The 143,007-nt window shown below is 48.5% G+C and overlaps 1 protein-coding gene and 1 long non-coding RNA gene across 3 annotated transcripts; one reads left to right on the top strand and one right to left on the bottom strand.

Annotated features, from left to right (window-relative positions):
* Positions 1–33,998: 33,998 nt before the first annotated feature.
* Positions 33,999–47,052, bottom strand: Tbx3 (T-box transcription factor 3). 2 transcript variants are annotated; one of them, XM_075982041.1, is made up of 8 exons: positions 45,290–46,283; positions 43,360–43,627; positions 42,363–42,422; positions 41,957–42,103; positions 40,082–40,158; positions 38,976–39,133; positions 36,831–37,501; positions 33,999–35,370 (listed from the first exon to the last, which is right to left on the bottom strand). In XM_075982041.1, the coding sequence occupies exons 1-8, from the start codon at positions 45,676–45,678 to the stop codon at positions 34,909–34,911; spliced, it is 2,232 nt and encodes a 743-aa protein (XP_075838156.1). In that variant the 5' UTR covers positions 45,679–46,283; the 3' UTR covers positions 33,999–34,908. The 2 variants fall into 2 exon arrangements, with proteins under 2 accessions (XP_075838156.1, XP_075838159.1); XM_075982044.1 differs by lacking the exon at positions 42,363–42,422 and having other exon boundaries at positions 45,290–47,052.
* LOC142855583 (uncharacterized) lies at positions 46,315–122,484 on the top strand. Its single transcript, XR_012911528.1, has 3 exons — positions 46,315–46,434; positions 115,540–115,608; positions 122,396–122,484. It is a non-coding gene; the product is annotated as an uncharacterized LOC142855583 (long non-coding RNA).
* The last annotated feature ends 20,523 nt before the right edge of the window (positions 122,485–143,007 follow it).

The following is a 143,007-nucleotide window of genomic DNA, read 5'->3' as shown; positions in this document are numbered from 1 at the left end:
TGTGGTCCCAAAGCAAAGACAACATAGCAAGAGGCTGGGGCCGAAGAGTCCCCAACATATACCTCCAATGCACACCTCACTCCAGCTAGGTACTGTCACCTACCTTCAGCCAAGTCCCTATGCCATCACGTCACGAACCAACCGAGGAACGATCCCTCGATCAGGTCAAAGCCCCCATCACCACTTCCCCAGCTGGCTCATCTCCAGAAGGGACATCCTGACACACCCACAGGTATCCTCAGCTAATTCCCTACTTAACTCTCAATCTGACCAAGCTCAGTGACCCAAGTTAGATCAGCCATGGCCAGCAGAGTCCCCACCTTATATGCACAGATGGGGGAGGAGGAGTTACCACCAAGATGGCAAAAAATCCCCAAGAAAATCAGTTTCCAAGGACAAAAGGTTTATTCCAAAATGTCTCCGCTCATGAGCAGGTGGTGTTGTTCATGCTGTGGAGAAGCTGATTGTCCCAACAGGGGCCTGGGCCCAAAGGACAGTGGAGAGGGACAGAGGCCCACAATCACCGTGTGTTTGTGTGTGTGTGTGTGTGTGTGTGCAGATGCACTCATGGGGTGTGCACAGGTATGTGTGTATCATGTATGTGCAGATACATACATGGTTTGTGTGTGTGTGTGTGCAGATGGACTCATGGGATATGTACAGGTGTGTGTGTATATGTGTGTGCAGATGCCTACATGGTGTGTTGTGTGTACAATGCACTCATGGGGTGTGTACAGTTGTGTGTGTATCATGTATGTGCAGATGCATACATGGTTTGTGTGTAGTAGGTGTACAATGCACTCATGGGGTGTGTACAGGTGTGTGTATCATGTATGTGCAGATGCACACATGGTTTGTGTGTGTGTGTGCAATGCACTCATGGGGTATGTACAGGTATGTATAGCATGTGTGTGCAGATGCACACATGGTGTGTGTGTGTGTGTGTGTGTGTGTGTGTGTGTGTGCATGTACACAGAGGCCAGAAGTCAACCTTCGGCATCCTTGCTCAGTTTTGTTCCCATCAGAACCATGGCCGCCATCCACAGACGGAGCCGTTCCCCTTCATCAGGACTTATTCTCCCAGTTTTTGGTCAATGGAGGAGCACTTGGAGCCTCCCTACACAGTGGGACTCACTTCGGTTCCCTCTCACTCCTACATTCCTTGGAGAGATCTGAGATTGTGGGAACCAGCCTTGCTGAGTGTGGGAAGATGCTGACAGGAGGGCTAAGGGCTTCTGGGGATTCTGACCTCTCTGGGGACACACAACAGTGCCCCAGCCTCTGAAACCCATGCTGATGAACCTAGAGAAAGGTTCATGATGGGAAAATTCAACCCCAGCCATTTCCTTCTCCTGAACCTTGACCGTGACCTGAACCTACCATATAGGTCAGTGCTTCTCAGCCTTCCTAATGCTGAGACCCTGAAATACAGTTCCTCTTGTCATGGTGACCCTACAACAATAAAATTATTTTCATTGCTACTTTATAACAGCAATTTTGTTACTTTTATAAATTGTGATGTAAATAACTGATATGTAGAATATCTAATGTGTGCCCCCTGACCCCTGTGAGACAGTCATTTGATCCCCCCTTGGGGTTGTGACCCATAGGTTGAGAGCCACGGATGTAGGTACTGGGACTCAAACCTAGATCCTCAGCAAGACAAGGAGTACTCGTAAGGTTGAGCCATCTCTCCTGCTCCTAAGAATGTTTTAAGATGAATTTGGTGTTGAAGATCTTTGATCACAGCGCTCAAGAAAGGCAGAAGCAAGGGCTGGAGAGATGGCTCAGTGGCTAAGAGCATTGCCTGCTCTTCCAAAGGTCTTGAGTTCAATTCCCAGCAACCACATGGTGGCTCACAACCATCTGTAATGAGGTCTGGTGCCCTCTTCTGGCCTGCAGACATACACATGGACAGAATATTGTATACATAATAAATAAATAAATATTAAAAAAAAGAAATGAGCTCTCCCTTTAAAAAAAAAAAAAAAAAAGAAAGGCAGAAGCAAGAAACCTCTTAAAGGGAGGAAAACTTAAAAGGGAGTTTTTTTCCCCCCTTTTAAACCGTTTAAAAAAATGGGAAATACTATTTTGATGGAGAGAGTTAGTTCTCTGTATGATTGCACAATGCATGATTTTAAAATGGAACAATTAAATGAAGGGATAATCCGCTTAACTGGGATTGACCCGTTAGTTATCATCTTAATAATTCTTGATTTATCTCTAAAAAAGTTGTTTAATATGAGTGCCAAGATACAGGCCTTAGAAAAACTTAATAAGATAGGTCATAAGGATATTAAAATCCAGGCAGAAGAATTTAATGGAGAACCAGTTTCAGCATTGTATTTTAAGGTTAGAAAGGACAGCCTAAGGTTTTCAAACAACCAACCTTAATATATCCAGTAACCTTATAGGAATTGTCAAATGCTAGATAATCCCCAAGGCTCTGTAAGAGCTGATTGGACTCCTGAGGCAATGTTAGATGTAAGGAGAGTCAAGGAAGTGATAGTATCATATGACATGTATTCACAGTTTGTAAAGCAGATGTTAAGGTCATGGTTTATTTGTAATAGAATCATCCCTGAAGACTGGGAGGACTTGGCTACAGCAGTCTTGGAGCCTGGTCTACATTATAATGGAGTACCTGGTTCAGAGAAGAGGCTAAGACTATTGAATAACAAAGTAAAGCTAGAGATATGGAAATCTCCCAAGATCAATTTCCTGGAGAAGGAGATTATACTTACATAGAAAGGCAATCCCTATATGATGGCCACACACTGGCTTTATGCTGTGCAGCAGTTTTGAATGCTTGGGACAGAATTGAAGAAATAGGTAAGAAGATTGAGTCATTTACTAAAGTCATATAGGACCCAAAGGAAGCCTTCACAGATTTCTTACAAAAATTGACATCAGCAGTAAATATAATGATACCAAATTCAGAAGCTAGACAAATGATAATTGGATCTCTGGCTTTTGAAAATGCTAATTCTCAATACAAAAAGATAATGAGAACTTAAAAAGCAAAATCAGCACCGTTGGAGGAATGAATCCGAGTTTTAATATTGAATCTCATGACCATGATGATGCTTGGATAGGAGAGGTGATTTCCAGAGGTTTGAAGAAAAATCAAGATGTCAAGTGTTTCAATTGTGGTAAACAAAGGCACCTTAAAAGGGACTGTAAACAGGGCGTTCCTAGAAACAATGTTTATCCTAAGCATAATTCAAACAGAATACCCCTTCCTTCTGGATTATGCAGAAGGTATGGCAAAGGCAGGCATTGGACTAATGAATGTAGATCAACTAGGGACAGTCAAGGTGACCTTTGCCATTGGGAAACTTCTTGAGGGGTCTCTCTCAGGCCCCTAAGCCAGAGGAAACTCCTTCCCAGAGCAATTAAAGATCCTAATTCCTATTGTAAGAAACCATATTGCTCTAGATGATAGAACAGCTTTAGAAGATAAAACAAAAATTTCAGGAGAAGCCATGAATCAAAATTGATAAAGATTAAATTTAGAACCTCCCCAAAGTTTGAGTTGAGCAGGGGTTTGTTTTTGTCTTTTCAGGAAAATAAAAACAACCATCTTGAGGAATTTAAAGACCTTTGGACAAATAAGCATCCAAAGAAGAAGAGAGAACTATCTGGAAAAACTTTTAAAAATCACCAAGAAAAGGAATAATCTGACCTAATGAGATTTCTGAAATCTCCAAAAAGATGTTGGGACCCCACAAGACAATTCTGTCAGGACTATGATAACACCACTAAACTGAAAAACACCAACTAAAGATCAGCTTCGGACTACAAATTGCTCAGAACAAGTTTGAGGTGGTTAGCTGAGATGATCCAGCCTCACAGGCTACCCTAGCCAGGACTTGAGAAAGCCTGCACTTTTCTATTACGCAGAGACTGGACAACAGATGATACAGCTACCTCTCCCAGGACTTGACAATTAACCCAAATTTTTCTTTTCAGGATTCCCTAAAAATGCCATTAACACCCTCCCCAACAGACAACAGGAAGTAAATTTAAGAACACAATGCCCACATTCCCAAGAGGTGGGGTGATAGTTTTAGTCTTTCATTGGGTTATAGATATTTGTCATTGTTTAGGGGGATTTAATTACAAGTTGTTATTGGTAATGGTCAGAAAAAAAACTAAACAAATATTAGATTCAGGATTCTTGTTTTGAAAAGAAAAAAGAGGGATATAGATATGACAGGATAAAAGGGTAGATTATGGACTCTACTCTGAAAAGAGAAAGGTATGATAAGATAAAAAGGTAGACTATTGAATTTACTTTAAAAAGCAACTACTAGTTTTAAATATTTTACATCGCACTGGACGTTTGTATGTTGTATACAAATTTTGTGTATTGATAAATTTGAGATCAATTTTGTCAGAACATGCTGTACATACATTTCTACTCTTGTTCAAAGTATTGTACCTATACAATTCAACTAACAATGTAATGCAAATCTCTAGTCCTTAAAAATTATTATACCAACTGTTTAGGATAATAAGGAAATACAGGTGAGTAATTAGTCACCTATTACAATCTAACTTGTAGTTATACTAGGTATGTTTTTAAGGTCAAACAGATACATTTTAGATAGACAGGTCATCTTCAAACACTTCAGAGATCCACAGAATATGGTATTTAACATGTTTTAATAACATAGGTATTTTTTTTATGACAATGAGACACGTCTTTTCCTGGAAGCACCAATCTACTTCAGAGAAGATGATGGGTATCAAAGAAACTGCATATGGAGTTTACTTTCTGGGTGGCAAAAGTAAGCCACTGGACAAGAAAGTGCTCTTGCCTTGATTGCTGACCATACGCTGTCCAAATTGGACAAGCAGGACACAAAAGAGAGTGAGTGTCAACCCTTGCCCAGACAAGGAAGGACAATCCTTCAAAAATCTTGCTTCATAGAAAAGTCTGTCAAATATCCTGGGCCTGTAGACTGAAGATGGACGCCCCAACACTGCAGAAGAACTTTGGGTGACTGTCCAGGCAGCCAGATGTTTCTGTCATTTCTCACATTTTTTTGGAAGTTGTTTGTACTTCCTGCTATTCATTAGTATTATTTCCTTCTAGGGTCTTTGAGGGAATTGAAGATCAGATTTCTTATTTACATGACCAGAAAAACTCACAAAGAGGTATAAAGTATATAAGGTTGAGAGATATCAAAAGATAGTTTTGGATGATAGTTATGATAGAAAGTAAATTAGGTGAAAGACTTTGGACTTACCAAGATACGATAGATAATGAAATATTTTCTCTGAATTTGTGAAATGCAAATGGACTAGACATTGTTGATATATTTATTGCCTATATATTATATATTGTTATTGTACATAGTTTTTCATATATTAGTTATGATTTTTTATTTTAGACAAAAAAAGGGGAAATGTAGTGATATTTTGTTTGTGATCTAACAAATAATTCTTGCCTAAGGATCAGAGTGCAGAGATAAGCCCCTAGTTTGCCATAGAAGCCAGGCCGTGCTGGCACACACATTAATCCCAGGGAGGCAGAGGCAGACTGATCTCTGTGAGTTCAAGGCCACCCTGGACTACACTAGATTGATCCTGTCTCAAAGAGAATCAGAGACGGGAAGAGTTGGTTCACACCTTTAATTCCTGTGTGTGGGAGTCGCTTGCCTTTAATCCCAGCACTAAGGAGGTGAAGATGGGAGTAATATGGTTGGGTGGAGAGAGAAATATAATACCAGAGGAAACGAGCTCAGATGCAGTCTGAGGATTCCTAGAGACAGGTTCACCCCTTCAGTCTGAGGATTCTGGAGAGGTAAAAGGTCTCTCTAGCACCTGACTCCAGGCTTTTATTATTAAAACCAATTAGAATTCATGCTACATGTCTCAAATAAATAAATAAATTTAATTTAGAAGGAAAGATTTTTGTTTTTGTTTTGTTCTTCAAGACAGGGTCTCACTATGTAGCTCTGGTTGTCCTGACACTCATTCTGTAGACCAAGCTATCCTCAAACTGAGAGATCCACCTGCACCTCTGCCTCCCAAGTACTGGGATTAAAGGCATGTGCTACTATGCGCTGGTGAATAAAAGCTTTTAATTGGCCAAATCACAGTCACATGGAGGCTTTGAGATGCGGCCTGGATATTGGGTGCTGGACTTGCACAGGCTGGATTTGTAAGTGTAATCACAGCACAGTAAAAATGGCCTGCCTCCACCCTCCGTAGCTTTTTAACCTGGCTTTGTGGAGGCTGACGAGAAGGACTGGACAGAGTCCAAGGTCAGGCTGGGCTACCTAGCTCTAAACCAATCCGGACTCCAAACTGAAACCTTGTCTCCAACAAATGACAACAATGAAACAAAGAAGTAAATAAACAACCGCAGAAAAAAATATAGTCAGCCACGTGACCTTGGGCTGACCTTATGATTGCTGGTGTGCAGTCTCAACGGAGACTGGAAACAACACGCGCTGTTATTTCTTTTTTTTTCCCTACCCAGAGCGCGCCTACAGATGTGGTCATGCGAGGCCACCAGGGGGCAGCAGAGCCCCAGAAGCGTCTGCCCTCCTGGCTGCCTGTCCTCCATGGCAGGAAATTGCAGGCGCCTCTTGGTTTAAGCAAAGCTAATTGTTCAAGAGTCCCAGACCTTTCTGGGATCAGATAAAGCTGGCTGTGTGACTTTGAACAACTCATTAACCTTTCTAAGCCTGAGCCTCCTCATCTTAAAACTATAGATAATGGCCAGAGCCTACGCCAATGGCATTGTCATAAAAGTTAAAGGACACCACGTAAAATGCTGCAGGCAGAGAAAGGATCAGGAGGAAATGGTCAGGACCAAGGACTTGATGTTTTTCACAACAAGTTTATAAAACTTAAAAAAAAAATCTTAGTACTTGCTCAGAGTCTTAAGGAAAGTCCCGTCTGTGAAAGGCAGAGTTATTTATGGGGAAAATGGTACTGAAGACCCAATAATGGGGAGACAACAACCAAATGGAGTTTTTTACATTAGTGGGTTCACACACCAAGGAAGGCAAGCACGGGAAGCTGGGAACCCCTGATGCATGGTTTGAATATGCTGGATGGTGGTGTGCAGAGAAAGTGGCAGTGTGTGTGTGCACGCGTTTATGTGTGTTTGCATGCATGTTGTGCATGTATATACACATTCATGTGTGTTCATTCGTGTGTACATGTACATTCCTATATGTTCATTCATGTGTGTGTGCACTCGTGTGTGTGCATGTGTGCACACAAGTGTGTGTATTTGCGCGTGTGCATGTGCCTCTGTGTGTGTGCAGGTGTGTGTACTTCAGATGGGGTCCTCTCTTGCCAACTTGCTTGAGGCAGGGCCTTTTTGTTGTTGGCCACCGTGGTGCATGCACCAGGCTTTCCTAGCCTGCGAGCGCCACAGAATTCTCCCTTCTCTGCCCCCTCTCCCTGGGGAACTAGGATTATGGACACACCAGGCACTGTGTGAGTTCTGGGGAATTCAAACTCAGGTCTCACCCTTACTTTACACACTGAACTGTCTCCCCAGGCTCTGTCGTTTGTGGATAGAGTCTGCTATGTTCCCAGGCTGGCCTCAAAGTCACAGTGCTCCTTTCCCGGTCCCTGTATGTGCAGGGTTGCAGATGGGCACTGTCAAGCGTGGCTATGGTGGCTACTTCACAAAACGATCAGAAAGTGAATTTGACACCGTCAGGGTGGGCATGCCTTTGATCCCAGGAAGAAGTTGAAAGAGGAAGCAGAGATCCCAAGTAACCAGGCCAATGAGCAGAAACATCATTGCTGGGTCCTAGCACAGCAGCAAAACCAGTATGATTTTACACGAATAGGTTACTTGTCTTAACATATGCCTATGCACCGGGCACGTGCGGTGCCCGTGGGAACCAGAAGAGGGCATCAGATCCCCGGAAATCGAAGTTGCAGACAGTTGTGAGCTCCCATGTGGGTGCTGGGAACTGAACCAGGTTCTCTGGAAGGCCAGCTCCCCAGCTCCCCTTCTGTTGTTGTTGTGTGCTTGTTTGTTTGCTGTTGTTTTGTTCTTGCAACAGGGTCTCATTTTGTAGCCCTGGCTGACTTGAACCTTGCTCTGTAGACCAGGCTAGCTTCAAGCTCACAGAGATCCATCTGCCTCTGCCTAGACAGTGCTGGGATTAAAGTGTGTAAACACCCCTTTTCTGGCCTCCTCCAGCACCAGGCACCCATGTGGTACATAGACATACATGCAGGCAGAAGACCTATACCCTTAAAATAAAATAACAATTTTTAAATATTGAAGAAAAAAGACAGTAAAGCAAATGCAGTGTGGACACTGAGGCAGGAGGACTGCGAGATTGAGCATAGACTGGGATATACAGAAAAGGAGATGGGAACTTGTTAGAAAGCAAGGAGATCTGAGTTCAAATCCCAGCCCCCATGTAGAAGCACTGGGAGTCAGAGAGGGGAAGTGGGTCCCAGGAACTCACCTCCTCCAGTCTAGCCAAAGGCAAGCCTCAAGGCCATTGAAAGACCCAGGCTCAGCCTGGCAGTGGTGGCGCACGCCTTTAATCGCAGCACTCAAGAGGCAGAGGCAGGCGGATCTCTGTGAGTTCGAGACCAGCCTGGTCTACAAGAGCTAGTTCTAGGACAGGCTCCAAAACCACAGAGAAACCCTGTCTCGAAAAACCAAAAAAAAAAAAAAAAAACAAAAAAAAAAACAAAAACCCTGGCTCAAAACCTAAGCTGGAAGGCAATAGAGCTATAGAGGAAGACAAATGGCCTTTGAAGGAATGCACAGGAGTGTGCCCACTCACAAGCATGTGCAAAACACGTTGGTCAGCCACATTGATTTCTAATATATATGGCACCCCTTTGTATTGATTAATTAATTGTAATTAATTGATTGATTAATTTTGTGTGTGGGCATAAGAACTTGTGAGCGTTCTCACCTCTGACCATTTGGGTCCTGGCGACTGAACTGGGGTCCTCAGACTTGGAGTCAGGCACCATCCTCCACTGCGCCATCTCGTGGGCCCCATGGAGCAGCTGGCTTCACATTCGGCTCTACCTCATCTACCTTGGTTGCTGTTGTTTGAGCTGTGTTCTGCTAGGGACAGAAGAAGTGCCCTCACCACTGGCCTGAGCCCTCAGCAGCACTCGCCCACGGGTGTTCTACCATTGAGTCACGCCTACAACCTGGGCTTGAGATGCGACTCAGGTGGTTAAAGGCGCGAGACCCTAAATTGAGACCCTGAATTCTGTCCAACTTCCACTCTGGTTAGAGCAGCAGCTTCTCTCGGTACCTGGACCAGACGAAGTCATCAGAAGTCCTAAGAAGGCGAAGCAGAGAGGGAGTACCCTTGGGAAGGTGTCTCCGGGAGGTATGAACTGGGGTGAGGGTGAGGGCCAGGGGTCCACGACCAGCTGATTTTCAGCCAGACTTTGGAGGAGAAACTGAAGGGAAAGTATTGAAGGCCAGGAGCCCCTGAGGCTGGAAAGGTCACCTTCTAGGTCTGCTGGAAAAGGAATTTGCTCCTCTTTCTAAGACCCCGGGGCCAGACGGGAGCAGTTAAGAGTCGAAGCTCAGAAAACCAAGCCAGGTGTCTTCGCTTGTTATGCAAACAAACAAAATTAGCATATAAAAGCCTCAGTTTCCCTGCTCAAGCGGCTCTGCCTGGGGCGGATCCATCGGACTCACTGACTTCACTCGCACTCGCTGTGTGAAGAGGGGCGAGCCACTGACTCTTTCCGCGCCACTTTCCTTGGGCTTAAAATGGGTGGCCTTGTAATGCCTGTTTTGTAAACTCGTGAGGAGGAATTTAAAATAACCTGGCGGGTGGTGTTTAACGTCTTTCGTCGCAACCCTCAGGAGGCAGAAGCAGGTGGATCTCTGTGAGTTCAAGGCCAGCCTAGTCTACTTTGTGAGTTCCAGGACAGCTAGGAAAACCTTGTCTTGAAAAACAAGCAAAAGAGAATTTAAAATAACGTTGACAGTTTTTACTGAGCATTTCCAGCTGTGTGCAAGCTTGGCTCAGCCGTAGAGCCCATCTCTGGATCCTCTAGAGAAGGTCTGAATTTCAGGAGTAGAGCACTGGCCTAGAACTCAGCAGTGAGGCCGTGGGCCTGAGGAATCTGATGGCCTCCATGGGCACATTCACACGCGTGCGCTCACCCCCCCACACACACACATGCACACATGTACAAAGGCAAGCACCCATGCACACTAAAATCGAATCTTTTAAAAACCATATTACACTTGGGGGATAGCCAATTATGTTAGAATAGTAAATTGTAAATGTTTAAGAGCTAAGTGTGATATCTACCTGGAAACGAAAGCTCACTTTACTGAGGAAAAACAATAACAATTGATAAATAAATTTCAAAATACACCTCTTGAAGGGCGGTTACTGGGTTTACACTCCTAAATTGTTAGCGCGAGGAAGCTGTTTTCTGCGGGAGATCTGACCGGTACAGCAACAATACACAAACACAACGGTTAGAAGAGTGAGCAGGGTCTAGAAACAACCAGAAAGACCTGGCACGCGGAGCTCTACAGCACCAGATCACCACCTGATGCTGCACTCATGACCTCGTGTGTCATTTCTGGTAGAAGTAGCTCTGTGTGTGTGTGTGTGTGTGTGTGTGTGTGTGTGTGTGTGTGTGTGTGTGTGTGTGTTTGTGTGTTTCTGACCACACTGGACTCTGAGAGCACACTCTCTGGGCAAATGCCTGAGGATGGGCTTCCTCCTCCTGTTTTTGTGAAACTAGACCCCAAGAGGGTCCAGGAAGACCTGCCCTTCTCCTCCCAAGGATAAACCAAGTCCCCAAAGGCGGATGACCCCCCAGTTCTAGGAAATTCCTAGACCTTCCACCCCAACCCCAGGGGTTGACTTCCTGGGGTACACAGGCTAGGAACACCAATACTGCCGCATAATGGTGTCTTTCTCCCCAGGGTGTCCTGAGCTACTTAGAGCAAGCATGTCTTTCCCCTCTGTATCTGTAATCACGTGTGCCAGCACGCAGCCGGCCAAGTTCTGGGCCGTGGTGGGAAGGTGTCTATAAGCCCCCTGCTAGCAGCCTCTTGCTCACTCACTTCCTGTTTCTGGTGTTTAGCGAAGGGGCGAGCGGAGACCGAAATATGTCTACCTGGGCGTAGGGAGCAGTTCTTCTCGAGACAGTAGTGTGAGCCTGTGAACTCTGCCTCGCACTTGGTCCTCTGGCAAAAGCGGTGGTTTTAGGAAGGATGAGGATCTACTCAGGGTGGGCAGAGGAGGGAAGGGAGGGGAGGACGATTCATCTCTAAACTATGGGGGCAAAACCTGGACCCCGGGGTCAAGAGTCGAAGAGAACTTAATCTCCAGATGGGAAAGACCGGGGTTTGGGCTCAGACTCCAGGAAATGCTGTGTATTCTTAGGGCAGTGACTTAACCTCTCTGTGTCAGCGTTTCCTCCTGAAAGTAAATAAAGAGGAGTCACAAGGGCTGGATCGCGAAGCAGAGGAACAAACAAGGAAGGAGGGTGTCCTCCCACCTCGCACCAATGCCAGGAGGGGACGAGGGCATCGCCCCTTTCTATGATGGTTAAGCAAGGACTCAGCCCATCTCCCGGGCAGAAGGAGGGTTCAGAGGAAGACAACACAGTTAAAGGGCCTCAGGACTTTGATGTGGGTTTTATTTTCCTTTACTAGCAGGTGGGCTTTGCTGGGGACCCTCCCACCTTTAACCCCTGGGGTCCACCTGCCATTGTTTTGGGTGATTTCCAAGGGGTGAAAAGGCTTTTCTTGGTCAAGGAGTCATTTTACATATCTAAAACCAGGTGTTCTAAACCCAAGGCACAAAAGGTGCCTTTCCTCGGGTGACCTGGGGAACTTGCCCAATCTAAGGTCAGCAGAGAGCCGCTTTAGTCTGCCGTGCCCCATTTGTTCATCCAAATGCAGTCATAGCCTGGAGAGGCTGCGCCCGCTTGTAATTCCAGGAGGAGGGTGGAAAGTTAGGGGTCAGCCTGGGCTACAGAGAAAAGCCTGTCCCAAAACAACACAAACAAATCATAGTTGGTGCTTCTTAAGACAAGGGGGAAGGGGTCTCCAAAGTCAGAGCAATGAGACATAATACTCTGTGTGCGTATGTATGTATGTGTGTATGTCTGTGTATTTGTATGTGTGTGTGTATTTGTGTGTGTATGTATGTGTTTTGTTTAAAAAGCATAGTTGTGAAGCTGATTGATAGGCAGTGGGCGGGGACATGTCATTATATTTGGACACGTTCCAAAATTGTATGGTCCCAGGCCAGCACGTATCCTTTGAAGGGGTCGGTGGTGGCGCAAGCCTTTAATCTCAAGCACTCGGGAGGCAGACAGGCCGATCTCTATGAGTTCGAGGCCAATCTGGTCTACAGAGTGAGTTCCAGGGCAGCCGGGGCTATGCAGAGAAACCCTGTCTCGAAAAACTGAAAGAAGAAAAAGAAAAAAGAGTTCCTGATTTGAAGACCTGCTCCCAGTCACTTCCTCCGGTCTCTGGATCTTTTTCAGACTAGCCGAAGAATGAGTAAACAAATGTTTGTTTTTGCCCCTTTTAACATCCCGAAGGCACGAGGCAGTCAATGAATAGGTGAACTGGTCTTTGGCCCAGTGGCCCCAAAGCGGCTGCTGGCTCCAGCAATCTCTGTCCTTTGTTTTCCTAAGACTCTGGGCTGTTGTCCCCACCGGTTAAAAAGCCATCCCTGGCCCTGCTTTCAAAGAGAGCCGGTTGCATTTCAATGTCCCCTTCCCAGGCGGGGATTCCCCGACGCGGTGGCGTCTAGCAGTCCTGAAAAAGACTCGAAATCATTAGCCCTAATTAAGTCCTCCCGGGCTGGCTGGCCTGGTCGGCGACTGCATTCCCAGCCTCCCCAGAAGGAAAAGGGGTGGGGGGTGGGGCTAGAGAAAGGGCTCCCCAGCTTTCTCCTTCGCGGTGAGTGGGAGTGAGAAGCTGAGAAAACAATTTTGGGGACCAGGATCCTAACTTTCGAAGCAGGCTTGTCTCCTGTCTCTGCAGCCTTAGGAGTGGAGATATTCCTGAGATGGGGGAACTGGGCTAAGAGGAGCGAGGTCTAAAGAGTGAACCCCCGTCCACTACGGTGGAAATGAAACACTCGCTCACTCCCCTGGAGAGCAGGGTGGAGGAGTCGCACAAGGCAATCTTTTGCCAGACTTTACAGACTTTTAAACAGGTCAACGAGGGCATTGTAGATACGGGAACACGAAAAGAGAAATCGAGTTACCGTTATAAAGAAAAAATCAATCACAAAATTATGAGCAGTACTTTTTGAGATAGAGTATCATGTAGCCCAGGCTAGCCTTGCAAAGCCAACGTAGCTAAAGATGATCTTGGTCTTCTGCTCTTTCTGCCTCTGCCGCCAGAGTGCAGAGATCACGGGTGTGCACTACTACACCCAGTTTTGATGTTTTTATTAACAATGAAAATATAGGGGGGTGGGGGCTGGAGGGATGGCTCAGCTGCTAAGGACATAGACAGCTCTTGCAGATGACCTGAGTTCAAATCCCAGCACTCACGTGGTGGCTCCAGCTCCAGGAAGATCTCTGGGCTGTGAGAGCACCTGCACTCATGGGCACAGGCCCGCATATATATGCATAATTTAAAACAACAAAACATATCTTAGAGTATACATAGATATGAAAAACAGAATATATATTTGTGCAGCCAGTGGCTAGTGAGGAAGCTGCTTTTGCCAAGCCTAAGGACCCAAGTTCATTCCCTGAGCCCTCATGGCTGAAAGAGAGAATGGACTCTCATGAGCTGAGCTGTCCTCTGACCTCCATGAGCATGCTGGGACACACACAAATAAGATCAATAAATGTGAAAATATTAAAAATAAAATATAGTTCACTTTGGTAAGGATGGTATGCAAATGTGTAGAGTGTTCTGCATTTCTTTTTTAGTTTTTAAAAAAGATATACTTATTTTTCATTTTATGTGTATGGGGGTTTTGTCGGCATGTACGTCTGTGTATCATGTGAGGACCTGGTGCCCAGGAGGTCAGAAGAGGACTTTGGATCCCCTCAGACTGGAGTTACAGACAGTTGTGAGCTATCATGTGGGTGCTGGAATTGAAACCAGGGGTCCTCTGGAAGAGCAGCCAGTGCTCTTAACCACTGAGACCACTCTCCAGCAGTGTGTTCTGAATTTTACTTTTTAAAAAGATTTATTTATTTATCTATCTATTTATTTATTTATTTATTATGTATACAGTGTTCTTTCTGCATGTTTGCCTGCATGCCAGAAGAGGCTACCAGATCTCATTACAGATGGTTGTGAGCCACCATGTAGTTGCTGGGAATCGAACTCAGGACCTCTGGAAGAGCAGATAGTGCTCTTACCTGCTGAGCCATCTCTCCAGCCCATGTTCTATATTTTAAATAACAGGTAACAGAATAAAGTCTACTGGGTGCGGTAGCACATACCTATATTTACAGTACTTGGGAGGCTGGAATCGGCGATCAATGAATTTGAGACTCACCAGGATTGGAGTGAGGGAGTTAGTGGCCAGGTGAGTGAAGGATTATTAGTATCCGATAGCAGCAGCTGATCTAAAAGAGTAGTTTAACCAACACTAAAGATGAATAAGAAAGTACATGCCTTTGTTTCCAGCACTGTTGTTCTTAATTTCTGGCTGGCTTTCTTGTCTGCGGGTTAGAGGGTAAAGACATTACGCAAGGAAGAAGACACAGACACACGGCGGTCCCACGTGGGTGCACTTTAATGGGGGAGGGGTAACAGGCAGGTAAAAGGTGTGCGGACACGATGGGAAAGGCGGGGAGAGAGAAGGAAGGGACTCGTGGCGGCCTTTGCTTTTTAACCGGGAATGCAAAGGCTTCTGGGAAATGTGTCCTGCGCTTGCATGAGCTGGCATTCGTAGTCCAGCAGAATTCTGGGAGCTGTAGTTCTGCAAAGGAACAACAAGCACTAGCTTCCAAGCAGAGGCAGGCAGATCTCTGTGAGTTTGAGGCCAGCCAGGGCTACATAGAGAAACTCTGTCTTGAGAAACCAAATAAATAAATGGATGGAAGGATAGCGGGATGAATGAATGAATGAGTGGATGGATAGATAGATAGATAGATAGATAGATAGATAGATAGATATTAGCCAGGTGGTGGTGGCATATGCCTTTAATCCCAGCACTCGGGAGGCAGAGGCAGGCAAATCTCTATGAATTCAAGACCAACCTGGTCTACATACAGAGTTCCAGGATAGTCAGAGCTACACAGTGAGACCCTGTCTCAAATAAATAGGTAGATAAATAAATAAATGAAAAATATAATTTAAAAAAGAGTTTGAACTGAGGTCCCCTATGGGTGAACAATGTTATTTCCAGAAGATGTGACCAGTTAAACAAAAATCCCAGTGCCAGACAGAGGACACCTCTTCATTTGTTATTGGTCAGGAAGCCTCTAGAAGCCCCACAAACATCACAGGCCACTGTCATTGCCCTTGGTTGCCCACCTGTTGGGCAACAGAAAGACCCTGTTGCTGAAAACACCACATGGTTTGGTGGGGTCAAGTTAGAACTAACCAGGAAGCTTCTGCCCCGCCCTGCTGGCTTTGACAGTGCAGGGAGATACTATGTAGTAAAGCCATGAGTGGTCTTAACCCAGTGCTGGATCCTGCATGATGCAGTACAGATCCGCCAGACATGGTACACGCACTGATGCATTAGTGGCATGAGGGTTATGTGAGCAACCAACCACTTCCTGGTGGCATTTGTGCCCCGCTCCACAGGTGGGGATTCATGCTTGATGCTATGAACCTGTCCAGTGGCTGGGAGTGCTTGGTCCTGATTGGATCATCTGTATCAATTCCTCACCAAGGCATAGGAAACACTGAGGAGAGAGAAGAAGGAAAGAGTATAAGAATAAGAGAGTGGGGGAGGACGCTATGAAATGCTGTCTTCAGTGTGACATGGCCTGTGCATGCTTGAACTCACAGCAGCTGTGGTGACATGCCCCAGATCAAACCAGGGAAGTTTCCAGCAGGAGTAGGATGGGGATGGGAACTTAAGAAGCTCCGCCCCTAACAAGCAAGCTGTGGACAGTTGATGGCTCTGGGAAGGGAGAGTCCTAGTTTTCCTTGTGGACATGGCCCCTGGCTGGGTGCCCATCATCCAGAGGATGACCCCACATCCATGTACACTTAGGGAGCACTAGTTTGGCTCTGTGGGATATATAAAGGGTATATACATACATACATACATACACACAAACACACACATATGTGTATATATATATGTGTGTGTGTATATATATATATATATATATATATATATATAGTAGGGTGTTGAAGAGATGGCTCAACGGTAAAGAGCACTGACTGCCCTTTCGGAGGACCCAGGTTTGATTCTCAGCACAGCATGGTGGCTCACAACTGTCCGTAACTCCAGTTCCAGGGGATCTGACACCCTCATCTAGCTTCCATGGGGCTGACACACAGGTGGTACACAAACAGGTGGTACAAAAACATGCATGCAGGCAAACAATCGTGTCCATACAGAAATCTAAAAAAAAAAAATTTTTTTTTTCAATACGCGCCAACAGGACAGATTGTGAAAGTCAGAGTCTCTGTGAAGATTTCATTTTTGACAGAAAAGGAGTAAGATTTTTGGCACATTCTCCCCCAGGGGTCAATCTTCACTTGATTGAGAATATCTACTCTACACAACCACCCACTGCCCTCTATCCTGCCGCACATCTAGTTTGAGGGTCCAAGGAGCGCTACTGTGTCCCTCGCCCCCACAGTCAGTGGCTTCCAATGGTGTCGTGAGCAGAAACAGTGAGGACACAGTCGCTGCTCCTGCCCACACGGTCTAGTTTGGTCGTCCTACCTACCAGCCATTCTTCATGTTCCAGCCAGTCTTAAGGTGATGTGAGTGGGGAGAACGGCTCTTCAGAAAGAAAGTTGATGTTTTGATTTATTTAATTATTGATTCTTCTTGCGTCCTGGCCCTGCTGGCAGCCGGAGACTGAGTGTGATGTCACCTGTTTTCCGCTTACTTCAATGAAGCCCCAGAATGCAGGGTCTGTCTGAAGTAGTCCGGAGGCATGGATGGGGGTTCTCTCAAGCCTCCCACCATGCACAATGGTACTGCATTCTTATCCTGTTTCCACTGGCTGGGGCCCTCTTCTGACCCTCAGGAAAGGGTGAAATAACAAGTTTTGCCAGAGGGTTCGGTGGCTTTGTGGAGATTCGTCGCTACCACCTCCCCAGCTCTCAGATACTTCCTCTCAACTGTATGGACTGATGTTGGTTCCAGAAAATTTACAGGAGTTCAGAGTATATGGTATGAGACCCTGGGTGGGGGAGGAAGAGCCCACTGCTCAAGAGACGGAAACTCGTTAAGCCTCCATCTCAGCCCCTATCAGAACAAAGTGGGGCCAAGCATCTGCTGTCCTCTCTGAGCTTGTAAAACGAATCCTGCCTCGGGAAGGAAGTGGATGGCCCACATGTGTTTTGAAACTCAGGAGGAAGAACAGGTGGGGTCCTCTGGCTATAAATGGACACTTGTTTTTCTCGGAAGACCCCATGGCTCTCAGATGAGGAAGGACTGTGGTTCAAGTGGTGGGCACGCTGACCATGAGACATCTTTAGGAAGAACAATGAAGTACATTAGACCTTGGCCTTGTAGGCATCATTGCCAAGGGCCATGATGATGATGTCATTGAGCCAAAGAGAAAACAGAGCCCCCCAGGCCAGGCCTGATAGAGAAGTCTCACTATACCAGGCGGTCTTGAACTCTACTCACCTCTGCCTCTGCTGAGGTCACAAACATGCATAGCCACCGCCAGCCAGTACTGGGGAGTAAATCCAGTGCCTCGTTTGTGCTAGGCAATCACTGTACCACTGAGGTATATTCCAGCTCGTTTCTTAGCTTTTATTTTGAGATGGGATTTTACTAAATAAAGCAAGCCGGTCTTGAACTTGCTCTGCTTGAGTTGCCGCTTTAAGAGGCCTGTAGCACTAGCCCTGATTACTTTGCCCATTTACTTATTTAAAGAGTCTTTCCTCCTAGCTGGGCATGGCACCTTTGATGCCAACAGGTAGATCTCTGAGTTCAAGGCCAGTCTGGTCTACAAAGTGAATCCCAGGCCAGCTATGGTTACGTAGTGAGACCACGAACCCCGTGAACGCAAACATGTGCTTGAGGTGCTGGGAAGGAAACGCAGGGCCTCTCACACGTGGTAAGCACTCTACCTCTGAGCTACATCTCTATGCTCACCTTGTGTTCTTTTTCCTATTTTCCTTCTTATTTTCTGAGACAGGGTTTCATATAGCTCAGGCTGGCCTCCAACCCAAGATGTGTGCGTGCGTGTGTGTGTGTGTGTGTGTGTGTGTGTGTGTGTGTACATAGACGTGTGTATATCCAAGGACAACCTTGAACTTCTCATCCTCCTGCCTCAGCCTCCCAGAACCAGAATTACAGACATGTATCATCATATGCTATTTATATGGAGCTGGGGATCAAAACCAAAACCCCATGTAAGCTAGATAAACAGTCTATCAAGTGAGCCAGAGCCACATCCTCAGTTGTGCCCCCCCACCTGCCCAGACTTTTGGCATGTCCTATAGGCTTAGCACAGAAGAAAAAGTGGGCTAGTGTCAGTCAACAAGTCTGGGCTGGAGTGGAGCTTGGAGGGGCAGCCAGTGCCCAGCCGTGGAACAAAATGGCAGATGACACCAGAAGCAAAAATGCTACATAATGGGTTCGAGGCTAGCCTGGGCTACGTGAAACCCTATCTCAACAAAACAAACAAGCGAAATGCAGTGGTAAGAGAGGACAATGGATTCAGATTGAATAGACGGCCTATCCTGTCCACAGATTCCACACACAGATACTACCAAGCCCACGGCACAGTTCTTTGGGGGAAAAATTGTGTCTATATGGAAAACATGATATGTACTTAAACAACTGTTCCTTAAACAATATAGCAGGCCGGGCGGTGGTGGCGCACACCTTTAATCCCAGCACTTGGGAGGCAGAGGCAGGCGGATCTCTGTGAGTTGGAGACCAGCCTGGTCTACAAGAGCTAGTTCCAGGACAGGCTCTAAAGCCACAGAGAAACCCTGTCTCGAAAAACAAAAGCAAACAAACAAAAAACAAAAAAATAATATAGCAATTATTTGTGCCCCTTGCATGCATTTGCATATATTTGCGTGCATTTGACTGTCATATGGGATAATTTTAAGATAATTGTAAGAGAGATAACATGTTGGAGGATGTGTACAGACTATATATGAATATGTCATTCTATGTAAGGGGCATGAGCATCTGCAGATAGATGTCTAAGGGGGTCCTGGAAGCAGTGTGTCACAGAGACAAGGGTGGGACTGTTCTGTGTGACTGAAGTAATGTAAAGTCAGATGCCTATGTAGTCTGTGATCCTAGAGGTCCGGCACAGGATAGGACATTTTTGTTGATTTGTTTGTTTTGAGCTTGGGTTCTTAGTATATAACCCTGTCACAGAGATCTCACTTCATCTTCCTCTGTCCCCCTAAACATGATGACACTCCTAAAACTGGTCCCTGAAGGCTGAAAAGATGCTCACGGGATATCTTAGTTAGGGTTTCTACTGCTCTACAGAGACACCGTGGCCACAGCAGCTCTTATGAAGGAAAGCATTTCATTGGGGATGGCTTACAGTTCAGAGGTTTAGTCCCTTATCATCATGGTGAGAATCATGGCAGCATGCAAGCAGACATGGTGCTAGAGAAAGAGCTGAGAGTTTCCACATCTGGACTGGCAGACAGGAGGAAGAGAAAGACACTGAGCCTGGCTTGAATGCCTGAAACCCCAAAACCCAGCACCAGGGAAGCATTTTCTCCAACAAGGCCACTTCCTAAACATTCAAATGAGTCTATGGGGTCCATTCTTATTCAGATAACCACAAGGGGGTAAGATCATTGGCTTGTGTTCCCGGCACCCATACTGTAGCTCACAACCATCTGTGCTCCAGGTTCAGGGGATTCAGTGCTCTCTTTTGACCTCTGAATTCTCCAGACATACATGGTGCATAGACAAAATGCTTATACACATAAGATAAAACTTAAAAATCTCAAAACCTCAAACCCAAACCAAAAGCTAGGCATGGTGTCACAGGTTTATAATCCAACACTTAGAAGACAGAGTTTTGACCAAGCCTGGTCTACATAGTGAGACCTTATCTCAGAAACAAAACAAGCAAAACAAAACAAAACAAAAAAAGCCCAAAGATGTCAGAGGAAGCCCAGAGGACCATGGAATCTTGGGAAAAGAAGATGAATATACATCTCAAGAAAACATGGGGCCAAGTGAGGCCAGGAGGACCTTGTGACTTTGAACAATGTGGACAGGGTGCCAGCTTCAGGGCAGGGATGTGGGGCTAAGAGTCTCATCTTTAGCCTTTTAGTGTCTCTCCTGTATTAGGTTTGGCTTTGTTGATGCTATAACGGTGACTCCTCAACTTTTGTTGGAAAGGGGGAATGGTTACATATTTACTCTGAAAAGCAATTGATGGGAACCCCGAGCCATCTGGCCAGATTATTACCCATCTACACACTACCAGCAGACTCACGAACCACTGCAGCGGACGATGGGCAGGAGAGGCAGATCCCCAAATTCAGGACTGAGTCTATACTGACTACTGTTCTGTTCAAAGCGGAGGAGGTGGGTTGTGTCTTCCATTCCTTGTTTTGTGTATGTGTGGGGTGCATGTGGGGGTCAAAGGTCAATCTTGGATGTGAATCTTCAGTGGTTTCACTGTTTTGTTTGTCTTTGAGGTAGGGTCTCTCCTCACTCGCTTGTCTTTGAGGTAGGGTCTCTCCTCACTCACTTGTCTTTGAGGTAGGGTCTCTCCTCACTGGCTTGTCTTTGAGGTAGGGTATAGTATTATGAGCAGCGGGGCTGTGTCCCTGGCACCCGGCCGCCCACATGGCTAGCTCTAGCTTAAGCCCCGAAATAATTACACGGAAACTGTATTCTTTTAAACACCGCTTGGCCCATTACATCTAGCCTTTTCTCGGCTAACCCTCACACCTGGACTAGCCCATTTCTAATATCCGTGTATCTCATGAGCTGGCTTACCAGGAATGATCTTAACCTGCGTCTGCCTGGAGTGGGAGAATCATGGCGACTCCCTGACTCAGCTTCTTTCTCCCAGCATTCTGTTCTGTTTACTCCTCCCACCTATGTTTTAACCTATCAGGGCCAAAGCAGTTTCTTTATTGCTTAACCAATGAAATCAACAGATTGATATATGACACTCCCACATCAGTAGGGTCTCTTCTCACTGGCTTGTCTTTTAGGTAGGGTCTCTCCTCACTGGCTTGTCTTTGAGGTAGGGTCTCTCCTCACTGGCTTGAAACTCCAGGAGTAGGTTAGATTGACCAGTGAGCTGCAGGGATTCACCTGTCTCTATCTTCCCAATGATAGGGTTGAAAATGCCTGGCACCAGATCCAGATATTTTAAGCAGATTCTGGGGCTCAAACTCAAGTTTCCAGGCGTACAAGGCAGCTATTTTACTTAGGAAACCATTTACCCTAATTTTTGTAGTTTTTTTTCTCCTTTCTTCCCCTCTTTCCCTTCCTTCCTTCCTTTTCCTTCTTTTCTTTCTTTCTTTTTTCTTTCTTTTTTTTGTTCCTTTCTGTTTCTATTTTTTTTTCTTTTAGGCAGAATCTTCTGTGTAGCTCAAAATGGCCTCCAGCTCATAGGTTTTCCTGTGTGTGGCTCCTTTGTCCTAGAATTTGGAGCATGGGGCCCCATTCCTGGATACTTTTAATTTTTTCACTCATTTTTAGGAACTCACACACATGCAAACATGTTTACACACAGACACACACAAGAAAACTCTCTTAATGCTCTAATTTAGTTTATAATCTTATGTTGTCTTTGGCCACTGTGTGCTACAAGGTAGACACACCTATTTTTGGAGTCCCACATAGGACATTTAATTTTTATTTGTGTGTGTGTGTGTGAGAGAGAAACAGGGGGGGAAGGGAGGAAGGGAGGGAGAGAGGGAGGGAGAGAGGGAGGGAGGGAGGGAGGGAGGGAGGGAGGGAGGGAGGGAAACAGACAGAGACGGAGAGACAGAGGGGTGGGGAATGAACATCACAGAAAGATCACTTTTGGAAATGAGTTCTTGTTTTCCAAGCTCTTTGCGACAGGGTCTCTCTCGTTTCTGCTCAATGGGCTGTGCACACAGGTTAACTGGCCCAAGCAAGGTCTTCCAAATGACTTTCTCCAATTTCTGCCTCCCTTTTCATCCTAGGAATGCTGAGATTACAGATGCAGGTTCCTGCAGCTGGCTGTTTGCAGGGGTTAAAGGACCCCCAACTGAGACCATCAGGCTAGTACAGCACCTGCCTTTTCCCTTCCACAAGAAATCAGGCACTCCGTCCTGGCAGTTCTGCCTCCCAAATTCTGATTCAACAGGTCTGGGTGGAGCCCTGGAAACCTGCCCAGGTGAATCTAAGGTGAAATGGAAGGAGAGTGCTTCACAAGGTCTTCTGCTCTTCCTTTAAGACCCAGTGTCAGCCGGGCAGTGGTGGCGCACGCCTTTAATCCCAGCACTCGGGAGGCAGAGGCAGGCGGATCTCTGTGAGTTCGAGGCCAGCCTGGTCTACAAGATCTAGTTCCAGGACAGGTTCCAAAGCTAGAGGTCAGGAGACTCCATGCCCAGGTTGAGAATGGCGGTACTAGATGGAGGGTCTGTGTACGCCAAACGAACTGTGGCGCTGTGCCTGTCTGAAAGTCATCGTCCCTTTAGATGCGTCCCTTAGCTCTGCATCCTTGCTGGCTGAGCCAGCCTCTCCCCCCTCCCCGCCCCGAATGCTGAGTTCTCCAGCCTGGAAGTGGCTCTGCTAACAAAGCCTAGCCTTCCTGTCCTTCCATGTCCTTCTCTTTGCCCAAGCCTGCCAACTGGAAGTGACCGTCATAGATAAACAAAACGGGGACATGAAGTGAATGCACTTTGGGGCTCCTGGCTCGATTTCATGTCATCAGATGTCATCAGCATGATGCTTTTAAATGAGATCTCTAGAAAAACACGGATTGGTGGACTGACCATTGTCCTTGTGTCCGTGTGGGCACCAGCTTTCTTGTTTCCCCCTAGAGCGCTGACCAGGAAAGAAATGAGGTGGAGGGCAAGTGGGGGGGGGGGTTGCCTGACTGTTTCTGGGTGGCATGTGATTATTTTAAGCAGACAGAGACTCCAGCCCATAAACTACAACAATAACAGCTTGCTTCAGACTCCCTCGGTACCAATTCAAGGGCTCTGGGCTCTGTCCATGTTCATCTCCCTACATCCCTATAAAGCAAAGATGGTTTTATTAATTTTCCCTCCAGTGTTGGAGATTAAACCCAGGAGATTGTTTAGACCAGGTGAGCTCTCTGCCTCTGAGCTACACCCCAACTTAGGTAGCTTTGTTGTAAGAGGAGGGAACTGAAGGCCCGAGAGAGTTTAAGTGCTTTCCAGGGTCACACAAATCAAAAGAAAACTGGAGGTGAAAGACACTAGTATCTGACTCCAAAGCAGGTATGGTGTATAGTTATAACCCCAGCCCCGGGGAAGCAGAGGGGAGGGAATAGAGAGCTCTAGGTTAGCCTGGGTTACATATGGGGATAGTAACTTCAACAGGGCAAGATCAAATAAAAGCCTGAGACCCCCGATTTTGCTGCTCTCTTTTGTTGAGAAACCTTTTTCAAATTCTGGTCTTAGCGTAGGTGTGCTTAGCTCTATCTCTGCATATACACGCGCCCTCCCGTTTTTGCTTTGATATTTTGCATGTCAGGCGTGTTTTCCCAGAGCAGAGCACGCGAGGGGCTGAGTGAACCCCCTGGATGGGGTTTCTGAAAGCACAAAGGTTAATGACCTACAACACAAATTGGCTGACTAGAGTCGGGTCTGCCTCTCTGCCCCCGGGGCTTTGTTCTTACCTTCTCTCCTCAGCTACCAAGACCTTGTTCCAAAGGGACAAAACAAACAGGGGCTGTCAGGGCCGAATTGGTCTCTTCAGCCACACAATGAGAAGAGGGAGTGGAAACAATTACTCCCGACACAGCCCCGAGGTTTACTTAAATTATCTGGGTAATTGCCTCCATTTTCAGCTTGGATTTGGGCTCTGAAAATTCTGGAGCTTCAAAATGATAAATAATGAGGTTCTCATTGAGGCCAAAGTCGAGAGGGAGCCAGAGGCACCGAGGGTTGGAGGGGCAGGCTGGGGGAACTTGTGGTGAGGTCATGCTTGGGTGGGAAGGCTTGGGTGATTTGGGGGAGAGTTTCCTAGCCTTGGTTCCCTGGGCTGGAACAGGGGAGGTGGGGGGAGAGAAAGGAGATGAGTGGTGTCAGGGAGAAGGGAGGAGAAAAGGAGAGGATGAAGGAAGGAGAAGAGAGAGGAAAGGGGAAGAGAGAGGAGCACAGCACTGTGTGCTCTGACTTTGTGTAGTGAATTATTAACTTCAGGAAGAAAGAAATACAACCTCCTATCTCCTGCATTCAGCCTAAAGAAAAGCGCTCTGTCTCTCTCTGTCTCTCTCTGTTTGTCTGTCTCTCTCTCTCTCTCTCTCTCTCTCTCTCTCTCTCTCTCTCTCTGTCTCTCGCACACGTGTGCATGTACACACACACCAGGAACCTCTGCCTTTGTCTCCCAGCTTCAGGCTAAACTAAGCACTTCCCTTCTCTTTTCTTCCATCTCCCAAACTTTCGTATTAACCTTTGGCTGTGTTGTTGTGAACAGGGTACACTATGCCAATGTATGGGTGTGGGTGTGGTTGGGTCTCACTTAAACTTGATAGAGGAATGCTAAAATGTATTTTGTACATTTAAAAAGTTTATCCCTTCCCAAGCATGGTGGTGCACACCTTTAATCCCTGAATCTAGGAGGCAGAGGAAGGAGAATCTCTGTGAGGTTGAGGCCAGCCTGGTCTGCGTAGGGAGTCCAGGACTACATACAGAGACACTCTCTTACAAAGGCAAAACAAAATGAATTTACCCCATCCATTTGGAATGTAAAATCGAGAGTTCTGACCCACACCTGCAGCCCTTGTGCTTAGATTAGAGCTGGGAGTTCAAGGCTAGCTGGGAAGCAGAGCGAGACGCGACCTCCAAAATGAAACCCGCCAGGGCACATTAGTTACTTGATCTACAATAAAAATAAATAAATAAAAATAAAAACAATAAGAGAATGACTGGGGATTCAGTTAGTAGAGTGCCTGCCTAGCCCTGGCATACACAAAGACCTGGGTTCCATCCTCAACAGTAAGTAAAAGCAGGGTGTGGGGACATCATCCTAGCACTCAAGACAAGGAAGGAGGAGGATCAAGAGTTCAAGGTCATCCCCAGGCACGTGTCAATCCCAAGGTCATACCTTTAAACCAACCAACTAACACACCAACCAACCAACCAACCAACCAACCAATATACCTTCCTCGGTGCACACGGTAGGTGGGTACCCTCGGTACACCTTCTTCAGTGCACACGGTAGGTGGGTACCCTCGGTACACCTTCCTCAGTGCGTACGGTAGGTGGGTACCCTCGGTCATGTCCTGTCCATCCTGCCGATGCCTTCTTGTGCCCACAGGGAGGACAGCAGCACATGTTAGAGGGACAAACAGAAACGGTTCAGATGATCTGAAGGTTTGAAGCAAAAAGAGATACATGGGGGCAGATGTAGAGGGCACCCTTCTCCCATAGCACACACTCCGATAGGAAGTGATTACTGTCAGCTCATAGTGAGCAAGGAGTCTCAGCTCAGTCCTGAGGTTCAGCAAAAGCTTCCTGCGTGAAGTGACACTGAAGGCTCCCGGGGAGGGGTGAGGAGGTGCTTGAGGGGCACAGACTAAGGTTATTTCTTAACCAGGCTGATGCCACCGACATGGCTCATGGAGACATCTTAAGTTGTCTCCTGTGGCAAAGATGCTATTGGCATCTATTGGGCAGATACTAGAACTTAAGGGTACCACCCCTCCCTGAATGCACCGAGAAGACAGCCCCAAACTCACAGAACCAGCCAGGTGACGATGTCACCAGTGCCCAAGTTTCAAAACCTAGGCTGAGGGAGCGTCATCATGGGGAGATGGGAGAAGGAAGATGGCAATTTGACCCATATAGTTTGCTTTTGAAGACTCAAGTGAGTGCCATTGGGAAAGAAAGTAAAGTCTGCCCAAGGAGGCTGTGGATGGTGCCCACAGGAGTCTTTGAGACACGTTTTGAACCAGGGCTTTGGGATCCGTGTCACTGTTGGATAACTGGCAGATGGCGAATTTGGGAAACTCCAGAAACAAGGATTATGAAATATGAGGTGTCGGGGATAATTATTCAGGGCCACCCACAGGGAACCCTGTGGTCCAAGGAAGGACCTAGAGACGAGGAAGAGGAAGCTACCTGCACATCACTCATCTTACGAGACCTACATCCTCACAGACACACTGAAAATTCTCTGCCGCCAAGTTACATCCTGGACCTTGGGATGCTTTAACTAATTAATAAGATAATTAACCAATCAATGAACGTACCGCGCACCCCCATCCCCAATCTCCACATAGGAGTGGATTGCAGATACAGGCCACCTCATCCGGCCTTTTAAAACATGTCTTCTGGGGTCAAACTCAGATTGCCAAGCTTTGCGCCTCTGCCTCAAAGTCCGAGAGAAATTATGCAACTTACTGAGAGTACCAGGCACGGGAATAAACCAGGACTCTGGTCGTCCACGTTGTAACTTTGTGCCTCTGCATCGTATTCTCTCCTTCCCTTGCTTTATTTTTGAGGATCTGGGCCTAGATTCGAGGGCCTGGCTCCTGCTAGGGCAACCCTGTTCCACACACCTCCAGCCCTCTCCTTTTCTGAGAATTGTTCCAGGCATTCAAAAGCTCCATGCACTTCTCCGGTGCAACCAGCAGATGGCAGCAAAGGAGCGGCCTAGCGAAGCCATGGGCCTCTTCCTGGCTCAGGCTGGCTGCAGCTTGCTAGCTGGCTTTTTCCCAGGGGAGGAACCCAGAAACAGCGCAGGTGGAGTGAGGTTCTCAGGTCCTGTTTTGACCTGAAGACAAATGTGTATGAAGGAATCGAGAAGCGCCGGGAGACGGTCATTCCGATTTCAGCCGTCTCTAACGTGACAGAGCATCCGCCCTGGGAGGCAGACATCCATTCTTGTATGATGTGCCTTGGAGAAAATTCTGGAGGCAAACTTGGAGTGGCTTAGAGGTTGGTGTGGAGTTTGTCTTGAGGGACTGGAACAACGGGGTGTCTGGTGGCAGGCTGGAGCCTTTTGCGTCAAGCAGGCAGCTTCCTGTTCACAAATTACGGATGGTCTTGTTTGTACTAAATCCTGTGGCTGAGTAGGACCCAGTAGGGTTCACTGAAGTAGGGTAGTAGGGGGGCCTGGTCGGTTACTAGTACTCGGAAGGAAATAAAGAAAAATGAAAGAGGTTCCCTTTGCTTCCTAATCCTTCCGCAGTGTCTAGGATGTTCAAGTAGGTTTGCTTAGGTGCAAGTGGAAAAGACAGAACAAGGGAGAAAGGTAGAAAACAGACCCCAGCCAGCTTCTTCCTTCCAAATGGAAGGGGTTCCTGGATATGTGTATTCTGGGCCCATGCACAGGTCTGGGACAGGTGCCTTCTTAGTTTCTAGCTAACAAAGGTGAAAAGAAAGACATCGCATCGAAAGAGACCCTAGTTGTATTTTAGTTTATTTTTCTTTCTTTCTCACCTTGGCACCAAATTTGGCCCCAAAGTAACCTGACCCTAACATGCACGCAGGTATTCCAAAAACCCAAACCCAGTGCAAGTCTTAGTGGCAAGTTTGAGGTCCCAGTACTCTGACACAGAGGACTGAGATGTTGGGGTCCACCTGGGCTGCACAGGAAGAGGCTGTCACAAACAAGATGATGTCGAGCAGAAAATCTGAACTTCCTGAGGACAAAAAAGCAGAGGAACGTTGGTTATACCCTAACCTTGTCACTGTGATGTCCATAGAAGCCAAGCCCCCCTCCCAGGTGGGACCCCTAATGGTCCACCCCACCAAGAAGACCTCTCCTGCAACTCCTATGCCCTCCCCCTCCCCCCCTGGCATCTAGTGAGAAGTAATTTTGTTTTATGAAGAGTAGTTTCCCTTTACTGGCTGTGGCCACTCAGGGAAGGTGGCCCTCCCAACAGGAAATTAACACAGAACTCACTGGGGGCGATAATGACTGCTCATAGTCATTTGGCTGATAAGTTAATATAATTGATTAATCAACTAATTATACAGTGCCTGACTGCACCCAATCGTCCATCGTTAGCTTCAAAATAAGCAGTGGGGGAGGGGAAGGAGGAGCTTAAAGTTAAATTCAACCTAGACAAAAAAACAAAAAAACCGGGGCTCTCAGGCGGCTCCAGGTATCTCCAGACTCTTAGCTTCTTGTCTCCGGAGCAGCAAGCGGCTCTTTATTTAGACTCATACCTGAGAACCTGAAATTCTAGTGTCCTTTTGAGAAGTCATGCACATTTTGAGTGTGATTTCAGGGCACCCTTGACAGATCCTTCTAGAGAATGGCCAGTGAGTTCAGCGCATTTGGCTCTTGGGAGAGTGGGATGTGGCGCCTGAGCTATTTGGATAGTTGGATACCCTGGCCACTGGCTGGCTGCCGGGTTGGGAGGATTGGGAGATAGCAAGAGCTGCTGCGGGACTAAGAATGCCTCTTCTAGACACAAAGAGAAAAAAAAAGACCTGTCCTAAATGCCGTCTGCAAAGGCGACAGAAGGAGGGTTCCTCCCAAGTGTCGGTTCAGTGCCAAAGTGTCCTTGATACTTGGGGGCGAAGCAACACAAGTCTAGGGTTGGCTCTGCGGCTGAGTTAGCCAGATTAAACTCCTGCTCCGGGGAGCAGACAACTCTCATCAGAAACCAGAGCCCTGGTCGTTAGCAAGGAACTGAAGTGCTGGGGATCTTATTTCTAAAGAGCCAGTATTTCACGGGGGTAGGTGGGTGGGGTAGGGTGGCTGCAGAAAGCAGGACCTAGCCATCCGGTTCCAAGGACGCTGTCCAGCTCCCCTGTTTTTGTCTCCTATTCCAGAAGCTAAACCAAAGCTGGGGGACTCAGGATAAAAAGTCCTCAGTCTGGGTGCTCAGGACCTTATGCTCAGAGCTCAGGCTTAAGAACTAGTTAGGCTGCCGCAGCAGCCGCAAGACCGCAAGACCAGGACCAGGACCAGGGCCCTTCAAATGTGTCCTCTGCCCGTGATCTCTTGCTTCTCAGTAGAACCCTGGCCTCCTCTCCCTTTCCCCTACATCCACGTCCAACTGGAACTACATGGATGCAAATAGAAGACCTGAAAAACTGCCTCTGCAGAGATTTCTAGAAATGGAACAGGATGGACCAGCAAAAAGCAAAAAAAAAAAAGAATCCGCTCCTGCAGCGTCCTCTCCAGCCCTAGGCCTTCGCTCCTGGCTAGAGAGAACGATGGCAGACACTGGGGATTCCAGGGGAACTGGGGCTCCGCTCCTGGCTAGAGAGAACGATGGCAGACACTGGGGATTCCAGGGGAACTGGGGCTGGGAGCCGGGGACAAGCTGCTTGTTCCCGGACCCTGCAGGAGAAGGAAGCCCCGTTGATAGCACTGCGCCTGCTCAGATAAACGCTCTAGTGTTTGGTTGAGGATGAATTAAGTGCCTGTGGGATTCCATCCACGTGGAATCATAGGCCCTCACCCTAAAGTCTTCACCTGAAGGGAGGTAGACATTCCAAATCAAAGCCATTCTTTGACGTTACACCACAGAGTCACCCAAAATTACAATACTGCCCTCTGAAGAATGAAAGCGGCCAATTCCAAACACACCCACAATTTCTCTGCATCCGGGACCGCAGGTAGCAACACCTGAATTAGGAATGAAAGCTACTTTGGTTGGCTGATGTTCGGGTTCCATCCCTTCCACATGAACACGGGCCAGTGATTTAATCATTTGGCGACAAGTCTGCTTTGTACCGAGAGGTTGGAATTTATTAATTTCCAAGGGGTTGGAAATTAATCGAATGCACTTTACAGGGTTAATGGTGAGAGAGACTAAGGTCACTCCATGGGGTGCTTTCCCTCCCGGAGTGCCAGGGTCCCGCTCCGCCCTCCCCCCAGCTCACACACGCGCCCCTTGCACGCCAGCGATTTCTATCGTGGTTATTATGTAGGCTTTGAACGCCCACATCTGCAACATATATTTCTTGATTACACGCATCTTGATTATAAAACAAGCAAGTGCATTTTACATCCGGAACTGTCTCGTGAGTGAAACTCCTAAATCCAAATTGGAAGAGACGTCCACAGATGGGGCACACAGAAGGACAGGCAAACAAACACATGGCTTTCTTTCTAACACCTGCGGCTCCTGGCCTCAGAGTAGCAGACACCCCACAGCTCCTTGTAGGTACGAATGTCTATGGCTACATCTAGAAGAGTCCGGTCCACCAGTGAGGAGGGGGAGGCAAATACCACCCCCCCCCCACGCCTTAGCCATTTTCTTGACCCGCTGCCAAGAGACCAAATTTAGAAACCAGCGAGGCAGAAAGAGTGCTGATGGGAAGTTTACTAGCGTCTTGTAGAGCCCCAAGTCTCTTGGCTTAGGAGAAAGGTCAGAACTAGGGTTTTCCTTGAATGGAATTTTTCAAAAGGCCTACACATATTTCGGTAACTTTCGCCCACGTATGAAAGAGTGGGTCTCGGGACAGTTCGGGTCCAGAGATAGACTCCGGGAAAGCCTGCGCTCTCCCATTTGCAAACACCCCTCGCTACTTCAGGACAACCTAGACGTCGGAGTTGGGAGGGGGGACTGCAAGGTCGCGACCCCTGCCTGTGCCCAAGCACGCCCTTCGGCCCCTGCAATTAGCGCCGGGAGGTCAGGAAGAACTCGGACGCCTCTACCCGCAACTCAAAGACCAGCAAAGGTGACCCTGGCCCCTCCCGTCGGGTCTCAGACGCCAGCGCAGCCTGGAGCCGCTCTTCCCCAAGGGCGGGCGGGCGCCCGTAGGGCTCTGGCCGGTACCTGCAGTCATCACCGCACACCCACCGAACTGCAAGACGCTAGGCCCTGCGGGCTGCAACAGTTGACCACTGCCAGAGGCCAAGAGGGCCTGGTGGTTCAGGAGCTCTGGCCTTCCTTTGTCCCTGAAGACGCGGCCAGGAGAAAAAAGGACTCCCCCCCACCCCCAAAAAAATTAGGAATTTATATACAAAAGGAAACATCTCCGCAAAGAGAAGTTGGTTCGAGTTGTGTCTATGTGGGTTGAGTTCGGGGTGGGGGGCGTCTCTCAATCCAGGTTACCCACTGTGTACCTACACTTTTCTACCCAGAGATTAAGGAACCACGGTTCCCTCATTGAATTTCCAAAAGTCCCTTGGAAATCTCATCTGAGACCCAAACAGGAATGAAAGGACTGGCCCTTCTCCCAATCTGGGTGAGGAGGTGAGGCGGGTGTAGGGCGGGGTGTCCGTGGGGAGCATAGGACAGATTAAGGATGATTCTTTGAGAAGTAGCGCTAGGTGAAGCCCTTAAGTTCCCGACTTCCAAAGGCTCGGGAGTACCCAGTTAGCCACAGTTAGGCAGGGCGCAGTCGTGGGTCAGACAGATAGGTGGCACTCGAAGCTTGAGAGAGAGAGAGAGAGAGAGAGAGAGAGAGAGAGAGAGAGAGAGAGAGAGAGAGAGAGAGAAGCGAGGGAAAAAAAAAAACAACAGAAAAACCCAGGCGCCGGCCCCTAGTGGCCTCGGCAGCCGCCGCCACCGCCACCATAAAGCCCGCGGCGAGATTGCGACCGGCGCCAGGTGAGTAATAGGCACAGAAATCCAGAGAGATTGCGAGCGGGTCACCCCCGGTCCATCAGCGCCACAAGAGTTACACATTAACAGCACTATATATAAATAAGATACAGAGGAGATTATAAAGAAGACGAAGGAAAAGAAATGAAGGGAGGGAGGGAGGAAGCCCTAGGAGGGGCCGGGGACAGGTTTGGACACTATCCCCAAATTTGGGGGGAGGGAAATGGAGAAGGGAAGAGAAGAGGAAATCTGACTGTGAAATCCAAGCAAATTTTGTTTGGTTTGGTTTGGTTTCTGCTTTCTCCGCATTTGAAACCGAACTATTTTACTCCCAATTTGGAAGCTCGCGCAGCGGGAAGCCATGAGCCAATTGCCACCTTCTCTGGGCGGACAGCGAATTTTGGTCCGGCGGGAGGAAGGACCTTCCTCTCTGATCCCCCCCTGATCCCCCTAAGCACTCTCCAGTCCCGTCTCTCTGGTTGTTTTCTCCTCCTCCCTAGACTGCTGGGGGGGGGTCAGTGAGGGTTCCCCACGTGCCTGGGCTCGAAAAGGGGGGTTTGCCCACCCCTCCAAAGGTCTAGAGCTAGGTCCTCTACCAAACCCAGGAGGAGGGAAGGGAGGGGCCCCTCTCGTGACCGGGCCGTTCAAGAGGCCTGAAGGTGACAGGGACGTAAGGCCCGGCTGGCGGGCTCCGGAATGGGGGTTGGGGGTAGTCAGCCGCCAGGCAGGCTCCGGCTGGGTCTTTGAGTCAAGGCCCCCAGGGCAAGAAAGTCTTCAGGGCTAACTTTAGAGAACATTCCCTTGCCCGCCCCCAGAGAAGCCTGGATAGTGACTCCATTTTTTTTCTTTTTCTTTCGTATTGAAAGATTCAAAGATAAATTGAACTTCAAAAAGATAACTTGCCTAACTGCCTCGGGCCGGGTTAAGGGAAGAGTAGGGGTTGGGGATGCCAGCCAGCTTCCTGGGTGACTTTTGCCTAGCAGGTTCCATGTGGGCTCCTGAATTACCTTCCTCCTCATGACCAAACAAAGTGTGCGCACGGTGGGGTGGTGAGAGCACCCTTCTTGGCCTTGTCCCAATCCTAAATGTCCGTGGGCAAGGGACACAGCCTAACCTTTTCCCCGTGCCAGATTCACGGGTGTAGGGAGAGTTTATTTTGTGTTCCATGTCAAAAAGGGGAAGGACGGTTTAAAATCTTAAACCCTTTCCAGCGCTGCCAGCTTCTTTCTGGTCAGATTCCTGTGTGGGGAAAGGCGACTTTGAACACAGGGTAAATCTTCCCTTATTAAAACTGAAGTATATGGAGTTCCTATTTACGAAATTTAATCAGGTCCTTTTCCTCTCTGGCTCCTTAAATTAAAGGGGAAATAGTTTCAGATCGATGTGGCCCCATCGCAGGAGCAAGGAACTTTTTGTTTTCAGCTTTGTAATTTGAGTGACATCTCATTTTGGTTTGCTGGGGGTGGGGGGTGGTCTTAATTACTATTTAAAGACGAAAGGAAAGAGCAGGCAGGAAGATCATTCCCTTCTAATTTTCCAGCTTCGAGAGACGCTCTAGAAGAAATCATTAACACGACTTCAAAACTCATTTCAATAAAAATTTATTGAAATTTCACTGATGTTTTTAAGGAGGAGAATTACAGAAAACTCATCAAGTACTAAACACAAAATATGCCTTCATGGATTTTTTTTTAAAACGATTTTTGTTATTTTGTTTTGCCTTTCATGGTTGTTTGAATGAGTCCCTCTCTGTACACCACCTAGATGAACAATAGCAAGAAAACCTCACTTGGGTTAGAAGATACCAGAGACAAATGAGGACAAAGAACTAGGAAGGTTATGGCAGCCTCTGCTCCCATGACAATCTCAATCCCTCCCAGGGTGTCAGAGCTTAAGGAAAGGGCCAATACCTCCCCAATTTTGGTGAAAATAGGAAATAGTATTCCCAACTTCCCCACCCCACCCCTGCCACCAGCTCTCGAACAATTAAAATTGCAGCCAGCTCTATTTGAAAGCATTAGATGGAGGTCCAGAAGCCTACGCTTGTTAGTGTGAATTAGCCATCTCCTGACCTGGAAATAAAAAGCAAAAGGCAAAACAAGAATAAAACCTGACAGACACACTTCTATTTACATCCAGCTATGTACAAGTCAATAAATTAAAGTTTAACTTTCTGAGCGGTCATAATTCCACCTATTTACAAGAGATATCAAATAATTACATAAATACTTTGTCCAATAGTCGTGTTTCCTCTTTATTATTTCTTTTAAAACCTTGTTATTGCATATACAGTTGAGAGAACTAATGGTCGGACGGGCACACGAAGCCCTCTACAGCGCTTAGATAAAACAGATAAAATAAACTCAGTGGATTCCAACCCCATTGCTTCCCTTTACCCCACTCCACCCCTAGTTCCTAGTGGCTGCCAGTCTGAGCAGGGTTGAGGATGGCAGGGTTTTGTTGTTTTTCTGTAAAAGCCAAAAAAAATCAACAAATAAAACCCAGAAAAGTCTAACATGCAAAAACAAACAAACAAACAAAAAAGGACGGGTATCCCTCCTTTAAAACCTCAGGATATTAAAAAGACACAGGATTCCTTTAACATAGACCAGGCAAGGGCCTTTCCCTTCCCCAGTAAAGGTACTCAGCAATTTAAGTCTTCATAGACAGTTCCACGGGACTTGATCTGTCCCCGGTTTGGGTTTGTTTGTTAGTTTGTTTAGGGAAAAAATTATTTTTGTTTCCGCTTGACACACGAAGGGGAAAGAGATTTGGGTGTAGTCTCTCAAACAGGGCAGGCCGGCCTCGGCTACCTCATTCTTCAGCCCCAACTTTCACACCAGCCTCCACTGAAGTCGCTCTAGACACAAAAGCCAGTTTCCCCCCACCCCCACCCCCGCGTCTCAAAGCAACAGCAGCCAGCTTCCACAGCGCAAGACAAGGCCTGTGGTCTCTAGCGCATTCTCTGGAGGGAGCCTGGTGCTCCTTCCCAGACAAAACTGAAGGATGGGGAATCACCCCAGTGGAAGGTCTGTGGTTTATTTTACATCCAACAAAGTGCACTGGCAGATTTGACCGAACTGGAATGGAGAGACCTTTGGGGGAGCGGTTTTTGTTTTTTGTTTTGTTTTTTTGTTTTTAAGGGGACCCACTGCAGGACCTGTCCGGCTTGGCTTCCAGGCCACTGACCAGCCGCTGGATGCTCTGCAGTTCACTGGTAGCCGCCTCTTTCTCTGAGCAGAGTTTGGGTGACAAGGACACTGAGCTGGAGGACAGCGTGGACGAGCGGCTGTTCAGTTCCGAACCCGAATCCACGGCCATCGAGGCCGGGCTGGCCGCCAGGGCGGCTGCCTTGCCGTCTAGGGGCCCTGCGGCTGAAGCCATGGATGGCAACGCAGTGGCCAGCAAGCTGCTGCTATCAGGCACTGGAACCGGGATGGAATACGGACTGTAACGTAGCCTGGGGCGCATGCTGTTCAAGTTGAGGAACGGGTGGCGGTGCACGGAGCTGGAGGCGGCTGCTGAGGAAGCCGCAGCTGCAGCAGCCATGTATGTGTAGGGGTAAGGGAACAGGCTCCCAAAAGGCGACATAGCCAAGCCCTGGGGAAGGAACAGAAGAAACATATGGAGTCAGAGGATGGGCGACCCCTCTTTTCCACCTCCTGCTATCTGGTCTTGGAGGAGTTGGAGGGACAAAACTTTACCCTAGGCCACAGATCCCTTGCATGCTAAACCAAGGGGTTAACATGCTGGGAACTTCCTGGCTATTAAATCATCCACAACGTGTCCTCCCTGGTGCCTGACCCTCGGGGCTATTAGCAAGTTCCCGCGAGGGCAAACAACCGCACCTGTTGAGTGGGCTCAAGGAGGGCCTCCACCAAAGGGCTAGATTAAACTCCGGTGCACATGTTATCATGCTATCTTTAATTTTGTCCTTCTAGATTTTTCCCAAGTTAGAAAAAATAAGAATGATGTGAAAGGAGGGGGGTTGAAAAGGTGTTAATTATTAATATAAAGACTGCAAACACCCAGTTTTTAAGGCTTGGGGGTCCTAGGTGGGAGGCTGCAGGACCCAAACAAACAGAATTTGCATGCAGGGTGTGTTCTTCGCTTGAAGATGCCTCCAGACCTGTCGGTTCAGGGTGACCCTCCTCCACCTGCCCTTCTGGGGGGAGACCAGCCCTGAGTTAGGAAGATTGGGGGTAAGTTAGAAACTAGCCGGTGTCTCAGCTTCCTCCTCCCCATGGGGGAGGACTATGTGCCTTTGGCTCTGGCAAGGGAGGCGAATGTCTCAGACAAAACAAAAGGTCAGAGTAGGCGGAAAAACCCCAGAGAGGCTTCCTACCGGGTTCAGAACCTTCTCCCCAGCCCCTCAGTGCCGGGCACAGCTGTCTGAACCACACACACACACACACACACACACACACACACACACACACACACACAGGCCTGCCACAGCCAGTCTCCCCTCCTTTGACATTTCCCACGTGTGCACAACCCATTAACCCTTTGGAGATAGGCAGGCCTGTTTGGGGTGGGGGTGGGGGAAGAAAAGCTTTCAACTTGGTGGAAGGCTGGCTGCCTCCAGACCAAATTCTCACCCAGGGAACCAGTCACTTCCCCTCCCCACACCTCAGCCCCTTCCTGGGGGAGTAGTGGCTAGGAGCCTCCAGAGAAATATGTTGTCTGAAAGATGAAATCAAAGCAAAGAGGCCCTGTGGGTCAGACAGGCTCAACTCCACCAGGGAACCAGCTGTGTGACCTGAGCGGAGGGATTCAACATCTCTGGGCCAGAGATGATACATCAAATGATTCAAACTTGTCACAGTGTTAAGGAATGTGGAGCTTGGCCATGCATAGGAAGTAATTTAAGGGCCCTTGAAGGGGAGGGGTGGTCACGACGGCTCAGTGAGATAGGTGCTGCGCCCTGCAAAGGGTCAATAATCTAATAGTTACTAGCATGCATTACTGTCTAACTAACGGTCCTAGGCAAGTGACTGGGATTGAGAGAGCTACTGGAGCGAGCCAGGGATGGGCGGGAGGGCAGGCAGGAGTAATACCTGGGAGGCCAGAACGTGTTGTTGAAGGTGGAAGGGCAGGGTGGCAGCCGACGCCCCAGACAGTCCCTGCGCTGCCGCAGCCGAGGCCATGGCTGTGGAATCCAGACTTGAGACGCCGGTGGATGCCCCGGATACTGTGGCCAGGAGGGGCCCCATGCCTGCAGCCATACTGGAGAAGGCGCTGCCCATGGCGAACTGGCCGGGGTGCAAGAAGAGAGGATGCCCGTTGAAGAACTGCTGGCCGGCTAGGCCTGGGGCGAAGCCCAAGCCTGGAAGGGGCCCCTGCGCCAGGTGCGCGGCCGCGTCCGTCTGCACTGACAGTGGCGCGAAGGCGTCCTTGGCGGGCAGCGAGCGAACCTCATCCACTTTAGTGGCACCTGGACCCTCGCGTCCGGGGCTCCTGCGCTCCTCGGCTCCCGGGACACGCGTGCTGGATGAGATGGTGGCCGGGCTGTGGCGCGAATCCGGCGATGCCTTGTCCAGGCGCGTGGTGTCTCGGGCTCGGCCAGGTTCCGCGGGGAACAGCTGAGCCCTGGTGGCCGGGCTGCCCTTGTCTCGGCCTGGCTCCTCGGCGGTGGTGGTGGAAATCTTCGCGACATCACAGGCCTCGGGGCCGTGCTCCTCCTTGCTTTCGGCTTCGGCGTCACTTTCGGCTTCGCTGGGGCACAGATCTTGGGGAGGAGAGGAAAATGCCAGGGGAACCATCTGTCAATAGTGTTTCTTAGTTTAAACCCCACCTCCCAGGCCGGCGCGGTGGCGCTAGGCCTGGCATGCCAACAATGAGGCATCGGAGACAGGAGGACAGCCTGAACTACAGAGTGAGACTTTCAAACACAGGATTCCCAATTGGGCAGTTTATTGGCTGTGTGACTCCAGCGCAAGCCCCTCTGCACCACTCCCAGCCTTGGGTTTTCCTCTCTGTGAAATGGGATGATGTAACACTTTTACAGCTAATCCCAAAAGCATCCCAAGTGTTAAAACTCGGTTCAACCTTCTCTCCATCCAGGCACTCAACGGGCAGCTTTTCTTATTGTAATGGTTCCGCTTTAAAACAAAACAAAACAAAACCAGAAAGAAAGCTTCCACCTAGTCAAAACTTTCTCTGGCCTCTCTCCCATTGGATTGCAAATTCGCTTTTTAAAGATGAAAACGCTAGACCTCAGAACTCTGCTGGAACACATTCCTGTCACCTTCAGAGTCTCTGGCTCAGGGAGGATGGAAGTCAGGCACTTCCACAAATTTGTGACTATTTTGGATTTGTTTGGAAAGAATCCTGACGTGGGAATGGGCACAGGCAGAAACTACACCCTCCCAGGAGCCTTCTGTTCGCCTCAGTTCCTACCAAGATGGGTGGTGAACAATCAGATCTCATGTATGTATGTATGTATGTATGTATGTATGTATGTATGTATGTCTCTCTTGAACCACACCCTCTTCTGTGGGTGTCCTGCCAGACCCCCCACCAAAAAATGAACCCCACTTTACGTTAGAAGCTGAAATGGATTGGAGACAAAAGGAACTCTCCCATTTTATTTCACCTGAAACCAGATTTCTTCCCTTTGAGACCGTCTTTCTAAATAAACGCTGCTTGCTCTTTAAACAGAAAACTGGCTCAAGATTCAAACCACTTTCTCTGCCCCTACCCCCACCACCTCCGCAAAGCAGATGCCCCAAGGGCCTCCTCCCTCCCCCAGGTCAGCTGTGGCTTTTCTTCTACCACCTTTCCTGCACCAACCAGGTGGCTGAGAATCTCCGGGCTACTCCCTGCCCAACACATTTCCACCCAAAATTCAGTTGGAGGTTGATGAGCAGCAGCTGGATGCTGTTGGTTGGAAAGAGAGGGAGGACAGAAGGGAGGAGGGAATAAAGGACAGACAGACAGACAGACAGACAAGTGCTTCATGTGCTTTGTGCGACTGCCCTTGCCAGGAGGACATACACCACACCACACACACCAAATGGGATTGTGGGGAAGGTGTTCTGAGTTCTCCCATGCTATCCCCACTTTCATTATGATTCTGCTTTGCAGGTTCTAGAAGGGCCTGCATCTTCTAAAGGGAGTCTACTGGCTCAGGATCTTCCCCAAGTTCCAAGGCCACAGGGCCAAGTCTGGAGGCTACTCATCACAGAGGAGGCCAGGCTTACCTTTGAGGTTGGATGTCCCCACAGTGGACACAGCCGGAGAGGAGGCCTGGGCAAAGCAGTTGAAGGCTGCCTGCTCGCTGGAGGACTCGTCTGAAGTCCCTGTTTCCTTCTTGTGTCTCTCATCGAACACCCTCATAGACTGCAGGGTGAGCTGCTTTCTGAGATAGAGGCCCACACCCATCGTTAGAGACTGCCACACACACTTCCCTTTTTTGTCTTCTTCCCCCCACTTTCCGGAGTGGCACACACCTCACCCCGCTACCCAACATGGAGTCTGTGCAACACAACACAGACCCCAGCATTGTTTAGCTGGGAGGAGGCCTATGCATTAGGAAAGAACTTGGCCTAGGAAATCTTGTTTAAAACCTCAGGACAGGACAGAGGCTAGAGTTGGCCAGGACAGGTACACTACTGGCCTTCCAGAGGGAGGGTGCTATGAAGACCCAGCCCAAAGCCCTGCATGGGCACTAAGATGGGCAAGAACCATTCATTATGTGGTCCTTTGACAATAACCAGTTCACCAATGCATTAATTGGAGTTTAAGTTTATTTCAAGGTTAGAAATTATTTTTAATGCTCAGCCCCAAGGTAAGAAACTTGAAAAAAAATGATAGATGATTTTTCTGGATTGTAGAAAACCTTTGAAAGGGGGTGAGGTGTGCACAGCTTTTTCTATGGTCTATTTAAAGCAAAAATTGATACAGAGACCCAGAAAGGAAGGAGGGAGGAAAGGTTCCCTGGATTTCTCAAGGGGCCTCAGCTTCAGCCTGGTGCTTTCTGAGAGGGGAGGTTGCAGAAGAATGTGTGAATGGCTTGGGTCCCTTCTTGGGTCTTGCTCAGGACAAATGCCAATTAACTAACAATTAATAGGCATCTTTATAACCTGTTACCCCTGAGACTATTTTCTGGTCAGAACTGCAGTGTAGCCTTGGTTCCTTTAAAGACAAGCAGCATAGAATGTTCTCTACCTGGGCCACTATGGACCAAGAGGGAACAAGCTGACCCTCCCCCCTCCCCCACATCTTGCACCTCACTTCTAATACTTCCAAGTTCAAGCTGAAGAAAACAATTTCCCAATTAACCCTGAAATTGTAAGTGTCAGCTCACCTTTTTTCTCTCCTGCCGTTCCCAGTGTCCCGAAAACCTTTTGCAAAAGGGTTGTTGTCTATTTTTAACTGAGTTATCTAGAGAAAACACATAAGCAAAACAGGCATTAGCTTTACTTTCTAGAATGTTCTAAACATGCCCCCCAAACGCCTCAGTCTTTCCTAGAGATGTGACTTCCCAAGGAGTCACAGGGATGGACCAAGTGGAAGTCAGAGGGAAGATGGCAGGAAGATAGGAAGGGGCTGAAACATCATAAGAAAGTGTAGTAATATTTAATGTTTCTGAGAACCAAGCAAGGATTTCACACTAAAATTATCCAAAGAAATTCCTTCTTTTGGACAATTTAGATTTAGAAATGAGACGATTCAAATGTGGCTAAAAGGCACAGCCTATAGATCTGAGCTAGTAGGCTTCTGTTTTGATTTTTTATACAGCACAATTAATTATAAAGCATGTTAAAATGCCACTTCCTGATTATTTCCCAACCCCCATCACACATACATGTAATACAAACACACACCCTACACACGAAAACTTTTTCTGTGAATCTAATAAAATTAATTATGGGGTTTCACTACTACCTTCTACTAGAGTGACCCCCAACCCCACCACTCCAGGCAAGAGTGGATTTGAAGGAATTATATACTAAGGACTTTCAGATTGAAAAGGAAAGAATAACCACTGGTAATATTTGTTTTCATTTATGTTTACTTTTGGTGTGTGTTGTGCCCCCCCCCAGCCTCTGCTATGTTTAAAACTATTAGCCATTAAAGTAACAATTTAGTTGCTGTAACTTTCACAGGATTCCCGGTCTCAGAGCCAGCTTGAGGTTTGTTGTCTTTAGAATCTCTTCTCCTGGTAGAGAAACTATGTATCCAGTTAACAGGAGCGAGAAACCTGGGCTTTGGTTTAAGGTTCTGCTATTTAAAGGAGGCCAGATGTCCTTTGCATGAGGTAAGGAAGGAGAGGGTGGTGACTTAACATCCACACTAGGAAATGTAAGAATAGGTGTCCACAGGGACCAGGGAATGACCATGAGTTCAAAGTACAAGGTGTTGCCAGGTGAAGTGAACTCTCCACGAGGTCTAGGGCTCAGGTATTGGGCCACAGGGGTCCTCAACCCCTGCCCACCCACCCACAGTTGCCAAGCTCTGTGCTAGTGGACCACCATCAATAGACACTTGTCTCAGGGCCTCTGTGTTCAGTTTCCCTGACCTACAGGCCAGGAGAACTGCAGATTCCAGGTGAGGCTCATTGGGTGAGCCCTTTATAATCCCCGGCTTTAGGCCCCAAAGGAGAACAAGTATCAGATGAACTCCTGATTATGAGCTAGTGATTATTTCCACCTTTAAGTGGGAAGCCTCGGACAGCTCAATTAACAGAACCCTGATTTAGGGTGCGTTTTTACACACCACCTCCATCACCTGCAGCAGCAGCATAAAAATTAATGAAATCAAATCATGTACTGGGAATTTCTGGCTGAGAGGAGTGCCCATCTCTACTCATCTCCAGTTGAGACCCAGACACTTTGCACCTTAAATTAATTGCTACCTTGCTACCTGGTTCCTTTCAGAACAGCACACTTTTTTTTTTTTTTTGATCCTTCCTCCTGAAGAGGATGAAGTAGGAAACACCGAGAGACCCTGCGGCCAGGGCAGGGACTGGACTACCAGTTTAATACAAGCACCAGATTCCCAGCTGGGAGGAGAGATTTGCGCCAGCCCCCCTCCCTCCCAGGAATCAGACCTCTCCATAGAAGGTCAAATCACACAATTCACACAAGGAATTCCAGACTTTCTTCTGTCCAATGCCCTAATAACTTTCTCACTGAGAGCAAGTAAACTTAGAGGAAGAGAGAAACGCCCCGTGGGTTACCTTGTCATTTTGGTAGGCAGTCACGGCAATGAATTCCGTTTCCGGGAACAGGTATGTGCGAAATGTACTGTACGGCAGTTTTAAGATATCATTGGCTCTGACGATGTGGAACCGGGGCTGGTACTTATGCATAGAGTTGAGTATGGTCTGGAGAAGCAGGAAGGGGGAGCACACACATTAAAAGAAAGAAAGAAGAAAAATAGTTTAACAGAACAAATGAGATCTTAGGTCCCCTGCCAAGCCAACATTGTCCCCACTGCTGGGTCCAAAGCCCACCTCCTTGTGGTACATTTCACGCCACAAGATTGTTGTCTTCCAGAGACTTCCAAATTGTTCCTCAGCTTCTAAAGCGCACCCCCCACCCTCTCCATCTACATTTTCATTTGTGCCTTGAACCCTAGCCTACCTGGGTCCCAAAACTATAATTCCCCTTCCACGCTGCGTGATCGCTTGGGAAGGCCAAAGTCTTAAAAGATAGAGAAAAACATGCATTTTAATTTACAAAATGATTCAGTACTTTAAGCGCCCACTAATTGACAAGCCCAATCCACTTAAGGCCTTGAGAGGCCGCGCTCTAGAGAGGAATATTTATGCCCTAATCAAATCAAGGGCTTCAAATGCAATCCCTGTCCGCTTTAGATATTTCCGAGCCATTCACGTCTTCCTGGGCCTAATCTTTCTGCTTATTCCTCGCTTATCACTTTGTTTATCCTATTGAAATGCTGGGGAGGGGCAGAGGACAGCCAAAGGTCCCCTGGCCTGGCTTTCGCAGGCAAGCCAAGTCTCCTGAAAGTCTCTAAAGCACACTCAGCCACGGAATCCACATGCATTCCCTAGTACACACACACACACACACACACACACACACACACACACACACACAGCATTTTTCTTTAACACCAAAGACTTCAGCTTGTTCCTCGTACACCTGACTTTCACCCAAGTCCAAAATCACTTTTAGTAAAAGAAAATACACTTTCAAAAATGTAGCCACCGCCTTGGCCCAACACAGTAAAGGTTTCAGCTCTCCCAAGATATGGCATGGCTGACTTCAAAGAAGCAACATAATATTTCTAAGCAAAACGGTCCTTATCCAAGTACAAAACTTTAAAAATCGATTTATAACTTTTTGTTCTTAGTATTACTCTTCACGCCCAGGTCCGGCACCCACCCTGGACCTTCGATTGCTATTCCGGTAAATTCTTCAAGAATGGTAGGCCTTCCATTATCCAGGTAGCAAGACACCCCCCCCTCCCTGAGTTCCCTCTGCAACTAAAGGTTGCAAATTGAACGAAGTTGGTTATGTGTGGCAACCATCAGTCAGACTGGTGCCTGGACCCAAAGTCAGTTTCCTAGGAAGCCATTCCTCCCAGGGAATCTTACTGAGAGTCAATGAAACTTACAAATCCGTGTTTATCCGATATGTTGTTGGTGAGTTTCAGTTTGTGGAAGGTGACGACTTTGGACATCCACTGCTCCCCCGTAGCGGGGCTGTCCGGGTGTATGTACATTCTCTTGGGCATTTCGGGGTCTGCCTTACCGGCCACCATCCACCGAGAATTGTGAAATTTGTATCGACAGTCGTCAGCAGCTATAATGTCCATCAATAAAATATACTTGGCCTTTTTATCCAGCCCAGAGCACCTCACTTTAAATGGAGGGAACATTCGCCTACAAGAGCAAAGCACAGAAAGAGGAAACAGATAAATAGGTGGGGTAAATGGCTCAGGACCTCGGACTTGGCTTCCAAGTTGTCTGGCCCCATCTAAAAGCACAAGGCTTTCTGCTGGGACCAGGGAGTCTGCAGGGCAACTCTCAGTGAAATTTACTTCCACACTGACACTAAAAATGTTCAATCTCCCATTATTGCCCTAGCCCAAGCCTCAAATCAAATTAACTACAGCAACCTCTTATCTCTAAAAGTACCGACTATTTTGTAAAAAACAAAAACACATTTGATTGTGTGACTGTTTAGATTGCCCTCTGCAGAGAGGGATGAATTCTTGCCTAAGATTTTTCTTTTTCTTTTCTTTTCTTTCTTTCTTTCTTTCTTTCTTTCTTTCTTTCTTTTTTTTGAGTTTGAAACAGCTAGAGGTAGGGTTCTAAGAAACAGTGGTTAATAAAGTGTAGGCTATTCCACCCTCCCATGAGAAAACATTAAAGCTTATCGAGGAAATAAATGCCCAGTTATGGAGTGAGCCAGACAGAGGCTGGCGAAGTATTACACCGGATTCTCAGTTCGGAGGTTGGAGGCAGGCAAGCACCCGGGCCTGGTAACCCATTCGTGATTTAAGTTATAAACCGCATTCCTCTACTCTGTAGGCCACTGCAAGATCCTGCTGTTTAATTTCAGAGAAGTGCTGGCTTTCCGTACTTTTGACTTAAAAGGAAGTACTCAGTTATGAAAACTGACTAAATGTCTTGTGGGTTGGAGAAAGATCTCATGCCAAACTTTGGCCTCAAGCAGTTTGAAGGGAGACCTGTAAGTGGGGGTTTTATTTTCGTGCTCTTTCAACCGGTGTTCTGATAATCCTACAGACATTTTCTTTCTTTCTTTCTTAAATTAAATCAGTGTGGTTTTAAATGCTTTTCCTGGGGTCCTTTCTTAGAAGCTTGTTTCGGTCAGGCAAGGACACTAAACGTTATGTAAAGTATTCAAACACAAAAGCAGGATAGATATCCTCATGGGTTCCTTGGGTCCACATAACCTTAACTAATAAGATCGCCTGCTCGGTTCTTCCTGGGCTTGCAGAAAAGCGAGTCGGGAAAAGAAACCCTTTGCTGGTTCACCCTTCCCTTGATTTCACTCTGTCCCAGATCAGTCAGGTTTAGGCCCCCTTCAGCTCCGGAGAGTAAGCTGAAGGGCAGAAAGGGCCTGAGAAATCTCACGGGTCTCCCACTACCGTACAAAAAGGGCTGTAAGTGTCTGTACTGGGAAATAAAACCAAACAGACAAAATCAAACAGATAGAAAGATATTTCAGGATGTCTTTACAAACGGGCTTTCTGCAACAGGGCGCTTGCTTTTCTCGATTGCTGCAGATGTCAGTCAGTGTGCGGCTCCTTCAATGGAAAACACCCTCTGTTCTGTAGGGAACTCGGGGCACGGGTCCCCAAGAACCCTGCAGTGGGCCCAGGTAGTCTGAAATTTTCTGACCCTCGGGCAGGGCCCAGGAGTCTCTACATTTTTCGGGGGTGGTGTGTGTGTGTCGGGAGAGTTTTCGTCCCAAACGTAAAATCAGGCAGTAGTAAATCTACCGTTTTAATAGACAGACAAAAGGAGACACGAAAAACTTCAGGTGGTTTGGGGAGGGGGTTACCACTGGTTTCTTACCTTCCCGACTTCGTAATGACCATCTCTGTACCCCGCTTGTGAAACTGGTCCCAAAGTTCCTTGGCCTCCAGGTGCACCTTGGGGTCGTCTTCCACGTCCTCCTCGGGTTCCATGGTCTTCAGAGGCCTCAGGTGAGCCTGGGGTCCCAAGGATGAGAAAGGGATGCCGGTCTCAGCAGCCCCCACCAACTGATCCATGATGGGCTTGGCCAGGGCTCCGGGCAGGGAGAGCGCCGCGGCGCCGTTGGGAGGCAGCGTTAGCGCGGGGAAGAAAGGCGGCTGGTGGCCCAGTACCGCGCTCATGGCGAAGTCTGGCGCCCGGTGAGGTAGGAACGGATGATAGGCCATGCTTGTCCCAGGGATAACCGGATCTCTCATGGAGAGGCTCATCCACTCCAGACAGGGAACCAGTCCGCGGCTGCTGGCTTGGCTCTGCTTTTGTTTTTACTTTTCAAAAACAATAAAAAAAATTCAATAGCAACGCATAGTTTTGCTTTAAAATAAAAAGAGGAGCAAATTACAATTAAAGCCTTTGAAAGGGAAGGGGAAAGTATCTTTGAGGGAAGAGAATGCGGCTTTTAAAGAGGGTACGGCGACAGTTCGGGAGACATAGCCGCTGCAGGGCTGTCCTGGTGCGTGGAGTGTGTTTGAAAAGCCGCTCCTGGAAGTCGGTTTCAGTAGGGCGAGCCACAAGCAGGGGCTCGACTGGCGCCCGAGCCCTGTGGCTTAGCTGGAAATAGACACACAGCCTTTTCCCGGGGTGGCTCCCCGGCTCCCACGCTCTTTGTTGCCAAAGCGCAAGGTTCTCCGAGACTTTTTTTTTTTAAACCTTTTTTCGTCTCCTTCCCCCGCCCCCTAGCTCTTCTCTGGCTTTCTCGCAGGAGGCGTCTTAGATGAGCTAGAAAGATTCTTGCTTTCACTGGGGGCGAGATCAAGGGGGGAGGAAAAGTCTCTCCTTTAAAAAAAACTGATTTAAGCCCCTTTTCAGCGACGTTATCAAAACTCGTAACTGCGAAGCTGGCTTCGGTTCGCGCTCCCACTCTTCTCTCTGGCTCCAAGCTGCGCGCAGTGTCTGGGTGGCGATCCAAATGGTGCCTGCGATCTTCTACCTCGGGGACTCCGCTGTCTTCCTTGTGCTAAAAAAACGTGAGCGAAATCGCTTTCCTAAAAATAATAAATTAGAAAAAAAATCAGCGTCCGGGAGCGCAGGGCGAGGGAGGATCGAGAAAACGGGTGAAAAAAAAAAAACAGGAAAGGAGGAAGAGACGGGAGTGATTGGGAGCTGGAGTAGGCGAGTAGAGGGAGGGAAAGAGAAAGAGGGCGAGCGAGCACCTCGCCACCCTCCTCCGCCTCTAGAATTCCCCGGGCGTCTGCTCGGCGGCTCTGGACGGTCGAGCTGCGCTGTGGGCTGCGGGAGCCCGAGGCTTGTTGATTGGCTCTTTGACGCTTTCGGACCAATTGTGTGGCTGCATAGGCGTGGTTTTCACAGGTCGAGTGCTGGGGGAATAGAGCCGAGTTATAAAAAGAAGGTGTCGGAAACTGGAACGTCGCTGAGCCGCGCGGTACTACGGCCTGTCCTGCGTTTATGTCAACATGATCAGAGGGGAGGGCGGGGAGCCACCAGGGCGCCGCGCGCGCACCAAAGTCGCCTCTAGGTGGCTGATCCAGAAGAGAGTTCGCAGCAGCCAGAGGAGCTCGCCCGGGCTCTTTCTCAGCTCAGCCCACGTCTGAAAGGCCTCAGCCATCCAACCCCCGGGGAACCGTGGAGGAGGCAGGGCCAGGGAGGAAGGGGGAGGGAGCGAGGGCGGGAGCCAGGCAGCCTGCCCCGCAACCGTGGCGCCGGGCAGGGGCGCTCGCCTCTCACAGGCTCCGAGCGCAGCAGCTTAAACCTTCGGCCGCTTCTCTGTGCAGATCCGCAGCTTCTTCCCTTTGCCGGGCCTCGGGCTAGCCAAGTCAGCTGCCGAGCCTCCCATTCGGCCAATGCGCGTGAACAAAAGCTCCAGGCTCGCGCGCAGCTCTGCTGCCCCACGTGGAGACGCCTAGCCTCCTCTAAGTCAAGTCCTTTAGCTCGTGCGGCTGGGTGCTCCGGCTTTCCGAGTCACCGGCGCATGGGATCCCACAAATCTTTCTCTCTCCCCGGTGCGTGCTCCCCACCCGCAGTCACGTGCAGAGACCCAAACGCCCCCTGGGTATCTGTACCCGATCGCGCGCCAGCGCCAACACCCTGGGCCCGAGCCCCAAGCGGAAAAACACACGCAAACACGTACAAGGCTTGCGCGCCCGGCCCAATCTAAACTTGCTCCGCGTTACGGACTCGGTTTTGTTTGTTTGTTTGTTTTAATGTATTTACTGACCCTTTTGAGCCCAGTTCCTCTTCCATTCGGATACGGATACCGGTGTTCCACCCGGATGGGGTTGTGGGTGTAGAGAGAACGAAGCCGCTGAAACAAGTGAGTGCAGTGACTGTCGGCCTTTCTCCTTCAAGCCTCTGCCCGCACCTCCCGGCCAGCTCGGCGGGGAGTTGCCGGTTGGGGCTGGAAGAGTTGGTTGGGGGAGGTGTACCAGCCTGGTATCTTCCCCAGGCATCGCACTTATCTCTTGGTGCCTCAGTTCCTTCTCCACCCGGGGGGGGGGACTTATCTTGGCAGAAGTCGGGGGCGAATTTGTAAAACAAACCGTGAAACGCACCCCTCTACCCCAGAGGTCAGGAGACTCAGTCCCTAATCAGCCACGGTGGGGAGGAAGGCAAACTGAGTGATGAGACTTTGATCTGGTAGCCCAGTTACCGCAGTCCATGCTGGGGTCAGAGGACTCCCCCCCAAACCCACAGTCCTTGTTTTAGGGTGGAGGAGCCGGGGCACACCAGTTTAAATGGAGGGCAATCTCAGCAGAGTTTTTCGTTTTCCGGGAACAAGACAAGACTTTCTTTGCTTGGAGAGGGAACAGAAAAAGGGCTGATTTCTGGGCCTAGAGATGAAGCTTGGGGTATTTTCGCGTGGACCATTTGCCTCTAGATTTTTCCCTTGAAAACACCCACCCCAGCACCCCCTCTTCAACTGCAGGTCCGAACTGGCAGTTCCGAACTGGGTGAATAGGCAGTACCCTCTCCCCTGGTTTTGATGTACAAGGTTAGGAGCTTTCGGCGCCAGCCCCGAGCTTTTCTTACGCTGCCAATGAGAATAGAGTCGTTCTGTGAACTTGGTCTGACTTGCCATCTCTCCCCCTTTCTTGCCGTGTGTCCACGGTTGAGAAGGGAAAAAAAAAAAGAAGAGAAACGGAAGAGAAGATGCGTAAGGCGGTGGCTCGTAACGCCCCTTCCCAGGGTCCCTGTTCCAGAACACCGAGGGTGCGAGAGGCCGAGCCAGGCCCCTCTCCGCACGGGGCCACCGAGGTCACCGCTGATTCTTTGCAAACAGAAGACTCCCCTCCCCCTCCGTGCCTAGCCACTTTAGCCAGACCCAGCCCATAGAACCCAGAGATCCTCTCTGCCTGCATAGGAGAGTTAATCTCTGTGCCCCCGCGTGGAGTGCAGGAAAATAGTTGTGCAACTGCGGAGTATTTGACACCCCCACCCCCCGTCACCCACGCGGTGTCCTAAGGATCCACGGGCTAGCCAGGGAGACCTTGGCAACGGATACCCAGCCTTCTGGCCTCGGGAGGGTCTGCTCTGCAAATGCCAGGCGAGCTCGCTGACTTTGCATGCAAATATCTGGCCTTGTTTTTTTGGCTCTGGCGTGGACTGAGAGCAATTTCTGACCCTCATGTCACCCCCACACAAACACCCTTTAGTCGCCTATTTTTGACTGTAGCTCTCGCTTAACCCTGGGGTCACCCCAGTTTGCCACTTCTGGCTTCCACCCACCACTCCAGTGCGCTAGGGAAAGGGGGGGGAGGGGTGTGGAAGAAAGTTTGCGGGATTTTGAATCGAAAATGTCTACATGTTGCTAATGGTCTACAAACTTCCGCCAATTACGGCTGACCTCCCAGACGCTGCCCCTGGAGGCTCGTGTTCTGTAAGGGAGGCCGCGGCGATGCAAGGATCAAAAGCGGGAAGGTGCGAACTCCTCTTCGTCTTTGCGTGCCCGCCGCGCCCCCCTCCTAGTGGGTGATAAACCCACTCTGGCGCCGACCGTGCACTGGGTGATTAATTTGCGAACAAACAAAAGGGGCCTGGTGGCCACTGCATTAGGGTTAAACATTGGCCAGCGCCTTCCTCAGGCTTATGACAGGCCTGGTCTCCCGGAGAAGCCACAAGGTTAGCGGGTCTCGAGCCCCTTCTTAAGCCTCCAGCTGCTGACCGTCGGTGCCGGCTTGTTCTCTTTCTAGACTCCTTGATTGAATTTAGCCAGTCTTTCCAACAGAACTGGGTGAGAGATTGAAATCCGGTGTCCATAGAAGAGATGTCCCCCTACCTTTTGCAACAGGAGGATTTGTGTGTCTATGTGTCCTTTGCACCATAGGGACTGGGGTTTTGAACAAGATAAAAACATTGCAATGCCTGCCGCTTCTGAAGCAAAAGAGGAGATATGGGACTTCAAAGTGGGAGGAGGGACGAGACAGGCAGGGATCACAGGCCTCAGCCAACAGTCCCAGCAGGCATCAGCAAGCCCGAGAAATAGGAAGGCGTCCCTGCAATATTCTGTTTTCCCTGTGACACCTCCTGCCTCACACTGATCCTTTGTGACCTAATGGTGTCTATCTGAAATAAGAAAGAAAGAAAGAAAGAAAGAAGGACAGACGGACCAGAGAGGGAAAGGATAGGGTGTGGGCTGGTGGTTGACTTCAGGAACTTTTCGCTTGCGTGAGGTCTGCCTGGACTCTGTGAGAGACACGGTTATACTCTCCTAAACATTCGCCCTCAGTTCACCCCACTGCTTTATTCAGTCCGAGGTGTCGCTATATTGGACATCTTGTTGACAGGAGGGCATGGCGTTTCTCCTGAGGGTCTGAGGCCTGGTTATGAAATTGGGAGAAGTCGAGATAATGACTTTACTGGGAAGGAGTTCTTGGTAGTCTGGCAGGGTGGGAATGGCTCTTTGAGGCCTGATGCCCTGGCTGATTTGATCCTGAGATCTCAGCTCCTCTGACATTGAGGCACTTTCAAACTTCCTAGAGCTGTCTCCTTTTGTGAGACAGAGTTTGGGGAGACAGAGTTTTCTTATAGGATGATCCAGCCTGGTCCCGTTGGACACCTGGACAACCTTAACCCTTCAGGTCCTTTCCCCACCAGCACTCCTATACACTCAGTTGTACGTCTTAGAAGAAGCCTGAATTCTGGGTCTCCCTTACCTCCCCAAAACTTGCTGGAAGAGCTTGGGTCCCTCTGGACTGGGGGTTTGGTCCCTTGGAGAAGGGGTTCCTTAGTTTTCTTTTTGCCAAGGCAGAAAATACCACCTCTCTTTGCTTTTCCTCCCTCTAGCTTCTGTCTCTCTCTCTCTCTTTCTCTCTCTCTCTCTCTCTCTCTCTCTCTCTCTCTCTCTCTCTCTCTCTCTGTGTGTGTGTCTCTCTCTCTCTCCTCTCTCCCTCTTTATCTCTGCTCCTGTCCACTCTGAGCTTTTGAATGCACAAGTGTGAGCTTCCTCTAGGTTTCCTTGCATGGCCCTGTTTGTCTCCTGTTCCATTTCCCTAGGTCAATCACCAAGCCCTCACATCTCTCCTTCATGGCTTTTACTTTTTAATTTGCTATCTTGTCTACTATTTCTTTCTCTCTATTTCCCCTGGCTATCTTGGCCCTTTCTAAATTCCTCCCTGACATTCTAACTCACCCCCTCCTCTTCTTTTTCCAGTTACATTGACAGACTAGAGGTACCTCTTCCCTGGGGTCCTAACAAACACCTTAGCCTCCTTGCTTTGACTGGGAGAGATAAAAACACTTTGACTTGGCCCATTTGTCTGCAAGTTTCTCCTTCTCTTCTTTACTTTTCAAGAGCCACTTGTTCGTGATTTGGCCAGTATCCCTGACTTCTATGTCCTGGAATCCCCTTCCCATTCTGGGACAAGAGCCCCAGGTGAGGGATGTACACCAGTCTCCAAAGCCCAGCTCCTAGCTTCTGCCTTTCTCCACCAGGACACGTCTTTCCTATAAGACATTTTTCTCTGTCTTCCGACATCCTTTTAAATTATTGATCAGGGCGACCAGTACAAGAGTCTGAGGCAGAGAGTAAGATAGCAATGGTCAGCACTCTCTAGGTTTGTGTGGGTGAGTGTCAGTTGGTTTGTGCAGTTTCTTGGGTGTCACTTTTTGTGTGTGTACAGTGCTTATCATACCCCCTGTTAATGTCAATATGGCAGAGGAGACATGAATGGATTTTACTCTCCACACTATTCTTTCTAGCATCCTCTTCTTATCAAAGAGAATCACCTCCAAAAAATGGTGAATTTAGATACAGTTAATAATGCAGCTAAATGTGGAGACAGTAAGGAGGGAGGAATCAAGGTAGCTGGAGAGGGTGATGCTTTTAATACATCTTGGAATGTCTCCCTTGAGAAAAGGAACTGATTGTGGTTTTCTAATTTCAAACCCACCAGCATCTTCTAGGTGTGTGTGTGTGTGTGTGTGTGTGTGTGTGTGTGTGTGTTACCCAATTTAAAAAAAATAACACAATGGCTATTGCTTACTCTAGCAGAAATGAATTCACAAGGAAAAAGCTTGGATTTCTTCTTTCTTTATTTCTCTCTCTCTCTCTCTCTCTCTCTCTCTCTCTCTCTCTCTCTCAATTTGACCTAGAATCTACAAGATACAGGGCAGAATTGACTCATCCCCTGGCATTTTGACCACTCCACACCCCTCTTTCTTCAATACCATCTTTTCAGATTAGGATGTAAACAGATCCTCAGTGATCCATGCCAGGATATTTGTGTGTGTGTGTGTGTGTGTGTGTGTGTGTGTGTGTGTGTGGCCTTTTAAGAGAATGAAAGGAAAAACAACACATGCTCCAGCCTTCACCTGGACGGTGCATTCAGGAGAGTTCACTTTTCCTCACTTCTTCTGGTGTTGCTTCTGCCATTAAATGCCATCGTTATGGAGGTCTTGGAGTCTTACCCCCTGGGAACAGATGGGGCAGAGGGGACAAGAGAAGACTGTAAGGGAGAGAGCATGGCAAATTCAGTGGCTGCGACTGTCGGGAAGGTTGACAGGCCAGAGAAAGATGGGTGCCTCCAAATCTGCTGAACTAACTGTCCCCTGGTTGCCCAGGACACGTTTTCTTAATCTGAACACAATATCCATTACTGCGCTCCCCCCTTTACTGGGTTTCAATTATACAGGGACAGAGCCCAGAGTTCAGGGTGCCTGGTGCTGTATCATCTATCTCTAAACAAGACACAAATGAAAGCAGCCGGTGACACAGACATTGTCATTGTGTTTTTGAGGGTTCTCTCCTCCTTGTAGCTTTCCTTTCGCTCTTTGCCAGACACTCAGCTTGCCCATGGATCCAAAAGTAAGGGCTGTGTGCTTCTCAAAGGTGGTGAGTGTGACTGACCAAAGAGGCAAAACCTGTGGCACCAGGAAAACCCCCAAAGATGGAGCTGTCCTAGAGTAATCACAGTTTCAGAGATGAGATGGGCATTCATCTAAAGACCCATCTGGTTTTTCTCCCCTTGCATTTTTCTCCCCTTGATGATGATAATCTTTCTCAAATTTATCGTTTTGTAGTCCTGAGGCAAATATTTGTGGGCTCTGGTTCGCTGATAGGCTTGGCAGGTTGGGGGCTGGACAAATGGCTGCCAGCGCTTAGATTCAAGATCCTTATTCCAGACCTGCATTTTTCAGAAACATCTCCCACAAAGTCAGGCAAGCTGGCCGTCCTTCCTCCTCACAAACATGGAATCAGACAGCAGTCCCTAGGCCACTTCTACCTTCTATGCCCATGGACACTGTTCAGCAAGGGGAGCATCACATACAAGTCTCCGGTGAGACTTACCTCCCTAACCATCTTTTCCACACACACTCTCTCCCCTCCAGGGCTGCGGTCCTCTACAATATGTTGATATTTGCACCTCAGCCACTCCATCTTCCCAGTGTGCACACCCAACCCTGCACACTTTAGCTGCACTGTATTTTGTGTGGTATGGAAGGAATGGCCAGTACCCAGGTTTTCGCTGGTTTGAGGTTTGAACACACACACACACTCGCACGCACGCACCCACGCGGCCTGGAGAGCTTTCTCATTTCTTTCTTCTTGGGGGAGTTGGGGTTGTCATTTATCTCTCAGAGGAAGGAGAGGGAAAGAGAATGTTGGGAATTGCGAGGACTTTCCTGAGAGTTTCTTTCTCCGACTCCATAGACTCCTTCTCCGGCGCGGGAAAGGAACCTGTGCTCTTTCCTTTGCCCCCCCCCCCCCCAAGGAAGCTGTGGGTGAAGGGCAGTCGAAGCACCCCAGAAGCGACTTTCAGTAGTTTTCGTCGAGGGTGGGGCTTCACCAAATGTTCCCCCTTTTTACTCAGGCTCCCAGCTCGGAAGGTGCACCGACCTCGGTGCAGAACCAGGCCTCGCAGAATGCGGTACCAGAAAACACTCTTTGCCTCCAATTCCAGCAGCACCCGAGGTTGAAGCGGGGCGGGGAGACTTGATTCTCTCCCCAAACGCTATTCTGGTGCTCAGAGGAACCACAACACCCAGCTGGCCTTGACTAGTGCCTCGGATCGCGGATCCCGGGTCCAGATGGGCCCGGGAACCCGCGCAGGTGACTGCGCAGGTTACTGGCTTGATCCCCATAGCTGCGCAGTCGGGCGGCACTAGCTCTCACCAGCCGGGTAAACTGGTCTCCTTTTTAATCTTTGGAAACAAAAAGCAACATTGCAGCGATGCAGTGGGAAGCCTTCCCCAAAGACTGCCATCATTAAAAAAAAAAGTCTATTTCAATTTGTTTTTCCATTTAATGTTTGACTCCAGCTTCCGCTTGCAAAGAACAATTCGGGATTGAGTGGAGGAAATCTTGCAGGGTGGGGAGGTGGGAAAAATGAAAGAAAATGTTGGAAGAAATACAGGCATGGACCGCCAGTCTCTCAAAGTATTGGACAAACAACTGTCTGGTGAATAGAGACTGTAGTGGGGAGAGAGCCGAGATGAACCACAAAGTGGGGTCAAGTGGAAAACGGGGGTGAAGGGAGTGCCATTGGTCGCTGCTGCTGGGTGCTTTTAATTTTTTGTTTGCTTTTCTCTTTTTTTTTTTGTTTTTGTTTTAGAAGCCGTTAATCCTAAAAACAAGCCAACCTTACATCTGGAAGCCCAAGAGTTGCTTGTATAGAAGCCCCTCGATCCCTGCTCCCCGTCCCCCAAACCAAAGGTACAGGGAGAGATGGGAGAAAGGGCCACCGCCCCACTTTTGACTTTGCTTTTGAAACATCTTGTGGTCTTCGGAGGTCTCCACGTGTCTGCTAGTGCCTCCAGTTTGGTTTGGGGAGGGGGGGCAGGGATGGCTGCTCTAATTACCTCTGAGCTGGGTGGGGGTGGGGCGGGGATTGTCTCTTTTCAGCTAGACCTTGATGGGGGTGCCGGGGACGATTATTAATCCCAGACGCACGGGGTCCAGGAGTTGGAGCCATGAGGAAAAGATTTACAATTAAACCAATTGGGGCCGAACACAACCATCCAAAGTTCGCAGGTGTAAATATCGCCTCGTTTTTTTTTCTTTTCATTCCAAGTGGCTTGCCGGCCGCCGTCCCCCTTCCCACTCCCACCCCTACCCCCCACCCCACCCCCCACAGCACACACTGTAGTTCTTTTGAAAACAAGAGGAAGAGAGGGAAACATGGTCCAGTGGAGTTAAGATTTTCCTATTAGACAAGTTAAAATATGACGGGTTTTGTTCACTTTTATGTTCATGAATTCATGCCCTGAATAACCCCAGCAGGCTTCTCTATTTCATTTCTCCATCTAGAATTTAGGAATTGTTGAGGTGGGTGAAAGGCCTTTTGACCGGAGGCTATGATGTTTTTGAAGGACTGGAATAGATTTTTATACAACAGATATTTGAGTGAAAGACAAACTTTTGAAAATTGTATTTCTTTATATTTATTTATTTTTGAGGAAAGAGACGGCAGAATGAAGGGAGTAGGGCTTGGGGATCAAGAGAACTCTCCTTGGTTGCGGTATCAGACAATGGCTTCAGATTCAAATCTACAGCAGTGGGTCTGGTTTTCGGACTCTGAAGCCATCTAGAACGTCAGCGTAGATACGCCTAATGCTTGCGGAGTTTGCTAAGATGCGCTTCAGTGCGACTTGCGGCTTGTGATCCAGTGCGCCATTTAAACGTCACATCTGTATTTCTCAAGTTCTTTGTGGGTAAAAGTGTATACATATGGGCTTTCTAAGTAGCTCAGAATATGAAATTAAATCTCTGATTAAAAAACTCATTGCAATCTCACCCCACGGGCACACGCCTATTTGATCCATCTAGACAGAGTTAAATTAACGCTGTAACTACACACTTACTCTCTCTTGGAGCAATAAAGTCTGTCTGTTACAAATTACCAGGGAATTGGAGAATATGCCCTCCTCGCCGACCGTTCAATGTTTTTAAGTCTCCCACTAACCCGCTCAATAATATATGTAATGTGTGTGTGCCTAGGCACGTTTCCAAAAAAATTAGTGATAACATCCCTCATGTATGTAAGTAGTGTTTTTCCGCCTTTGCTTTCAGGATTAGGTGCGGGGAGAAGCTGGCTTTCTGGAGGCGCTGGAGCAGGGGAGATGAAGTTTTCCCAGTCTGCATTGCAAGTAAGGGTAGGGCGGGCATCTAGGCGCCCGACTCCAGCCAGTATAAGGTCATAGGTGTTACAATTAGAAAGACAGGACCTAACACGTCCACGGTGCCGGGAGCTGCAAGCGTCACTGAACCCAGGCTGAATCCCCCAGCTGCCACAGGGAAGTCTCCAGGGAGTGGTGTTGCCAACACCACCAACCCCCATTTTTTGAACCATTCCCTGCCGGTTGTACACACTGTGTGTAAGTGGTAGGGAGTACTTTAACGCGCGCGGTGACCCCCAATCAGCGCTGGGCAGAGCCAGGACAGAAGTACCTTACTTTAGAGGAGAGGAGAAGGGAAGGAGCCGGTGCTCACTGAGGGACCACCTCCTCTTTGCTCCTGGAGAAGCTCTGAGGACCTCAGAAGAAGGTGACCTGGCCGCGCAGCCGCTGGATGGCGCTGGGGAAAACATGGCGGTCCTCCGAGTACCTCCCAGTGGGGCTGAGCAGATCTCTTGGGACTCTCTGGGTTGTAGGTAAAGGCTTCGTTTTTTGTGCCTCCCCATGACTGTTCCAAAGGGCAAAGTCAGGAAGGCCAGGGAGGAAGGAGGATCATCTAATGAGTGAGAGATCTGGAAAGTGAATCCTCGGGGAGCTGGAAAAGACTGGGAGGAACAGAGCGGCGGCGGCGGGGGGGGGGGGGGGGGGGAATACACCTCCTCTCTGAGGGACTCTACCCGCTCTAGTTGCGCGCGTTTGAGGGGTAGGGGAAGCGAGGTGCGCAAAGGGCACTTGATTTCCTGATTCCTAGAACACCGCACACCTTTTCCCTAAATTTGGCTCCCTCTGGGCAGAAGTGAGGGATTTATGCGAGGTAAGCCAGGAAAGTGGAGGGGCCAGGAGTAAAAGGGGCGGGGGAGGGGGCTGGCACGCTGGACTGAGTGCGCCCTCTCCAAACTAAGGACTCCTCTTGAGGGATCTAGGATGTCCTGGGGTCGGGACACTGCAGTTTCCCAGATGGTCCTAGGAAAGGGACTCCATCCAAGTGATTAAAAGTTCAGACTACAGCCAGGGCGGTGGTGGCACGTTCCTTTAATACCAGCACTCGGGAGGCAGGGGCAGGCTGGTATTTGTGAGTTCGAGGCCAGCCTGGTCTACAAGAGAAACCAGAACAGGCTCCAAACTACAGAACCAAAAAAGAAAAAAAAATACAAAGCAAACTTCAGACTGTACGCTGGAGAGATGGCTCAGCGTCAAAGAGAACTCCTTGCTTTTGCAAAGGAATCAGGTTTGGTTCCCAGCACCCACGTGCTGGCTCACAACGATCCTGATTCTGTTCTAGGGGACTTGACACCTTTGTTGTAGCCCCTAAACACATACAAACAAAACACTCATATGCATTAAATAAAAATAAATTTAAATAAAAAATATAAACCTCTGGCTAAACTAAGAGTAGCTCTTTTAATCCCAGCACTAAGGAAGTAGGGTCAGAAGAATCCCTACAAGGTCTTGGTCAGTCTACTCTACACAGGGACTTTAAAACCAGCCAGGGCTACACGTCAAACCCTGCCTCTTCACGTGAAGAGGGAAGCTTGGTCCACCACACTGGGAAGACTTCCTAGGCATTAGGGCATCCCAGTACTCTTTTGGACCTACAGGCAGTTCCCAGTTTCCTGTGGTCTGGGTGGAGACCTGGCTTTCCTATTTCAACAGTTCCATCAGAGCTCCCGTGTCAGAACAGGCACTCGTTAACTATTTAGTAAGTGGACATTTGGTGCGGGGATGAAAGCCAAAGAGGGGTGGAGAGAAGAGAGAAGCTAAAGGGGGGAATTCTCCTTTAGGTTGCTTGGCAGGAGTATTACAGTAAGTTGGAGGTTTGTTTAGCTACAGAACAAGATCCATTTTCAAAACGAAAAAAATAAAATAAAAAACGGCAGCAGCAACATCGAAAACAACAAAAGGACAATGTGTCTTGCTCCAAACTGCATTTCAAGGGAATTGATACTAAACTATTATGTACTTCTCCGAATGGGTTCTAGCATGACAAACAAGGCTAGGAAAGCAGACTTATTCTAAGATGGGAAAGAGGAACGAAGAAGCTTGCTATATGGGATGGGTAAACCCACTAGAACATTCCACCACAAGTGTCCGATGAGTAGATTCTAAGTCCCAGACACTGCACATTGTTGTTCTGAAAGCTTGCAGGAGCAAGGGTTCCAATGGGGTTGGCCATCCTGAGCTTTTTTGTTGGGGTTAAAAAAATACATCTTACCCCATTTTGAAAATGAGGGAAATTAAGACCTAGGAAGCATGGTGGTGGAAGGATGCTTTCTGTCTAAGATCTTAAGGAAGGCAGCGCTTAGGCAGTGGAGAGGCGGGGCTAGGGAAGGTGGCTTCTGGCAACTTCGGAAACTGGGACCCACAGTCAGGTCCCCACAGAATACAGGATTAGCAGATGCCACAGTCCAGACTTTCCCAGAGCTGCTTGCCCCCAGACCTGAGCTCTAAATGTCCTCAAAATCCTCCACCCAGCGCGTGTACTTTGCTTATGCAGTGGCTTTACGAAGTAAATCAAGAGCTTCTAGACCCACAAGGAGGCTCATCCACAGTGCATTGTTAAAATAGCAAAGGGGTTCCCATAATTCTCTCCCCATTCCCCACCATTGCCCCAACGCCTTAGAGCAACCTCTGGCGCAGGTGATATGATCCTCAGATAATTGTTGATAGACAGACTGGATAGGCAAATTCTTCTTTAATTTTGGTGTTAGAGAACAGATGAGAATTTTTTAAAAAATGAGTGTATACGAGTTAGTGAGCCGGTTAGGGAAGAAGTAATTTTTATGCCTTCAGGACACTGAGCAGGATGACACCACCTCCCGACAGTTTTGGGAAGGAAGGCATTTTGACTTCCTTTGTCTATATTTTTGTCCTAGACTTTGTTAGGATGATGGATGAAGGAGAGAGGACCACCCCACTGTGAGGTCAACCTAATAGACTGAGACCTTCTCGCTCCACTGAGAAACTGATAGATCTTTCTCATTGCTGCCTGCTGAGTTCTACCCAAAAGGTGGCTTTTCAAGTCTAGCTCCCAGGTAGCTGAGCGTGTCTAGCCCAATCCTGAGGAGCCTTCAGGAAGCCAAGGAAATCACACTCTCCCCTTCCACTCTGGGGCAAAGGGCTTCAATGTATCACCAGGTCCTGAGACCTCCCATGCATCATAGATTCCCTTCTTGAATCTCAGACCCCGGACCATTCATGGGCCTCTCAGTTCCCAGTTGCTCACCCCAGAAGTCAGTTAGCAAGCGACAACTATTCGAGCAATCCTCCTGGGGATGGGAGTGGCCTCAGTGTTCTCACACCCCGACCCATTTGTTGGTCCTAGGAGGAAGCAGGTAACTTAACAGTTCATCTGTCCCAGGTGACTGAACCGACATAGTGGGGCACCTAGATAAACCCAGCCCAGAGCAGCACAACTAATCTCTTTCCGGAGCAACCCCGCCCCCTTAAAAAAAAACCTCAATTATTTGGTGGCTGGGCGGTCCTCCAATGGCCTTAGAATCACACTGCAGCAGCCTTGAACTTCTGATCCTTCAGCCCCCACTCCAGTGCCGGAGATCAAACCCGGGGCCCCCAGCATACTAGGCAAGCTCCCTATCAATGGAACTACACCCCAATCCTGCGTCACTATCTTTGTGCGTCATCCAAGAGGACTATGGAATTCGTGGGGTTCGGGGATGTGGCAGGAGGACAAACCCTAAATTTTGGAAATGAAGATCTTCCAAGAAGTGTGTGTGTGTGTGTGTGTGTGTGTGTGTGCAATCAATATAGCCCAGACAACCCTTCACAAAGGGGCTCCAGGCGGCGCCTCCTCAGCGCAGCCTCTCCCCACCGCCCGTGGCGAATTAATTGAGCCCTGAAAGAAGGGACCACGGAGCTTCAGATAATTAGTCAAGAAATGAATCAAGCCCCAGCGGTCTGGCCAGGACTCCTGGGGCGCTGGTTTTGTGCGAGCCAAATGGGTCAACGGGTCGGTGGGGAGCTGGTCTTGGGCCGGGTGGGGCACGGCGGGAAGTCGGCATGGACGCCAGGGCCCGGCGCCCTGCGCGCGGCACTCCTCCTTCCGTCTGTCTGTTTCAGTCTCTTTCTCCCCTGACTTCTTTCTTCCTCTCTGATCGATCTTGTCTACCGCCACCTCTCTCCTTTCCGGTTCTCTCCAGTTCCCTGGACTCACTGGAATGAGCTTCTCCTTCCCCTGCTCCCCCTTTCCAAACTCTTCTTGAGCCCCAACCTTAGCCAGGAGGCAACCGAGCCAAAAGCTGGGGATAGTCTGAACTCCCTGAGAAGGACCGTTGGTAATGGTCCCCCTCCCCCCCCACACACACTCCTCCAACTTTGGAAGCCAAAGCCTGCTGTGAGTCCTTGGATAGAGTTCTTCCTTCTTGAGACATCTTGGATCTGAAACACAAATCCGAGATTCCCCAGCCCTCTGAGAAAATGATTTTGAAGACGTTTGATTACGCTGGCTTGTATCCTCTTGGTTAAGACATTGAGACCGATGCTCAACGCAGTATTTACTGGGTTCCCATTTAACAAGCACTTCAAACAACTTCAGTGAAGAACTAGGCATTCCAGTCTGATACAGATTCGTTGGGAAGGAGGACCAGAAGACAGAAGGCACAAACCTCCTTGCTCTCAGAGGAATGAGATCATTTTCCTGGAGTCACACAGAGAAAGAGAGGAAAGACTGTCTCACCATCTACATATGCCTTTCATCCTGCCATTGGCTTCATCAGGGATTTAAAGACACCTGTGTACACCAAATTCAGATTCAAAAACCAAGGTCGGAGTCTCTGTCACTTCTTTCTTTCAGGTGTCCAGGTAGCTTGCCTGCCCTTCCTCCATCCCCTGGGGTGTGTGAGTAACCCATCTCCCATGGTGTTGCAGAAGCAACCCTGGCCCAGACTGCAGCCTGAACCAGGTCATTTTCCAAGGTGCTGGTGTGGCACTAGGTTTCACTTCCTGCCTCTCTCTGGAGGCTCCAGACTTGGTCTCAACTCCCCTAAAGGCTCTGCAGGCTGCAGGCTTCTGCTGTGCTTGGGGCCTCAGTTTCTCTGCTCCTTTGGAAGAGGAAAGGATTGAGGAAGGGGGAATGAGTTGTGACCGAGCTGGCTAATGGCAGGACTAAAATGTGTGGTTGGGGTTCAGGATTGGAGCCTCCACTGGTTGCTTCCCAAAGGGTAACACACTGAACACATCTCCCTTTCCACATCTAGAAGGGTACTCACCAACTTCCTTAACTCTACTGTCCTAACAACTATTTGTGGCCATCAGCAGGCGGCCCTGTTAGGGCCCATCTGGCAGGTGGGCACTCTGTAGTAGGCAGAGTTGACTCTGGGTATGCCTTTTGTAGACCCAGCCTGTGGGGTGTAACAAGATTCTGATATACCTCCCTCAGAGTGTGGGGTCTCGAACCCAGGACTTCTGAATGAGTCCTTCCCCTTCCATAAGTCTTAGTTGCCTTTCAAAGATGGAACTAGGACGTCCTGCTACAAGTGACATACCAAGGAGCCTCAGGCCACAAAATCTACGTGGGGCATGTGGTTAGCACTCAGTAATCAAGTATTAGGTTTTGCTGTTGTTTGGAGCCAGACAGGGTCTCCTGTTTCTCAAGCTGGCCTGGAACTCCACACAGAGCTGAGGATGACCTTGACCTCTCAGCACTGAGTTTGCAGGTGGGTCCCACCACAGCCCTTTTACACGGAACCAGAGCTTCCTGGCTGCTAAGCAGACATTCTACTGGCTGGGCTCCATCCTCAGCCCTTTGCAAGTTTAGATGAGTAGGATTGCCTTGCTTGCCTTCCCCTCCTTCTTTGTTTAGATTTTTTGACATCTGATTATATGTAATAATGAGATATTTCCTGGATGGGACCCAGATCTAAAAATAAAATTTATTCACATGTTGTCTATATATAGCTCAAAGGTAATTTGGGTAGTTTGTTTTGGTTTTTCGAGACAGGGTTTCTTTGGAGCCTGTCCTGGATCTAGCTCTGTAGACCAGGCTGGTCTCGAACTCACAGAGATCCGCCTGCCTCTGCCTCCCGAGTGCTGGGATTAAAGAGGTGCGCCACTACCGCCCGGCTTTTGTTTTGTTTTTTGAGACACAGTCTCATGGTGTGGCTCAGGCTGAAAGGAATTCACTATGTAGCCCAGATAATTGACACTGAACTCATGACCCTCCTGCATCAACCTGCTTGGAAGTAGTTTTTTATTACATTTTTGGTGTACTCCTAACACCTGACATCTGAGGGCCGGGGAGACTTTGCCATGTATGGTGTCATGTGTGTGTAGAAGGTGTGTGTGTGTGTGTGTGTGGAGAGAGAGAGAGAGAGAGAGAGAGAGAGAGAGAGAGAGAGAGAGAGAGAGAGAGAGAGAGAGAGAGAGAAGCCCAGATCTAGATCTGTAGCCCAGGCTAGTCTAGATCTTCCTACGTAGCTCAGACTGGCTTCAAACTCTCACAATCCTTCACGGCCAAATTTCCGTTACATTTTGACATTTCTCTTTTTTTGTTCTTGTTTTTCAAGACAATGTTTCTCTGTGTAGCTTTAGAGTCTGTCCTGGAGCTCAGTGTATAGACCAGGCTAGACTCAAATTCATAGAGATCTGCCTGCCTCTACTTTCCGAGTGCTAGGATTAAAGGCATGCACCACCACCGCCTAGCAATATTTCTCTTATTGAACATCATCCTGCAATGTCTTTTTAAAAAGATGATTCTAGCTGACACGGTGCTGTATGTCTGTCATCCGGGTATGTGGAAGGCAGAGGTAGGAGGATCTCACACTTCAGGTGGGCCAAGGCTATAGGCATTTGCAGGATGGTGGAGACAAGACAGCTCAGGCTGAAGCTGGGATTCTGAAGGACAAAAACACACAGGAGCCAGCTTGCCCACGCCAAAGCTCCACCTGCTTCCTAGGGCACCAGGCTCGTGAGGAGAACAGGTCTATTTTCCCAGTCAGTCCTCCCTTGTCATCCTTGAAGCTAGTCTTTGTGTCCTCTGTCCCTTCAGGTCCTTCTGCTGTCCCCACCACTTGAGTCAGGCTCTTGTGGCTGTGGTTTCTTTTGTCTTCCCTGATTCCTTTGTCTTCATCTGTATGCCAGGCTCTCTGGTCTTCCAGGTCTGCCATGGTGGGTGCATGGGAAAGATTGGAGAAGCAACAGAGATTATCTTCTTATTCCTTAAACTGCCACCCCCTTTTTTAAATCTTGTTTTTTTGAGACAGGGTTTCTCTGTGTATCCCTGGCTGTCCTGGAACTCACTCTGTAGAGCAGGCTGTCCTCGAACTCACAGAGATCCACCTGCCTCTGCCTCCCGAGTGCTGGGATTAAAGGCGTGTGCCACTACCACGCCTGGCAGTAGCTGCCATTCCCATTGCACTTACACCCATACTGCTCAACCTTCCTCACACTGTGGTGACTCCCAACCATAAAATTATTTTTGTTGCTACTTCCTAACTGTAATTTTGCTACTGTAATAAAGTATAATATAAATATCTGATAGATGACCCCTGGGAATAGTGTGTTTGACTGCCCCCCTCCCGCAAAGGCACCATGACCCACAGGTTGAGAACCACTGACTTGCATGTTATTAGGTGACTTAAGTCAGCTAGAGGCCACTTGCAGAAGGTAGGTGTGTAGATCAACGGTGGAGGGCACACTTAGCATTCCAAAGAACCCAAAACACCCATTCCAGTGCACATGAGGATCTTGGAGACTTTGGTATCAGTCGTGGAAACTAACCTACCGCAATGTCCAGGGAGAACTAACTGTCCAATGCTTTCATTGCTAACTAACCAGGTGCGTTGATAAAGTGAGTTGGTTATTTAAATATGTGTAGAAGCTAGAGAGATGGCTCAGTGGTTAAGAGCACTGGCTGCTCTTCCAGAGGACCCAAGTTGGGATGCTAGCACCTACATGGACCGGCTTACAGCTGTATATACACATAGAAAACCCTGGGGGGGAAACCCCTAGAAAACAGAGTATAAGAAGATCTTATACCCCTTCTGTCTTCTATGGACACTCACATATGTGGAATAAACACACATTTTAAAAAATAAATCTTTTTTTTTTTTTTAATGTGCTGAGCAACTGAGACAGCCATGGTGCGCACATCATGGTCCTTCCACTGACCCCTCATCCTACCAATGAGCCAATGGAGGCTGCGCCACCATCCTTCCCCGATTCCTGCAAAGTGTTAGGTCTCCTGCTGTGTCCTCTCTGGTATCTGGACAGTTTGTAATCTGCCCCCTCTCAGCCCTCCTAGACCTCTGTGGAGCCTGGGACTCAGAGTCCCCAGTGCAGGTGTCAAACATCCATTCTGAGTGGCCTGGCTCCAGGGTCCCCATCCTGAAGGGCTTTGCTGAGTAGGGCTTTCAACAGCCTCTGAGAGGTGGCAACAAGTTTCAGGCAGGGCAGTGCTACCCAGGCTCCAACCCCTGCAGGCCAGCAGTGTGTGGGGACCAGGAGCAGGATTCCAGGGACATCTGGGTATTGTCAGCCACTCATTTGTCTGGACAGTAGGCCAGGGCAGCCGATGGCAAGGGAAGGAGCCGGCTGGAGTAGGGCCAGACCCAGCTCCTGGGGAAGGAGAAGAGTGGTACAGGAGCTGGCTGCTCGTCCTACATGGAGCTCAGCCCTCAGCACAAGTAAAAATCTGTGCTGATATCAGTTGATAGGGAAGAAGACGGTCGGGTAGGCAGCTAGGCCGCCTGCATGGTGGGAGGCTCAGCTCTGGGGACCCTCATGAGGGAGGCAGGCAGGCACAGGGCATGGGGGCTGGGCTGAGCTTACCCTCCTGCCCACTTGAAGATTCTTGCTTCAAAACTCCCACTGATGGCTTCCAGACAAGTCGGCACCAAGGGTCATTTCTGGAGGCCTTAAGCATCCTTGTAGTAGCTGTGAGGACAGGTGTTAATCTGCCCGCACATTCCTCCCCATCCCCGCCCAGCTGTCTGTACCTGGAAGCAGGCCCTTGTTTATTACCTGCGGGAGAGGCCTGGACACACACACACACACACACACACACACACACACACACACTACTTGTGTTTATCTGCCTGCCCCGTAGGCACCCCTCCCTCTGTGTTCTTTTAAAACAAACTATCAGCTGTTTATTAAAGCAAAACAAACACAAGTATTTGAGAGAGAAAGAGAGAAGGGAGAGGAAGAAGAAATCCCATTAGAATGTCTCATTTAAATTGCCTTTCTTGGGGCCCAGGTAAAGACATTTGCAGCCAAATGTGGTGACCTATGTCCCTTCCCCGGGACTCATGTAGTGGAAGGAGAGAAACTGACTCCTGAGGGCTGTCATACATGTACACATACATGCACAAAGATAAATAATGTCATTTTTAAAAATTAGATAAATAGAATAACTTATTGGACCCATGAGATGGCTCAACAGATAAAGGGGCTTGCCACACAAGCCAGATGATCTGAGTTCGATCCTTAGGTGGAAGAAGAGAACTTACCCCACAAAGTTATCTTCTGACCTCCATGGGTGTGCTGCGGTACCCTGCCCCTACACCACACACACACACACACATACACACGCGCGCGCGCACACACACCAATGAATAAATACATATTTTAATTCATAAATGCTTTTTCTTTTATTTTTTTAGTTTTTCAAGGCTTTCTCTGTGTAACAGCCCTAGCTGTCCCAGAACTGGCTCTATAGACCAGGCTGGCCTTGAACTCACAGAGATTTGCCTGCCTCTGCCTCCCAAGTGCTGCTATTAAAGGCGTGCGCCATCACTGCCTGACTTCATAAAATGCCTTCTTAAGGTATGGAAGTGTTGAGAATGGACCAATGCTGGCTCTCCACATTTCATCCCATCATTCTGAAAGGAGCCTCTGGGGAGTTGGGCATCCCTTCTCCATCTGGCCAAGTGCACCCTGGGAGAAAACGAGGGGACAGTTCCCTTCAAAGCCGCCCAAGGGGGAGGAGAGCAACTTCAGTGTGAGGTGACCCACAAAGGGAAACCGGCCTTCCCCACCCAAGCGCATGCCACATATCCCCTGACCTGCTACCCCAAAAGCCAACTTGGAGGTACCTGGAAGTCCTTCCCTGTCCCCAGAGTCAACTCACACCAACCCCTTTCTAAGTTGCTGGCATTAGATGTTCTTCATGTTTTGGAAACCATGTCTTCTGGGGCTGGAGGCTGCTTTGGGAACCTGAGGGTTTGGGCAGCTCAACTGTGCTTTAACAGAGGGGTTTACACCCTACTGTATAATCTTATACCTCCGCGTGTGGGGCCTGTATCTTGCTGCTCATTTGTCCCCTGCCCTGTCCTGGCATGTTTCTCTCTTCTCATTACATTCCCAGATTTCTTTCTTGGTTGGCCTGCATCTCTATCTTCTTCCTTGTCTCCATCCCCTCTTGTGTCTCTGCCCTGATCCCAGGTCTCTTCTAGTCTCTTGGGTGTCTCTCGGTGTCTGCTCTCCTCTGTCCTTCTCTCTAAGCGCTCCCCCCCACTCTTTCTTCCCTGATCCCTGCCTTTCATCATCCCATCTGCCTCTTTCATCCTTCACCTTCTTCATGGCTCCTGCTCCGAATTCTCAGTCAGGGCAGAGGTCATAGCTCTTATCCCAAGGAGCAGCAATAACCCACAGGATTGGGCAGGGATAAGGCGGCTCCTGCTACTGAATAAGAGCTGGGCAGCAATAGGGAGTGATCTCCTGGGAGTGGGATAGGCAGCTTCACACAGCTGCATTCAGAAGCAGGAGGCCCTCCAGACCCAGGAATCTGAAATCCCTCTGTTCTTGGAGGTTTCTCCCGGTGGGATTCCTAGCTTCCCAGGAACAGTCCAGGCCTGATGAATGACCAACCCTTCATTCCAGAGTGTTTTTTTCCTGGATGGATCTGACAGTTGGCTTCTTCTTATCCTGAGGGGCTGGAGAAAATATGGGCAGACAGGGGGTGGTGGAGAAAAAGCATCAAGTAGGACTTGAAATCAAACATTGAGGCTCAAAAACTAATAGGGGCACTGACTCCAGGGCAAGGAGAGAAAGGGATACCTTATCTCTGGCTCACCCAGTTTTTGAGGTCATAGGATTCTGAAAGAGGGGGTTTTAATATATGCTGGGGAGATGTCCTTTGAGAGAGATAAAGACCCAGCAAATGATTATAGAGACAGAAACGAGCTAGAGGTATGTCTCAGTGGCTGAGGGTGTTTACTCCAGAAAACATGGGTTTGGTTCCCAGTACCTGCACCTGTAACTTCAGCTCCAGGGGGATCTGATACATCCAGACCCCAGACTCCCATGGAAATACTCACATGCAGACACACACATACACATAGTTGAACCTAATAAAAATAGGAGCTGGAGAGATGCTCAGTGGTTAGACCACTCTCTGCTCTTCCAGAGTACCCAGTACCCATGTGGCAGCTCACAACTGTCTCTAACTCCAGCTCCAGGAGATTCAATGCCCTCACACAGACCTACATGCCAGCAAAACATCAGTCCACATAAAAGAAAAATAAAGAAATCATTAAAAAAATAAAAAATGAATCTTATTTTATTTATTTATTTAGTTTTTTTTTCAATACAGGGTTTCTCTATGTAGCTCTGGCTGTCCTAGAACTCAGTCTGTAGCCCTGGTTGGCCTTGAACTCACAGAGGTCTACCTGCCACTGCCTCCCAAGTGCTGGCAGTATAGGTGTGTGCCACTGCCACCTGGCAAAAGTAAATCTTAAAAAGCAAAAAAACAAATAAAGCAGAAAAAGAAACAGAAGTATAGAATACACATGGCCTTGACCAAAAGAAACAAAAGCACACCCTCTCCGAGGAAGAAAATGGAAAGAAAATAGGGCTGGGGTAGAGCTCAGTGGTGGAGTGCTTCTATAACCTCACCCAGAACTGGAATACAATGCACTATGTTCAGATATCTATATGTAAAACAGGAGCTAGCTAGCTTGGTTGAGAGAGCATGCCTAGGAGGCAGGAAGCCCCAGGTTCCATCAGTTGGATACAGTAGTCACACCTATAACCCCAGCCCTCAGAAGACAGAAGTGGGAGGCTATTCTCAGCTCCATAACAAGTTTAAAACCAGCCCGGGCTACATGAAACCCAGTCTCAAATAAACCGGATCAGGAGTGGGAAATGGCTCAGTCATTAAGAGCACTTGCCCTTCTGGCAGACCCTAGGTTCAGTTCCCAGCATCCACAAGAGGTAGTTCACAATCATCTGTAACCCCAGCTCAGGGGGATTTCCACACTGCTGGCCTCCTCAAGCACCAGAACTTACATGCATGTACACACACACACACACACACACACACACACTTCAAAGTAAGACTTTAGATCCAGCAAACATGGTAGTGCACACTTAAGGCCTAGCACTTGGGGACTAGGCAGGAGGATGGCCAATTTGAGACTGGCCTGGGGCTGTATAGTTAAGATGGCCTCCAAAGCAAAAGGTAATATAATATAAAAATTCCACCCCCGTTGCACCCCTAGAGTGAGTTCTGAGTGTTCCTTCTGAATTTTTAATTTTCTCTCTTTATACAAGGCTAACTTAGCTCCCCTTCCCCCACCAAACACCTTTCCAGAGCTTTTTGCCCCAAAGGATCTGCAGACAAGTCCTGCCTTAGCCCTGGGTAATCCCTTCACAAAGACTAGGGTCTAGCTAAGCCTTCTCCACCAGGGCCAAGCTCAGTACTTAGTCAAATGCCTTTTCTGTACTGAGGGTTGGAAATGGCCCCGGGGCAGCAATCCTAACTTTCAATGAGAGATGGGGGGCGGCTTGGGAGGCTGGTTTAAGGGATCACTAGAAGTTAGAAGGAGGGAAAGTGGCAGAACACCCACAGGTACGCGGAGCAGGGCTCTGGTATTAGCAGGGCAGCCTCAAGGGACTGAAGGTCCCAGCGAAGTGGAAGAGAGGCTACTGAGGAAAAGCTCCTCCTTGCGTGTTCCAGCTTTAGTCTCTTGTTTATTTCCATGATGGAGATGGAACCAGGGCCGGGTGTGGAAGGATAAATTCTCAACCACTGAGTCATACCTCAACCATCCTCCTCCCCTTTTCTCTCCCCTCCTCTCCCCTGCCCTCCCTTCCTGCCTTTTCTCTCCACTCCTCTCCTCTACCCCTTCCCTCCCCCCCCCAGAATCAGGGTCTCAATATGTAGCCTAAAATGCGGATCCTCTTGCCTTAGCCTCCTTAATGTATGTAACACTGCCCAGCTATACTGTGTAAGTGTACACATGTGCACATCTGTTGATGGAGGCCAAAGGTCAACATTGGGATTCTCCTCAGCTGTCCTTCACCTTATTATTTTCCTTTTTAAACTCCGCCACCCATTGCGTGTGCGTGCGTGCATGTGTGTGTAGGTCAGAGGAAAACTTGTAGGAGACAGATCTCTCCTTCTACCACGGGGGTCCCAGGAATCAAACTCAAATCCTCTCAGACTTGGTGCCAAGCATCCGTACAAGCTGCCCCACCCAGCCTGCTCTCTGCCATGTATATAATATATATATTTCTAATGTATATATATGTATACATACATACATATGTATGTATATATATACATATATATACATATATATATATACATATATATACATACATATATATACATATATATATATATATATATATATATATATATATATATATATATATGATCTCTCACTGAACCTGGAGCTCACAGATTTTGCTAGACTGACTAGTTAGTGAGCCTCAGGGACTCCCTCTCCCCGACCTATGCCCTTCCCCTGTGTTGGGGTTACAGACAGGTGTTGCCAAGTGCTTTATATACAGGTTCTGGGGACCAAACTCAGGACTCAATGGTTTGTGTAGCAAGCATTTTCCCAAATGAGTCTCTTCCTGGCCTTCAGACTTTCTTTCTTTCTTTCTTTCTTTCTTTCTTTCTTTCTTTCTTTCTTTCTTTCTTTCTTCTTTGGTTTTGTTTTTCAAGACTGGTTTTCTTTGTAACTTTGGAGCTTGTCCTGGAACTAGCTCTTGTAGACCAGGGTGTCCTCAAACTCACAGAGATCCGCCTGCCTCTGCTTCCCAAGTGCTGCTGCTGCTTCTTCTTCTTCTTCTTCTTCTTCTTCTTCTTCTTCTTCTTCTTCTTCTTCTTCTTCTTCTTCTTCTTCTTCTTCTTCTTCTTCTTCTCCTCTCTCCCTTCCTCCCTCCCTCCTCCCCCCTCCCCCTCCCCCCAATGCACTGTTTTCAATATGAAAAAGTAGAGCGATTAGGAGCATGAACTCCTGTATGCCTATCACTCGACATTAAAATCCCCAGCTCAGCCCATGACTGATCTTGTCTCATTGGTACCTGTCCCTGATGGGTTGCTGCAATGTAAAGTCGCACAGGTATCATTTTATCAGAGATCCTCAGTGTGCATCTTCGGGTGAGGAAGAGGAGGCTTTGAAGGAATAGAGCCACAGGTATCCCAGGCGACCTGGAAGATAATGATTGTGTGACAGCATGAAACACTCCTGTTTCCCACTCCACATCCCCCAAGTGTCTCCACTGCTTCTGTCATTAGATCAGACCCAGCCGGGCTGCAGACAAGGCATCCACACTGTGTCTCATTCCCTGTCTCCTTCATCCCCCTGCCTCTGCCCCTCCCCTAACCCTGGTGCTGGGGAGGTCAATAAACACTCTGTTACTGAGTTACTTTCTCAAACACCCTGCCCTCTTTTCTCTCTCTCTCTTTTTTTTAACTGAAATTTGAAAATACAAAACAAAACAAAAACCAGATTCCAAGAGCTAAAGTCATAATGGATCTGGTCAATTGTGCCCCTACAGTGTCATCTGTGATGTGCCTCTATTTTCTGTAAGCAATCGAGTTCCTTGCCAACCTGGGCAACATGGTGCAACCATATCTAAAACCACCAAAAACCAACAACAAAACCCAAGATGGATATTAAGAAGCTGGGCAGTGGTGGCACAGGCCTTTAATCCCAGCACTTGGGAGGCAGAGACAGGCAGATCTCTGTGAGTTCAAGGCCAGCCTGGTCTACAAGAAGACACCTAGGGCTACACAGAGAACCCCCCCCCACCAAAGGATAACATTTAAAAACTAAAGAAATAAAGCTGGGCATGATGGTAAAATATGCTATGTCAGCACTTGGGAGGTTGAGGCAAGAGGGTTAGGAGTTCAAGACCAGCCTGGGAAACTCAGTAAGCGTTTGTTTAAATTAAAAAAAGAAGGGTGGGGGCTGTTGAAGATGTTGCTGAGCTGGTAGAGTGATTGCTGGGTGTGATTGATACCCAGAACTGCATAAAACAGGCACATTCCTGTAATCCCAGCTTGAGGCTCAGAGGCAGGAGGATGAGAGAAGGGTCAAGGCTATCTCTAACTACAGAGTAAATTTGAGGTCAGCCTGGACCACAGGAGACCTAGTTTAGCAAAACCAAACAAGGAGCTGCAGAGGTGACTTAGCCTTTAAGAACACTGGCTGTTCTCCCAGAGGAGTAAATCCCCAGAACCCTCTGGGGCTCACAACCCTCTGTAAGTTGGTTCTGAGGGACCTGACACCCTCTTCTGGCCCCCTCAGTCACTAGGCATACCCAAGGTTCACAGACATACCTGTAGGCAAAACACTCATATGCATTAAATAAATCTTTTAAAAGAAATAATTTTTTAAAAATAAATCAATAAATACATAGACAAGCATATACAGTCTCCCTGTATCTGACTTGCCCATTAAGTGTGGCAAGATGGTGAGGACCTCACTATCAGGTCCTAACTCTAGAGACCAGTGGGTAAAGGCTACCCCTACAGTTCTGTAATGTCTCCTTGTCCCTCCTCCTCCCTACCCTTCCCAGGTCCTGCAAAAATCAAAGGCAGACTAGACTCCCTTGTCGCAGCCCTCTCCACTTCTGTCCATTTGAGGGATCCAAAGGGATGACATTTACAAACCGGAAACTGCCCTGGGGAAGAGGGACATTCTTTTTTTGTTGTTGTTCATTTTAATTTTCAAGTCCCCACTCCCTCGGAGCAAACCAGAGGCTCCAGCAATGGCTTAGCCAGAGAGACTTTAAACAAACCACATTGCCCGCAGCTCTGCCTCCTGAAGGAGGGGATTTACTCCTTATGCCTGTGCCTGAGGAGTGTTAACAGCAGAATTAAAGCTGGGGCATCTGGCAGGGGCTTGCTTTCTGCAGGGGAGATGTGTCTGCACCTCTTGGAAAGGTATTAATGGCCTGTTTATACAGCAGAAAGAGATCACAGTGCACACCCAGGAAGAAGACTGCAGATTTCGCAGGCGGTGGTGGTGCCTTCCAACTTCTAAGGAGTTCTTAGAACCAACCCAGCTTGCCTAGAATCCTGTGGGGTGAAGACAGACCTCAGGAGGACAGGGCTACCAGGGGACCCACTGACCGTGGGCCACTTCCTTCATTTCTTGTAGTTGTTAGCAGTGCTGGGGACAGAACCTGGGCCCTTGGATGGGCTAGGCAATCAGTCGACTGAGCTAAAAGTCTCAGCCGTTTCTTTGGTTATCTGAAGCATAGTTTTTTACGCCAAGGGGTATATGTTTTAATTGATTCCCTTCTTGTTTCTGTTTGATTAAATTTTTGACACAAGGTCTCTCTACGACGTAGCTTTGGCAGCCCTATGACTTGCTACTTAGGCCAGACTACCATTGAACTCATATAGATCAGCCTGCCTCTCTGTCTCTTGGGTGCTGGAATTAAAGGTGTTAGCCACCATGCCTGGCCGATTTATTTTTATTAACTTATTTATTTATTCATTTATTGTTTTCTTTTTCGAAATAGGGTTTCTTCTGTGTTGATTTGGAGCCTGTCCTGGAACTAGCTCTTGTAGACCAGGCTGGCCTCGAATTCACAGAGATCCGCCTGCCTCTGCCTCCCGAGTGCTGGGATTAAAGGCATGTGCCCCCACCGCCCGGTGTTTATTAATCTTTTTTAAAAGTTTTTTTTTAAAAAAACAAAAACATGGTGATTGTGGTATGTTGTGTGTGAAGTAAATAAACATGTTAGTGTGTGTATGTGGGTGAGTGCATGCATGCGTGCCTTTGGAAGTTGGAGGGCAATGTTGGGTGTCTTGTCTTTTCTCATTTGCTCTCCACTTATTATTATTGTTGTTGTTATTGTTATTATTATTAGGAAACAAAACAAAAACAGGGTTTCACCCTGTAGACCATGTTGATCTCAAATTCACGGAGATCTGCATGGCTCTGTCTTGAGTACTGGGATTAAAGGTATGTGCTACCACCGCCTAGCTATTTACAGATGTCTCTTTATTGTTCATTTTAATTCAATAATTAAAGTGGGTTTTCTGCTGGATGGTGGTGACACACACCTTTAATCCCAGCACTCAGGAGGTAGGGGCAGGAGGATCTCTGTGAGTTCGAGGTCAGCCTGGTCTACAGAGTGAGTTCCAGGACAGGCTCTGAAGAAAAAGAAAACACACCCAAAAGGGGGAGGGTCTTTTTTCCCCCTGTTTCTTTCTTTTTTTCCGTTCCTCTTTTATTTTTACTATTTTTATCTTTTATTTTTAGGCAGTTATAGGCTGGCCTCACTCTATCCCCAGTTGGCTTTGAACTCATGGTAATCCCCCTGTCTTTGCCTCTCTGTTGGGATTTCAGGTATGAGCCACTGTGCTCCACCGGCATCAACTTTATTTTAAAAAGAGAGACTAAGTTATACAAAGTGGGTGATCTAGAGGGAGATGGTAGCTAGAAACACCCGCGAGAGCTAATCACAAACACCTACTGCATAAACAGTAACTGCATGGCACTACTCAGATTTGAGCTGGTTCCCCCCCCACCCTCCATCTTCATCAATAATAAATGTGGTACCCCATCCATCGAGACTTCTGCCTGCACGGCAAACAGGATCTTGCTAAATGGACAGAAAGGGCTGGGCTGACTAAGATCCACTGAGAACATTTTACATCTTAAAACCCTCAGCGATTTGGCCATGTGTTTAATAGCGTTGGCCTCCAAAGGTTCCAGCCCAATCCTTCTTCTTCTCTGGCCAAGAACGCTACTTTACTGTGTCTATGATGTTGGATGGGTCTCTTAAAAAAATGATTCTTCTATGGCCCCTCCATGGCCAGCACAGCCGGCTATCCTACTGTCTCAAATCCATTCGAAATGGCTGTAAAATACTGCTGCTGAGCCTGGCAATAAATCTTCCTCCCTTTCATTCAGAAAGACTGACAAAGAAGTGACTGAGAGACCTCTCTCCGGTTTTCAGGTTTCCACTCCTGCTGGGCAGACCTGACTTCTTTGGCTTGACCACCACACATACTTCCTCCCCTGTTTCTCCCAGATCAGAGCAAACTTGAGGCGTGTAGTCCGATGCATGCTGTTTCGGTGATGGAGAAAGAATACGAGGTTGTCCTTCTGGCTCCCCGGGGGTTTCGTGGTTGTTTAAACCACTCAAGTACCAGTCTCTCGGTGTCTTGGTGGAAAATAGTGAGGTTCAGCTGGAAAACAGGTTTTTCTGGCTGATTAGACTTAAGATGGATGCTTCTCTCGACAGAGGGAAGCCAGGAACTGTCAGGAATGTTTCCAGGCAAGAAGGTCGGGAGGTGATGCCTGCCGCGGAGACACAGAGGATTCAATTGTGCTTCTGAACCCACCAGCTCTGAGGATAGTTGTCTCCCCACCTCGGCAAGAGTTCTAAAAGACCAACACATCCCTTAGGCTTTATCGATTGGAATTTCATGGTCAAGGCAAAGGGACAAGCTGGCAGGAAAAATGAGCTCTGCGTTCTGAGCGAAAATAGCCAGCTTCAGACTCATCTATTCTGATATGATGAGCAAAGCCAGCCAGACGCTCTTCCCAGTTCTCAGCATCCAGGAACTGAACCCAAAACTCCCAGCTCTCCCTCCAGGAGGGGGTGGGACTTGGAGAAAACCCTTGGCTTGCTTGAAACTGTAGGGCATTTTGGAAGCCGTTATTCTTAGGTGGCAATTATGACAATGAGGGAGACACCTCTTGAAAGAAAAATTAATTGACATTGGCAGAACACAGCAAGCTTGCTTCTCCTTTCCAAGCTGGGAAAAGTGTGAATACACAGAGAGTCGTGAGATAATGCAAGGGAATGGATGCTTTGTTCCAGGAGATGGTAGATAAGCTGCTCTCCTGGGGTGCTAGGAGACAGATTTAGGGTGTCCCTTTCATTCTCCAAGGAAGAGTCAACCACGGAAAGGGGGAGGAGGACACAATTCTGAGCTCATACACACTCAAGCAGTCTCAGAACCCACGTGTGGCATTTCCACTTTTTTTCTGACGTTTTTCCACGCAATAGTTATGAATCATTTAAAGCTCAACCTGAATCCTCATCCACCACCCCAGTGGTGCTGGGAGAAAGACTTTAAATATAATCATTATTAAACTAGGTCGGGATAGGTCATGCTTCTAATCCCAGCACTGGGAGGCAGAGGCAGGAAGATCTCTGTGAGTTCGAGGCCAGCCTGGTCTACAGAGTTAGTTTCAGGAGAGTCATTGCTACATAGAGAAACCCTGTTTTGAAAAACAAAACGAAACAAATTAATAATAGTTAATAGAGCTGGGCAGTGGTGGGGCACGCCTTTAATCTCAGCACCTGGGAGGCAGAGGCAGGTGGATCTCTGTGAGTTCGAGGCCAGCCTGATCTACAAGAGCTAATGCCAGGACAGGCTCCAAAGCTACAGAGAAACCCTGTCTCGAAAAAAACTAAACTAAACTAAGATAAAATAAAATAAATAAAGGTGTGCACACCACACCTAGCTGGAGATAAATTCTAAGGTAGCATAGGCTAGCCTTGAATTTGAGACCTTCTGTCTTTGTCTCCCAAGTGTTGAAATTACTGGGGTGTACCACTAACACCCAGCTCTTATTTGACCCTCCTTTTTGTTACCAGTACTTATATCCTGCCGTGCTCGTCACATGGTAGGTGTTCCACTATATGCCACTAAAATATACAGTATAGGATGTAGCTCAGCAGGTACAGTGCTTGCCAGCATGTATGAAGTCCTGGCTTGATTCCCAGCATGTTATAAACTGCGGATGACAGTTCATGGCTTGTGCTTGCAATCCAACCACTCTGGGGGTAGAGGAACGAAGACCAAGGAGTTCAAGGCCATGGGTTTCAGGCCAGCCTGAGAACGCGTCTTAAAAAAGATTACTGGGTGGTGGTGGTGCATGCTTTCAATCCCAGCACTCCAGAGGTAGAGGCAGGTAGATCTTTGTGAGTTTGAGACCAGCCTGGTCTACAGAGTGAGTTCCAGGACAGCCAGGGTTACCCATAGCAACCCTGTCTCAAAAACAAGCAAGCAAACAAAATGAAACAAAAAACAAAGCAAAACGAAAACCCAAACCAAACCAAAGCAGCAATAGCAAAAAGGCCCATGAATAGAGACTACTTTCACAGAGATCCCAAGTTCAATTCCCAGCACTCATATTAGGGGACTAGCAAGTACTTGTAACTCCAGCTCCAGGGGATATGATGCCTCTAGCATTTTGGGCATCTGTATTTACATGTAACGACCCACACATTCATACATATAATTAGAAAATGAATCTTTCCTGACAGTGATGGCACAAGCCTTTAATCCCAGCACTGGGGAGGCAGAGACAGGCGGGTCTCTGTGAGTTCAAGGCCAGCCTGATTTACAGAGTGAGTTCCAGGACAGGCTCCAAAGCTACGGAGAAACCGATCTCAAAAAAAAAAAAAACCCCAAACAAACAAACAAACAAACGAATACATAAATAAATCTTAAAAAAAAAAGAAAGAAAGAGGTCTCAGAATAGATGGCAAATCAGCTAGTGGCTTGAACTAGGGGAGGTCAAGGAAGGTACAAATGTCTCCACCTGATGCTGCATTAGCAGACAGTGATGGCTCATTTTGCTTGTTTCCTTGAGACAGGTTCTCACTGGTAGACCAGGTTGGCCTTGAACTCACAAAGATCCACCCACCTCTGCCTTCTGAGTGCTAGGATTAAGGTTCCTCAGCATCCTCCACCTCCACTTATTTTTTTTTTTTTGATGGAGTGTGTCTCATATAGCTCAGGCTGGCCTTAAACTCCTGATCCTCCTGCCTCCCCCCTCCCAAGTCCTGGGATACAGGTATGAGCCATTACATCTGGCTCAAAGGTTCTTCTGAACTGTCCCCATCACCACGTGGAACACTTAATTCACAGCTGAGTGTTGTTCCGTTCTTACGTCCACCACCAAGAACACGAGGTGGGGATTTGTCTTTATTTTACAGAACAGGAAACTAAAACACACAGGTTGAGTCGCTTACCTCAAGTCACAAATCAAAGAAGTCACAGGGTCAGACTTGGTCAGTCTGGAGTCCTTAGCAACTGTCTCTGTCAGGAGACCCTATCACCTGGGACCTGCAGATCCCCCGGCTCAGTGTCAAGACTCTGAGCTGTGGAGATGTTTGCGTGGGAGACCAGGGTGGCGAGTTGTGGAAGCCACACGACCTGGGTGTGGGACGGTCATCCGAGGCTCAGAGTGAAAGAACAGACTTGGGTTCCCAGGGGTGATGAGTTACCCAATCGAGAGGTCAATTTAGCAAGCACCCCAGAGGCTCTGTTCAGTTCTCAGAAGTGGAGAGGGAGAGGAGATTGGCAGCTTGTGGGAGAAGCGGAGAGATGCTCAGAGATAAGTGGAACTAAGCAAAGGTCTCTGCCGCTCAGACCTCGGGGCTAATGGGAAGACACCCAACCCGGGGTTACAGCGCATAAGTGGGGAGAAGGAGATGAGAGATAGAGGCAGTCGAAGCAGGGCTAATGGAAGACAAGGGAGACTTTAAAAGGCAATAAATCAGGCTTGCCTGGCTGGTTTCTACCCAGGAATTCTGTAGTGGGTGGTTAACTCTTAGCAACTGAATGGGATCCCACCAGGCTCCCAGCAGGGGCAATGGACTTACCTTGTAGACCTGTACTCCCAGGACAGGTTTGATTTCGGGCTGGGAGGGGCCCTGGGAAATGTTTGGAACCCCAACAAGCGGGAGTTTGGGCTGGTGGGAGCGCTCTCTCACCTCAGTCTCTGGGGACCGTTCTCCGCAAGAGTTAATCAGCCCACAGGGTGAAGAGACCGCAGGACACTGTTTATTTACCTATTTCTACAAAACCCTTCCCAGAAGGCCCGGGTGGTGATGCTCTGTAATTATATCTCTAGTGAGGTTCTGCAGGTTCTCCAGCTGTTAACTCTTTAGCGTCCGCACTGCACCTGGAAGAAGGGCCAGGGATCAGAGTGGTGCCCGGCTTCCACCCGCCACCTGGTGGGAAACTGTGCCATTTCTGGCTTCTACAGCTTCTCTGACTTTCTAAGAGCTCAGGGATGCAGATTGGAGGTGAGTCGAAGGTGTGCTTTCCCAGGTATTAAGTGTTGAAAGGAAAACGAATTCAATTCCTTCACTGTCTGGGTATGCTGTGCGACACTGAAGAAAGTTCTCGGTTGCTGTGAGCTTCAGCTCGATGGAGACATGAAGAGCCGCGGATGCAATGGGGCGCATGAACATCCCTGTGAGTTATAGAGACACGTCAAGTTCGTTGTGAGGAGAGTGGACTTCGGTTAGAATGTGGGTTGAACTTCACATTGCCCATAGCAACGGGAGATCTAGGATTAGACTCACAAGCACTGCAGAAACAGAGCCAAGAGTCCCACTTTCATGACTCAAATTGACTTACCAATGCAGGCATAGGAAGTAACCTTGGCGACTTCAAGAATTCTCAGCACGCTCTTCTGCTCTGAACTTCTGACTCCTGTCAAGGGCTGGAGTCTGCGTCCTTTTCCCTTGGATGGATCTTGGGACCTGGCTGTATCCAAAGAACATAATGGGCAACATAGATGCCCTAAGGGGAATCTGGAGGGACCTTGCAGTTGGGTCTGTGGCTCAGTGGGTAAAGAGCTTGCCTAGCTTGCATGAAGCCCTGAGTTCAATCCCAAACACTGCACACACCAGTAGTCCCAGTCCTGGGGTGGTGGAGGCAGGAAGATTAGAAGTCAAGGACATCCTCAGCTACACAGGGAGTTCAAGATGAGCCTGAGCTACATGAGACCCTCTCTCATTGAGAAAATAAATAAAATGAGCCAGGATGTAGCTCAATGGCAGAGTGCTTACCTCTCATGCAAGATGTCCTGGGTCCGTCCTCTGCACAGCAACACCCAAAAAGCCCTCGGCAGCTTTCCATTTTAGCTGCAATTCTAATTTAGGGCTTCGGCTGGAGGCAAGAGACAATCCCTCCCCTCCATCCATCAGCTTGGGTACTTTTCTGAAGCTAGCAAAAGTGGGGGCCCCTCACCCTTGGACTTCAGGGACTTGATAGTAAAGTGTTTAGATACACATGTGTGCTGGATTCGTAGATGCTGGGCTGCCCAGTGTGGAGTCCTGGTAGCCCACAGTCTCTCTAGGGAGACGACAGGACATGGATGCCCAGTTCCATCTCTCCTTAATCTACCTCCTTCCTTCCCATCACCATCAATACTTCAAATAAACTGAGCCCAGGAAGAAGTTGGAAGTCAGGCAGGTGGATCTCTGTGAGCTTGAGGAGGAAGGAGGAGGAGGAGGAAGAAGAAGAGAAGGATGAGGAGGAAGAGGAAGAGGAGGAGGAGGAAAAGGCAGAGTAGAAGAGGAAGAAAAGGAAGAAGCAGCTGCAAACCAGCATCTGCAAAGGTATCCTCAGGGTGGCCCCCAGGGGAAAGAGCAAAAAGAATGGGATATATATATATATATATATCCCCTTGCCCTCTTGTAGGTTCCTACTGGGGTCCTGGGTCTTGACTGTGACCTTGGAACTGTTTTCCTCAAATCAAGAGGACTCAAGCACATTTCAGGAGGAGCACAGGGAATTTTCTGGACTAGAGGTATGATTCCCAAGCCGCGCACCAGACACTCTCGACATTGTCAGCACCGAGATAGGCTCAAGTGTGCTGCTGTGGCACTTGGAGAAGCATTCAGGGCGTGTGTCTCCCAGCCACCCCAGCCCTCCCCGCCGCCACAGTCTTATTTTGAAGGAAGCAGTTACTATCTTGGCTAGTTGATTGTTTTATTTCCCAGCTTTGAGACCTTGGGGGTTGCAGTGTGGGACCAAGGGACCCCTTTGGGTTTTCGTTTTCTCACCTAGTAAGCTATAAGATTGCTGTAGCAGTTTACTTCTCCATTGCTTTGGATAAGTACCACGGCTCAAAGCAACACCGAGGGGAAAGGGTTAATTTGGCTTCCCTATCCAGGTTACAGTCTGTTACTGAGGAAATAGGGCTTGAACTCAAATAGGAGCAGAGGCAGGAACCATGGAAGTTGGGCTGCTCAGTGGTTTGCCCTGTCTTGTGCTCAGCAGTCTTTCTTACACAACCTAAGACCACCTTTCAAGGGGAGGGCTGGGCCCTCCTACATCAACCATCAATCAAGCCAATGCCCCACACACATGGCCACGGGCCCATATGATCTGGGCCATCCCTCAGTTGAGATTCCCTCTTTCTAGGCGACTCTCTGTTATGTCAAGTTGGCGATAAAAACTAACCTTACGATTAAATGGAATTAAATGGAATTAAGGATGTCCTCACAGGGCTTGGGGGTGCAGCTTAGCTGGTATGTACTTCCCCAGCACTCATGAAACTCTGGGTTCCATCCTCAGCACCACACAGAGCAGGCGTGGATGGTGCGTCTTGTTTGTGATCTCCACATTGGAGAGATGGAGACTGGAGGATCATAAATTCAAGGTCATCTTTGACTACATAGGGAGTTTGAGGCCAGCACAGGCTACCAGAGACCCTGTTTTAAAACAACAGCAGCATATCTGTGCTTAAATTGCTTAGGCTGCTGTTCACATACATCATGATTGACAGCTCTTTGCATCTTCTTCTTCATCTTCCTTTTTCTTGGTCTTGGAGACAAACCTTGCCCTTTTCATAGAAGAATGGGGGGGAGGCCTGTCTTAGTTGGGTTTCTATTGCTGTGATAAAGACCGTGACCAAAGGCAACCTGGGAGGAAAGGCTTTATTTGGCTTATGCCGCCACATCACAGTCCATTGAGGGAAGTCAAAGCAGGGACCTGGAGGTAGGAACTGAAGCAGAGGTCTTGGAGGAGTGCTGACTAGTCGCTTGCTCTCCATGGCTTGGTTCGCTTATATTTTTATACAGCCCAGGATCACCTGCCTAGGGGTAGTGTATTGCCCACAGTGGGCTGGGTCTCCCCACATTAACCAATCATTAATTAAGAACATGACCTTGGTTTGTGTCAAATTTACCAAAGACTAAACGGTGCAAGGCTTTAGCGTGGAGATTCCTTTCTAAAAGCCAAAATAAATTTCTCCTTAGATTGCTTCTGGTCAATAGCCTGCCTCAGCAGCAGCAAAAGAAACCAAGACACCAGAAACCAGGGGTAGCTCGGCACAGCTGCCGAGTCTTGGTGGTGATGGAGGGAGGAGCTTTGATTTCTCTCTGGATGTGTGGTCTTCTCTTTTGGAAACGCAGAGCACTGTGCTGTCTTACAAAATACCGCAGACATGTGGCTAAGATGACACGTATTTCTTTTCCCACAATCTAAAGTCCAGAAGTCCATGAGCAGGGTCTGGAGAGGATTGTTTCTGGTGGCCTTTCCTCCTTGGCTGGTAGACAGGGGTCCACTGGTTACATCAGGTGGCCTTCTTCTGGACCGGATAGTCTGTTGTTTTCTCTCCACACAGTTCCCTTCTACAAGGCACCCATGGGTTCTGAGTAGGGCCTGCCCTAATCTGTCTTATTTGGGTCATCTTTATTATTTTTTTTGAGACCTGAAGACTGAAGGGTCAGGGCTTCAAATTAGAAGTTTTGAGACAACATAATCAGTCTCTAATGAACATCTTTGGAATTTTTTTTTAAGTATCAAAATTATGTGAGGGTGGGGGTGGGGAGATGGTTTAGTGACTAAAACCCTCTTCGAGCAAGTCTGAGGACTGGAGTCAGATCCCCAAGCACCCATATAAGAAGCCAGGCAGGCATGGAGGATGCCTGTAATTCCAGCAGTTGGGAGGCAGAGATGGGATTTCCAGGGCAAGCTAGCTAGCTGTCTAGACGGGCAGATTCCAAGTGCTTTGGCTTCAGAAACAGAAGCAGAATGAAGAGCAATCAAGGAAGTCACTCAACATCAACCTCTGGCCTCTACATATGGATAGATACACACATGACAGCACACATGTGCACGGGAGGTCAAAGACTGAAATTATCGGCAAACATTACTGGTTGGTGGTAGCACACACCTTTAATCCCAGTAGTTGGCAAAGGCGGGTAGATGTCTATAGAGTGAGTTTCAGGACAGCGAGGGCTACACAGAGAAAGAAACACTGTCTTTTATTTTTTAAAGATCTATTTATTCATGTATTTTATGCATGAATGCTCTGTCTTCACACACAGCAGGACAGAGAATAAGATTCCATTACAGATAGTTGTGAATCTTCATGTGGTTATTGGGAATTAAACTCGGGACCTCAGGAAGGGTAGCCAAGTGCTCATAACCACTGAGCCATCTCTCCAGCCTGAAACCCTGTCTTGGAAAGGAAAAAAAGAAAGAGAAAACTGTCCATTTGTCAACTGTTTCTTTCTTTCTTTTTTTTTTTTTTTTTTTTTTTTTTTTAGTTTTTCAAGACAGGGTTTCTCTGTAGCTTTGGGGCCCGTCCTGGCACTAGCTCTTGTAGGCCAGGCTGGACTCGAACTCACTGAGATCTGCCTGCCTCTGCCTCCCGGGTGCTGGGATTGTCAACTGTTTCTAACCCATGAAAATGGTCATTTTATTGGGATCCCAGTTTGAGTCCCCAGAGCAGGGCAGAAGGGTGTCACGTGATCCTCCTGTACAGAATCTGTTTGGGGGCTTCCATCGCCAGTCTTCTCCTTCATCCGCATTTGTAGGCTTCGTAGAGAACTTATCCAATCCAAGGGGCTTGGTGCCGGTGGCTTGAGACAGGGTCTCACTATGCAGCTCAAATTGGCCTTGAACTTTTGCCTCTGTTTCCAGAGGGCTGGGATAGAGAGAATCCCCTGTGGAGGATCCCCTGGCTTCACCAGAGTTTCTCTCCATAGACAAGGTTATTTTCCTTTGACTTTTGCCCACCCCTCATACTAGATAATAGCTCTCTCTGTGTGTCTCTCTGTCTCTCTCAACCCGGGGCCTTTAAACACTCCGCCACTACTGAAACATGTCCTTGTTCAAATAAAACCTTTTACTAAAACAACCAAAAATTCCTTAAGGTGGGTATCCCCACAGTCTCAGTAGTTAGGAATGCGGCAGGAGGATTGCGAGGTCCCTCTGGGCCATAGAGACCCTATCAAAAAAATTGCTATGAACAGTTGCAGACACCTTTAATCCCAGCACTCGGGAGGCAGAGGCAGGTGGATCTCTGAGTTTGAGGCCAGCCTGGTCTACAGACCTAGTTCCAGGATAGCCAGGGCTACACAGAAAGACCATATCTTGAAACATATACTCCCACCCAATAAAAAGAAGGAACAAGAACATATTCCCTGCACTGGAGGAGCAGGAAGCTGTTTGCAGAACTGTGGGCTTCCCATCTCACCTCACCTCACCTCTCATGGTCAAGACAGTCCTAGGAAGGGACATTGTCCATGTCTTCTCATCCCAGGTGGTAGAGGCATGAGAGGTCTCATCTCTTCTCTAGAGAGAAGGCAGAAAGTGGCTGAGTTGGGCTCTGTGTCACTCCCTAGAGAGAGGCTGTGCTTCTAACCACTGCCTACCCTTCCCTTTGTAAGACCAATGACACCATCAGTGCAAGGACATAGTGGACCCTGAGCCAGACAGGGTACTGGGCACAGTGGCTGAGCACTCTGATCCCTGTGCCCACTCCAGGAATAAAATTCTTTATCTTAGGCCAAGAACCCCTGAAGTACTTTTAACCTGGGTATCTGTGGCCTCTTTTAAGGGCCTTGAAGTGAAAGTTAAGAGCTGTCTAGTGAAATAACATCATGGGAATTTGAGGTTGGCTTGGTGGTGTAATGACTGGCTTACAGCCCGATGGGGAGGATGGATGAGGTAGGGCACAAAAAGGGGCTGGCCCAGGTTGGGACACTCTGATGACCAGCTGTGTGGAGCTTGTGACTGGAGACTGCTTGCACGCTTTGAGGCTCGCTGTTGGGATTGCTGTTGGACAGAGGCTTTGGATGCTGAAACTGGGACTTTGGGTGCACAGCGCCCTATAAGTCTTTAAAGAAAACACCAGGAACCACCCATGGGTCCAGGTGAAGAACCTGAAGTTCTGTGTTGACCTGGTCGAGGTCACCTAGACTGAGCAGTGGCATCAAGTGTCTTTCTCATGGTGGGGCACCCTCAGTGTGTACCATGTTAGAGATTGAGTGTAGGGTTTGCCTAGAGTACACAAGAGCCCAAGTGTGGTCCCTCAGATTCATTAGGTATCTGAAGGTGGCCTTGATCTTTGCGTGCTTCTGCCTCTGAAGTTCTGGGATCACCACTATGTCCAGCTTTGAGTTTTAAAAATATATTTCTTAAGCCGGGCGGTGGTGGCGCACGCCTGTAATCCCAGCACTCGGGAGGCAGAGGCAGACGGATCTCTGTGAGTTTGAGGCCAGCCTGGTCTACAAAGGGAGTTCCAGGACAGGTTCCAAAGCTACAGAGAAACCCTGTCTCGAAAAACAAAAAAACAAAAAAAAATAAAAATAAAAATATGATATTTCTTAATGTGTATGGGTGATTTGCCTATAAGTAAGGCTACACACCAAGTATATACCTGGTACTCACGTGTACTAGACTGAAACAGGGCATTGGGTCCCCTGAAACAGGAGTCAAAGATGATGATGAGCCAGTATATTGGCTGGCACTCTTTTTGTTTGTTTGTTTGTATTCTTGCCTCTAGCACAGTCAGGAATCATGTGATGTGTAAGACTTCAATGATCTGGCTTCTGTTTTCTATACAAAGCCTGGGTATGTACACACGCTATTCATTTTCTTGTGAATTTTAGGCATTTGTTGGCTACAGTCTCATAACAAATAATTCTGAGTTTAGAGCTTAACCATTTTGAAATTCTGCCTTTTTAATGGGGGAAATGCTGAGAACCCAGGGCCCCGTGTGTATGAAGCAGGTACATTATCCCTTGGCTTCATTCCCTCCAGCCCCTGGGATGTGGTCTTGATATTGGCCAGGCCACAGTTGAGTCCAAAAGGCTCAATTCATATAGAAGGCATGGTCCCCACCAGATCTCCCAGTTTGCCTTCCTAGCATCATGGGGCATCCCAGTAGCTGGAGGATGAGTAAAGGGGTGAGGACAAAGCCGCTGTGTCTCAAGGCCTATCATTTTTAAAGATCCCAGCCTTAAGCAAATGGTTCTCTTTGAGGAAATGGGTTCCTGTAAATATTTGGAGTTGGGTGCAGTGACTCACGCCTTTAATCTCAGCACTATGAAGGCAGGTGCAGGTAGATCTCTGTGAGTTCAAGGCCAACCTGCACTACAGAGCAAATTCCAAGACAGTCAGGGTGACACAGAGAAACCCTGCCTCAGAAGACAAAACAAAACAAAAACAAAAGCAAGGGTCTGGAGAGATGGCTCAGAGGTTAAGAGCACCCACATGACAGCTCACAACTGTCTGTAACTCCAGCTCCAGGGGATCTGATGCCTTCATGCACGTAAAATAAAGTTAAATAAATTTAACTTTTAAAAAGCCCCAAACATACAAAAAAAAAACCAAAACCAAACAAACAAACAAAAAAAGCCCCAAACAAACCAAACAAACAAAGAATCATGGGGCCCTCTTGGAAGTGACCTCACAGGTCCATTTCCCTCTCTAGAATCCACTCTCCTTTTACCGTTAGTGTTCAGGTTTTATTTTACTACTAAATTTTTGTTTGCTTTTTGTGTTTTGGAGACAGGACTGTCCTGGAACCTGCAGAGGTCCTCCTTCCTCTGCCTCCCAAGTGCTGTACTTCAGAACCCTGTTTTTAGAGCCCCAGTGAGAGCAGCAAGCAGACAGGCTCCTCCCCATGCTCCTGTGGCTCCATCTTGGTGGCAGCAAGCAGCAGAGCCCTCACGGGGGTCCTGAGTTGTCTGTCACCCAGTCTTCCCTGCTCTCTGTCTCTGACGGCTTGACCAGCGTGCACATTCCCTGTGCCCTTTACCTGTGCCTCCTGACCTGAGCTGTGGAAGCCATGTTTCTCCCTCAGGCCTGAGGTTCCTGTCTTTGCCTCTGTGGCTCTTTTCTCCCAGGCCCCTGCAGTGCACAGCACCCTGAACCGGAAGCTTTCTCTCTCCCCACTCTGCTTATCTTCTTGTTTTCTCTTTGGTCCTAGAACTTACTGCCCTTCAATAAGCTATTTAGGCTGAGCATGGGGGTTCATGCCTGTTCATCACCCCACCACTTGGAAGGCTAAGGTAGGAAGATTGAGAGTTCTAGACTAGCCTGGGCTACAAAGTAAGTCCCTGTCTACAAATAAAGAAACTCAATCCTCCCCTCTCCCTCCCTCCTTTCCTTCCTTCCTTCCTTCCTTCCTTCCTTCCTTCCTTCCTTCCTCCCTCTCTCCTTCCCTCCCTCCTCTCTTTCTCCCATCTTTCCCTCCTCCCTTTTCTCTTTCTTTACCATGTAGTTCAGGCTGCACTGTACTTACTATGCAGCCAAAGAAGACCTTAGACTCCTGGTCCTCCTGCCTCTGTTTCCCTAGTACTGGGACCACAGCACAATGCATCATCAGGCTTGTTTTCAATGGTGGTTCAAACTCAGCAAGCTCTCTTCCACACCTGAACCAGGTCCCAAATGGGAATCTTTAAACCTGTTGGTGGCAGTTCCTTTGCTGGTCTCAGTGCCTTTGGTCATAGAGTCCCAGGTAGCTGGGCCGCAGGTGGGGCTGAAGAGGTCCTGGCGTCTTGAGATCAGAGACAAGGTCTGCCCTCTGGATAGACAGGGGCCATGATGACATTGATTGTATGTCCTGACTAATTAAATTGCCTGGCCAATGAGCAATGCCCTTACACTGCAGCGTCCACTGGGGGTTGGAGCAACCCCAGAGGGCCACACACAGACACAGACAAACAGAGGGCTTTCTGAAATGAATGTTAATTGTCTCCAGGCCAAGGAGAACTACAGAATGAGAGTTTTCCGGGCTGGCCCAGGGGACAGGGAGGTAGAGACCCTGCCTCTACCCCCTGGTCACTCTCATTTCCTTACTGGCTTTCCAGAAATCCAGGTCGTTTTCAAAGCCAGGGGCTGCAGCCTACCGCCAGAGCATGGGGTCGCTTCCGGGGTCACCAGCCGGACAAGTAGGTCAATTTTAGCAGGAAACTGATATTTAAGTGGGGATGGCAGAGCCAAGGCTCGGAAATGTGGCCCTGACCTTTCAGAAAGCCGGACACCTGGGGGGCACACGCTTCCTAAAATGCAAACTTACTAAATTAAATATTCGAGCACATGTGTGTACCAGGCGTGGGGGAGGAGCCTTCAGACGAATGCTTTAAAAATTTCCCCAGTTCTATGAGAGAGTCTCACATTCCTCAATTCTCATTTCACAGATGAGAACACTGAGCCTGGGAGGGGCTAAGAGGCTTGCTCAGGACCCCTTAGTCGGGTACCAACTACCGAAGCTTGAAGCTTGATTCTCTGTCCCTGTGTCAGGCCATCTTCTCATTTTAGCCTTGAACCTCTGACCTCCAGAGCTGAGGGAAGGTCCCCAAGAAGAACTGAGAGATGAAATCAGGACCCATTGACTGCTGGTCCTCTCCCTTATCTGGCTTGCCGCTCTGTGGAGAAGGCGGGAGAGACCCACCCAGCCACCCACCCGAGGTGCCATTAAAGTTAATTGTTTTTACTGCCAGTTTTACATAGTCTTGTAAATCTTTTTACGATGTGGCCCTGGAAGGGAGGACTGCATGGCAGAACTCCGGCAGAACTCCGGGAGACTGAAGGTAGCTGGAATACAGGGTGCTCCGGTACCCTGCTACCTGTAAGGCTGTAAAGCTAGGGAATGAGGGGAGTCCTGGGAGACATCTCTCCCCTTATCACAGGATAGCAAGCTTCCTCTGGGTCACAATCTTCTCGTAAGTGAGGCTCCAACCACCCGGAAGTCCAGGATCTTCTTCCAGCCCAGTATTTGAAGAGGTCCTCTGCCTTGACCCTCTAGGATCTGAGACGCCTAGGAATAGGGGTGAGCCTTTGGAAAGTTAGGAAGGATGCCAGGAAGAAAGCTGGAGACAGAGAGCTCTGGGTCCCTTCCAGCATGTGTGTGCAGGCCACGATGGTCACAGCGTCAAGGCGAGCTGGCCAACACGAAGGGATGTCCATTTCACAGTGTGGGGACCCTTCAGCAGCAAGTCAACTGCTGACATCCTGCCTTTTTGTGTCTGTCATCTACCATGAAAAGGGTGACCATCTCTTGATGTTCCAGGTCATGGGAGGATCCATGGGGGGGGGGGTGTCACTGAACATCAGGATTTTCCAGGTCTCTTCTCTCGCTCCCTGCTACTCTCATTTTATCTGGCATAATAGGGAAGCCTTAGCTTTCAAGGCTGTCCCTAGCTGCTTAGGTGCCCAGGGAAGCACTAGGTATACTCAACATCCAAATCTACAGTCAGTTCTGTTCTTTCTTTCTTTCTTTCTTTCTTTCTTTCTTTCTTTCTTTCCTTCCTTCTTTCTTTCTTTCCTTCTGAGACTGTCTTACTATGTAGCCCAGCTAGCCTCCAACTGGCCATCTTCCTCAGCCTTGCAGGTGCATCCCATTTTCGACTTTGTAGCTATTTATTATTGTTGTTATTATTGTTGTTGTTGTTGTTTTGAGACAGGGTTTCTCTGTGTAACAGTCCTGGCTGCCCTGCAACTTGATTTGTCCAGCAGTAGTCTGGCTTCAAACTCACAGGGGTCTGCCTGCCTTTGACTCTTTGACACTGGAATTAAAGGTGTGCACCACCACCACCACCACCACCACCGCCCCACATAGCACGGTTTTCAAGCAAACTCTCCATCCGGCAGCCATAGCGTGATGGTGTGCTCACCCGTGGGTGGCTTTTCCACTCGGTTGTATGTATCAGACATTACCAGAATTGGAAACATAGGACATCAAGACTGAGCCGCCCCACCCCCACCCCCAGCGTTTTCAGTAGGCGTGGTCAGCGCTCCTCTCCATTATTTGGTGAAAGGCAGATTTTGGATGAGAAGTCCGGCACTGGTATCTAGAATGCTAGACAGATAAGCAGTGAAGCAGTGGACGGACACTGAACTCCATCTCGTTGATCTGCCAGGGATTTTTCTCAGTGCTCACCCAGGATCAGGGAACTCCTGTAGTGACGGCAGACCGAGGCCGTGAGGCACAGGTGGTTCCAACCCCTCGCAGCTGTGCTAAGTTAGTGCCTTTGGCCAAGAAACACTAGGAAGTTCAGCTGAATCAGGACAGGCAGAGAGGAGATGAGGGAGCAGGGAATTTTGAGTTTAACTCCTGGAGACGGGGTGGGGGTGGGGTGGGGGTGGAGTGAGGTGAGAGTCGGGGTGGGGAGATAGCCCTCTTTCCAGCAGCACACAGTGAGTAAGAGAAAGAATTTTTCAACAGCGAAGCAAATACAAAGGTGGCCAGAGCCGTGCAAACTCACTTTGATGCCAGCTCCGAACATCAAATTTCCCCAGTCTCCGCGTCCCCATCTGGGGGCGGGGGTGGGTGGGATGGACGACCAAGTTTGCTCAAGTGGGGTTTAGAGGCATGGAGAACACCTTGGAAGCTAGAGACGGGCTTCAGATAGGTCAGTGGTTTATAGAAACAGCGTGAGGGAGGGAGGGAGACCAGCGGCTGCTGGCACACACCGGAGAGGGGCTGCCGGGATCCGGGAGCTGGCACGGCCCTTCTGTTCCGAGAAGGCTGCGCTTGCGGTGGCACCGGGCAGCGCACAGGGGCCGGGAGGTTAATGACCAGGCTTTTCTCTACGCGTCCGGGAATTGAGAACACGTCTATGAAGCTAATGAATTGAACCAGGAGGGTTAAGGTGAGGGACCTGGACCCGGGGCCGGGGCTTCCCCAGAGAGACCCAGGTGCGCACTCCCTGTCCAGGTCCCTTCCAAACCGTGGACAGAGAGGTGATAAAAGAATTGGGAAGGGGTTCTGTAGAGGCCTGTCAGCGTTCCTTTCTGGAAAGTTCAATCAGATTGTGCCACGGCGCTAAAATTTGTTTCCCAAGTGATTTTTAATCTTAACAATTTGGGGAGGTCTCATTTGTACAGGGTTTCATGTAGACCAGGCTAGCCTTAAACTCACTCTGCAGCCCAGAATGGACTTGAACTCCTGATCCTCCCTCCCCCACTTCTCAAGTGCTGGGATTGGGGATGAAATCGGGGCTTCGTGCACGCCAGGTCAAAACACTCTAGCCACTACTTTACAGACCCCCCCACGCCCCCGCACCAGCACCTTTGACAGGACTCCTGAATTCATTCAAAAAGTCCTAGATTGCTCGCACGCCTCTCTGCTTTCTTTGAATCAAGCCCCATCAAAATTCAGTCTTCAAGGAGTGAATGATGTGGTCCTTTTAGCTTTTCCCGGGTCCCTCCCAGGACCTCTTGGGGTTATCCTCCAGGGATCCCAGGTCTGCTTTGGTCCAGGCTTCCTTTCCCAGCGTCCCCTGCAGGCCCTTCAGCGGAGATGTCTGGGGACTTGACTAGCCTTCCCACTCTTTCGTCCCACTTCTTGCCCTGCAGCCTGGTCCCAAGCATTTCCATCTCCATCTCGCTTCTGCAAGTTGCCTGTTCTTCCCTTTCGCCCCCCCCCCCCTTTTTTTTTACGAGCTTCAACGCTTATCCCAACGTTCCTCCCTCCGTGCAATTTCAATTTGAGCTCTCCCTGAAGCGGCCTTTCCTCTCTTGTGGCTTGCCAAGTCGTTTGAAGGCTGCGCAAACATTCTTCCAGCCTCTGGTCCCCCGGAGTCTCCTTCTATACACGTGAGGGAAGCTGGAGGCAGCTTCCCAGCCAGATCCAGGGACCCATCAAGAGGAGCAGAAGATGAATTGCCCTCTCCGTGTTCTGTCCCTGTGCTCCCCCAACCTTGTGTCTCTAGGATTGGGGGTAGGGGATGTGCCCGCATGGACTCATGGGAACATTCCCTAACCCACTTTAGAAGCCTTAGGCAGGAAGATGGCTGTGGCTTTGCTCTATTTTCTGGCACTTTTTGAAGCTAGGAGATGTCCACTCTATTTTGTAGGAGCGGGAAACTGAGACTGAGCCATGAGGTCTGTTTCTAAGCCAGACAATTGGGGTTCAATAGTTTAGTGAGTGTTCTTCATAACCCCCATTTTCAGCTGGTGGGCCATTCCAACCTACCATCCCAGAACTCTGGAGGCAGAGGCAGGGGGATGGCTGCAAGTTCAAGGCCAGGCTGGCCTGAGCAATAAGTTCCAAGCCAGTCAGGGCTGTGCAGTGAGGCCTTGTCCCAGAACAAAATGCAAGTTCCAAATATTATCATTACATTGTGTGGCCTGATGTAACAATGTTAAATACTTAACTCCTCCTTGTTAAGCCCTACTGTGTTGTTACATGCTAAGCCAGTCATTTATCTATTTTCTCACGATGTCTTTACATGTTAGTATGTTCTACAAGATAGGTCAGAAAATGAGGCACAGAGAAGGCAAGTAACCTCCCGAAGGACACACAGTTAAATGGGTGGACTGTAGGATTAGGGCTCAGGTAGAGGTACCTGTGGCCCACAACATCTGTCTCTCTGCTCTCATCTGTTACATGGAAGAGACAGTATCCAGGCTCAGCAGCTGGGAGCTTCAGGCTCTCTTCCCTAAGGTTACTCTGGGGACATGTGAAAAGAGGGGAGGGGACAAGGGGGTTACATAAGGCGGTGACTTCAAAGGCCTCCCCTGGAGTGCATAGCCTTGGCTCTGGGCAGTTAGCCAAAGGAGCCACTGGGCAAGCTGAGGTCTATCCACCCCCCATCTCCGCACTCCAATGGCAGGCTGGGAGGTGAGAGTTTGGAATTGGAGAAGGCAGAGAGGCGTCAGGTGGTGGCTAAGAAGTGACACCAGCCAGCATTTACTGGGCATTTACTATTTGCTGAACATGACGCTAAGTTCTTTTCTAATGGTATCAACAAATAGACAAGGGGTTTCCAGTGTTCTCTTGTTTGAAGAGGCCCAGAGAGGGTAACTCCTTCCTTTAGAGTCACACAGCCTTGGAAGAAGCTCACAGTAGGAGGTAACTTTAAAGGAACTGGGTGAATTCTGGTGGATTATGACTTGAGGGGCTCCAGGTGGGGAAACTGAGGTCTGGAGAGGTGTGTGTGTGTGTGTGTGTGTGTGTGTGTGTGTGTGTGTGTGTATGTGTGTGTGTGTATGTGTAGGGGTAATGAAAGTGGACACCACATGGTCTCAGGCTCACATTCTGCTACCAGGTCAGGATACTTTCACAGGAGAGGTACCTAGGGGTATGGCCTCAGGTCGATCCTGAGTTTCCTCTGTCCCCCATTTACTGTGTGACTGTGCGAATTACTCAGCCTCTCTGACCTTCAATTTTCCAGCAGCAAACCATGGCCTTATATGGGGCTAAGTGAGTTATTGACTTCCTAAGTCTCTGATGATGTTGACCCTTGAAGACACTCAAGAAGGCACAGCCAAGCTATAGACACAGGACCAGGCACAATTGGTGTCTAATCCCAGGAACTCTGAGGCATCAGACTTCCCGGATTTCTGGAGTGGGTGGCCCAAGGCTCACTGAGTCTCTTTGACAGGCACCCACAAGACCTTTGGGTCCCAGTGAACCGGAGTAACAGGTGATCCAGATGAGAGAAGCAGATTACAGCCCCACCCCTAGGGTCTGTCTGTGGCCTTCTTTCCTGAAGACCCCAGGGCTCACATTTTGGCCTTGTGAAGGGGTGGGATGGAATGATGAAGTTCGACCTAGGTTCTCTAAGACCCTTGGGCTCTCTGTTAAATGTCTGTGGGTAAAACTGATAAGAACCTGTTCTAGGTTCAGGAAGACATGACTCTTTGCAACACTGTCTGTAACCCTCCCTTTACTGCGTATAATCAGTCCACTGTTACTGTTATTGTCTGCTGCTCCCCACTGTGAGCCAGTAGCATCCGAGGTTCAGAAAGGCAAAGTTACAGGGCAAAGGGCAGAGCCTGGAGCAAGAGAGAGAAGGATGACCATAGAGACAGCAAAGGGGGGAGGACGCAGAGAGATTTTGTGGTGGGTCCTCTTGCCTCCCTGTCCTCAATGTGGCATTTTAAGCTGGACATCCCTGTCCGGGTCACGGATGCCGAAAGCCAGAGTCCCAGGAAGTGGGTCATTCACTCCGGTGGTGACTGTTAGTATCCATTTCTACAAAAAGTGGCTTCAGGAACCAATGGATTCGGATGCCTGCTTTGGGATCCATTTATCCAGATAGTCCCATTCCTTGTCACTTGGTTGGGGAGCTGGCCTTATAGCACACGCTTTAGGATGTGGGAGAGGTAAAAGACCAGCAAGGTCAGGCATCCTACCGGAAATGGGGCAGGTATCCTGCGGTCTGAGGAGACAGTGGACCATATTGTGCTGACTCAGCAACCTGAAGGAACCTGGCTGTGGCCACTCCTATGTCAAGTCGCTGATGGTGTCTGACCTTCAGCCTTGGCATCTTATTGCAAGAGTGCCTTTGGTTCTCTGTGTGCCTGCAGGCCAGGAGAATGATTCTGGGGTGGAAGGAATGGGGGTTGAGGGGTGGCCCAGCTCTGACCTCTGACCCTCATCTTTATCCTCCACCCTTTCTCCTCTCAGCAGTCCTGGGAAAGGATCAGTTTTTTCAAACTGCAGGCTGGGGAGAGGCTGAGAGGCCTGGCTGGCTGCAGGGTCAGGGTAGCGGGGAAGGGAACCGAGGCAGTTTAGCACACGGGAGAGTGAGGTGGGGGAGTACTGGGTGGTGATGCCAACAGAGGGGCCTGGCCTGGGATTAGGAAGGGCTGCTGAGTGACAGTTCCCAGGCCAGAAGGAGAGACACATAGGAGTGCAACAGTAGAACTTAGAGGAGCAAATTCATTACACACCCACACCCCCCCACATTGCTATGGCTACCATGTTTGGAAGCCCAGACTCTAGGTTAGTGGTTCTCAACCTGTGGGTCACAACCCCTTTGAGGGTTGCATATTCCATAACAATTCATAGCACTAGCAAAATTACAGTCATGAAGCAGCAAGGAAAATAATTTCACGTTTGGGGTCATCCCAGCATGAGGAACTGTGTTAAAGCCTTAGAGGGTTGAGAAGCCCTGCTCTGATAATGAGGGAAAATATCACTTGCCTCAGGGAAGCTGAGCTAGGACAAATCTGGGCCCCTCTGAGGATAGTTCCCCCCTTCTTATCACCCTTAAATGCCTCCACTGACTTGAACAACTGGCTATCCTACCTCTCCGTGCCCTGCTATTAGATTTCAAAATTGTGGGCTATTGCTCTCAATCAGCGGGTAGAATCCTTGCCCAGCACAGGGGAGGCCCTGGATTCCATTCCTTGCCCCAGGCAAGTGGGACACTGTGGCCCGAGGAAGAGAGGACAAGACAATCAGAAGGTCAGAGGCATTCTTGGGTGCACAGTGAGTTCAAGGTCAGCCTGGCATCAAAACTGCCTCCCGTATCTGTTTCTTTGGGCACCAGGCATGGGAGCCGGCCTGTGTTTTATTTCCAAGCTGAGGGCACCATTCTCAAAATTGCACCAGAGAAGGGTAAGATTGAGCTAATTGACGTTAGTACTTGCTCCAGCCTCAAGGGAGGGGGTAGGAAATGATGACCACATTTCCATTTCTGCTCCAAGGCTGCGTGTTCCTTCGCGTCAAGTCTTCTTTGGTTACTGTGACAGTCACCATTGTGGAGCACACAGCATGCCCTCAGTCTCAGGAAGCTCTCTGGAGATGTTGCCCCATGAAACGCTCAGAAGGGCTATGCACCATGGAAATCAAGATCTCAGTGCCCATTTGGGGAGGGGGTAGTGATGGAGAGTTTTTGTTTTGTTTTGTGTAGTAATAGGAGCGGTGGGGCTGTGTCCCCAGCACCCCGGCCGCCTGGCTAGCTTATGCCCCGAAATAACAACACACATATTGTATTCTTTTAAACACTGCTTGGCCCATTATATCTAGCCTCTTCTCGGCTAACTCTCGCACCTGGACTAGCCCATTTCTAATAAAGTATGTAGCACCGAGGTGCACTTACCGGGAAGATTCTAACCTATGTCCATCCTGGGTCTGAGCTTCATGCGTCTGCCTCAGAGAGCAGAGCTCTCACGTCCACCCGGGAGAGGGGAGCATGGCGTCTCTCTGAGCTCACTTCCTCTTCCTCCCAGCATTCTGTTCTGTTTACTCCTCCCACCTATGTTTTAACCTATCAGGGCCAAGCAGTTTCTTTATTGCTTAATCAATGAAATCAACAGATTGATATATGACACTACCACATCAGTTTTGTTTTGTTTTCTAGACAGGGTTGGTTTTCTCTGTGTGTAGCTCTGGCTGACCTTGAGTTCACAGAAATCTGCCTGCCTCTGCCTCCCAAGGCTGGGATTAAAGGCCTGAACCACCACCACCTAGCTCTTAAGTCCCATTTTACAGCTGGAGACACCGAGGCCCCAGGAAAGGAAGGCATTTACTCAAGCTAATGTGGCCGAGTTCCCAGCTAGGCTTGCTGACTCCAGAGCCTAAGCTTTGATGTAACAATCCAGAGCTGGCCTGTCACACCAGCCACTCAGGAGGCTGAGCCAAGAGGATTGCAAGTTTGAGGCTTACCTGGGCTACAGCAAAGGAAGTTCAAAGCCAGGCTGGGCAACTTAGTGAGACTTTGTCTCAAAATAAGAAAAGTGTGATCCTGGTAGGGTGGGACATAAATGTAACAGGCCACCAAATGTCATTCAAGTGCGCTAGGCTCAGGCATGTGTCTATTGAGATGGTAAAAATGCGCGTTCCAGAACCAGCACTCTGAGTTGCTGCAAGCAAGACAGAAATGTATTTTTGAGCGATAAAGCAGAGGCAGGAGCAGCAAGAGTTCAAGGTCATCCTCACAGGCAGGGGTGGGTGAGACCTTCAAACAAACAAAAGGATAAGAAGTGTGTGTTTGTGTGTGTGTGTGTGTGTGTGTGTGTGTCCACAAGTGTGTATTCGCATCTGCATAGTGTTGAGGGTGGTGGTGTCTATTCCTGGAGTCAGCGAGGAACTACACTGGTATTAAAAACAGCACCGGTCTTAGCCAGGAGAAGAGGGAACTTTCCAGAAGAGAAGCCACTTCCTCTGACTGCAAAGGGGGCCTGGGCCAAGCCCACCAGCTCGTTTCACTTGGCTTTCCTGCTATAGCAGGCTCCTCGCCCAGCCCGCCTGCCGTGTAACCGGATAGTTTATCTTATCCCGCCAAGCAGAAATAAAACTACCGAGTCAAACATTGCAAACAGATGACCCTGTGGCCAGAGCCCAGGGTGCAGGGGCCAGATGCTTTTGTGGGCACCCGGGGAGGGTGGAAGCGTGAGCCTGCTCCCTCCAGATCCTGTCGGTTTGGAGAGTCAGCTGTTCCCGAGATTGAAACATTGGGGTCTCTAAGGGACTTCCAGAAACAAAGGAGGGAGGAAATAACAGAGTGGTAGGGCCCCTCTCTCTACACACGTTTGAGGCTTGCCAGTTCTCAATGGTAACAGCCTTTCCTTCTACAAAGAAGGGAAATTTAGGAAGGGCTGAGTTTAGCCTACTTGAACTCCTCAGGAGTTCGTTGAATAACACAGGCTAAATCCCCTAAGCTTCCTTTTCATGAGTGTCTGCATCTAAGCTCACAGGGAAATCTGGAGCCTCATATGGCTCTTAACTAGTCTCTCTTTACTCTGTCCCCATAAATCCTCTAGATGGCTGCTGGCCCTGCCTTCGCCTTCTTTTTGTTTTGGATTCATGCTATTTTAAATTGTGTGTGTGTGTGTGTGTGTGTGTGTGCGCGCGCACGCGCGTGTGTGCTCATGAGTGCAGGTGCCCTAGGAGGAGAGAGGCATCAGATGCTCCGGAGCCAGAGGTATAGGCAGTTGTTAGTCCCCTGATCTGGGTACTGGGAACCAAACCCTGATCCTCTGCAAGAACAGGTAAGTGCTTGTAACCTGGGAACCAGTTCTTCTTCTTCCAACAACCACTTCTCCTTTCAGCTCCCAGGAGCCATTTCAGGTAGCTCACAACTGTCTGTAATTCCAGCTCCAGGGGATCCTATGCCACTGGCCTCTGGATACCTGTAGTCACGCACACATACCTATGTATGTAATAAAAATTATAAAGTTTTATAAAATTATTGATGCACTTACTTATTTGTTGTGCTGTGGTGTGTGTGTGCGCGCACACACACACATGTGGCATGCCCTGCCATGCCTGTGGAGGTCAGAGGACACCAGAGGAGCTGGCTCTCTCCTTCCACAGCAGGGGTTCTTGGGATCTAGCCCAGGGCATCAGGCTTGGCATCAAGAGCTTGTGTGTCTCTCCAGTCCTCTCATTTGTCCCCACTCCAATTCCCAATGCTACTGGAGAGGAAATGTCTTCAACCCTGTTTTGTGATTTCACACCTCAGAGCAGGAGCAAGGATCCTTCATCCTATGGCTCACTCACTTCCTAGCCAGGCCATCTCAAGATGCCTTCCCGGGATGGTGAATGCCACTGTCCACGGCCTGGTTCTGCTTCTTCTAGGCCCTTGGAAGTTTGTAACCGGAGTTCCAAACAGCCAAATGAAGGCGGCTGTAGTAACTTTTGGTCTCTCATCTTCAGGATGACCTCACAGTGTTCTCATTAAAGACAAATAAATAAGACAAACACAGGTAGGGTGCCACAGGGTATCAGCCTCAGCTCTCAGAAAGTGGCTGCAGGAGAACCAGAAGGTTGAAGCCAGTCTTGGCTGCATAACAAGTTTGAAGTTAGCCTAGGCTACATGAGACCCAGGCTGAGAGGTAGGGGTGGGGGGAGCAGGGAGGGGGAAGGGTGGGGTCTGGTATAGCAAGGTAGCTCAGCAGGTAAAGACACTTGTGGCCAAGACTGACATCCTAAATTCAGTCCTCAGGACTCCAGGAGTCAGCTCACATGGGAACGGTGGCATAGCACATGGGAATAAACGTTGTTATTATTGTTGTTATTGCTAGTATAGAAAGGGGAAGGAGAAAGCGCAGTAGCCCGATGGGTCCTGGTGCTTGGCATTTGTAATCTGGAACTTGGAGTCTTGATGGACTTCCTCAAAGCCCCCAGGTGTGCCTCTGGCACTCTGGGAAGAGGGCTTGAATGAATGAAAAAGGGCACTGGAGATGAATGGGGAGAAAGACGATAGGAAGGAAAATGGGCAAGAGGGGATATAGTTCTTCGGAAGGTAGAATGTTTGACCGTGCTATAAAGCCCTGGGTTTGATCCTCAGTCCTGAGAGGAAAAGATAGAGCAGGAATAAGGAGAAGGAAATGGACCATTGTTTTCATACACGTCAGAGGCGATTGGAACGGGGTAGAAAGAATGCGCACCTGTGTGTGCACACACACTTGGACGCGTGTGCAGAGTCAAAACGACTTTGGTTAACATTCCTCTCTTCTTTTTCCAAACTCATTTCTTCCTCTATACACAAACACACAATGCACACACACAAAATAAATAATTAAATGTAAAAGGTAAGTGTGTGCGTGTGTGTGCACGTGCGTGCACACACACACACACACACACGAGTTCTTTCTCCAAAATGCCTGTGTGCTCAGGGCCCAAGCTAAGTGTTTGCTCTGAGACTTGGCGGCACCAGCACCCATCTCCGGGTGTTCCTTCTTTTCTAGTCTCTTATGGTCTGGTCTCTATCTTAGGCCTGCTTGTGACAGACAGGCCAGGCCAGGCCAGGCACCCTGGAGGCCACTCTTCTTCCTCAGCCTTGGTGTGTGAGGGGGTGCTGTCCCCTCTGAAACTGATCCCTGATCTGCTGTCTTTGGATCTAATTTGTTTCTCTGTCTGCTGGGGAGGGGGATGGGGGTGGGATGGGAGTTGAGGGGTGGAGTGGGGTCTTGCCGGGAGACTCGGTGGTCACAGGTGACATTAATCATGTCTGCATCCTCTGAGAGCGGGACAGGGATAGGATATCAGAGAGGTGACCAAGCGGTACCACATGATTCAGATCACCTCAGCACTGATGGAGTTCACCCTGAGTTTCAGAATTTTTCTCCTTCATATAATGTCACTGGGCCCTTAAAGGGGCAGGATCCATTTACACCAGGCATGGGGTACATTAGCTGGGTCCTCTCCCATTAAATCTTAACTGCTAGATGAGGCTGAGACAAATTCGATTTATTGAAGATCCTTTTCAAAGGTACTGAGTTGATTAGCTGTGCCGTTTTTTCCTCTGGGCAGGGGTACGAGGGGCGGGGTACTTTCCTGGTCTGGCCCCAGTTTCTGACCTGAAGGATGAGGGAATGTGTGGGCCAACAGAAATGGCCCTGGGTGGGGTTTGATAGGAAAAACCCCCATGGTTGTTTCAAGGAGACACAGTTTCTGAAAGTGTAACAAGACAGAGAACAAATCTTCCACAGTCAGGACGACCACAGTGCTTCCTGCCCCGGCCCGGGAGGGAAAACACTGTCCTGAGCCCAAAACAGTTTTCTGTAGAGAAAGTTTGTGTACTGAGGTGATTCCAGAAGCTTCACGACAGCACACACCCAGTGTGTGGAAAAGAACACTCAGGTCCTGTCCCCAAGACAGGATTTTGCTTTGTACCAGTTACAAGTGTGTGCCACCACATGGGTTCAGCTTCAAAACCCAGCTGGGTGCAAACCAGAGAGAGAGAGGAGGGTCAGGGGGAGAAGTAACAGAGCTCAAGATAGTCCTCTAGGTGGTGAATAGCCTCCCCCCACCAGTGGCCACAAGGTTTGGAAAAGCCACAGTATTTAATGCAGATCTCCAGCTTCACACTTGTCTCCTGAGATGGTGAGCTGAATAAAGAAACCTTAGTGTATGCTGGGGTCCCAATAATGCTTGACAAGTGTGTGTGGACTGGCTTAGGGGTTCTGCTCTAGCAGGCTTCCGGTGTGTGAGCCTCTTTGCCCTGAGAACTTTAAGAACGTCCATGAACTCCAAGCTCTATGCTGGAGGAGTGCTAACTGGGATACAGGGAAACAAAGTCAGTTTGAGAGTGGGGGAGGATAGCTGTAAGCCCAGTACCACCCAGGGAGCCAAGTAGGGGGACCAAAAGTTTGAGGCAGGCTTGTTCAGAATAAAATTAACGAGGTGTGCGGATCCAGGGTAGATGCTTGCCCAATGTGCGAGGGACCCTGTGTTCTATGCTGGGAGCACAAGACTGGACTAAGTAAGCTACCTACGGAACAAAACCTCCCAGACATTTAGTGATTCTTAGATAGGCATGATGGATGGATGTACTTGTGGTCCCAGACTTGCAGCCCCTCTACACACCCTCTGCACCCAACTACACAGTGAGACCCTCCCCCTCAATAAAATACAATAATGCAAACTGAAAATTTATGGTTCAGGGAGTGGACTACTTGTTTGCCTAGCGTGCAAGGAGCCCTTAGGTGTATAGGTGCAGGCCTGCGATCCCAGCACTGAAGAGGGGAATCCGGGAGGATCAGGAATTCAAGATCACCTTTGACTACAGTTAGTTCAAGACCAACCTGGGTTCCATGAGACCCTGTCTTAAAAAAAAAAAAATTAAAAAAAAATAAATAAAAAGTAGTAGTGACTCTGGGCTAGAAGGAACAAGAAAACAGGTGAAAATGAGAGGAAAGGAAAACGCGAAAAAGTAGAGGGAAACATGGGCAAACAGAGAGAGAGAGAGAGAGAGAGAGAGAGAGAGGGAGGGAGGGAGGCAGGGAGGGAGGGAGGGAGGGTGGACGCACGCAGGAGAAGGAGGTGGCGAGGAAAACCATACCACCGGGAAATGTGGAGTGTGCCATCTCTTCCATCACCACCACACCACCCCGTCCCCAGAACACGCAGTCCCTATCAGCTTCAGCAGGCCCCAAGTCCCACTGCTAGTCTGGCGCCCTTGGGGACACTGTGGGGATATCACAAATTAGACATCAGGCCTGCAAGGCGGATTACATCAGGGAGGGCTGGACTGTGGAGAAGATCAAAGACTCGCCTGGCAGGGCTCCCAGTGGGGCCCCCAGGCCTGAATTCCTGGCTGAACCCCTAGGAAACATTCTGATGTGCAGATAGAAGCCCTGGAGTCTGTGCAGGCTGCATTCTCCCTCCCTCCCTTCCTCCCTCTGTGACTGGTCCTCTTCCCCTGTGGTCTTCCCTGGCCATCCCACATAGGTGAAGGGACACTCAGAGCCAAGCAGAACATAGCCAGGCATGGTGGCACATGCCTGTGACCCCAGCACTTCAGAGATAAAGGAAGAAGGATCTTGAATTCGAGGCTAGCCTGGGCTACACATTGAGATCTTGTTTCAAAGAAAACAACACAATACAAAATAAATGCAACGAGATGAAAACAGAACTTAACTAGCCTGGCATAATGGCACACACTTGTAACGCCAGCACTTAGGAGATAGCGGAAGGAAGAATGGGAGTTTAAGGCCAGCCTCAGCTACGTAGCAATTTTCCAGGCCAGCCTGGGCCACCTGAGACCCTGTCTCAACAAAACAAAACAAACAGCCCACAAACAAAAGCCTCAGAAATAGCAGGGCATGTCCTCTCTTAGGCCTCAGCTCCCTGGCTCCCTGTGTGCCAGCAGATTGCAGAGTTGGGGATATTCCGTAGGATAAATAAATAGATTTATTTATTTCTCAAGCCTTGGTCTCCTGGGTGTGAAACAGAGCGTGTAAACACCTCACTTGCCACATTGCTCCTGGCTTTAAGTGTGGCCACAGATGCAGAACACTGAGCCCAGATCCTGGCATCCAGTAGAGCCCTCGGCACAGGGCGCACCACCGTGTTTGCAAGACACAAGCCAGATTGCCATCGCAGACAGGGGCTAATATATGGCATCTTGCTCTGGCTGAGAATTGGAACATTGTGATTAGAAGCAAGAGGAGAAGGGACAAAAAGAACCTGTCCTCAAGTGCACAGTGACAGACCACAGACGCTCCTGGCAGCCCGAGGGGCTGAGGAAGGACAGAGCAGATCATATTAATAACAATAAATTATATCTGCGCCGTGATTCATGCTTCTCATTACGCTATCTTACAGTACTGCAGGAAGGGTGTAGCAGCCTTATTGTTTGTCTCGGGTACGCTAACGTCCTGTGGTTATTTGAGATGATAGCATTTTTTTCATGCTATTGGATGTGATTTCCCTTACTGTCCAAACTGGGAAAACGGAGTCTTGGAGAAGGCTAGAAGTTTGTCCAAGGAAAAGGCTGGAGCCAAGATTCACACCTGGGAACTGGTGAGATGGCTCAGTGGGTAAAGGCATTTGTGGCTAAGCCTGATGACCTGAGTTCGATTCCCCAGGACCCACATGGTGGAAGGAGAGAGCAGCCTCCTCAAAGTTGTCCTGTAACACACACTAAATGCTTAAAACAACAAAGGCCTCCAAACTGTGTTTTCAACCCGGCATTCCACCACCACCCTCCTCAGACCCTTCGCCTGGTCTAAAGCATCTCCTTTCCCTCTCTGCTGGTCTGTAACTCCCCATGGCAGGGTTGGGTGTTGAGGGGTCTCAGGGTCTTGGGTTTCTTTCTTTCATGATGGATGAGTCCATTTCTGTCTATTTGACAGCTACGGGTAAAAGAATCAAAGATTCCTCCAGTGTCTGGACCTGAAGATGAAGGCCTGTAATCCCAGCTACTCAGGAGGATGAGGCAGGAGGATTATAAGTTCCAGGCCACTCTGGGCAATTTAGAGACTCTCAGAAACAAAAGAAATGAAAAGGAATGAAAACTCCAGGAAAGAGTCAGAAAACAGGGGAAGGAAGGCTGCTTAGCGAAGGTGGCTCCCAGCCCTAGCACTCCAAATAGGCAAGCAAGACAAAGCACCCCACTTTTACCTGCCTCTATTCCCACCCCTACCCAGAGTTCCAGGACCACTAAGAATCCCCAGACCCACAGGCAGTTGTCCTTGAACTGCAGGCAGAGTGGGGTGCTGATGAACTCCCCCCCCACCGTGTCTTTGAAGTGAGCACCAGCCTAGCTGGCATTGTTTGATGACTTCTCCGCTCCTACCTCCTCTGTTCTGAAACTCAAAGCCAGCTTAGGACCCACCTGGTTCAGAGTTCAGGTTCATGTGCTTTTGGAGCGAGTTCTGTTAGGCTGAGAAATGAGTGTAGCCAGTAGGCTCGAGACTGGCTGGATTTCTGGGAGGGCAAGGGGGCAAGGGACAGGGCATAAATGAGCCCCCTCTGCCCTTCCCTATCCCAGGATTTCCTTTGTCTCCTGTCCCAGTCCCTCCCTTCTTCCTCCCTCAGCATAGGAGCCTGGAGGCTTCCCAATAAAACAGTATTGTAACTTTATCTAAGGCGAGTGCAGTTCGTATTGAATGGATAAGGTGTAATTAATAACAGAAAATAATGCTGCCCCCTTCTGATCTTTGACCCTCATATAAATGTCTTAAGTTTTATGACAGCTGAGCACAAAATTAGTGCGTGCAGGCGTGCGCGCCTGTGTGAGCGTGCTAGCATCAGGGCTGAACCAATACCCTCGTCTGGTGACTCTTCTTGCAGTGCTGGCTGGAACTGGTTTGTGTTTCGGAGGGGAATGGCCTCTCGCTGAACCCAGGGGCTGCCTGAGAGTCATCTGAGATCTGAGAGTAAGGATTCTGTCCCCGTCTCCGAAGACCCTGTGTCTACGGACATATGTGACTTTCAGTGACGGTTGTGTGTGCCTCTCAGCACAGGGGGTGAAGTAGGCAGACTGGGAGCTAAATACAGGCCAGCTTGATCTATACAGGAAGAGAAAATAGCTGGCGGTGGTGGTACACACCTATAATCCCAGCACTCAGGAGGTAGAGGAGGTGGGTCTCTGAGTTTAGGATAATCTGGTCTACATAGCCAGGGATTCAGAGAGAGAAACCCTGCCTCAAAAAGAATTGTCTTATAGGCAATATATAGGCAATGACACACACACACACACACACACACACACACACACACACACACACACACACACACACACTTCTCTTAGCTCACTGTGGTATTTCCAAGTACTAAGGGATACCGGAGAAGGTCACCAATAGCTATGTTTGTCCCTAGCAGTGATCTTTTTATTGGTCTGATGCTATAATCCTTTGGGTCTCAGAATTTCACGGTGGAAAACACTCCCAGAAAGCCTCAGCAAGGCCCTCACTCCAGTATCTTGTGGCTGTGACTGTTTAGGGAAGAACGGAAGTCTTTAGCACAGGCCTATAGTCCTGGACTCAGGAGGGTAAGGGAGGATAATTGTGAGTTTGAGGCTAGCTTGGGCTGCATAGCCTGATCTTGTCCCAAAGAAGAAGGAAAGGAAGAAGAAATGAAGAAAAATGACCAACATAGTAAGCGGCGGGGCTGGATAGCTGGAGCAAATGGAGTGGCCACAGACTCCCGTCTCACTGGGTCTGAAGGAGAGCCGAGGAAATGGAGCCACTGTCTCTCAGAGTTGAAGGATGCTGTAACTGCTGCTGTTTATCTTAATGGCTCCCCACTATGTTCGTTTAAAGTAATATTATCTTGCTTTAAAGGTCACTGCGCTGGCCGGAGCTATTGAATTCCCATGATTCATTCCACGGGGATGTTCAACTTCTTTTGTGGCGTCCTCAGCACCAACCTCTGGGTTAATGGAAGCCACACCAGCCACGAAGTCAGTAGCTTTGAATCCTCCAGGCCTGAGGAGGCCTGGGCAGGGTGGACCAGCCACATCCTTTTGATCAGCAGCGACGAGTGAACCGGAGGTCACGCATGTCTGGGGCCTGTGCTTTCGCTCCTACCAGACAGCGGCAACTGGGCCCTGTCCTGTTCCCTCCCACCATGGCCCTGGGAGTTGAGTTTCCTAAGCTTGCCCGTCTCTGGGTAGACAGTCCCAGGACCCCAGGGCAACAGAGGGACTTTCTTATGGAAGATCCCAGCCCTAAATCACTGGAGGAGATGCCTTTGCCCAACCCCAAGCCTCCCCTCCTCGCCTCCCCCATTCCAACTTTGGCTCCTGCCGACATGGATCAACCGATTCTCCTTCCCCGGGGGAATTCCTGCTCTTGGATGTCAGGTGGTAGGCAAATTTGGAAGGAGATCTCTTTCTCCAGGGGAGTCACTGGGTTGGTTAAGTTCTTTTATGGGCATGCCTGAACTCTGGAGGGCCTCCAAACTGACAGCCACCTCTGCCTGCTAAATTGAACATATATTTTCCTGACATTATGTCACCCTTTGACAAATGCGTTTGTTGGTCATATTTTTATGGTACTTCTTCGGGGAGGGGACACCTACTGAGGGCGGGGGTGGGCGTGATTTATCCGGAAGGAGTGGGAAGGGGGTTGCTTTTCCCTGGCATCAGAGGTGGGATTTCCCAGTTGCCACTGTCTCTCTTTTGTTTGGGGGCTGGAAGGGAGTTTTGGCTGGTCTGATGAAAGAGTTTGAGGGCCTTGAGCATTGGAAAGCTGACTAAGACCAGGACATGGGCACTGGCTACCTATTCCTTTGACTCCCTCCTGGGTATTCCACATCTCAGCAGGTGGGTCCTCGGATCTGTTCAAAGGACAAGAAAGTCTTGGTGCCTGTAAGGTATTTCCTACTAGAGGCGAGTTATTCAGATCTTCCTAGACTTTTGTGTGTGGTTAATATATTCCCCTTCCCCCCCGACCTCACAAGAATGGAATCCAAATTCCCTAAGGAAGTTTTTATTTGTGGGGTGGTGGTGGTGCATGCCTGTAATCCCAGCACTTGGGAGGCAGAGGCAGGCGGATCTCTGTGAGTTGGAGGCCAGCCTAGTCTACAAGAGCTAGTTCCAGGACAGGTACCAAAGCTACAGAGAAACCTTGTCATGTAAAAAATAAAAAACAAAAAGGAAAGTTTTTATTTTACTGTTTTATTTATTTTGAGGTAGGATCTCTCTCTCTCTCTCTCTCTCTCTCTCTCTCTCTCTCTCTCTCTCTCTCCACACAAACACACACACACACACACACACACACACACACACACACACACACACATAGGTTTTTCAAGACACCATTTCTCTGTGTAACAATCCTGGCTGTCCTGAAACTCATTTTGTAGACCAGGCTGGCCACCTGCTTCTGCCCCACCCCCACAAGTGCTAGTATTTAAAGGTGTGTGCCACCCAGGCCCAGCTAGAGGTAGATATAGTGAGCCTCACTTTATTGACAAAAATATGGGGTTAGAAAGTCTCCATAACTTTGGGCAGTGGTGATGCACTCCTTTAATCCCTGCACTTAGGAGGCAGAGGCAGGTGGATCTCTAGGTTCAAGACCAGCCTGGTCTACAGAGCAAGTTCCAGGACAGGAAAACTCTGCCTCAACAAACAAACAAACAAACAAACAACAACAAAAAAAGGCTTCAGGATTGATTCATTATGTAGCAAGTAGGCTGTGACCTGAGCCCAGAGCTACAGAATAAAGAACGGAATCTGGGTTGGGGACATCACTGGGGGTGTTGACTGCTTGTGTAGCAGGAGTACTGGGTTTGATCTCAGCACCAGGTAAAACTGGGTGTGGTGGTGCACAGCTGTTAACCCAGTACTCTAGAGGTGGAGGCGGGAGGACCGGAAGTTCAAGGTCCTTCTCAGAGTTTGAGGCTGGTCTGGGATACGTAATAAGACCACTGTCTAAAACCCAAACCAAATCCAATACAAAACATGGCTGCAGAGGTATTGCAGTTAGCAAAGTGTTTGCCTGGCGAACATGAAGACCTGAGTTTGATTCCCAGAACCCCAGCAAAAAACTGGGCATGGTGGGACGTTCTTGCAATCCCAGTCCTAGGGAGGCGGGAAAGTTGGATCCTAGGGAGCTCCAGGCCAAGGAGAGACACTGTGTGTGCGGATGGTGCCCAAGGAATGACATTTGCACACACACATGCACACATACACATACTCACACTGCATAAAGTCAGAATAATCAAGTACCCTTTCTGTACTTTAAAGACAGGACTTGAAACTTTAGCATCATGCCCCACCCCGCCCCCATTTGCCATCCACATGGTGTTTGCTGAGACCTTCATGTGCTGAAGATGCTGTGAGAGAAGGCCCGCATCCCTTGGGCACATAGTAGACATGGAAGTCTGCAGCTCAAAGGATGAAACTCCTCTTCCCCACTGCCTACAACATTAAGCAGTTTCTGAAGGTTTACAACATAAAGAAAACTCCAGATCTTGTCTAGTTCCTGCGTGGAAAAGGATGTACTTTTCATTCCTGATGGCCCCATCCCCAGCCCCAGCTGCTGCAGACACAAAAGAGACAGGGGAGGGAAAAGGTGAAAGCCATCGTGAACACAGCAGCAGATTCAGCTGGTATGTGGGGGGCAGGACCCTCGAAATACAATTAAAACCCTGTCAGGCTCCGGAAAAACTGCATTACCTCCCCTGGATCCAGCCAGTTGAGTACATGTGGTGCAAGCAGCTCCCCGGGGGACACTTCTTCCACGGGCTGTCATCTATGGCACTGAGCTCCCAACCCCCACTGCAGCAGAACCTTATGAGGGACCTGAACCTCAGAGACTGAGATTCCTGCGCGAGGAAAGAACCCAGGGCCCACCTGCATTGAGGTGATGTGTGTGTGTATATGGATGGTGTATGTGTATGCATGTGAGTGTCCACGTGAGCCACAGTGCATGCATGGAGGGCAGAGGTCATCCTCCATGTCATTTCACTTCCGATGTGTTTGAGAGAGAAGGGGGTCTTTTGTCTGCCACTGCAGGCAACATTCAGGTTCTCACTCCTGTGTTGTAGCACGTGATTTACTCTGCCCTTGTGTCTTTTCTCTTTCTCCTCCTCTTCTTCTTTTTAGTTTTTAGAGACCGGATTTCTCTGGGTATCCCTGACTGTCCTGGAACTCGCTCCGTAGACCAGGCTGGGTTCCAACTCACAGAGATCCACCTGCCTCTGCCTCTCAAGTGCTGGGATTAAAGGTGTGTGTCACCATGCCTGGCTCTTCTGACGTGTATGGATGTTGAAGAGGATAGATAGGCCGAGCTACCTTGACGTCCACGGAATGGAAGTGGCTCACTCTTCTGATCAACAAACATTTCATGTGAGGCGTCTCTGCGAGCCCAGCACTTATGAGTCACACTGCCTATAGGGGAGACTGGGTAATTTATACAGAACATTTTAGCTGTCAGGAGTTGGGGTGTGAGTAGATCATATAAATCCAAAAATGCAGCTAAGATATGTTGTGACACATGGGATGGTCTCTAAGCGGTCATCAAATTTTCACTGTTGTGGCAGAATGTCTTAAAACAAATTAAGGGTCTGGGGAGGTGGCTCAGTGGTAAAGTGATTTCTATGCAAGCATGAGGACCTGAATTCAGGTTCTTAGAAACCACGTCCAGCTGGATGTCATCCTTGCATCTGTACCCAAGGCTCTTGTGGTGGGAAAGGAGGCAGAGACGGTGGAGTCTTCTAAAGCTCACGGGCCAGCTACCCCTGGTCTACAAAGTGGCTAGCAAGAGGCTCTGCCTCAAGCCAGGTGAAAGGTGAGGACTGGCCCTAGGTTGTTCTCTGATTTCCACGTGTGCGCCTTGGCATTCATGTGTCCACGCTTAGAGGAGTGGGTGATCTCACTCACACCAGCGATAAGGAAAAGGTGTTAACAATTATAATCAGGGGCTGGCACACCCTTGTAATCGTGGAACTTGGGAGGCTGCAGCAGGAGGATTGCCATGATGTTTGAGACCAGCCTGGGCTACATTGTAATACCCTATCTTAAAACAGCAAAAGTAACTTAAAGCCAGGCAGTGGTGGTGCACACCTTTAATCCCAGCATTTTGACACAGAAGTAGGAGGATCTCTGTGAGATGAAGGCCAGCCTGGTATACAAATTGAATTCCGAGAAAGCCCGGGCTACACAGGGAGGGAGGACTAACTAAAAACTTAAATCCCCCAAAATAGAGAACACAAGATTTGTTGTAGGGAAGCGTTCTTTTGAGACCAGATCTTAGGTAGCCCAGGCTGACCTTGAACTTGCGAAGTAGCCCAGGATTGAACTCCTGATCCTCCTGCCTCTGTCTTCTGGTGCTTAGGTCACAGAAGTGTGCTACCATGATTAGTTTTTCCTCACAAAGCTCTGCCTGCCCCTTCCTCCTAAATGCTGGGACGACCACCACACCTGACTACTGCTTTCCCCGAGACAACTACGTAGCCCTGGCTAGCCTGGAACCAAAACGGCCTTGAACTCGTGGTGACACTCCAGCCTGTACCTTCTGGGTGCTGAAATCGCACGCCTGCCTTGCATCTGGTGAGAAGAATTTAGCATTTTGTCTTGGCTCGTGGGCTCACCTCCTCCCTACGTAGGCTTTGGGTAGGTGGACAGGGCATGCTGACATGAAGGAATGGAATTGCTACCCTCACAGCAACCAGGAAGCAGCAACCGGAAGGAATGGAGCAGGATACTCTTTCTGGGGCGTGAAACCTGCGGTGAGCTTCTTTCTCCAGCAAGGCTTCCACCTCCTGACAGTGCTCCTCAGGGTCTAGTCCTTTAACACAGGAACCTGGTGGGCTGCAGGGGCAGTCCCTATCAAACCATGACACCCCATGACAAAGAATGACCAGGGCTGCTGAGGGTGATGAACCCTGACTGCCAACCCAAAGAATAAAATAGTGAGTGACTAATTCCATCATGGTCCTGGCTGGGTTCCTTGAAGCTCGTCATCTTTGTCTTTTCTTCTCCCCTCTTCTCCTCTCCATTCCCCATCTCTCCTCTCTATCCTCTCCCCTCCCTTCCCTTCCTCATCTTTCTCAGGGTCTCCTAGCCCAGGCTGGCCTCAGACTCACTATGTGCCTGAGGCTGATCCTCCTGTCTCGACCTCCGGAGTGCTGGAAGCAGTGTACACCACAAAGTCAGGCTTATGCGTTTTTACGGATTGGATCCAGGGCCTTGTAGATGCTAGGAAAGCACTCTACCATGGAGGATAAGACATATTCTCAGCCCCATGTTAGCCATTCTCAGTAGTGGGACCCGGAGAGGGGGGGTCTCTGTAAGGATGCTACGGGTCTTTCTCTCCTCCCTCGTCCAGCTTTGACCTACTGAACCTGTGGCTGATGAGGTGGTATATGTCTGAGCGCCTGTGCGTGTGTGTCCAGAGTGGTGAGGACCGTGTGTTTGGACTCATGTGGTCATCTGTTTATGTCTGTGTGCCTCAGCGTGGCTCTGCTCACAAGAGCTTTACAGTCATTTCCTTCCCCCGCTTGCCAAAGAAACACATGTGGCTGGCTGAGGACTTGACTTCATCAGAGGAGGAGATTAAGGAATGGGTAGGATTGACCTTTCTTTGTTGGTTTCCTTTCTTCCTTGTCCCCATTCCAATTCCTCCGACTGTCTTCCCTGCCTCCACCTCAGCCATAAAAGCAGAGGTTCATAAACTTCTTAGGGCAAGGACGATTCGAGCTTTCAACTTTGAAGTCTGGTTCAGGCAAACTTTGCTTTGGGGGGCATAAGTCTGCAGGAAACATGAAAACTCTTGCTTCAGGGCCTGTGAGTTAGCTTAGCGGGTAAAGGTGTCTTCCTGCTAAGCCTGCTGACTTGGGATCAAGCCCCCAGGACCAACACAGTGAAAGGAGAGAGACTAACCCTCCAAAAGTTGTCCTGTGACCTCCACAGACAGCAGAGGCACAAGCACACCCAGAAACCTACATACACATATTTTAAAACCTGGCTTCAAAGGGCACCATAGCTGAATGGGGTGGGGTAGGGGGGCGGTGATCTCATGGGGATTCTCAACTTCAGTGTTGTGGATATTTGGGTCAAATCATTCTTTGTAGCAGGGACTTTCCTGTGTAGCATAGAATGTTGTGGTACCTTGGCTTGCACCCAGTCATCATACCCTGATTGTGACAACTCAAAGTGTCTCCAGACATCTTGCTTAAAAGCTCCGAAGGCCGGCCATAATCCCTGGTTGAAAACCATTGGTAAGAAGGGGTGTGTGCCAGGGCCAACACTAGGGATGTGGGAACAAGGGGTGGGGGAGATGAGAAGTTCACGGTCATTCCCTGATTCATAGAGACTGTAGCCTGGGCTACTTGAGATTGTTTCACAACAAAACCAACTACCAAACAAACAGGAGAGAGTGTGTCTTTGTGTGACTCCGCCTTTGTTTACGTTTGGAGACAGGGTTTCTCTGTGTAGCCCTGGCTGACCTGGAACTCACTCTGTAGATAGACCAGGCTGGCCTCGAACTCTGATCCACCGGCCTCTGCCTCCTGAGTGCTGGGATTAAAGGTGTGCAACACCACCACCTGGCTCGGTGTTTTCTGTTTGTTTGTTTTTTGTTTTGTTTTTCGAGACAGGGTTTCTTTGTGGCTTTGGAGCCTGTCCTGGAACTAGCTCTGTAGACCAGGCTGGTCTTGAACTCACAGAGATCCGCCTGCCTCCGCCTCCCGAGTGCTGGGATTAAAGGCCTGCGCCACCATCCCCGGCTGTTTGTTTGTTTTTCAAATGTAGGGTCCCACTTTGTAGCTCAGGGTATCTTATAACAATCCTACTGCCTCAGTCTTCCAAGTGCTGGGATTACAGGTGTGAGAGACCACACTCAGGCTTACTGAGAACATTTGTGAGCATCACATTGTATAACCACCAAAACCTTCTGTATCACATTAATTGATTAACAGTGGTGTTAATTAGGTTAATGGTGTTGATTTAGCTTTAGAAATGTTTGAAAAAATGCATTGATGTGTGTGTGTGTGTGTGTGTAGTGCACATGCATGTGAGCCCTTCAGACTGCATACATGAGTGTGTGTCAGAGCACAAAGAAGACAACTTACGGGGGATCTGGGGGTCATCCTGCGCTTGGCACAAGATAATTCACCCACTGAATTACCTTGGCAGCATACTTTTGGCATTTTTAGGCAGAGTTTTCTATGTAGGATGACTCTGGACTCCTCCTGTTCATCCTGCCTTCACCTCTTGAGTGCTGCTGGGGTTCCAAAGGTATACCACTACACCCAACATCTGTATTTTCTTTAACATCTTGGGGATGGGGGCTTGGGGGCAGGAGAAGACAGAGGAAGTGTGTGAAAGCAAGCAGGTCACATGATGTGCCCGAGAGACCCCCAGTCTTCGTCCCGGAGGCCTCCTTAGCTTTGGTGTTTGGAAGAAGCTGTGTGGATGCTTAATGCATCCTCTCCAGCTGGCCAGCATTTACAAACTGGGGCACATCTGTTTTTGACAGTCAGCATGGAGAAGGGGAGGGGTCAGCGAGGCAGAAAACCCCCAACAGTAGGATGGATCCCACCCAATGCTAAGACTCTTAAGTCAGAGCCTTGTAGTGCAGTTCCGTAGAGGTCAGATGATTCTTGGCTGGGCAAGGTGATACATGCCTATAATCCAGCACTCAGGAGGCAGAAGCAGGGGGATGGCTGTGAGTCTGAGACCAGCTTTGGCTATAGAGTGAGTTCAGGACCAGCTCAGGCTACAAAATGAAACCCTGATCTCCTATCCACTCTCGACCACCTGCCCTCTTCTTCCTTTCTGAGGTTCCAGCTGTCTTATTTCACCCTGTGAACTCCAGACTGTCCTTGGGTGATGAGCTAAGGACTTGACGGAGAGGCTACTGGTTGGAAAAACTATAAAGTAAAATGAACACAGCATATTTTCAAGTACTCTGCTACACTGAGTGCCCTGTGCATAGGAACTCTGGAAAATCCACACTCAGGAGCTCACTGACACCCTCCCCGGACCCATGCACACATGCTCACAAATGGGCAGAAGACCCCCGCAAACATAGAGACAAAGGGAAGCCATTTTTAACTGCAGACTTTTGGGAGTGCACACCCCAACACACACACACACACACACACACAACAAACAACAACAACAAACCGAGCGAGGTTGGAAGAGCCCATTTCGATTCCCCCTTTGGATGAATTTCCTTGCATTACAGACATCCTAGACGGCTGGGAATCTGGGGCCATAAACTGCATTCAACTCCCGCTTTCCATCGGAGCCCCTGGAAAATGAGCCCACTGAGTTCTAAGCTGGGCCATGGCTCTAGGGGGTTTGGATAACATCTTTGTGTGTGTCTCTAAAGTGGCTACAGTCACTTCCCGGAGGAGACTTGGCTTTGCAAGGGGATTTCCCAGAGAAGCAAACAAAACCTGCAGTAGAGAGCTGGCTTAGGACGACCAGGACAGGGAGTGACATGGGGACCCCTGGGGAGACGAAATAAAACACCGGCCCCAGTAGTCTTCCAGCCCCTTTCTCCAAGGTCTAATTAGAGATGTCTTGACATTCCTCCTGCTCTGAACTTCCTTAAAAGAGTTGCCAAGACGAAACATTTGGGAACAATGTTTTGGGTTCAGTCCCGTCTGGGAGTCACCCTTACTGGTTTTGCCCTTGGATGACAAAACACTTAATTATAATAGACACAGTGCACACCACATTGCCACACGGAAGCCTCACCCCACATCACATACCCGGTCCCGACAGCGGCCTTTTGTTGAAACCAACGTCTCTGATCTTACATTAATTACTCCACAAATATACTTGTTGTGGGTACCAGGCTCCTAGGATGGAGTCTTCTTGACACATGTTCACAATAAAAACACATTTTTTCCCCCTGCTCCCTTCTCCTGACCCTACGTGCGGGGGTGGGAGCCAGGCAGGGACAGCTGAACATTTTCCAAGATGTATTCCCGGTTTGTTCCTTCCCGCCTTTTATTAAAGAGCCCCTTAAACCCAGCATTCCTGGCTCCTAACGGCTCTCTTTACTTTTGCTTTTATGCCCTGGGAGAGACAGATTAGATTAGATTAAAGACCAGGAGACACCTCGTGAAATCCACCCCATCTAATGGCTGATGGAGCCGAGGGTGTGGGGTGGGGGGTAGGGAGGCAGAGGGTGGTCTGTGTGTCTGTGTGTCTGTCTCTTAGCACATACCTTGTTCTTGTTGTTATGGATTCATTTACCCCCCTCCCTGCCACTTCAGAAGTAAATAAATAGCCCTTGGGGGCCAACGAGTGCTTGCTGCTAAGCCTGCCAGACCTGAGCTTGGTCTCTAGGACCCGCATAGTGGAAGGAGGGGACTGCAGTCTGTAGTTGTCTTCTGACTCCCACCCGTGGCACGCTTGAGCACCCATCCCCCGCCACCATGGTTAGATAAATAAAGTAAAACGAACAGATTAATAGCCTTTGATTGTGGTCTGATTGTACGGCCAGTGACACGTTTTAGAGGAACCTGTCTTCCCTTTTAACCTCTCCACAGTTCCAAAGAAGGCAAACCTATAGATGAAAAGACAACAAAAGACAGATCTCTCTTTCTCTGCCCCCACCCCTGTTAGTCTGATGATGTCATGGCGGTAACCAAGGCAGCACACTGTGACATCACAGCTCAAAGAGTACCCCTGACCTTGGCCTGAAATTCAAAGGGAAATCAGCCCATAAAGTTCTAAAGCCAGCAGGAGATATATATCCTTAGTCATAAAAGAACAAACGAAGTTTGGGGTGAGGGGCCTGGGGAAAGCATACTGTAAAAGTCCCTGCCAGATTTTCAAGGAAGTGCCAGCGGCCATTCTGATGGTGAATTCAGGCTTTCAGACAGAAAGGGAGAGAGTAATGGGCGCTCGCCCACCAGCCTAGAAATAGCTAAATGAGGCCCCATTCTCTCCCGAAATCACAATCTTTAAAGAGGAAGCAGAGGGGTGGATCCTGGCTGAGCAGGGACCAGGGGTAGCCAGAGAGGGAGAACCCCTCCCCCAGAGTGCTCACGGAAAGGACAAGAGTTCCATGCCAGGCTGGGCCCAGGGAACAGAGAGATGGTGACGCACACGCACATAAATTCTGGGGCTTTGGCGAAGGAAAGGGTGTGACAATGTTGGGGTTTGTTTTTTTTCCCCTTGACACTGTTTTTCTACACAGACCAGGATGACCCCCACTCCTGGGGGTCTCACTGTCTCTGCTGAGGTTTAGGGCACACCATATAGGCAGGATGCTGCCTTTGGATCTCACTGTTGCTCAGGCTGACTGGATTTTCAGCAATCTTTCTGCTTTAGCCTCTGGACTTTTCCCATTACAGATGTGAGCCACCAAGCCCTGACTGGCTTCTTAGTGATTTGTCTGATGTTAGGGAGACCCTGGGCACAGAAGCTCAAGGGCTTTCTGTGCTGATTGTGCAGTTTTTCTGTAAAAAGTTACTGTGGAACGTAAGGAGGGAAAATGCAGAGGTCACAGACAACATGAAATACTTGGTGAGAACCTGTTTTTTTGTTATTTGTTTGTTTTTATTTTCTTTTGATTTTTAGACCTGGGGAACACTTGTCTGGCATGTATTAGGCCCTGAGTTCAAGTCCTGGTACAAAGAGGGGAAAGATTGTATTAAAAATATTGGTGAACACCTTTAATCCCAGCACTCGGCAGGCAGAGGCAGGAGGATCTCTGTGAGTTCCAGGTCAGCCTTGTTTGCAAAGAGAGTTCCAGGAGAGTCAGAGCTGTTACACAGAAAAACCCTGTCTCAAAAAAACAAGCAAGCAAGCAAGCAAATAGACAAAAAAGAAGAAGATTGTTTGACTCTGGGGGTCTGAATCAGCCTGGGTAATATAAATCATGTCTCTTAAAAACTTTTTTTTTCTTTTAGGACAGGCACGGTGGTGCACATCTTTAATCCCATCCCTTGGGAGGCAGAGGAGTCAGTCTGGTCTACAAAGTGAGTTCCAAGACAGCCAGGGCTACACAGTGAGACCCTGTCTAAAGGTGGGGGTGGGGGTGGGGACAGTAAGTTGAGTGTAGTGGCTCATGCCAGGAGGCAAAAGGCAGGAGAATTGCTACAAATTCAAGGTCAGCTTGGTCTACAGAAGGAGTTTCAGGTAAGTCAGCAACTAAAAAGCCAACAACTAAAAAGAAGAAGGAAGTTATTGTCAGATAAAACATTAATTTGTAAAACGGGAAAGGTGAGTTTCCGCCTCTCACCTCTTGGGTTGAGAACTGTGAGCTGGTTGTCTCTGGAAGTGATAGGAAGCTCTGGCAAGAGAGATCCAAGGTTGCCTCTGGGCAATTTAGAAAAGAAGTATTAGCTAGAAGTGGTTGGTGACACTCACCTGTGATTCCAGCATTTGAGACCAGGAAAAGAGGACCAGGAGATCAAGGCTATCCTTGGCTACTTAGTTTGAAGCATAACCTGGATTATAGGAAAGGGAGTGAGGAGAAAAAAAAAAAAGGAAACAAGAAAAGAAAGGAAGTGTTTGGGTCTCTGGGGGAGACCCTGAGGCTCAGCAACATAGACTTTGTGATTTGGGCCTTCCAAGAATCACCTGGCCTTGTGTTGCAAGGATGGCCATTCCTTAGACATCCTGGGCATAGGTTGGACGCACAGTGTGAGGGGCTGGGCTTCAGAACTGAGCACTGTCCTGGCTGTCAGGAGGACTCGCAAGCGGCATTTCTAAGGTTTGTTTTCCTGGCTTTCAAAACAGGGATATTTGACAGGTTACACCAGAAAACACAACTCTTGTCTGGGGAGGCTTGGATCAATTCTTAGACCCACCAGCACCCGGTGCTGAAGAACAACTGGGAGTGTCGGTGATCCATTAGTGACGTCTGTTGAAGATTTGGGGAAGAATGTGTAGGCTTCCCAGTTCCCATTCTTGAATGGGATTCTGATTCTGGATTTCCTTCTTGGATGTGTGGTTGTGTAGTTGACGTATGCATACACGAAACCCTGTGCAAGTCCCTGACATTTGGAGGGGACAAACAACAGGCTTGCCCTGAGCTCTAGTCTGTGATGACAGGCTTAGCCTTGGAGTACGGGGAGAACTGACCTACAAAGGAAGAATGGTAAAGGTGAACTTCCTGAAGGAAGTGACAACTAAGCTACATTCTAAAGCATGAATAGATATTACCTCGGGGAGAGGGTCAGACACCAGGGGAATGGAATTTGGCTGGGTTTGGACCAGACAGATTGCCTTGTGAAATCTGATATGTTTGGGGGAGAATAATGAAAGTCAATGAGGAATTTTATGCAAGGCAGCTTAGTTATCAGCAGAAATGGTGATTTTGAAAGCCAGGTGTGGTAGGGCACGCCTGTGGGCCCCAGCACCTAGGAAGCGGAGGGAGGAGAATTGGAGTTTCAAGGCTAGCATTGAAGCAAGTTTGAGGCTAGCCTGAGCAAAGGAAGCAATCTCAGATCAGGGTTAGGAATGTATCTCAGTCAGTACAGGATAGGCTGCCTATTCAGCGTGTACCTATTCCAAGCACGTGAGTTTGATCCCCAGTGCTACATACATTTCACATCTATAATCCCAGGGTTTGGGAGGTCAAGGTAGGAAGAGTACAAGGCTATCCTGTCTAAATTAAAGAAAAGACAAGAACGATCCATTTAACGGATGCTAAAACATGGAGTTGGGAAGTAAATTGAACAACAACACACAGCAAGTCAGCAACAGAACCAAAATTTGAACTTCAATCTTCATAGTTCCTAGGCCAGTGGTGTTTCCTCCCCACCTCATCCTCAGGTACTTTAGCCCACTTTGAACTGCATTATTTCATGTCAGAGGAAAATATAGTCTGTACTGGGTAGAATACGTGTGTGTTGGAACGTGAACTCTGAGAATGACCTTAGTTGGAAATAGGAACGTGGTAGATATTGTTGGGTGAAGAGGAAGTCAGTGCCTTTGCACGAGCTCATATGTAATGACTAGTCCCTTTATAAGAACAGGAGGGTAAGCAAGATGATTCAGCAGGTAAAAGAGCTTGTCACCAAGCCTGAGTTTGGTCCTTGGGACTCACGTGGTAGAAGGAGAGAACTGACTCCCCCAATTTGCTTTCTGACCACCATAAGCAAACCATAGTGATAGTGTGTTCTCTCTCTCTCAAAATAAATAATACAGCCGGGGGTGTTGGCGCAAGCCTTTAATCCCAGCACTTGGGAGGCAGAGGTAGGCATATCTCTGAGTTCGAGGTTACCCTCTACAAATTTAGTTCCCGGACAGTTAGAGCTACAGAGAGAAACCCTGTCCTGTGTGTGTATGGGTGTGTGAGGTTAAGTAGTAAGTAAATAGTGAACAAATAATCTAACAAACGAGAAGACGCCCAGAGACATGCAGGAGACCCCAGGAACACGGAGGTGGGGATCACAGTCACACACTGACAAAGCTGAGGGAACTCTAAAAGGTGGCCAGAAAACCCCAGTATCAAGGTGCCTCCCCAGAGAAGCAGTTTGCCAAGCCCTGCGGCTTTAGGCCTGTGTGGTCTCAGCATGGGAAGGCTGAGGCAGGAGGTTTGTGGGGAGGGGGAAGGGTTTTGGGGTAAATGGATTCCTGGGAGCTGGGGCCAACATCAAGAATGATTTCTGTTGCCACCTTGGCGGGGTGCAACCTGGTTTCCTGAGAGAATGCGTCAGTTCTCAGAGCTGTACAGCGGAAGATGAAGCCTTTGTTCCCTTGTTTGACCTTTGAGGGTGGCTGGGCTGCTCCACAGAGTCATCTGGATAGCAGAGCCTGGCCCTGGCTGAGCAGGGGCATGGTGGCAGGAACAGCATTACGAACATTAGAACAACCTCAAGAACAAATAAATGTCACTTGTCACTCTTCCACTTCCTACCATTTGACGGAGCCACCATGGTCCCCCACTTCCATGAATTCAGTAGCTCTCTGTCTCTCTGTTCCCATCCTTGGGGGGGGGGGGCTCATTTTCCCTCAACATGTGTTTTCTTCTTTTTGAACTAAAGATCCCAGGTTAGTCTTGAACTCTAGGTTATCTTCCCACCTTCACTTCTCTGGGGCTGAGGTGACAAGCTCGTACCTTGAACTTCTGATCCCCCTGCCTCAGCTTCTCAAGTGCTTAGATTACAGGCATGCTCCACCATCAGGTTTTGGGGTGTTGGAGACCAAATCCTGCCTGCATATGAGGCATAAGGGTGGTTGTTTGGTTGGTTTTAAGACAGAGTGACTCTGCCGGGCGGTGGTGGCGCACGCCTTTAATCCCAGCACTTGGGAGGCAGAGGCAGGCGGATCTCTGTGAGTTCGAGCCCAGCCTGGTCTACAAGAGCTAGTTCCAGGACAGGCTCCAAAACCACAGAGAAACCCTGTCTCGAAAAACCAAAAAAAAAAAAAAAAAAAAAAAAAGATAAAAAAAGACAGAGTGACTCTGTAGGCATTGCTGGCTTGGAACTCACATATGACTGAAGCTGACCTCAAGCTCTAGGCAATCCCCCTGCTTCAGCCTCTTCAGTGCTGTGGTTGCAAAGGCAATGTTTTTTTCTCCTGTGGAGATAATTCTCTTTTGGGATAAATATGTAAGATTATAGCTAATGAACTGTACAGATGTGAATGTCTGTCTGACTTGTAAATCTAATCGGAACGACTTGAGCTATGGCTAAACATAACAGCAATCACACGCTAAACCTGAGCAGAAAACAACGTAAGCTGTCTTTGTGAGCTTAGGCTAGGTTAGGACACAAAAATCATATACCAAGAAACAAAATTAAATGACTTAGAAGATAAAGATCTAAAAATCATCTTCTCTGAGAGACTCTGTTAAGAGAAAGGAAAAATAATCAGGAAATGGTACGTGTGTGTGCCCTCTGCGTGTGTGATTTGTAAATCATTTGTCTGACCGGGGACGTGGGTCTAGAATATTACAGCAGTCTTTGAAGTCAGTCAGCAGAAGACAAATGACCCAATTAAAAACCGGGCAGAAGATTTTTGTTAATGGATCCTTCGCAGAAGATGCAGCAGAGGCTGCCCAGTCTCAGTAGCCTTCAGAACATAAATGGGAGCTCTCAGTTCATGGTTGTTCCTATCCTTGCCTGTGTATCAGGTTCCAGGTCAGCTTGGGCTACATAAGACCTTGTCTCAAATCAGAACAAAAATAGGGAGGGGGTGGCAAGATGGCCTGGTGCCCTGCTGCCAAGACTGATGACTTAAGTTTAGTATCCTGGTACCCACAAGGTGGAAGGCGAGAACCAACTTCCTCTAGTTGCCCTTTGACCTCCACATGTGCAAGGTGACGTGCACATACCTACCCATAGAGTCTTGCTTGCTTTCAAGATGAGTGACGCAAAAAGAAACCATCATGGCGCCAGCATGGGGCAGATCTAGGAGCCAAAGCCCCTAGGGGAGTTATCTCAGTGCTCAGTTGGCTGCAGAAAGGGCTGTTTAAGCCCTTGGGACGTGTCTGGACTTGCAGGTGCTATTGACTCCAAGAAGTCCTTGATTCTGAAGAGAAAGTTCCTCAAGAAGCCTTTATCCAGTAGTAACTTTATCTCTAGAACAATAGGCTTTCCTCCAGGGCCCAGGGCGGGACACAGGAATCTTTGGCTTGTGAGTCTCACACGCCCCCTTTCTTTAATCTCCTTGGCTGTCTGTCTGGGAGATAGGCCAGAGGGATGCTAATGTCCCCAGGATCTTAGAGGGAATGATCAGCTGCTCGCTTCAAAACACTCCAGCCAGCTTGAGAGGTGGAGGAGGGATCAGAGAAACCTCCTGGGCTAGAAGTAGCCAGGAATGGGCAATAAGGAGAGTCTGGAGTCTAGGTTTTCATCAAAACAGTTAGGGAGTCGCTGGGGGCACTGGGTCTGCTCAGCTGCCTTAGTCACCCGACAGGGCTTCCAGCTCCTGTCTGGGGGACCAGGAAGGAGGACTTGGGTTTCTCCTCTGTAAAAGAGAAAGGAGAAAAAAAGAGGAGGCAGCTTGCTAAGTGAACTGGGAAAGTGAAATAGATTTCATCAAAGGGAATCAATCAGGAAGGAAGGAGGAAGCTGGGTACTCAGCGAAGTTCCAGCAGAGTCTCCCTCCCCCGAGGCCCAGGGGGTGGGACCAAGTTCCGATTTGGCTGATAAGAACAGAACACCTAGGAGGTTAAACCTCTTGCCCTCTGGCCGTGGGCTGTAAAGATAAGAAATCAAAGCTGGACTTTTCCATTTTGTTCCCTCTGTCCACACTCATTTAAGTGATTTCATTTATTGGGTTGGTTGGTTACTTACCTAGATTTTTTTTTTCTTTTCTTTTCTCCCCAATACAGTCTTGCTATGTAGCCCAGGCTGGCCTGGAAGTCTCAGTATCCTTGGTGTGGGATTACAGGTGCACACTACAGCTCCAGGATTCTTTTCTCTTTTGGGTCTGCTATCTGCTGTGTGGTTCTCCCTGGGGCTCCTGACCTCTCTGAGCTGGTCCTGTTTACAACCACAGCTGGTCTTGCTCAGTCTGTGTCCTCCTGCTGCCTGCTGCTTTCTCCCCTCCCCTCCCACAGTTAGACTTGTTTCCTCTAGTTCACCTGTCTTCCAGACTCTCACGTAGAAGGAAGGAAGCTCTTCCCTCCTCTGACCTTTAATCTCAGCTCGTGAGAGCCAGAGACAAGGTGGGTCACTGTGAGGCCAGCCTAGTCTATGGAGTGAGACCCTGTCTCAAAAACAATCCCAAGTAGGAGTCAAACCAGCAGAAACCACAGGTTGTCATGCCTGTGGATGGATGGGGACGGAGAGGATTAGCGCACACAGGCAAGAAGGAAGAGGCAGGGAACTGGGGAGCCTCCAGCATCTTGCCTCCCCCCCATCCTGTCCCAGCTGCTTGGAGTCCAGGCCAAGGTGAAGGGCGCAGCACTCTCCAGACTCCCGCTGTGCAGCAAGTGTGGATTTTGTGTTTACATCTTCTCCTTTGAAGGCTGCTTGGGAAAAGCAACAGCTCTGGAAGGAGGCAACAAACATACTGTCTTCTCTTCTCTGGCCAAGAGAAATTTTAATCACCCTGCAGAGTAATGGGCTCAGAATAGCAGAATAGAAACAGTGCTTAAAATACTTGCCTGGGTGGATAAACACGGCGTGGGGAGAAAGAAAAAAACCCCACTGGGAGGCTGCCTCATCCTTTGCACCAGCTTGTACAACTTCAAGGACAGAGGCTCCTTGCCTAGCTGAGGAGCAGTGCTATGGAACCAAGATGCATGCATTTTAAAGTGAATCCCCGCATCCCACGGGGAGGGGGAGCACCCATCCCGAGGGTGCTCCAGCTGCTCACTCTCCAGTTTGGACCTGTCACAAAGTGAAGAGAAGCAGACCCGATGTAACTGGACTTCTAGGTCTTTGGATAGGGTCTCTCTTTAGCAAATTGATTTGAGGCAGCGTCTCACTATGTAGCTCTGTAGACCAGGGTGTCCTGGAACTCACTATGTAGGCCACCCTCGCCTGGGACTCACAGAGATCTGCCTGTCTCTGCTTCCCAAGTGTTGGGATTACAGTTATGAACCACCATGCTCCCTTTACTTTTAATTTAGGACACGATCTTGTTAAATTGTCCAGACTGGACTTGAACATATGACCTTCTTGTTTCCCCGCCCCCATATGTAGCTGGGACTACAGGTCTGTGTCACCAGGTCTGGTCCCCCCCCCCCCAGGGTCTCTTTATGTAGCCCAGGCTAGGCCCAAATGCATATGCTTGACCTTTCTGCCTTTTTTCTCCCAAATGCTGAGATTACAAGCTCATAAAATGAACACATGTCTATTTCAGATAAAGGCAAACCCCAGAAAGGAAATGCCAAAACTCAGAGTTATAGCATTCAAGATGCAGGGGCCAGTAAGATGGCTCAGAGGAAAAAGACACGTGCTGCCAAGCTTGGTGACCTGAGTTTGATCCCCAAGACCTCTGTGTGTATGCTATGGTAAGTCTCCCTAAGAAAGAAATAAATGCAATTTTCTTTTAAAAAATATCAAAATGTAGGGGCTGAAAATGTGTCTCAGTGGGTTGAGTGTTTGCCTAGCATTCACAGAGTCCTCTGTTTGATTCCTACACAAAGTCCCCCGTTTGATTCCTACACAAAGTCCCCCGTTCCATTCCCAGCACCACAGAAACCAGCTATTGCGGCTCACGCCTCTAATCCCAGCACTTGGGAGGCGGAGGCAGGCAGATCTCTATGAGTCCCAGGCGAGGGTGGCCTACATAGTGAGTTCCAGGACACCCTGGTCTACAGAGCTACATAGTGAGACGCTGCCTCAAATCAATTTGCTAAAGAGAGACCCTATCCAAAGACCTAGAAGTCAGTTACTTCGGGTCTGCTTCTCTTCACTTTGTGACAGGTCCAAACTGGAGAGTGAGCAGCTGGAGCACCCTCGGGATGGGTGCTCCCCCTCCCACCTGGGCCCCAGCTAAGAATGTTTTAGCACCTAGTACATACCAAATATACATACCAATTAAAGTGCTTTGGATCTCTTGAAGGCCCGTTTACTGAGCCAGGCGTAGTGGCATACCTCTGTAAAAACACTTACTAGGGAGGCTGAGGCAGGATGATTTCTTGAGCCTGGAAGTCTGAGACAGTCTGGGCATTCCAGTGTGTCTCCATCTTGAAAAGAAACAGCAGGGCTGAGGAGGGCTGCGTGTGTGAAGACCATCCCACTGAATTCTCCCAGAATATGCACAGCTACTTAGTAACTGAAAGAGGTGTAGAAAACCAGGCTATTTATTTATTTATTTATTTATTTTAAAAAGGCTTATTTACTTATTACCTATACAGTGTTCTTCTTGCATGTATGCCTGTGAGCCAGAAGAGGGCACCAGATCTCATTACAGATGGTTGTGAGCCACCATGTGGTTGCTGTGAATTGAACTCAGGACCTTTGGAAGAGTAGCCAGTGCTCTTAACCACTGAGCCATCTCTCCAGCCCAAAACCAGGCAATTAAAAAAGGTAAAGTGATTTCTCTGAAAGCAAGAGTCAAGGCCAGGAAAATCCAATCCTCTCCCCGCCCATTCCACCCTCAGCCCTGGCCTTTTTTTTTCCCACCAAATTACAAAATCTTCTCAGTTTGCCACAGGGCAGAGAACTGAGTCTCCCAGCAGGACGTGAATGTGTTTCTTGCCACCTTCAGGCCCTACGTGGGGACACATATAGCCTGAGGTACAGTAGGGTGTGGTGGCAGGTGCCTCCAATTCCAGCGCCCAAGAGTCTGAGGCCTATTCTCAGTTTGAAGTGAGTCTGGGTTACGTAGAGAAACTCTATGTAATGGTCAAACCAAAACAAACAAAAATTAAAACAAGCCCCAGATGCTAGGAGCTCTGGGTGGGTGGGAGTCTCTCTCTTGGGATCTTCAAGGACCCCTGGAAGTTGTGGTCTCCAGTTTCCAGATTGGACTGCATTCTTGGGCTTCCAGTAATCAGCTACTTCCTGTTGTGTGGACTTTGTGGCCTTCAAGATGACCTATGCCCCTGCCCCTCAGCAGCCATCTTTCTGGTGTTTGCCCCCAACATATAGGCTTCTTTAGTTGTCCATGAACTAAAAGCACTATTGTCATGAATGTATCAATATGCTCACCTGGGCAAACACACCACTGTCCACTGTGGATTCTTGCTAGCATGGCCCCAAATACTAGAAATGGTGGCTTGAAAGTAAGTGAGGAAGGTCAGGAGTTCAAGGTCATCCCGGCCTACGTGGGACCACCAAGAAAAGGAAAGAGAGAGGGAGAAGAAAAGAAAATAATGGTGTGTCTGTTACTGAGTCTCCGTTGGTAGCAGGCTCACCTAGCAAGCACAAAACTCTCAGCACTATCTGGTGGGGCACACCTGGAATTCCAGCATGTGGAAGGCAGAGGCAGCAGGCAGTGGAGAGAATTTAATGCCACCCTGGACTACGGGAGCAAGATGCTATCAAATTGGCATTTGCTACCAAGTCAGACTACGTGAGCTTCCAGGATCCAAACGGCAGGCGAGAATAAATTCCTGCAAGTTGTTCTCTCGCTACTAAGGCACACACATAGGCACACATACACATCACACACACCACACAATACCACACCACACCACACACTACACACACTGAGACACACACCACACACTACACACCCTGAGACATACACACCACAGGACACAACACACTACACACCCTGAGACACACACACCACACCACACACTACACACACTGAGACACACACACCACAGGACACACTACACACACTGAGACACACACACCACATGACACACTACACACACTGAGACACACAAACCACAGGACACACTACACACACTGAGACATGCATACCACACGACACCAGTCCCTGCCTGGGACTGGCCTTCGTGGCCAGCTGTCCACTGTTGCCACTTGGGGACCTGCGCTGTTTAACCATAACACTGTCTCAGAATAAAGAATATGTGGTTGTGTCTGTGAGGATGGTCTCAGGCTAGCCTGAGGTCCTGGAAGAGGACTGGGAATGGAGCCTAGGGCAGTGAGCCTTTGCTTAGCTTGCAGTAGACCTTACAAAGCAAACCAAACAAAAACAAACAACAACAAACACCCTACACCCAAAATACAAACAAAACCAAAAATCTAACAGACAACCTTCCCAAGCCACCCCCCCCCCCAAAAAAAAACAAAACCGAGAAACAAAGGTGGCAAAATAATAGGAAAAGTGTTTTTGTTTGTTTGTTTGTTTGTTTTTCCAGACAGGGTTTATTTGATTAGCCTTGACTGTCCTGGAACTTGCTCTGTAGACCAGGTTGGCTTTGAAGTCACAGAGTTCTCCCTGCCTCTGCCTCCTGAGTGATAGGATTAAAAGAGTGCCTTACCACCGCCCAGCTGAGAAAATGTTTTTATTTTTATTATTTTAATTAAACAATTATTTTGAGATAGGTTTTTTTTTTTTTCTGTGTAACTCTGACTGTTCTGGAACTCACTCTGCAGACCAGGATCACCTCAAACTTACAGAGATCCTTCTGCCTCTGCCTCCCAGGCACCGTGATTTAGAGGTGTGCACTGATGATCTACTCATCTGAAGATCGCTTTATGAAACTCTGTAATCTCATCTACTTGGTAGCATGGGTTTGAGGTCAGCCCAGGGAAGCTGACAAGATCTCTTTAACTGCACCCCCTCCCCCAACGTCCTTAGAAAATCCCAAACAAGCCAAACCACCTCAGCAATGACCCCCCCCCTTTCCACCCTCAAATTCAAGCAAATTAAAAAACCCGAAGGGGAGCCTGGCAATGGTGGTACACTCCTTTAATCCCAGCACGCCCAGCTAGCACTTTGTGCTCTTGCTGGGGACACAGATTTGATTCCCATCACCTAAATGGCTGCTCACACCCATCTGTAACTCTAGTTCTAAGGGATCTGATGGTCTCTTCTGGCCTGAGAGGATCTGGCACATGTGTGGTGCACAAACATACACACGCAGACAAAATGCTTACACACATGAAATAAAAAGAAATAAATCTTGATAAAAAATTGAAAAAGTGTTGCCTCGGTGAAAGACTGGGCCTGTTACTTGTCAGTCATGGGTTGGGGAGCCATGCATGGGGCCTTGCCTGACTGCAAGACTGTAGGTGACTGATGGATACGGTCATAGTCTTCCTCTGAGGACCCACAGGTGAACTCTCTCAGCCTCCAAGGAACAGTGCCAAACCTGTGGCCACATACACAAAACAACCAAGCATAAACGTGGGGGAAGGGTTTGAAAGGGTGTCAAGGGGTGGGACGGTGACTGTGGCCAGAATCTAGAATTATATACATGGATATAATTATACATTATATGCCTGGATAAATTGTCAAGAAACAAAGTTAATGATTTAAAATATATGAGTATATATGTATATATGTGTATATATACACACACATACACATGTATGTATATACATGTATGTGTATACATATATATATGTGTGTATATGTGTGATGTATGTACAACCAGGTGGCTCAGTGGGTAAAAGGTGCTTGTGCCCAAGCCTGATGTCCTGACTTTGATCCCTAGGATCCACAGGGAGGAAGGAGAGGGCCAATTCCAGCAGGTTGCCCTCTGATCTCCCCATGTGTGCCAGTGGCACACGCTGCCTCCCTAATCAATAAATAAATGTTACAATACTAAAAGCCAAACAAACTGGGCTGTGGCTACCCATTTGCCCACAGTGTAGAGTCCTCACAGTCTTTGCTGGTTGTGTGTGATGTTAATCACCCACGTATTCGTCAATTCACCTGAGAGTTTCTTGTGATTCTGTCTGGTTCGGAGCATCAGCTTCCTCATTCCCCAGCACCTCAGCTATGCACATCCTTAGCTAGAGTTCAAGGTCTGCTTGTTTTTGAGAGAAAATTTACACACATGGGACCGCTTTAAGCTTAAGGGCACCCTTCTCTAAATATTGACAAATGCACAGAGCGCTGCAGCTAGAGCCCTTATCAGGGGAGATAACATTCTCGCCTCCCTTCCTCCTGACACTAAGCAACCACAGCAGTCTGTCTGTCCATCCTGTCTGTTAGCTTTGCCTCTTCTGAAACCTGGGCAGAAATAGACTCCTGTGTAGCCCCCGTGCTTTTACTTTATCCAAGATAAATCTTGTATCTATGCTTTCTTTGCTTTATTACAGTCATGTACTAGTTCTTTATGGATAAGACACAAAGCAATAGAACCCGAGATTTGCATGCAAGCCGGGCAAGCACCGAGTCACACCCCTGGCCCTGCCTTCCGTTTGGCTGCAATAATAAACCAGGTAGACTCGCAATTTTGATTGTTCCAGAAAGAGATAAAGACGAGGTGGGGTGCTTTGGTTTCAGCTTTAAGGGCTTTGTGTGCATTATCTCCATCTTTAGAACTTAGAAAACTCCCTTCCCCTGGAGATAAATTGACACACGCTTCAGGAAAAACACAATTGTTAAGCCGTTCATTTCCTAGTGTCTGCATACTTCACATTTTGCTCCAATCTCTGCTGCTTCAAATTGGCAAAGAGGCACCTTGGAACCCTGCTCTGTCTGCGCAAAGGTGTCCCATAGGGCGTGACAGGACTCCTAGGAGAGGCTGTCAATTTGAAACTCCAGATCAGAGTTTAGCATTGCTAAGTAGCTTGTGACCCCAGGAGGACCACTGTCGGGTGGTGTAATGATAATTTCTAATCGTAGCAATGATTGGTTTTGAACACAGTCTGGATCAAGATTGCTCAGTTTATGGCTTGATTGTCTTCAGCTGAGCGATGTTGCTACCATCTAGTATGCTCTGCAAAAACTGGGCTTTCACTTTATAGCCCAGGCTGGACTCTATCCAAATTGCCAAGTAGCTGCTGCTGACCTTCAACTCCTGATCCTCCTGCCTCGCCTCCACCTCTCAAGCACTGGGTTCACAGTCAGGAATCATTACACCAAGCTTTTTAATTTTTAGTTTTTGAGATAGTCTTTAGTTTCTAGATGCAGCTCTGAAAGAATCAGAATTACTTGCTGTGTAGCTCAGGCTTGCCTTGAACACAGCAATCCTCCTGCCTCAGCCTCCCAAGAGTTGGAATTCTAGGTTTGTGCCACCACTCACACCTTGCTTTGAGTTTTAACTTGTGATCTCTCTGGCCTAGGGTTAGGGAACTGCTCTCTCCTAGAGTTTGATGAGCTGGGGGACAGTAGCTGAGTTGAAAGAGGCCTCTGAGGGCAGTTCAACGGTAGAAGGATGTGTGCGGACCGTGTGCTAAAACTGGGGAGAGGCCGAGTTTGGTCTTGGCCCTGGGGTAGTGTCTAGGGGCCCAGTCTCCATTCCTTTGCAGGTTGTGTGTGTCCAACACCAGTGTCTGTTAATCGTACTTCATTCTCTCTTCAGTGCCTGGCCTAGGCTACCTCTTTTTCTCTTTAGGCAATGTCTCAGGCAGCCTAGGTTGGTCTTGAGTGTGCCAGAGACTCAAACTTTTGCCTCCACCTTCCAGTTGTCTGGGTTCCATTCTGGGATGGAATCAGGGCTTCGTGCATGGCTAGGCAAGCATTCTATCAACTGAGCCACATTTCCAGCCCCTCAGGACATCGCTTGACTTAACTGGGTTTTCAGAAGAATTTCCTATCTGTGGTTTCCATTCTTGTTCCCGTCATTTCACCCCTACAGCCTGCGTGTTTTTATCTATCTATCTATCTATCTATCTATCTATCTATCTATCTATCTATCTATCTATCTATCTATCTATCCATCTAATTATTCTTTTTAAGATAGGATTTTGTTATGTTAAGATAGAATTTTGTTGTTATGTAGTACTGACTAGCTTGGAATTTGCTGTATAGCACAGGCTGACCTTTCCCTCAGACTTGTGGTGGATCTCCTGCCTCAGTCTCCAGTGCTAGAACTAGAGGCACGTACTGTCATGCCTGGGCCCTGTATTTTGGCTTTTTTGAGACAGCATCCTGACCTTCACTGTGTAGTTTAGGTCACCCTTGAAGTCACATCAGCTCTTCTGCTGGCACATGCCTCGAAATTCCGTGGCGGGAAGGATTCCTTCCCTTGGGCTCCCTGAATAGACATCCTAGAATCTGTGAGCTACACATATGCACGCACGCACACACGCATGCGCTTGTACACACCGTCCCTTAGAGGTCCTCCCGGAGCCTAGTTGAGTCACAAGGCTCCGGGAAGCCTTCAGGTTTCTACTCAGAACACATCTCTTTAGTCTCAGATCTGTCCTGGAGACATTGGCTGGGTCACTCACACCTCCATCTATTTGTCTGGTGGTCGAGTAGCATAGCTCAGATCTATCGATTTGTGTGTTTCTGTACAAGCACGTTTGGGGGTTTGGACGTGGCACTGCACACATGAACATCACAGGTCAATCTGTGTGAGTCAGGTCTCTCCTTTCACCACAGAGGTCTCGGGGCTCGAACTCAGGCCATCAGTCTTAGTGGCAAGCTCTTTCATCCCCTAAGCCGTCTCATGGACCCCTGGCATGGGTTTTGATGTGCAGAGTCCAAAGAGACACCTTGATAGGACTGAGAAAATGACAAAATGAGAAAGTGATTGCCTTTTTCCTCTTTCAAGTCTTTTGTGTATTTTTAGTGACCTTGGCTTCTGGCCACTCACAGTTTCAGGGATAAAGTTCACAGATCTTTGTCTCCTCTACTTTATAAACGTTAGACTTTGCATGGATGTGTTTATTTAATTGATACAAGAAAAGTAAAAGCAAAGTAAATGATGAAGAAAAATGAATAAAGGAGAGGGCTGGGGGTGTGGCTCAGTCCTAAGGTTCCTGTTGGGTGTGAACGAGAACTGCGGTTGTCCTATCTCTAGCAACACACCTCTTCCCCCCAAGTCTAGCAAAAAGTGGAGTCTGGCTTCAAAGGCAGGTGTGCAGGACTCAGACACACTCAACTGCACAGTGACATCAGCATGCTCCAGGAAGACCAATGCCATGGGCACCAGCATCTTTCTTACTCATTTTCCCTGTGTCACCTCAACTTCCCCTTCAGATGCCGATCCTGGTCCCCATAATTAGGGGGGAGATATCTATCTGGCTGTCTATTTTTTTTATCTCCTGTCTAGCTATCACCATCAATCCTATCTACCTATCACCCATCTAATCTATCTATCTATCTATCTATCTATCTATCTATCTATCTATCTATCTCCTACCTAATCTATTCTATCTACCTATCTACCTATCTACCTATCTACCTATCTACCTACCTACCTACCTACCTACCCTATCTATCTATCTATCTATCTATCTATCTATCTATCTATCTATCTATCCTGTAAATGGCTTTTCATCCAGACCCTAGGTGAGTATCTGGGCCTCAGGGGTCCATCTGACTCTCATATCTAATGCTTAGAATCTTGATTTAATTGGGTCTGAAAAATACCCATGTTTGTGAAACCAGATTTTTGCATTATTCTGTGGAAAAAGACACAGGATACTACCCATTTTTTTCTTTTTTCTTTTCTTTTTTTGGTTTTTCGAGACAGGGTTTCTCTGCAGCTTTGGTTCCTGTCCTGGAACTAGCTCTTGTAGACCAGGCTGGTCTCGAACTCCCAGAGATCCGCCTGCCTCTGCCTCCCGAGTGCTGGGATTAAAGGCTTGCGCCACCATCCCCCGGCCTGTTTTTTTTTTTCTTAGCCAGCCTTGCTTGTCATTGGATTGGCAGAATGGGAAGCAGAGCATCCCTTGTTTTTCCTCATTGGAAAGAGAAGGTATACCCATCTCACAGCGCCACAGTGGAGGTTAAGAATGAGAAAAGTATTTCCCATGCATTGGGTATTCATTACTTGCCAGACACTGTGCAGCAAATAGTTCTAGGCTCCCATGGATGCTCTAGGTAGCTGAGCACACACAGTAAGGTCATAGAAGTGCACGTTTCCTCGCAGCGAATGTATCCCAGCGGCCGAGTAACTAGCTTGCGGTGCCTGGGATCCAGGTGCGATCTTTGTCCTACAAGAAAGGAAAAAGCAAAGGGAGAGATTGAAAAATCTGAACACTGTAGTGAATCCTGCAGTTCTACCAGCAGAGAAGAGTCAGCAGGTAGACAAGGAAGGAGTTCAAGGGCAGCCTGGGCTACACAGCGAGTTGAGGTCAGCCTGAGCTACGTGGACTGTTAAAAAATGTTCCAAAGTTGAAGGAGCGCGAACAGACTGTTTGTTTGTTTGTTTATTTATTTATTTATTTTGAGGCAGTGTCTCTTTAGCATGCCTAATTTGGAGCTTCCTATTTAGATCAGGCTGGCCTCAGATTCATAGAGATCCTCCTGCCTCTGCCTCCTGGATGCTGAGGTTAAAGGAGCAGGCCACCATTCCTGACTTGAACAGACTTTTCTTTTTTTTTTTAAAAAAAAAGATATTATTCATGTGTGTGTGTGTACGTGCCTAAGTGTATGTGTACCAAGCCATACAGTGCTGGTGGAGGTCCGAAGAGGGTTTGAGGGCCCTGGAGTTAGAGATGGTCGTAAGGGCTGAGAATTGAAGCTGTGTCCTCCGTAAGTGCAACATATGCTCCTCACCACGGAGCCGGAGCCGTCATTCCAGACTGATTTTGTTTTGTTTTATTTGGATACAGGGTGCCAACTTTGACTTCTGATCCTCCTGAGTGCTTCCAATCAAGCCTCCAGCCCCCTTGCCGTAGAAAGAGCTATGGTAACGAACACACAGTGGATGTGTTTGAAACTGCCCAGCTGGGGCCACAACTGGAAGAGACCAGCAACTGTTTCTTCCAGCTGCAAACTAAAGGGTCAACACCACAGGAGAGAAACAAACCCTGTCCAGACATCATCCGGGAAAGGGCCCTGGAGCTGGAAGAAGAACTGGACAGAAGCAGGAGACAGAATTGATTTCATTGGCTTCTGCACCTGGGTTGGCCCTTGCTTTCAGAGGCTAGAGGCTCTAACCCAGCGAGCATGAGTATGTGAGTGTGGATGAGCGTATGCGCATGTGAGCAGGTGTGTGTCATATGTATGTGTATGTAAGTGTACATGTGTGCATGTGAGAGTGTGTGCATGTGTGTGCATGTGTGTGTAAGTGTACACGTATGCATGTGAGAGTGTGTGCATGTGTGTGTAAGTGTACTACATGTGTGCATGTGAGAGTGTATGCATGTGTGTGTAAGTGTACTACATGTGTGCATGTGAGAGTGTGCATGTGTGTGTAAGTGTACATGTATGCATGTGAGAGTGTGTGCATGTGTGTGTAAGTGTACATGTATGCATGTGAGAGTGTGTGCATGTGTGTGCATGTGTGCGTGTAAGTGTACATGTATGCATGTGAGAGTGTATGCATGTGTGCGTGTGTGCATGTGTGCGTGTGTATGTGTGTGTGTGTGTGTATTTGGGAGACACTGGAGGATCTGAGAATGGAAAGACTAAGAAATGTAGAAACAGGTATGTGGTCAGGGACACAGGGGACCTGGTGCTGTCTTTTGTCTATTGGGCCTGTTGAGTGTGGTGGTGCAGGCCAGTCATCCAGTACTTGGGAGATGGATCAGGAGTCTAACATCAGCCTTGGCTATAAAAGTGGTCCAGAAGGCGAACCTGGGCTACACGAGACCTCGTTTCAATCCACCCCTCCAGGAAAACAGGGCTGGGGAGACGGCTAGTGAAGTGCCGGCTATGCTACTAGGAAGTCCTGAGTTCTGTGCCCAGAACCGCCATTAAAGGTTATCATGTGCTATAATCCTGTCCTGGGGCATTGGAGACAGGTAGGTAAATTCCTGGGGTTAGCCTAGCCTAATGGGTGAGCTGCAGGCTGGGAAGAAAGACCTGTCTCGAATAATTCCTGAGAAATTACCTCTGAAGTCTACACACCTGCACACATGGCTGGAACCCCTTTCCTCAATAAGGGAATGTTACAGGAATGAGAGGAAGAAGTAGTTTTTGTTGTTTGTTTTTCTAAGACAGGGATTCTCTGTATAACAGCTCTGGCTGTCCTGGAACTCACTCTGTAGAGCAGGCTGGCCTCAAACTCAGATCCACCTGCTTCTGCCTCCTGAGGGCCAGGATTAAAGGTGTGCACCACCAAGCCTGACTGGTTTTAGATTTTAATCTCTCTCTCTCTCTCTCTCTCTCTCTCTCTCTCTCTCTCTCTCACACACACACACACACACACACACACACACACACACACACACACTATGTGTGAGGACAGAGGACATATTGCTGAAGAAGTTTTCCTCTGTACCCCACTTGGGTTCAGGAGATCCAACACAGACCAAGCCCCTTTACCCATGGAACCATCTTGCTGGCCCCTTGAGAAGACAGAATTTTAGCGTGAATTACACAGGTGCCTGTGAAAATAGGAACTTAAGGATGAAGGAGGAGAGAGCGAGCAGAAAGAACCAGACCCTCATAGGGCGCCCAGAGTCCCTGAGTCCATTTGGAGTGGCTTGGCAGAACAGCAGGCCTCAGCCACAGGCTCTCTCTCCTGCCTGTCCAGAAATAGTTTCCGGGAACCGTGGTGCTTCCCCGCCAGCCAGCGGGGAGATAAAGCGGTGTCGCTTGTCTTGGCTGCCTCTCAGTTGACACCTCTGACAGGCTGCTTTGATCTCGGGTTATCAAGGCCTAACCCCGCGCCTGCTGGCCTGCTCTGCCAGCCCCCTCCCTGCACAGGGGAAAAGGGCATTTCAGAAGGTCAGTTCGGGGAGGGACTGGCTGCTCCCTGTGCCCGGCTGGCCTTGAAACATGGGTGCTGCCTGCAGAAGGGTGCCTGATTTTTACTCTGCAGCAGCAATGGATGGAGGAGGGGGTGGGGAGTCGGGGAGAGTGGTCCTGGCTGAGAAATGAGCTGTCCAGGTTGTGCCTGTAGCATGGAGGGTGTGCCCTCACCGCAGAGAAAGAGGGGTGAAAGTCAGAACTCCCTTGTTCTTGTCCCAGAACTTCTGCCGAGTCATTGGCCAAACCCAGGCAGAGCTTGCATGTCTTCTCTTCAGACCCCTGTTTCCAGTCTTCATCTGGTAAAATACAGAGGTTTAATAACTATGGGCGCCTCTCCCCAACAGATCCACATATAGAGACCCAGCGTGCAAACTGGATGGAAGCAGAGTGGGGGCTGGCTGAAGAGAGGGGACCCTGGGATTTGATGCCTCTGTTCTTCTCTAATCATTATTATTATCATCACCCTTGCATTTGAGAAACCATCTCAGTCAAGTCCAGACTGACCTCCAACGCACCAATCAGCCTCAGCCTCATAAGTGCCGAAGCCCAGCATATATCGCCACCTCCCTGGCTCTGGTTCAGTGAGGTTAGTGGGACCGAGGCCCACTGTAGCAAAAATTCACAGACTGGGCATCCAAAAAATAACAAAGATGTTGGGAGTGAGTGAGATGGCTCAGCCATAAAGGCACGGGCAACCAAGCCTGATGAGTTCTGTCCCTGAGACTCACGTAGCGGAATGAGAAGACTGCCTCCTGTAGGTTGTCCTTGGATCTCCACAGGCGCTGAGTGGCACACACCCCTGCTTCACACCCAATAAATGAAATAGAATAAGACTTAAAAGAAAAAAAGCAACACAGTAGAGGTGCATAGCCATGCAGCTTCAGAGGCTGCAGTGTGAGGTGAAGGTGGGAGCAGGCTCTGAAGCGATGGGAGAAGTGGGAACCTTGTTTGCACCCAGTGTCAGTGTCTTTTCCCCACTAGTGTTTATTTATCTTTATATTATGTGTATGAGTGTTTACCTGTACGAATGCATGTGCACCATGTGTGTGCAGTGTCCAAGAAGGCCAGCAGAGGGAATTTGATCCCTGGCGACTACAATTATAGACAGCTGAGAGCCACCATGTGGACACTGGCAACTGGACCTAGCTCTCTTACCTGCTGAGTGTCTCTCTAGTCCCAGCTTCTGGGGATGGATGAAGCCCTGTTTGGACATGAAGCTCTGACGCATACAGGTGGTGTGGCTTTGGGTCACCTTCTTTCTCCAAGCTTCTTCACAATGATCTGTTAAAAATGACAGAATGTCTGGGCATGGTGGTGCACACCTTTAATCCCAGCACTCAGGAGGCAGAAGCAGGTGGATCTGAGTTCGATGCCACCTTGGTCTACAGAGTGAGTTCTGGGACAGCTAGGGATATACAGAGGAATTCTGTCTCAAAAACCAAAACCAAACAAAATGATTGAATGCCCGGTCATGTTGGTGCACACTTTTAATCCCAGGACTTGGAAGGCAGAGGCAGAAGGATCTCTGTGATTTAGAAGCAACCTAGTCTCATATCGAATTCCAGGACAGCCAGGGCAATATAGAGAGACCCTATCTTAGAAAACAAAAAAAGCAAAACCAACCAACCAAGCAAGACTGGCAGCAAAACCCATAGACAAGATATAACTGTGGCCCGGCTCATCGGGAGGGGCAGTGTAGGTCCTGGCAAAGGCCTGGCAACTGTAGGCAAATGAATTTGCCTGGGTTTATTTTGTGGCCCTTTCATGGCATTTGGGTTTCCCTAGGCAAATGCTCGGATGTTCTCTTGCTTACACGGGATGGAAATGATGCTTTTGAACTGTGCCCATGAGGTGGACAGATGGGTCAGGCCCAGTTGGTGTTGGTCCTGGGCCGTTTTGATAAAAAAGAAGAGCCAGTGTACAGATGGGCATCCCAGAAACTAGCTGCTTTTGCATGGGAGATGCTTCTGTGGAGTTTATACCTGGCTACTCCAAGTGTGGTTCATGGACCAGCAGCATTGGCCAGGAAGCTTGGGTGGTCCCCCTGCTCCAGGTCCCACTAGTATTAGTGGGGGGTTGCAAATTCATGCTTTCTTCTTTTTTCCTTTTCTCTTCCCTTCCGTTCCCTCTCTCTCCCTCCTTCTCTCTCCCCCTTCCTCCTCCCTTTCTTTCTTTCTTTCTTTCTTTCTTTCTTTCTTTCTTTCTTTCTTTCTTTCTTCTCTTGATTTATGCGTAGAGATTTTTTTCCCCTGCACTTACCACATGCATGTGTGTAATGCTCACGGAGGCCGGAAGATGGTGTCAGAGACTCTAGGATTGGAGTCACAGACGTTTGCGAGCTGCCTATGTGGGTGCGGAGAATGAAACCCAGGTCCTCTGCAATTGTAGCCAGTGCTCTTAACTGCTGAGTCTTTTCTCCAGCCCTGACATGTACTTTCTTGAGAGTAAACCCTAATCAATGTGTGCTATTCTCAGTCATGATATGGGTGCATTGGTAGGATTCTGTGGCTTAGGGAAAACACTTTTCACTTGATTAGCCATGTCTGCCATGGGTAGAACTGGGGGTAGGGTGGGATGCTGGTTATCCCCGTACCTTGTGAAATGTCTTTGCAGTTCTTTTATGAAAATAGAGATGAAGAATGATTGTTGCCGAGAGATGCATTTGTAACCCCAGCACTTGAGAGGTGGAGGCAAAGGAATACAAAGTTGAAAGTCTTCTGAGGTTGCATAGTGAATTAAGGCTATATTGGATGCTGGTTTAAAAAAAGGAAGAGAGGAAAAGAAAGACTGTGCAAGAGAGAAAGAAGGAGAGGGAGGGAGGGAGAGGAGAAAAGGAGGGAGGGAGGAAGGGAGGGAGGAAGGGAGGGAGGGAGAGAAGGAGGGAAGGAAGGAGGGAGGGAGAGAAAGGAGGGAGGGAGGGAGAAAGGGAGGGAGAGAAGAAGAAAGGGAAGGAGGGAGGGAGGGAAAAAGGGAGGGAGGGAAGAAGGGAGGGAGGGCAGATGGAGATGAATGAGAGGCATTCCTCAGGGCAGAGAAGAACCAAGAACTCGGGGTGAGGTAACCCATCTCCGGCGTTCCAAGTGTTTTCTTGCCAGGTTTGGTGCCGCATTCCTGGGGACACACTGTCTTAGAATCAGGACCAATAAAAGCAATCAGAACCACCAAAACTGTGATAAAGGACATCAGCCAAGTGGGAGTAGCCTGAAACCAGAGAGCTTAATTTCAACCCAGCTTCTTCCTTTTCCTTGGGGGGGTCACAGAACACACAGGTCCTTTCTGTGTGCTTTGTGATAAAGTCTTGCTATGTAGCTCAGGCAGGACTCAAACCCGAGATCCTGTTCTCTCTGTCTCCCCAGCACCGAGATCGTCAGTGTTCATTGCAACACTGCTACACAGCCAGGTTTTTTTCTTTTTAAAAAATTGTTTTAGAGTTTCAAGTTCTCACAGGTGTCCTTAAAGGTTCCTCAGATTATGAAGTGGTTCCAGTTGAAGATGGGAGAAGAAGCAGCAGAAAGTAGATAACAGTTGCTAGCAGCCCATAGAGGAGCCAATCCTTTGACTCCTGAGGCATTCCAGGAGTGGAGAGCTTGGCATAAATAAAATAGTAAACATTCAGGAGGGACCCTGGTGGTGAGGGGCGATGGGAACTAAGCACCCGATTCCAATCCATGGATTTGCTCCTCTCCCGCAGACGCAGGCTGTGTATAAACTCTATGCAAATGTGTTTACTTTGTATTTTATTTCAGTTGGAGTTCACTCAGCTGTCAGGTCCTATGTCAACATGTCAGTCGCTTGAACAAACAAGCGTTGCGAGTGGAAATATTTCAGATAAACAGACATGATGTTATGACATGTCAAACCCAACCCAACCCTGGGGGGGGAGAGACCGAGAAGAGGGAGGGAGGCAGAGCCACTGGCCCTGGAGGGTCAGCTGCAAATAAAATAGAGCTTTGATTACGTGTGTGTATGTGTGTGTGTGTGTGTGTGTGTGTAGGGGTGGAAGTGGTGTGGGGGGGTTCCCCTGCTCCCTGGCGTTAATGTGTTTTGTCAGCTGAAGAGGCTTGCTTGGCAGGTACTCTGAGATTCTCCCGGTGTTCCTGTTGAGTCCCAAAGAGGAAATGAGACCAGCAAAGAGGACACAAACCCACCAGATTAATCGGTGGCATGCTGTGTGACAGCCAACTGCCAAGTCCCCCTTGTCTTGTCTTCCTCCTCGTCTTCCTCCTCCTCTCTCCTTGCTCGGGCTCTTTATAAACTGCCTTCAGAGGAGGCGTGAAGACATGTTTCGTTTGCATTCTGTGTGGCGACAGAATGGGGACACACGTGGGGAAGAAATGACCAGGGCATGGAGCTAATTCTCCTATGTGATGTATTTGTGTGTGTGCGTGTGCGCGCACACACACATGCACTATTGCGTACATATGGAGGTCAGAATACAACTCTAGGGGTTCATTCTTTCTTCCTATGGTGAGGGTCCTGGGGACCCAACCTAGGTTGTTTGATGGCAGGTGCCTTTGCCCACTGAGTCATCTCTCCAGCCTGATTACTCTGAAGTTTTAAGGCAGAATCCCAAAATGTAGCCTCTGCTGGCCTTGAATTCATGATTCCCCTTCCTTGGTCTCCTTAAGTGAGCTCAAGACCAGCTGTGGGCCACACGAGACACTAACAAAAAGCAAACAGACAATTTTTTTTGTTGGTTTTCACGATCATAATTTTATTAACATCATGGACAAAGTTATTAGTTTTACATGAAGTCAAAGAAATACGTAGTTAGCAAGCAGGAATTTGAAAGATACATGAGTAACAACATGTAATTGAAACAACAGAGAGGTTAATCACATATCTTTGTTTTTATATTCATATGGGGTGCTTGTGGGATAGGAGAAACAATTTTCAACATGACTAATACCAATGCTAGTCCAATAATATGATGAAAGTGTGTTTCGAGAGGCAGGAGAGGGGCCTCGCGGTTCAGAACAGGGACCCAAGTTCAGTTCCCAGCGTCCACATAGGTTGCTCCCAACTCTATACTGTAGCTGTAGATGATCCGAGCCCTCTAATGGCCTCCCTGGGCCCCTACACTCATATAAACATAACCCTCCATAAACACATTAAAAATAATAAAAAGGAAACCTTGGAGAAAGCTGCATTTGGATAGATGCCGTTTTCTCCTTCCGTTCACGATATCCCGTTTTCTCATTCCCATCCATGCACATAGATTGTGTTGGCTGTGTATAGAAGATAGCACACTGAGTTAAAACATTACTTGTGGGGGGGTTTCATGCTTGCCTGAAATCCCTGTTCTCAGGAGGATTGTGAGTCTGACCCCAACTTTGCCTACATACCCAGATTCTATTTCAGAAGACTTACGGCTGGAGATGGGGCTCAGCATGTACCAGCTCCAGGGTTCATTCCCCAGCAGCAGAAACAGCAGACAAACAGCTGGAGAGAGGGTTTGTATGTTAGAGTGCCCATCTCATACGTCTGAAGCCTGGATTCAGTTCCCAGCACTGTATCAAAGTGAGTGCGGAGCCTCACGCCTGTCTTGTCGGCACATGGAACGTGGTGGCAAGAGACTCACAGAGCCAGGACACAGCATGTTCCTGTCCAGCCTCGATATGTGAGACCCTTTCTCTGAAAAAGGGACTGGAGAGATGGCTCAGCTCCGAAAAACTGCTCCTTCTTCCGGGGGACCTGGATTCGAATCCCAGGACCCCCCCTCCCCATGGTGGCTCACAGCCATCTCTGACTCCAGTTCCAGGGAATCTGACACCCTCCTTTGGCCTCCTTGGACACTGTACTCAACTGGAGCACAGATGTATATGCAGGCAAAACACTCATACACGTAAACTAAGAATATATAATCCTTAAAAAAGCCCAACATAATAAAGAGTTGAAAAAAATAGTTTCTTCTCCTGCCTGTTAAGCATCACCTACTGTGTGTCAAAGAGAAACCTGTCAGGGTGGAGTTATTCACTTACTGAGGATCAGGACCTTAAGGAAAACCCAGAGAGGTTCCGAGGCACGCCCTCAGCAACACAGCTGGGAAGGAAGACCAGACCCAGCGTCGGCTGTCTGGTTCCAGACTCAGTCAGTCCTCCGGCTGATGCAGTGGGCGTTTGAACTTGGGGGAGAGTGCCTGGCAGTAGGACTTTTGGAGATCTTGGGGGCTCTTAACGAGCTCTGTCAGGCTGAACTTGTCTGCCCCCAAATTTATTTACTCAGATAAAAACTGCATGCTTGTCCAAATGAGGGCCTGGGCAGCTGCCTCAGGGGTGTGCTTGGAAGATGGTGCCAGGTCCTTGGCTCCCAGAAATGTCTCTCCCCGGACACCTGTCACACGGCCTCAAATTCCACCAACATAAGAGTATGCCACTGCGCTTCCATTACGGAGTGTTTTGGGGACATGGTTTAAATGTGGACAGTATGAGGTCACAGCTACATCCTTCTTCAGAGTCCTTCGCAGTCAGGCTCCAAGCTTTGGGGGGTTGGACTCTGTGCAGACCGCGGAGGATGCTGGGAAATCAGCAGTCCTGAGACAAAGCCTTGGATCCACAGTTGTGTTGGACACGGCAACCTCCGTGTTCCCCAGAGACCCGGCCTCAGAAGGCCCCACCTGTCCCTCTGCCAGTCGCGTCTGGTGTGTTTTAGGCTAGACCCCTAAATAGCTTTGATAGGAAAAGGGGAGCCGCCTGCTTGTCATAAGACTGTTGAATGTCCCAGCTGCCATCCGGCAAGAACCTCACGTAGTCACGTTTCTTCTGAGCTGCCTTATCCGTGATTGCCCCACCTGCGGGATTATTCCCTTAACATCTTTCCCGAGACCCGCTCACTTCAGAGGAAAACAAACATCTATTTTAAGGTTGTCCAGCTTACATTTTCTTCACTAAGATGGGGTAATAAAATCCATTCTTTGTGTGCGTGTGTGTCTGTGTGTGTGTTTCCTTTTTCTTAGGAAAAAAAAAAACCCAAATGGTTGTGACAAGTTTTATATTTTTTACGACTACTTTAACTTTTTAATCAATGCATTTGTTTATGGTGTGTGTGTGTGTCACAGTGCCCACGTGAATGTCAGAAAAACCGGTTGGAGTCAGTTGTCCCCTTCCACTGTATTTGTCTGGAGTGAGACTCAGGCTTGGTAGCAAGTGGCTTTACCTGCTGAACCATCTACCTGCAAAACACACACACACACACACACACACACACACACACACACACACACACACACACATGAGACAGGGTCTCTCTACATAGTTCCTGCTATCCTGGAATTTACTATGTAGACAAGGTTCTCCTTGAACTCAGAGATCCACCTGCCTCTGCCTCCTGAGTGCTGGGATTAAAGGTGTCCACCACTATTCCTTGCCCCACACAGCCTTATATGAATATATCTTGACATGTCTTTGCCCCGTGTCGCTTCTCATCTTTCTCCCAACCAGGTGAGTCTCCTGCACAAGCGCCAGCCTTCTGTCCTTTTTCTTATGTCACTTTAGAGTCTGTGTGAGACGTGATGCTGAGAGTTGAAGTCACGGAGAGCACTATATTTTATTCTCATAGCTGTTTGACCTGAAGATGCTCCGGGAACACATGCAACTACCCTGCCAAGCTTTCAACAGTAGACTCAGTGGTATGTGGGTAACTGCTTTCTTCTTAAAAAATGTCATGCTTGCATTTGGGCGTACATGCCTGTAAGTCTTAGAACTTTGGAGGCTGAGACAGGAGGGTTAAGTTCAAAGTCAACCTGGGCTGCATAGCGAGAATGTACCTCCAACTATCGATACAGGAGAAGGGATCTGCAGACACTGGCATGGTTTCCAGAGCTGGAACTAGAGGCCACTTCTTATTCTCCTGGGGTAGTCTTCATTTCCCCACCCATAAAAGAAGAACATAGCCGGGCAGTGGTGGCGCACGCCTTTAATCCCAGCACTCGGGAGGCAGAGGCAGGCGGATCTCTGTGAGTTTGAGACCAGCCTGGTCTACAGAGCTAGTTCCAGGATAGGCTCCAAAACCACAGAGAAACCCTGTCTCGAAAAACTGCAAAAAAAAAAAAAAAAAAAAAAAAGAAAAGAAAAACAGAAGAGCATAGTGTTGTTCTAAGTCTTGAGGTTCCCACACAGTTGGCAATTAGGGCATCAAGTCAGATCCATATGCCAGACAAGCACTCTGCCATAGAGCTAGAAAGAACCTCAGCATTCTGTTTACTGTTTATTTCGAGACAGTGTCCAACCTGACCTTGAACTCACTCTACAGCCCAGGCAGAGCTAGAACTTGTGATCCTCCTGTCTCAGACTCTCCAGGAACTGGGACAGCAGGTCTACAACACCAGGGTCACTGGAGCCTTATTCTGGAGTGGTAGGACCAGGGATAGAGCCATGGTTCCATGTCTCAGAGTTTCTTCTCTCATCGAGGCGAGAACCTGACCCAGAGGTCCTGTCTTAGAGGAAATGTTTCAGAGACATTTCCTACATTCTCAGAACAATGTAGCCTCACATGTAATTCCAACAGACCCCATTCCTCAAAATCTTCCCCCTCCTCAGTCTCTCCAGCCCTTGGGAATCACAGCCTGCTTTTATATCGATCTGTCTGTTTTAGATATTTCAGGTAAATAGGATTATATATATTGTGGTCCCACTGTGTGCGCAGCATTTTTGATTTAGCACAACCTTTTTGAATTTTCTCTTTGTCGACACTTGTTTGTTTGCTTTTTGATGGACAAGTCATAGTCTGTGCTGTGGCTACTATACATTTTGTTTATCCATTTGTCTGTTGTTTCCAGTTTTTGGCTGTTGTCAACAAATGTGCTTATGAACATTAATGGAAAAATTCAGCTCCATTCCTTTTTCTCCCCTCCTCCTCCAGACCCTTGCTTTTCTTCCTTCTCCCTTTTCTGGCCTCCTTCTTCTCCTTCCCCCTTCTCTCTCTCTCTCTGCTCTTCTCCTCTTTTTATGCTTTTTTGCTAAGATCTCTCTTGTAGCACAGGCTGTTGTTGAATTGTGTGTGTGTAAACAAGTGTGTGTGTACTTGTACTTAGCACGTGTGGAGGTCAGAGGTTGACATTGGGATGTCTTCCTCAATTGCAATTGCTCTTTTTGTTTGTTTGTTTGTTTTTCAAGACAGGGTTTCTCTGTAGCTTTGGAGCCCGTCCTGGAACTTGATCTGTAGACCAGGTTGGCTTCGAACTCAGAGATCTGCCTGCTTCTGCTTCCCGAGTGCTGGGATTAAAGGTGTGCGCCACCACCGCCCGGCTTGCTTTTTTTTTTTTTAACTTAAAAAATAGCTGG

Source organism: Microtus pennsylvanicus, chromosome 1 (assembly GCF_037038515.1).
Source record: "Microtus pennsylvanicus isolate mMicPen1 chromosome 1, mMicPen1.hap1, whole genome shotgun sequence".
Classification (NCBI taxonomy): domain Eukaryota; kingdom Metazoa; phylum Chordata; class Mammalia; order Rodentia; family Cricetidae; genus Microtus; species Microtus pennsylvanicus.
The sequence above is the reverse complement of the archived record's forward strand: the minus strand, read 5'-3'. Positions and strand labels throughout refer to the sequence as shown.

What these genes read in the sequence shown, in the direction of transcription:
- Tbx3 (XM_075982041.1), bottom strand. Translation starts at nt 45,678, where the DNA reads ATGAGCCTCTCCATGAGAGATCCGGTTATCCCTGGGACAAGCATGGCC. An exon ending in GGGGACATCCAACCTCAAAG is followed by an intron (nt 37,502 to 38,975) that starts GTAAGCCTGGCC and finishes CTCCTCCCCAAG; the next exon opens with ATCTGTGCCCCAGCGAAGCC. An exon ending in AACACGTTCTGGCCTCCCAG is followed by an intron (nt 35,371 to 36,830) that starts GTATTACTCCTG and finishes TTCCTTCCCCAG; the next exon opens with GGCTTGGCTATGTCGCCTTT.